The sequence below is a fragment of the Engystomops pustulosus genome, chromosome 8, assembly GCF_040894005.1.
Source record: "Engystomops pustulosus chromosome 8, aEngPut4.maternal, whole genome shotgun sequence".
NCBI lineage: Eukaryota > Metazoa > Chordata > Amphibia > Anura > Leptodactylidae > Engystomops > Engystomops pustulosus.
In genome coordinates, this window is record NC_092418.1 from 79,432,112 (window position 1) to 79,553,723 (window position 121,612).

A 121,612-nucleotide genomic window follows, 5' to 3' on the forward strand; every position below is an offset into this window, starting at 1 on the left:
GTATATATAGAGACAGCCTAACCATATCTGTAACATTGATAAAACATATAGGCAAACATTGGTGGATAGTGGTACTCACCGGATTGCGGTGAGAAATGTATTAGCAAAGTAAATGAGCCCATATACGGCTCTAGCACAGGCTGAAAGATAAGGAGGAATGCGGATCTAAATACTGTATTAAGCAGAAGTCATGTACTACGCGTCACTTCCGGTATCGACTACAGAAAGGTGTAGCAATATGACGGCACGTGTAAAACCATCATTAAACCATCACATGTGTGAGCCAACTTGCTGGGGGGGCAAGATGGCTGTCGCTTCTAGCAGGAGAGGCAAGATTGATGTCACATTAGATAGTGTGCATGCACGGAGGACATCAGCCGGCTAAGATCAAATTCAGAGAGCAATATAGAAGAAAAAAGGGGTATCAACAGAAAATATGGAAATGTATGTGGGGAATATTGGCAAATTGAGTAGACGCCTGCAAAGTAAATAATGGTATATGCAAAAATGGGATTAATGCACAGGAAGAAAATGGAGTTCCGAATTTTATGATTGATTCTACACGGGTTGGTATCCTATTCGATGCACCCGAGCTAACCTGGGAGTGACGTGAATTTCTTCTTTAATGAGTCCTGTTGCTGGCGGGTCATGTGATCTGCGGCTGCTACAGACCAAAAAGAAATTTTTCTAGAGTAAATAAATGGGTGACCCAACCATAATCTTGTACTTGTACTGGAAAGTCTCTTGTTAGTGACCAACTCCTTTATGATGATTATATGATAACTTTTTGTATGTAAGGACCAATGTACTTCCATCGTTACATCATTGAGAAAGACTGGAAATGTGAATGATTTTAAACAAATGTCTTGTATTCTTCTGAAATATAAACTCGTATTTTGGTGTTTTGGAAGACAAAAAATAATCTACTTGAAGTGGAAAATTACAAGACAACATTTAGTGATTTATCCACCCAAATTCAGACATTTATGAAGAATAAGGAATTCATCATTGCCACTGGGGAGCTCATCAAAGTATTGCAGGTAAGTCCTTATTTAAAGAAAATCTGCCACCAGGATGAAGGTTTGTTAACCAAGCAGCCTGACATGCAGGTGTGTAAACCCCCACATCAGGATCCACTCTACTTTTAGCTTCTTAATTCTTTGTTTTTGCAAAAAAAACCCCGGCTTTAAATATTTTGCAAATGAGCCTGAGGGGCTTCAGGCTACATGTATGTTAATGGAGCCTGGAGTCCCTGAGGATAATTTGCAAAATTTTTAAAGCCTTTTTTGTAAAAACATGGGGCTACGAAGCTAAAAAAAAAGATTCTTAGTTGGAGTAACTACGTGATTTGCGTAGCTCCCAGTTCCTGTCTAGTCAGTGAGGTGCCGCAAGCTACGCAAACTACGTAGCTACTCCGACTCGACAGTGTAGTATGGCGCATGCGCAGATGAATGCGAGGGCCTTTGCGACCCGCACCACTTCATCTGTGTATGTCCGTGCACAAGGTATGAGAGATGCTGACTGCGCTGGCATGAGAATACCTGATGAGATCAGCAAAAGTTCCAGACAGTGGGCAGGACATAAATAGGTGACGTCTGCAGGGGAGTCGAGCCAGGTAGCGTTAAAATGATGGAGAAGGGCAGGTGAGGGGCAGGATTAGTCTTTTGAAATCAAACACGGAGAAGCGGTTTCCCCGAGGGTTTGGAGGGACTACTCCTCTTCAGCCCCACCCAGGGCGCAACTTGACTAGTCACACAGCACATGTCATTCGAAGGTAATATCTTTTGTTCGGCAAAACTGATTTTTCATACAAAAAATTTTTTGCAGTGTATGTGCAATGCTCTATGAAGATGGGGGGGGGGGGGCTAAAAAGGGGTCTCCTGGTCACAGGTTCCCTTTAAGATGGTCCAAAATGTACATGAGTACAGTCTATTATATAGTCTATTACACATAGCCTCTTGCTCTAGATTCGGGTTTGTGAAAGCCAAAGAAATTTGGATTCTATTGAAGGAATGTATATTTTTTGCAATAGGTTGGGAAGATCCATAAGTATTATACTCTGCATTACATATTATTTTCAGAAAGGTGATGGTTATTGTCAAGGTGGGATGGTTTTTGCACATGACATTGGGATGTTTTCCATATGTTACCACCCTTAGGTTGATCTGGAAGTGGCACCCTGCTGAGGGTATTGTTCACATGCCATTGTATTTCATTTGTGAGGTCTGGGTGGTCAGGCATTTCGCTAGATTTTCACATCATAGCGTCAGCATTTAGGAGTTTAAACTTGCATTAATGGGTAACCATTGTATTATTAAAATAATAAAATGATATATAACTAAAAAGGATTGTTTTGTCTGATAAATGCTACTCACAATATTAATCTTTTCACCCTCAGGGTCTTCTGAAGAATAATCTTGTTACTGGATTTCTACAGCAATTTATGAATTTTGATACCACTGGTCTATCTGGAAACCTATCTGCAGTTAGTAAGTGACTGTGCATCTACACAGAATTTGGTTTCTTTGCTATTTTGTAAATCATTTTGTAAACTAATATATAGGACAAAAAATAAATACAAATTTACAATAAATAAACAGAATTTTTTCGACTATCCCCCCTATTCATTTACAACTCTGTATCATTTTTGTATTCCACAGATAGTTATATCCAATTTTTGACTCAGAATCAAGGCTACCTTGCATCAGGCCAGATTTTAGTTCAAGCCATGCACAGCCTTATGTCCTGTGTGTCATATGACCGTATTACAGCTTTCAACACTACTGCCGAAATGTTGGCGAGAGCAGAGGAGCTTCAGAAGAATAATGGACTATTTGCAGGTGATGGCATTTTTATTTTTTTACTAAGATTAGATTCATTATATATTATAACAGAGCACAATTGTTTGAATAAATTCCTGGATATTAAAAGGGATCAATGAAAATCAAAATAAATATCCCATGGAGCAGGGCCGGCACCAGCACCTGGCATGCCTGGGCAAGCGCCGGAAATCCCTCTATGTTTTAATCATTCTTTATGCTTTTCCATGACTGTACCAGTAATTTTTTTCCCTTATAGTGGTTACTTTCCATCTACCCTCCGGTAGCAGCAGAGATGCACGTGCAGCTTCTGGCTTACCTAAGCAAATGAAATACAGTATCTCCATGCGCTCACTACTATCAGAGAACACCAACTTCATCAGAGATTCCTACTGGGTTCTGGGGCCTCGTAACACTTTGAACAAATATAGTCGCGGGTTTGTGTACTTACAGGAGAATATTGACAGAGCTATCATAGAGATGCAGACTAACAAGAAGCTGAATGATGTTGGTGTACAATACCAACCCATGCCTTACCCCTGCTACCAGATAAACAGGTATGTACATACAGTGACGTATACAGTGCCAATAATTCTTAAAGGGGTTGTGCTACCAAAGACACAGACATAAATGTCTGATGGATTGGTTTCTGCCTAGAGTGATCAGGACAATGTAGGTCCTCATGTCTGCTAAAGTGGCCCACATGGTATAGTTCACATGTGGAGCCTATGGACCTGTGCTCCGTTCTGTATAGGAATTTCAGACGACTTGCAGAACTATTATGAACACTGCGGGTCTCAGTGTCGGAACATCCAGTATCAGACACTTATTTTCTATCCTATGGCGATATCTCTTCAGTGGCAGAGACCCTTTAAGTATTTACTATTTCCCTTACACTATGAAGTCTTCAACCATCACCAAAGTTTCAAACACTTTTCTTTTTTCGGCAGTTTCCTTTACAGCGTATCCTTCTCGCTTCCCATCGCCTTGATGATCACGTGGGTTCTATTCATTGCCGCCTTTGTAAAGAAACTGGTTCATGAGAAAGAACTTCGACTACATGAGGTAGGACAAGCCAGTGAACATGTTTTCCAGTATGATATTTGTTGGAAATATAATGATTGCCAAGGCGGGTAAAATGTTAATCTTATTAGCCAATTTTTTTGTACAAACTATTCTGTTGAATTTGTGGAAAAGCCCCTTCGTCCAATGTAATTGCAATACTGCAGAGGCACATATGTTCATATATAAACTCTCTGCAAAAAAATAAATAAATGAGTGAGTAATTTCTATTGGTCTATTGCTATATCGTAATCCAAATACTATTCTAAACAGTTATCAAGCTATAGAGATTGAGGAGACACTGAAAACATGTATCAGAGAGCTATAGAGAGTTTACCAGGGGAGTAACTACAGGGCAAGCAGCCATAGCATTTGCTCTGGGGCCAACGGTGGCATGGAGCCCTCAGCATTTGGGGTATTGGATGTGAATATGCTGTTTGTGTATATCTGTGATGTGTGTATGCTCTAAATGTGTATGCATATGTGATATGTATATGCTGTATCTTTGTGCTGCAAGTAGAAATGCATAACATGTATGTATGTATAACATAATGTAATTTAATAACCTAAAGAGAATACGTCATTACAATTTACCTACACTACACTAACTAACTGCTAAGTTATGTAGGGCTATGCTCACAAATGCCGGCTATACCTTAGTTTTTGGTTTCTAGATGCTACACTTCCACCGCCCAGCACCTTTTCTCATCCATCCACTACAGTTACATCACTGGTTCCAGTGAGATGAGGAGCTGGAGGCCTGAGGTGCTCTGCCAAAGCACTTAAGCCTCATTTGCTTATTTAAATTGAAGTTTTAGCACGGAAGAAGCAGCTGGTCAAAAAACAATGGTGCGGCTGACATGTGTGGACAACTATACAAAATAGCAGTAAGTTTGGGTAGATTAATTGTAGTGACAGATTCCCTTTCAACCAAGCAAAGTATTCTCAAGTAAGTTTTATTTCTAAGTTTTTATTTCTACTTCTTATTTTTCTTGCAGTACATGAACATGATGGGAGTTAAATCAGGAAATCACTTCTTTGCTTGGCTCATTGAATGTGCCTCTTTCGTGGTCATAACCGTGGTCATTCTTGTCCTTATTCTGAAGTTTGGCAAAGTTCTGCCGCATAGCAATGGCTTCATTCTGTTCCTTTTCTTCTTGGACTACAGCCTGACAGTGATAGCAATGAGTTATCTCATCAGCGTCTTCTTCCACAACACTAATGTGGCGGCTCTCAGCGGCAGCCTCATCTACATCATCACTTTCTTCCCATTCATTGTAGTGGTTTCTAAGGAGCAAGGCTTGTCGTTTGCTGGAAAAAGCTTATTGGTGAGATGTAACCTTGTACAGTGATTCTTGGATTCATAGTTTGCTTCTTAACCCCTTCCCGCTCTGCGGCGGATATATCTTCTGCTGAGCGCAGTGACGTAGCGCTCAGTGGCAGATATATCCACCATGGTGCTGATGCCGGCTTAGCTCTGGATCAGGGCCAAGCCAGCATCGGGATACACATGGTGCCAGCTGTAGCTAATAGCCCAAATCCCAGTGTAACACTCGCAGACGGAGTGGGCTCCGATTGTGGTTGTTTAACCCATTAAATGCCGCGGTCAGCGCGACCGCAGCATTTAAGATGCCTTCCGGGGGACTTTCCCCTACCATCGCCCCACCGCACTGTCTTCGGGGCCACCGATCGTTGCTATGGCAGCCCTGAGGTCCGATCAGGACCCCAGAGCTGGCTGTAGGCACTGTCTGAAAGATGGCGTCTCTGAATGTGCATAGGCTGACACTGATAATACCCTGCAAAAAACAGTCTAAATCATTACACAAACCCCACCTATAGTATGACCATGTCCGTAACGACCCGTAGAATAAAAGTAAATAATTATTGAACCCACATGATGAACCCCACATTGAATCCAACAAAAAAATGCAATAAAAAGTGAAAAAAACATATATACCCCAGAATAAAACTGTTGCAAAGTACACCATGGCCCGCAAAAAGCAAGCCATCAACCAGCTCCATAGCCAAAAAAGTAAAAATGTTATGCCACTTGGACGACGACGATGCAAAAATGATAGATTTTCCCCCACTTTAGTTTTTTATTTGGCAAATTTAGTAAAACGTAAGAAAAATATTCATGTATGGTATACCCGTAACCGTATCAACCCATAGAATAAAGATAACATGATTATTAGGCTATATGGTGAACACGAAAAAAAAAAGGAAAAAATCCAGTACAGAATTGATGCTTTTCTATTCCTGCCCTCAACAAAAATTTTCAACAATAGTAGATACCAACCCCAAAATGCTAACACTGTAAAAAGCATCTGGTCAGTTCTATGTTCAATGGTCTATATCATACGGCTACATGTGACTGCCATTAACTATTGTTGAACAATCCTCTACCTGGAGGATAGGGGATAAAAGTCCAAGCAGAGTCTAACTTTCATGATTTAGCTTTTAACTTCTTGTCCTCATTTTTGTTTAATACAGAGTCTTTTCTCACCTACGGCTTTCAGCTATGCCACACAGTATATTGTTCGCTATGAGGAAGAAGATGAAGGTGAGCAGGTCAATAGTTAAACTATTGTATTATACATATCATAATAAGATTAAATATATGTAAGATATTAGAATGGAATTAAAAAGATACTGATACACAGCCAAAGGTTTAAATTATATATATTATATATAAAGTGTGTATATATTTTTATTAAAAGATATGTAAGATTATAATTATATATCTATGTAACCCATAACACATTGATGCATTGCAGGGATGCAGTGGCATAACATGTATACTTCCCCAGTGATCAATGACAACTGCTGTTTTGGCTGGTTGTGCTGGATGATGGTGATTGATGCTATGATTTACTTTATTGTTGGCGGGTACATAAGGATAGTATTTCCTGGTAAGTAATGAGCTTTTATATTGTTTTTCATTGTTTAGTGGAGTTGTTCTTCATACTGACGTTTTATATGTTTCTTTAAGGAAAATATGGCATTGGAGCTCCCTGGTACTTTCTTGTTCTCCCATCTTTTTGGAGGGAAGTTTGTGGATTACAAAACTTCTGTTCGAGGAAACCGAGTGGAATGATGCTCTCTAATATTGTTGCTAAAGGCTTTCCAGAGAAGAAAGGTAACTAGAAATAAACTTAGCCAATCTCTAGAGTAGATCTGCAACCAAAGCTGTTCAGATCCCTTGACACCAGGGCCGGCGCCGGCACTTGGCTTACCTGCCAATCGATATCTGATTGGTAAGGGTCCAACATCCCAGAGCTACTAACTATATAAACAGACAGATAGCAGAGAGCTCCATTCTTTGTTTAGTGGTTTAGCTGAGCAAGTAAAATTGAGCTCCAATTAAAATTAATGGGAGATATTCTGCAGTGACCTGGTCTGACCACTATACAGAGAACAGAGCTTCCTGTTCCGTTCTCTGGTTATTAGCTTCTGAGAACAGCTGATCTGTGGGGTGCTTAGGACACCCACCAATCTACTAATTGTGACCTACTGATACATCATCAATATTTTGTAGCCCTGAAAGACTCCCATAAGTTTACTGCTCACCATCTATCCTTACAAATCTACAAATCTTGTTTACCACTTCATGCCGTGTTGATATTTATGGTCATTTCTATAAATTTTTATGACTCAAGTGTCAACATTAAACATTGTAAAACATGATCTGTAAGTAAAATATATATTTATGTGGACCCTTTTGCAGGAGAGAACATATATTCATTTAATGAGCAGGAACATAAAGATCTAAATGTAGGAATATCCCTTCACGGACTAACAAAGATCTACCAGTCAAAGGCAGCTGTGGAAAACCTGAACCTAGACTTCTATGAAGGCCACATAACATCACTGCTGGGACATAACGGAGCTGGAAAAACCACCACACTGTAAGAAAATGGCTTGATCCATATATATATATATATATATATATATATATATATATATATATATATTTATATAGATAGATAGATAAGCAGATTTACTCCATCCTAGATATACATATATATAGAACTCAATGATCAATCAGTATGTAAATAGTTCCCTCTAATGCAACAGTTCTCAATCTGTGGTATGCGACCCCCTTGGGGGTCGCAATTCCCTTTCACTGCTGTTGCCCAAAACCATTGAAAATATTGGTTTTCCAATGGTCCTAGAAACCAAGACACTACAGGGCAGAGTCTGCTCCCACCTCCCACTAGTGGCAGAAAAGCATGGTAAAATATAGCTCATGTGCTCCACTGCTGCCCATCTATAACACAGACGGTCTGTGTGATGGTAGAAGCAGTTCAGTTACCTTATGATGATGTATTCACCTGCCATCACGTGTCGCCTGCATCACATTTCCGGTATAGGAGTGAAGAGAATGGCAAGAGCAGAAGAAGGTGCAGAGAGGAACAAGATAGCTATGTTTTATATTTTTCCATATGCTACTGGGGGCATCCTTGTGACTGCTGGCTACCGGGGGCATCGCTACGACTATGAAAATAATTTTATGGTTGGGGTTCACCACAACATGAGGAACTGTATTAAAGGGTCCCAGTGTTAGGAAGATTGAGAACCACTGCTCTACTGTTAGGCTTGGACAGTTTAACTTTTACCACATACAGCTCTATCCACAGAATTGTGGATATGATGAAATGGTTCATAAAGGTAGAGAACCACTTTGAAGGCTATAATAAAAATGGTATATACACAAGAAATAAAAGACTAACAATAAACATGTGATACAAAAGTAACAACAAATTAGTTCTTAGTCTTATGCTAGCCAATCCAATTAGAGCTAGGGTCAATCTTGGTGTAAATCCCAAAACACCATAAGGTGCAAAATGAACATTAGAGAGGGGGATTCTGATGCAACATTCTAAAATTGCGGGCTCCAAACTCAAACCAGTAACTTCCAAACAACGTGACCTTGTGTATAGTAGAAACCACTTCTATTGGTGAGGAAATTTGTTTGAAAGGTACAGGTTTGAGTTTGGAATATGTAATTATAGAACATTTTGGTGGAGTCCCCACTCTTTAAAGTTAATTTTGTAATAAAGAAAAGATGTCATGATGTTTTATCCCTGTATTGGATTTCTCAAATATCCTTTTCTCCCTCAGTTCCATGTTGACAGGACTTTTCAGCGCCTCCTCAGGAACCATATATGTTTATGGCAATGACATAAGAACACACCTTGACCAGGCCAGGAAGAGCATGGGAGTCTGTATGCAGTATGATGTCTTATTTGATCATCTCACCACAAAGGAACATCTGCTGCTTTATGGATCTATCAAAGCCCCACAGTGGGACAAGAGGCAGCTGCACGATGAAGTAAAGAGGTACTTTCATCATATGTTGTTGGATTATTCTTGGAAATACTACTAATCTTAATATAAAAGTGTTTTTTCAGAATTAGAAAAGAATAATCATAGTCTTGGATACTTTGATTTAATCTCTTTGAGTGGTTTTAATACTTGGATGTCTACAAGCATCATGTACCTGTGCATCACCAGGTTTCTGGGATTTTTTCTATAAACAGCACCAAGCCTGTCCAGTGGTTGTGTGTGGTATTGCAGCTGCATTACCATACATAACCCATGGACAGGGATGGCACTGTTGAAAGAAGATATCAACCATGTTTTGTAATCCAATTCAAGATTTTGATTGGCAGGTTATCAGGGACACGTCCATCACAAGGTGATATAACTTCTTTTTCTTCACTAAGTATCTGGAAGCACTTCGGCTGTTTTCCTCCTTTTAGTCTCATGTGACTTACATGAGAGAGGCTCTGATTTATCACAGTTATATATCTGCAGCTCTTATCAATGATCCAGAAAAATGATAGAAGATGGCAAAACGATGCCTCATTGCATTTTTTTTCAACTGGATGATCCTATATTGATTGCAAAATGTTGTGGAGCACTTTGGAATGCTGTATACACATAAAACACAATATAAATGCAAATTCCCATTAAGGGTTTCATCCCAGTGCACTTGGGATAGTTTGAATGTAATGCATCCTTACCATAGCTGAATATATTTACTCAGGAGATTGCTAGAGTGTGTTGATATAGCTTTATAAGTATGTGTTCTCCAGATGTAGTGGAGCTCATTAGTTTTAAATCCTTGTATCTTTTTATTTTGAGGTAATGCTGTAGATTAAAAGGAAATATACCATAAAAATTCAGCATGATAAACCACTTACTCACAGATCCAGGCACCGTGACTGGAGAGAAAGGAAAAAATGTCACCAGTTTTCCATTTTGTAAGGCCATAATAAATGACCCACCCCCAATGTGCATAGCTCTCAACCGTCCCAGATTTGGTGGGACATTCCCGGTTTTTTACCTCCCACCGTCATGGGCAGCTGGGAGATTGTCCTGGATATTCCCTCCCGCATAGTATACTTTCAAAGCCAGAACTTGCGGTACTGTATGACTTCTATCAGGTAGGGAATCCTTTTGAGAGATGTGTCGGGTTAGCGACAGAGCAGAGACCATGTCCCAGGGCTCCCTCAAACACAAGGGGGTATATTTATCAGGGCCTCTGTCTCACATAGAGGCCCTGAAATAATCGCTAATGCTAGCTAATTGCTAGCATTTGCGATTATTTTTCCCTCACTGTCACGGCAGTGGGGCACGCGGGGGAGAGTGGGCCAGCGCGGGGCATCACAGTGCCCGCACCGGTGCACTTTGCTTTTGCCGCTGACTTTTCATATGTGAAAAGCCGCTGGCTGCGTTTTTTTTAGAATAAACACTACAGCTGCCTGCCTCGATGTATCAAGGCGCGGAAGCAGCGGCGGGGCTATCATACGCCTGCGTATGATAAATATTCCCCAAGGTCTCTATTTCATTCAATTAAATACATTTTTGCCCAGCCTGGGATTTGAACCAACAAACTCCACACTCCACCTGCTATAGAGAGATAGAGTCGCTACCCACTAGGCTATAGGCTTAGTGGTTGTGTATGGGAGGATTTTATGTAACTAAGAGCTTCACTATATATAGAGAGCGATCTTCTCAGAGATTCTTCTTCTTCTTCTTCTTCTTATTATTATTATTAAGGAGATTATTGTTATTATGAAGATTATATTATATTAAGCACATAAAAAGCAGTTACCAACGGGCGTTGGTGCTGCTTACCTGCAAAAAATGCGGATGTGATCAGTCCATATTGTATCCGTACGCCATCATTTTTTTCACATATGGAAAAACAGCTGATGGGTTTCTAATCTACTAATAATCATCTCCATAATAATAATAATAGTAGTAATAATAATAATTTCCATAATAATAATCGTCTCAATAATTATAATCCCTCTCCATATAGTTAACTCTTAGTTACACACGGGCTTAGTGGAATTATTTTCTTTATAACTAAATATCCTTTCTAGTGACAGTACTAAAAATGCCATACCTTGTACTGCAAAGCTGGAAAAAATCCAAATGTGGAAAATTTGACAAAAAAAACTGTATATACTCGAGTATAAGCCGACCCGAGTATAAGCCGAGACCCCTAATTTTACCATCAAAAACTGGGAAAACCTATTGACTCGAGTATAAGCCGAGGTAGGGAAATGCATTGGTCACAGACCCCCCCCCCCCAGTATGTAGCCAGCCTGCCCCCAGTAGTATACAGCACTGCCCCCAGTAGTATACAGCACTGCTCCCAGTAGTATACAGCACAGCCCCCAGTAGTATACAGCACAGCCCCCAGTAGTATACAGCACAGCCCAGCCTGCCCCCAGTAGTATACAGCCTGCCCAGCGTTAAAAAAAAAAATAAACATATATACTCACCCTCCAGTGGCCCCGACGTGCAGCGCTGCTCCTCCGATGTCCGCGCGGGTCCTCTTCTGGCTTCCACGCCCTTCTTCTTGCTTCTCTAACTTCGTGCCGGGCGCCGCCATTTTTCTCCCCCGGACGGCGCCTAGTATGACGCACGAAGTTAGAGAAGCAAGAAGAAGGACGCCGAAGCCAGAAGAGGACCTGCGCGGACATCGGGGGAGCAGCACTGCACTTCGGGGCCACCGGAGGCTGAGTATATAAGTTTATTATTTTTTTAATTTTTTTTTTAAGTATATATATTAAGTATTGACTCGTGTATAAGCCGAGGGGACGTTTTTCAGCACATTTTTTGTGCTGAAAAACTCGGCTTATACACGAGTATATACGGTACAATTTTCTTTTTGGTCCTGTTTTTACAGCTTTTAATTTGCGCTCCAGATAACACCTCCCCTTTATTCTGTGAGTCAGGACAATCAAGGGGATACCAAGGTTACACAGATTTTATTATTTTTTTTGTAAATCTTTTCTGAGACAAATAATTTTTCTATACATTTCTGTAAGTAGCTGTTTAAAGTGTCATTTTTGCGGTACTTGATGACGTTTACATTAACCTCTTCATTAACCCATTCCGGACTTCCCGTACTAGTACGGCACGCGCCGGGTCCCGGTGCATGGAGAGGGCTCGCAGGATGAGCAAAGGCTTACCGGTACCATCGGGTACGGTTACTGGTACCACCCGCTAGTTGCACATTGTAATGAATGAGGAGGTAAATCCACTTCCACTGTGGTATGGCAGTATAGTAAAAGTAAAATAAAAAAAAAGTTTAAAAAATTATAATAAAAAACCTAAAAATTCAAATCACCACCCTTTCCCTAGAACTGATATAAATATTAATAAACAGTAAAAATCCTAAACACATTAGTTATCGCCGCATCCAAAAATGCCCGATATATCGATATATAATAACATTTTTTCACTGCGTTTAACCCTGTAACACTTTTTTGCTATTTTGAAAAATATAAATAAATCAAAAAAAGTGATCAAAAAGGTTGCACAGTTCTAAAAATGATAGCAATGAAAATGCCATCAAAAGTTGCAAAAAATGGCACCATCCACAGCTCCATACACTAAAGTATAAAAAAGTTATTGGCGAAAGGAGAAGGCAAAATAAAAAAAAAAAATTTTGTACAGGAGGTTTTAATTTTTGCAAATGTATGAAATCATTATAAAACCTATACAAATTTGGTATCACCGTAATCGTACCCACCCAAAGAACAAAGTAGACCTGTTATTTGGGGCGCACAGTGAAATCTGTAAAATCCAAGCCCATAACAAAACGGCGCAAATGCGGTTTTTCACCATTTTCACAGCATTTGGAATTTTAATATTAAATATGTCACTATGAAGTGCAATTTGTTACGCAGAAAATAAGCCATCACAGAGCTCTTTATGTGGATAAATAAAAAAGTTATAGATTTTTGAAGGTGGTGAGTGAAAAATAGAAGTGAGAAAAATAAAAAGGGCCAGGTCGTTAAGGGGTTAATACCATTTTGGGGACTATATTCCTGCGACTTCTTTGGTCACTCCAGCTAGTCTACCGGCGGCAGAACCAAGGCTTAGACGCTCCATGCCTGGTAAGTATGACGGGGATACCAAGCTCTGCAAAGGCTTCATTACACAGTGCTTGCTGCACATGGAACTGATATCCTCCTAGTTTGTCTCCGAATGCTCAAAGGTGACATTCATTGTCATTCTACTCTCCGGGAATGCCCTGGCCTGGGCTACCCCTCTATGGGACAGAGGCGATCCAGTCACTGCTACCCATACTGCATTCCTGGCTGAATTCCGGTCCATGTTCAAGGAACCTGCCCGAGCCTCTTCTGCTGAAATGTCGCTGTTGAACCTTCGCCAAGAGGACTTGTCTGTGGGCGAGTATGCCGTCAAGTTCCGTACCCTCGCTTCCGAGCTCTACTGTAAGGATGTGGCCCTGTCAGCAACATTCAAAAAGGGACTCTCCTCTCAGCTCACAGACGCATTGGCAGCCCGTGACCTGCCGGCTACTCTGAGTAGTCTCATCACCGTGGCAAGAAAGAGGTTCATGGAGCATCCTGCAAGTCCGGCTTCCACGTCTACATCGCTTGGCTCCGGTTTTCCAAAAGCCGCTCCAGCCTCCAACAGCACAGTCTGCAGTGGAGCCTATGCAAGTCGACAAAGCCCGACTCACTGCCAAGGAACGTCTGTTTGTATTGTGCCAGTCCCAAGCACTTCATCCGGGCTTGTCCAGCTCGTCCCCAATGTCCAGGAAACGCCAGCATCTAAGGCTCTTGGGAGAAGCATTCCTCGGTGTGAATTCAGCTTCTCCATGCATGGCAGTCCCTGTGCTTCTCAGTGTTGGTACCTGCAATCCTGTGCAACTTTCAGCATTTTTGGACTCTGAGTCTGCGGGGAACTTTGTGGATGCCTCCCTGGTCTCCTGGAATCACATTCTGTGGTTCCTATCAAGCAACCGCTTGTCATTTCCTCAGTCAGCATACAGCTTATCTCCGATCCGGTCCGGTACCGCACTAAACCTGTCAGTCTTCAAGTGGGAGTTCTTCACAAAGAAAAGCTGTCATTCTGTGTATTACCACCCTCTACCTCATCTGTCCTCCTGGGTCTCCCATGGCTGCAACTTCATGCTCCGGTCCTCAACTGGAAGACGGGGGAGATCCTGTGTTAGGGCCCAGAATGCCACTCACGCTGCATGGTGACTCCTCTACCTGTCCTGACTTCTTTGTTGTCTCCAAAGTCTCTGGAGGGTCTGCCAGCCTGCTATCGGACTTTGCAGATTTTTTTTTCCAAAAAACAAGCAGAGATTTTGCCACCGCATCATCGCTATGATTGCCCTGTGGATCTCCTGCCAGGTGATTCTCCTCCTAGAGGCCGTGTCCTCCCTCTTTCTGTTCCTGAGACGACGGCCATGTCCGAGTACATCAAAGAGAACCTGCACAGAGGTTTCATACGCATGTCCTCCTCTCCTGCTGGCGCAGGGTTCTTTTTTGTCAAAATTAGGATGGCTCTCTGCGTCCCTGCATAGACTAGCGCGGGCTGCTGTTGATTACAGAACACTCTCATCGGCTGCGCGGTTCCAGGGTGTTCTCCAAGCTGGATCTTCGGCACTTACCTCCTGGCAGGATGTATGTCAGACCTGCACTCTGGAAGAGGATTCTGTCTTGTGGACATCCTTCGCGTTTGGCTAGGCACCCAGGGGTGCAATGTTCCATGACCCGCATCTCCCGCTACTACTGGTGGCCAGGTCTGGTCCAAAATGTTTGGGACTTTGTGGGATCCTGCTCCTCCTGTGCCTATAACAAAGCCTATTGCCTCAAACCAGCTGGACTGTTACTTCCGTTGCCGATATCCAGTAGTCTGTGGTCTTATTTGGCAATGGACTTTGTCACTGATCTGCCTCACTCCTTTGGCAATACTGTCATCTGTGTAATGACGGACCGGTTTTCCAAGATGTCCTATTTTGTTCCCCTTCAAGGTCTTCCGTCTTCTCCATGGCTTGCCAGTTTGTTCTTCAAGCATATCTTCTGGCTGCATGGACTTCCGCAGCACATTTTGTCTGACAGGGGTCCAGTTTGTATCCAAGTTCTGGCGTTCCTTGTGTAACCAGCTGCAAGTTAATCTTGACTTTTCTTCTGCTTACCGCCCCCAGTCAAATGGTCAAGTAGAAAGGTTGAATCAGATTTTGAACTGTTACCTCCGGCAATTTGTTTCTGCCCATCAAGATAACTAGGCTGAGTTTTCCTAGAACTCCTTGGACTCTGTGTCTGCTGGTGCAGCTCCGTTCTTTGTGGTCTACGGACGAATACCTCGTCCTCCTCTTCTTCTTCTGTCTACTCCTTAAAATGTCCCGGTGATAGAGGATCTGGTGCTGGACCTTAAAGACTCGGGCTGACAAGAAGCGGCATCCTCCTCCTGTTTTCTCTCCAGGTAATAAGGTGTGCTTATCTTCCAGATAAGTACGGCTAGGGCCGATTCTAGGGTTTTTGCTGCCTGAGGCGAAAATTAAAATGCCGCCCCCCGCGACAGCATCCTCCCCCCCTTCCCAACACCAGACCTCCCCTGCTTCCAGGATATGTTCGGCCTACTGAATTTCCACATTTAAAAAAAAAAAAATGCTGACAACATTACTTAAAATTAGTAAATGGCCCTCTGAGACACCACACGTGATACCACTTGCCAGTCAGTGACACAGACAATAGTGGCATCTAGTACCTCACAGGCGACTATCTGCTCACTCAGGAAGACGGCATCATTGCATCTTCTCCCACCCAGGACTGTTGAATTTGCTGGCAGATGTCTTCAGCTTGTGGGACCACATCTCTGCACTGCACCGATAATATACCACAGTCACTTACAGTATATATTCACCGAAATAACAGCGCTCCTAAATCATATACTGTACACCTCTCATGACAACGGACCACTCTACCCCCCAACACCACACACAGAATGGATATAGAATCCCTTCTTCAAAATTTATAATAAAAGCTCCTGTCCCCTAATTAAATTATATACAGCTCCTATAGTTTAATTAAAATATGACCCCTATATACAGATTCTCCCACGTTTAACTATATACAGATTTACTGCCCCCAAATTTTATACAGTACCCCATATTAACCACCCTCCTTTTTAAATACAGCCCCCTCCCATATAATGCTTCACTCACAAGTTATATTATATACAGCCCACCTTGATTATATAATGTGTAGTTAAATTATGGTTAAAAGCCACCCCCAGGTTACATAATGTCCAGCTCACCTACCATATTATATAATATACAGCCCCCTTATTATTAAATAAGCAGCTCCTGTATTCCGATATACTGCCCCCATTTTTATTAAATATACTGCCCCGTTTTCTTAGTCATACAGACCCGTTTTCTTAGTCATACAGCCCCCCTTTTTCTTAGTCATACAGCCCCCCGTTTTCTTAGTCATAAAGCCCCCCGTTTTCTTAGTCATACAGCCCCCCCGTTTTCTTAGTCATACAGCCCCCCCGTTTTCTTAGTCATACAGCCCCCCCCGTTTTCTTAGTCATACAGCCCCCCCGTTTTTCTTAGTCATACAGCCCCCCCCGTTTTCTTAGTCATACAGCCCCCCCCCCGTTTTTAGTCATACAGCCCCCCCCATTTTCTTAGATATACTGCCCACCGTTTTCTTTGTCATATTTTCTTTATCATACAGCCCCCCGTTTTCTTTATCATACAGACCCCCGTTTTCTTTATCATACAGCCCCCCGTATTCTTTGTCATACAGCCCCCCGTATTCTTTGTCATACAGCCCCCCGTACTCTTTGTCATACAGCCCCCCGACTCCCGTTTTCTTAGATATACTGCCCGCCTTTTATAAAAATAATAAAGAAATCAACTCACCTCGACTCCTGTCATGCTCCCCCGCCGGCGTTCGCGTCTTCTTCCCGGGTCTTCGCCTACCTTGTACTCTGTGAAGGGACGCAGGCAGCGTGACATCATCGCACGCTGCCTGAGTCCTCCAGAGCAACAGAGCGGCACGGACAGATTGCGTCTGTCTTAAAGAGACAGACGCGATTGATTTTTCTTGTAGGCGATTCGGGCGGCAATCGCCACCCGAATCGCCCACATTATGGCCCCAAATGTCGCCGCCTCAATCAGGGCTCAGGCATCCGCCGCCTGAGGCGAGATTTTCATCTCTCCTCATGGCAGATGCGGCCCTGAGTACGGCTGAAGATACCAAGCTACAAGCTTGGTCCTTGCTTCCTCAGACCCTTTGCAGTCATCAAGCGCATCAACCCAGTGGCCTACAAACTCCACCTTTCTCCATCAATGCGCATCCCGAAACTCCATCCATGTCTCTTGTCGTCTTGAACCGCTTCTCTCAGCAATCTCCTCTTCCTGCTCCTGAGGCTGACTCCCCAGATATCTATGAGGTTAAGGAGGTGCTGGACATAAGGACCATGAGAGGTAAGCGGTTATTCCATGTAGACTGGAAGGGGTTCGGGCCTGGGGAGAGATCCTGGCAGCCAGAAGAGAATAGTCTGGACCGTAGGCTCCTCCAGAGGTTTCCTGAGACCAAGAAGAGGGGAACGACCTGTGGAATGACCTGGTGGTACCCCGCTGCAGCAAGACCATCCCACTTTGCGACGGGCTCTGGTGAAGACCAGGCGAAACTTAGATTCTGGTCCCAGGTGTCGGCTTGTACCATCTTCCACAGTGGTCCAGAGGGTCCACTGACCACGAACCCTGGCAATCATGATGCTTGCTGGTGCAAATTTGGTATGTGGCCAGGGCGTGATTAGGGGTGTGGCTTAGGGGAGATGCCGCAAATTTGTCCCTATTTCTCTTTCGGAAATGTTGGGAGGTATGCCTAATGCGTATACATTTTTCAGCACCTCTTGTTCTATATCAAGCTGCCTCCAGCCTTCTTCTTTATGACATGCTGCCTGCAGATAGGATACTGTGCACAATGTTTTTAACCTCTATTGCTCTGTAACTTTGTGCAATCTACGCAGCCTTTACTGGTCGTGTTACCCGAATATTTCCGATTTGCACCGATTTTCCCTGTATTGCCCCGGGATTTTGGTGCACAAGATCGGATTGTGGCGCATCAGCGCTGGCATGATTGGGAAAAAACGTTGCATATAAAAAAAAACAAGTGTCGCGGGACTCGTGCTTACCTTCACCAGGTATAGGCCGGTGAACTTCAGCGCATTCCGGTGGGCCTCGGCGGACTTCAGCGCAGCAGCGCCACCTGGTGGACGTCGGAGGAACTACGTTAGTGAATCCAGGCCGGACCCGAATCCACCGCAGAGAACGTGCCGCTGGATCGCGAATGGACTCAGCTGATTTTGCTCTATAACAAGCTGTCTACAGATTACTCAGTATTTTCATGGTGGCACATTTCCTTTCTACTCCTATGTAAAACCTCAAATACCACCACGTTGCTATATTGTATTGATGATAAACTCACTAATGACCCATGAATTTAGGTGTTAGAAGATGTAGCTCTATGGCAGATTTAACTTTACATAGACTTATGGAGAGCAAATGCAGTAATATCAGTGGAGACATTGCCCACAGGTTCACATTAGGCCTATTTCCCATAGTGTGGTTAACATTGCATAACTCTCTTACAAGAAGCAGATTACCACAAAACAAATGACATTGTGAATTAATTCATTGTCTCATTTAGACAAATGTAATTGGAAAATGTAGTGCGCTACTGGGGTTTGCTTTTTCTTGTCATCGTTATGTACGGGGAGGCTGAATAGTTTTGTACTCATCAATAACTCACTATAATGACATCTTCAACAACTAAAATCACATATGAGAAAACTGCACTTGTCTAAATATTACATAATAAAGGAAGAAATAGTAACCTGTGGCTACATGGAAATATTCATATAGATCAATTTCTAGCCATCACTGAAGGGACCTTCCATTGGGCATCTTCTTTTATAATATGGCTCTGTAAATTTGGGAAAACCCCCTTGGGGCAGGTCTAAGAATAAAAAAATGTAATAATTACCAGCTACAGCTCCCTGCTCCATTTCTGGATCTCCTTTCAGATCACTGACGCCCCCAAGCAATAGGAGCAAGGGTTTTGCTCCAAGAGCTTACACTCTATGAAGAAGAAGGGGTCACATAAGATGTAAACATACAATGGTCCAGCCATTCTTAATAAAGACATCAGAGATTAATAATTCTGTAGTCACTAGCTTATACCTCCATACATATACAAGATAGATGGTGGGTCCGACATTCTCTATGTATCTATAACAGAAAATCCACAGAGAACAATTTATTGGGGCTTATTTACCAAGGGTCCGCGAGCGTATTTTCATCGGGTTCCCCTATGATTTCCGCATTTAACAGGGGATTTTGGTGCATGCGACACAGCACAATGGATTCAGACTACGCGCAGGATTAAACATTTGAAATTGTGTTGCAAGATCAGCACTTACAAGCCCCACCAAGAAGGTGAACTCCGGCGGACCTCGGGGGGGGGGGGGGGAGGGGGTAAAGCAACGGGTGCAGGAACTCTGGCGCACAAGCTGTGTGAATCGCGCTGGACTTCATCTTTGTCGGACCATCGGGATCGGGGATCGCGACAGGACCAGGAAAGTAAATTTGCCCCAATGTCTTTTCTCAAGTATACAAATAGTTGAAAATGTTTCTTAAGACGTAATACAACACTTGGCCACTGGGTGTCGCTCTGCCCCTGGTGACTACCGGTGACATTGAGGTCTATGGAAGCCACAAGATGTAACTAGCAGCTCCCACTCTTTAATAAAATATAAATATGCAGTGAGATGAAATTCTCCTTGAAGAATTTGTAATCCTCATACATACAGCGCTCTATAAAGGCAGCAGAGACTAATACTCATTCTGGTCTTGGCACATTAATATTCAGCTTCCATATTTGCTACTTTGTTTTCAGGACGTTACAAGAGACTGGATTATACAGACATCGCTACAAACCAGTGAAGAACTTATCTGGGGGCATGAGAAGGAAACTCTCCATCTGCATAGCATTGATTGGGGGCTCTAAGGTGGTGATTTTAGATGAACCCACTACTGGAGTGGACCCTTGTTCAAGGCGAAGTATCTGGGAAGTCATTTCTAAAAATAAAAAGGGTAAGGAGCGGTATTGCAGGAGAAATGCTATAAGAGATAGGACCTTGAATTCAGGACCTATGCTGAAGAAGTAGTGACAAGAGATATTATTATGCCACTCCAAACCCCTTGCACAGGGGCATAACTAGGAGAGGCAGGGCCCCATGGCAGACTTCTGAATGGGGCCCCCTTTCACCTTAAAAAGTATAGCTATTCTGTGTACTGTGGAAGATGTGTTAGATACATCTGTGGATAGAGCAGCTGTGGATATTGTGTTCTTGGACTTTGCAAAGGCATTTGACACTGTCCCTCATAGACGCCTGATGGGTAAAATTAGGGCTATTGGTTTGGCAGAAATCATTTGCAATTGGATTGAAAACTGGCTGAAGGATCGTATCCAGAGAGTTGTGGTCAATGATTCCTACTCGGAATGGTCACCAGTTATGAGTGGTGTACCTCAGGGTTCTGTGCTTGGCCCACTACTATTTAATATATTTATTAATGATATAGAGGTAGGAATTAATAGCACTGTGTCTATTTTTGCAGATGACACCAAACTGTGTAGTGTAATACAGTCTATGGAGGATGTTCATAGGCTGCAGGGTGACTTGGACAAACTGAATGTTTGGTCATCCACTTGGCAAATGAGGTTTAATGTGGATAAATGTAATGTTATGCACCTGGGGGCCAATAATCCAAAGGCAAAATATGTCCTTGGGGGAGTAAATCTGGGAGAGTCCCTTGTTGAGAAGGACCTGGGGGTACTAGTAGATCATAAATTGAATAACAGCATGCAATGTCAATCAGCTGCCTCTAAAGCTAGTAGGATCATGTCATGTATCAAAAGTGGAATGGACTCTCGTGATAGGGATGTAATATTACCACTATACAAGGCACTGGTTCGGCCACACCTGGAATATGCTGTGCAGTTCTGGGCACCGGTCCATAAAAAGGATGCCCTGGAGCTGGAGAGGGTTCAACGTAGAGCCACAAAACTGATAAGGGGTATGGAGGGTCTTAGTTATGAGGAAAGATTAAAACAACTAAATTTATTTAGTCTGGAAAAGAGACGACTACGAGGGGACATGATTAATTTATATAAATATATGAATGGTCCATACAAAAAATATGGTGGTAAGTTGTTCCAGATTAAATCAAATCAATATACGAGGGGGCACTGCCTCCGTTTGGAGAAACCAAGGTTTAATCACCGGAGGCGACAGGGCTTTTTTACTATGAGAACGGTCAATCTGTGGAATAGCCTGCCTCAGGCGCTGGTCACAGCAGGGACAGCGGATAGCTTCAAGAAGGGTCTAGATGCCTTTTTACAGCTAAATAACATTGATTTTTATGCTATATAGGATTGTTTCCCCTAAATCCCTTCCTCATCCAATTCCTACCCTTCCTTGGTTGAACTTGATGGACAAGTGTCTTTTTTTCAACCGTATAAACTATGAAACTATGAAACTATACATATTATGCCATACAATGTGCAGCATAATATGTATATAATGCTGCACATCCTCCATTCTTTAGTGTTTCTGGTCATACGTCAGGGCCCCTGACATTCACACCGCTGTAATTATCCCCTTGCCCTAGCACTAGTAGGTATCATGTAAAGCAGTTTTCCCAAACCTTTTTGTATCCAACTCTTTTTTATCCTATTTCTTTTCCATTGATAGAGGGGGGGGGGGGGTCTTCTGTCAGCGCCAAATATTTATTTTCTTACATCCTGTACCTACCCAACACTCTGCCTCCTTTGCATATACAACACCAAGTATAATACAACACTCCCCCACCAACTGCTCCTTCTATGCTATATATACTTAGTGGCCCCCATGTAGTACAATGCCTCTTTCCTGTGACAGTCACCACTTCTGACACCCCTTATTGTAGCCCCCTCTTATAATGTTCTTCTTATTGTAGCACCATGATATATGCCACCTTTCAATACCCCATCTATAATGCCCACTCTCATTTTTACTGTGAAAAAATAATCATGTAGAAAAAATACTAATAAACCAATACTCACCTTTCCCTGCCCCCTGCAGCAGTCCTCTTCTCTCTTCTGCAGCTGCTGTGTGTGGCTTTGAAGTCAGCTGGTGCAATGACATAATCGAGTCTGCACAGTTCAGCAGAGAATGGAGGAGAGGTGAGGACTGCTGCAGGGGAATGGGAAAAGGGGAGTTTTCTTTTTTTTCCCCTGAGGCTCTTTGGCCGCCACATGGGACCACTAGTTTTGCCGCCCAGTACAGGGGAACCAATAAAACTGGCTAGATTTTAGTGCTCAGGAATTTAGTGCTCAGGAATTTTAATTCCACGAGCAATTACACTGGAATGGCACAACAAAGAGGTATAGGAAAGATGCATTATATCCTATATATATGTCCGCATTCCCCTAAGTTATGCTTTTGCCCCCTAAAATGTCCTATTACAAATGGAAACTTATTCAGGAACAGTATTGTACAATGCTCGTGAACACATGAAAAATAGTAGCCATTTTTATACAAATGTAGCCGTTGAGTTGTAAAGAACATATTTGGTACAGTAATCATACATTGGGTCTATGTCTAACCTCTGGGAAACCTGTAAATATACAGTAGTAGTTATATTTGTGGAAATGAAAACCATAATGTTCTATGTTATTTTTAGATAAAACAATCATCTTATCCACTCACCACTTGGATGAGGCAGAGGTGCTCAGTGATCGCATTGCTTTCCTGGAGAGGGGAGGTCTGAAGTGCTGCGGGACCCCATTATTCCTCAAGGAGAAATTTGGAAGTGGGTGTCGTCTCATTCTTACTAAAATGGTAAGTAGTCCTCTATCTGGAAAATGGCTTTGTATGGTAGATGTATAGAGATGGCTTCAGTACCTGGTTCATTGTTATACCCTTTTTAACCCATCCATGGCTGGACACAAACACGTGCAGTATCATAGTATCATAGTATATAAGGCTGGAAAAAGACGCAAGTCCATCAAGTCCAACCTTTAAGAATTAAATAAATGTTTTATCCCCATAACCTGTGATATTTTTCCTCTCCAGAAAGGCATCCAGGCCTCTCTTGAACATGTACATAGAGTCCGCCATAACAACCTCCTGCCGCAGAGAGTTCCATAGTCTCACTGCTCTTACAGTAAAGAACCTTTGTCTATGTTGATGGTAAAATCGCCTCTCCTCTAGGGGTAGAGGATGCCCCCTTGTCCTGGTCACAGGCCTAGGTATAAAAAGATCTTTGGAGAGATCCTTGTACTGTCCGTTCAGGTATTTGTACATTGTAATGAGGTCTCCCCTCAGTCGTCTTTTTTCTAAACTGAATAATCCCAAATTTTGTAATCTGTCAGTGTATTCTAATCCCTCCATTCCCCTAATAATCCTGGTTGCTCTCCTCTGCACCCTCTACTATATCCTTTTTATACACTGGTGCCCAAAACTGTACACAATATTCCATGTCTGGTCTGACCAGCGATTTGTATAAGGGCAAAACTTATACCACCAATACCCCCATGTCCTTTTCAGCTCCAGTTTTACCAAGTAATTGACCGTTTAGAACATAATTATACTTTTTGTTTCCATGGCCCAAGTGCATAACTTTACATTTATCTACATTAAACCTCATCAACCATTTCTCTGCCCACTCCTCAAGCTTCCATAAATCCCTCTGTAATGCTAAACTATCGACCTCAGTATTTATTACTTTACACAGCTTAGTATCATCTGCAAATATTGAAACTTGACTGTGTAAACCCACTACAAGGTCATTAATAAAAATATTAAAAAGAAGTGGCCCCAATACTGACCCCTGTGGCACTCCACTGGTAACGTCAACCCAATCTGAGAATGTGCCATTAATGACGACCCTCTGTTTTCTATCACTAAGCCAATTACTTACCCAAATACACAGATTTTCTCCTATTCCCAGCAGTCTCATTTTATATACCAACCTTTTATGTGGCACGGTGTCAAATGCCTTTGAAAAGTCCAGATATACAACATCCACAGCGTCCCCCAGATCCAGTCTTGAACTTACCTCCTCGTAGAAACCAATCAGATTAGTCTGACAGGACCGATCTCTCATAAACCCATGCTGACGCTGGGTTATAAGGTTGTGCACAGTGAGATACTCCAGGATAGCATCTCTAACAAACCCCTCAAATATTTTCCCCACCACAGAAGTTAGGCTCACGGGTCTGTAGTTTCCAGGATCGCTATTTGATCCTTTTTTGTATATTGGTACCACATTTGCTATGCGCCAGTCCTGTGGAACATAACCAGTCCTCATTGAATCTTCAAATATTAAAATGAGACTTATATACAGGCAGTCCCCGGGTAATGTCCCAGATAGGTTCTGTAGGTTTGTTCTTAAGTTGAGTTTGTATTTAAGCCAGAACTGTATACTTCATGATTGTAACCCCAGTCAAAATTGTTTTTGGTCTCTATGTGACAATTGAATTGTAAAAATGTTGGATTGTCATAAGAACCAGGATTAACTACAAAGCTTCATTACAGACACCTTCGATAACTGCTATAACTGTTTATAGTAGCCTTGGGATAAAGTACAGTAATTACCAACATCCAGAGGTCCATTTCTAACTAGGGGTCTTCTGTAAGTTGGGTGTTCTTATTTATTAACTAAATAAAGTGTGGACATGTGGGAAATGTTTTCTTTGCTGAATTGATGTTATGCTATTCTAATGGCAAATTGAAAGAATAGGAAAAATTGTCTGGATTCCTTTGATAAAATATCTACATATACAGCACATGATCAAAATGGATTGTAAAAAAATTATTCATGTTTAGACCCCTCCACCGATCAGAATAGCAGGGGTCCTGTTATGGAGTGTGGCAGTGTATTGCTTGACCTACTGTTCCATAGAAATTTGGGTAAGGGATCTTTGCTCTTGTTATTGCTGGATAGAGGATAACTTTAACATTTGGGTCAACCCCTTAAGTCATATTCTACATTAAAAAGTTTTCCCTCATAAATATAGTAGAATATTGCACTTTGCTTATCAAAATATCTACCCCTTATCCCTCACAGCACTTTGGTCATATCATTAGCATACAGATAAACTATATTTACATATGGATGCATACTGTTCAGTGCCTTTCACTACTGAATAGCGCAATTGTCTCCTGCGCTGTTCTACTCTGTAGTAAAGGGAATGTACATAAAACAGACATATTCTTAGTCATGAGGATAGTTTACAATATGCATCAGCCATATCCATCATGGGTTTACCCATGTGATTGGATCCTTAATATTTATATAGTATTTGCAGATATCCGTTTGGCTTCCCGATCAGTAGGGAGGCGCTTTTAAGTATCAAACATGAGTGCGGCTTAGTAAGAACAAATGAGATAACTAAGGCACTTTCTCATCCCATTCATTATTCATTATTCCTTCCTTCATCTGATTGCAGCTCATCAATTCAATACAAGTCAGAGCAGTCATTACGACAGAGTGGCCTATACATATTAGTGAGACGATTTCTAAATAAAATCAGATGAAGAGGTTTTTTATGGAAAACATTACAACCAAAGAGTTAACAATGATTCGTTTCTGCTGTCTTCTTCTTCCCAAACTCAGCACAAACTCTGAGAACAAAAGTTACCAAACAAATTAATTCTGCTCTGGTCTTAAAATACCAGGACTGATGCATCTTATTGGGTTGACTTAAAATGTGAAGTTCTAATTCACAATCTAGACATGACTTGATCACAAGGCCATGATATAAAAGCAAAGGCAGAATAATGATGCATCGCGCATGCATAAAACTATGATAAGTGGCGCCAGGACTAGTAGCAGATTCTGGCTTTACTTTCATAGCCCCATCAGCCTATGCATAAAAGAATTTTGTGATTGAATGCGGAGACCATACATTAATGAAGGCACTGGAGATATACAAGGCCAAACAATTAGACACAGACATGCTGCTCTTTTTCCATGGAAACCCAACAACTGAGACTCGGAAACTGTATGCTAAATGCAAGGGTTTTGCAAACCAATTAATAATCTCATTTGTATCCATTCTGCACTTCCCTGCTATCAGGATAACCTTGAATAAACAGACCAAACTCTTTAAATGAAACCTGTTTTCACAACAAAATGAAGTCTGATAGGGCAAAGTTGTTAGCGATGGCACAAATGGCATTTATATTACTTTTTAGGGCCAATATTAGGCTCTGGAGGCATCCAGAGCCGTTTGGGCATTGACAGCAGGGGAGGGAATAGATACAAATGTGGCAATAGTACTTAAGTATGTTAGCTTAAAATAGTTTAAGGCAAGATGTATATGTCCACTAGTAGTGGCCATGAGCTAACCACAAAGATGGTAGCTAGCTCACTGCTGCCACAGACGTGCATTGCACATTGGGGGAAATTCATTAAGACTGGCGTTTAGAATGGCAGTTTTAAAATTCTGCCATTTCTTTAGACCAAATCATAACTGGGTAATCTGTTGCTATAGTCTCAGACAGTTTTCTGTCCGAGACTATAGTAAATGTGATGGGCCAGGCATACACGCCCTGAACCGCTCTCCACCTGCTCTGCTCGCTTCCCAGCTGGTTTCCCTTCCGACACACACATAGTGGCAGGCAGATCGGTGAAACCACCAGGGATGGGGAGATTCAGAATGAATCTTCCCCATTGTGTCTCAACACACTGTATCAGAACCGTGTGGCTGCACCCTCAATAGATAGGGCTGGTCCTATTCCTGCACTGATTTGAGCCGTGGCTGTTCAGCTTCCTATGGAAAGTGGACTCACCTCTTCCCATTTCACCCGGCTTGCGGCTCACGGTACACGTCTGCTCATGCAGATGAGTACATGAAGCCTAAGGGCAAACATTTGTAAGAAACCTTAATTTAAAAACATTGTCATGTGCTTACCGAATTCCAGACTGGCATCACGTGGCCACATTTAGTGTATCAAATATGATTATCACAAATTTACACTCAACGGCCACTTTATTAGGTACACCATGTAACGGGTTGGACCCCCTTTTGCCTTCAGAACTGCCTCAATTCTTTGTGGCATAGATTCAACAAGGTGCTGGAAGCATTCCTCAGAGATTTTGGTCCATATTGACATGATGGCATCACACAGTTGCCGCAGATTTGTTGGCTGCACATCCATGATGCGAATCTCCCGTTCCACCACATCCCAAAGATGCTCTATTGGATTGAGATCTGGTGACTGTGGAGGCCATTTGAGTACAGTGAACTCATTGTCATGTTCAAGAAACCAGTCTGAGATGATTCCAGCTTTATGACATGGCACATTATCCTGCTGAAAGTAGCCATCAGATGTTGGGTACATTATGGTAATAAAAGGATGGACATGGTCAGCAACAATACTTAGGTAGGCTGTGGCGTTGCAACGATGCTCAATTGGTACCAAGGGGCCCAAAGAGTGCCAAGAAAATATTCCCCACACCATGACACCACCACCACCAGGCTGAACCGTTGATACAAGGCAGGATGGATCCATGCTTTCATGTTGTTGAAATTCTACCAAATTCTGACCCTACCATCCGAATGTCGCAGCAGAAATCGAGACTCGGCAACGTTTTTCTTCTACTGTCCAATTTCGATGAGCTTGTGCAAATTGTAGCCTCAGTTTCCTGTTCTTAGCTGAAAGGAGTGGCACCCGGTGTGGTCTTCTGCTGCTGTAGCCCATCTGCCTCAAAGTTCGACGTACTGTACGTTCAGAGATGCTCTTCTGCCTTCATTGGTTGTAATGGGTGGCGATTTGAGTCACTGTTGCCTTTCTATCAGCTCGAACCAGTCTGCCCATTCTCCTTTGACTTCTGGCATCAACAAGGCATTTCTGCCCACAGAACTGCCGCTCACTGGATGTTTTTTCTTTTTCGGACCATTCTCTGTAAACCCTAGAGATGGTTGTGCGTGAAAATCCCAGTAGATTAGCAGTTTCTGAAATACTCAGACCAGCCCTTCTGGCACCAACAACCATGCCACGTTCAAAGGCACTCAAATCACCTTTCTTCCCCATACTGATGCTCGGTTTGAACTGCAGGAGATTGTCTTGACCATGTCTACATGCCTAAATGCACTGAGTTGCCGCCATGTGATTGGCTGATTAGAAATTAAGTGTTAACGAGCAGTTGGAAAGATGTACCTAATAAAGTGGCCGGTGAGTGTATATTCTTCTGAAAAGCTAGTTATCTCATCCCACATATCTACATATGTCTGACCAAGAAGCATGGTAGGAAAGGAAACATCTATATAATTGTGAAATACAAGGGTAATAGTGCTCAAATACTTGCACAGCCGCTGGAGTTCACCGAAAGTGCATTGTCCGACAATAAATCCCATGCTCAGTCCGAATCAGTCAGTTCGTCTGACGGCCCGCCCCCCCCCAATATGTGTCGCATGGAAGTCAGCGCAGCTGCGTCAAAATCTGATCGCAGGCAACACAATCCCAGCCTAGACACCTGTTAAATACCTGTCCAAGCCGTGCAATCCCCAAAAAAGACAAACAGTCCAACGAAAGTGAGATCCGCGACCCTTAGTAAATTAACCCAAATATGTTGTGGATGCCAACAGTAAATTTATTGTTGTCATATTGTAAGTCTGCTTTAAAGGGTTGTTCCCTTTTCCCTACCCCATTTTCATACACACTGAGATGTGCTAATAGATTGAACCATTTTTCTAAACCCAAAGTTTTGTTTAAATCACCCTTAGGCCAGGGACAGATGCTACATGCTGAGGGTAAGCCGAACTGAAATCTCTGGCAGCTTACCTGAGGCAGGAATAGCATGCATTAGCCAAATCCCAACAAAAAATGTTGTACAAATAGTTTTGGGTTCACATCATGTAAATTATTGCTGGGGATTCAATGCAAAGACTTAAATTTGCCCTGGGCTGCAGCAAACCCAACCCCATACTCCCTAGTCTTATGTAGGTGTAGCTGGTGTCTTCACTGCCTCAAGCTCTGGGGTCAGCAGTACAATCAGGATTGGTCTGGTAAGTCAGAAGGGGCAATTCTTTGTGTCTCTGTAGAATTCCCTTAGGTATTATACACATAATACTATGTTTCTTTTCCTTTTTTCAGTTCCCTAATAAGAAGGATGAATCAGTCTGCGATTCAGAAAAAGTGACCGCTTTAATCCAGTCACATATCCCAGAAGCAATACTGAAGGAAGATGTAGGAGGAGAACTAGTCTATGTCCTTCCACCATTCACAGCAGAGATATCAGCTTCCTACCTTTCACTCCTCCGTGATCTGGACACCAACCTGAATTATTTGAAAATTGGATGCTATGGTATCTCTGACACCACCATAGAAGAGGTAAGCTTAATGTGTGGTTGACAGACTGGCCTATCTTTCGGATCATCCGAATTTGCTAGGGAGTCCACCTTAAATAAAAGTCAAAAGTGGATGGTGACCGTACAGTTTACATAGATGTTCACAAAACACTTTTTGCACCATACACATGGACACTTAGCATGCTTATATTCTGAATAGGAAGAGAGGAGTAAGCCAATGTCAGACACCTCCGGCACTAGTTTATCTTCCTTGAGACAACACGACTGGGCATAGTAGTATTGCAGTATATGATCAGACCATCTAGGGTTTATATACCCAAGAGCTCTAAAAATAGTAAAAAAAAATGTTTACAAATTTTTTCAAAAATAATTAAAAAATAAAAAACCTAAATGTTCAAATCACTCCCCTTTCCCTAGAACTGATATAAATTGTAATAAACAGTAAAAATAGGACACAATAGGCAAAATACCCAATCTATCAAAATATAAAAATGTTTATTGTGTACAGCTCTGTACACCCAAGTATGAAAAAGTGATTAACGCCAGAAGATGGCAATTTTTTTTTTCTTTTTCATACATCGTTTAACTTTTGAAAATGTGTTAAAAAGCAATAAAAGCTGTATAAATTTGGTATCACCTTGATCGTACCGAACCAAAGAATAAAGTAGAGGTATTATTTAAAGAGCACAGTGAAAGACCTAAAAATCTGCGCACATTATTAGAGATGAGCGAGCACTAAAATGCTCGGGTGCTCGTTATTTGAGACAAACTTTTCCCGATGCTCGAGTGCTCGTCTCGAATAACGAACCCCATTGAAGTCAAAGGGAGACTCGAGCATTTTTCAAGGTTGACCAAGGCTCTGCACAGGGAAGCTTGGCCAAACACCTGGAAACCTTAGAAAATGATGGAAACACCACGGAAATGGACAGGAAACAGCAGGGGCAGCATGCATGGATGCCTCTGAGGCTGCTTAATCGCACCATTATGGCAAAATTATGGGCAACAGCATGGCGATGACAGAGTGACCGAATGAGGCTAGATAGCATCTAAAACATCCAATAATTGACCCTGACACTATAGAAGACGGCATGCAGAGGTAGCGGCAGCAGCGGCAGGCTATAGAGTGGCATGGCGACATACCTCAAATGGACTCAGGCTTCAAACCAATTTAAAAAATTCCTTTTGACGAGGATAACATGTAGCACTGTATGTATCAGTATTTTGCCTGGTTAAGGCGGCAGAGAGGAACCAAAGGAGGTGAGCAAGAAGCGTTGAAATGATTTCTTACGGTATATTTAGTCGATAACACAGCATGGTGGCAACATAGTGACCAAGTTCCATAACGTATCTGGTGAAACACCCGAAAAATGAAAAATGACAGCTCGTTTGATAAGGGGACGACATGTGAAGGCAGCCATGGAGACGACTTCCATGATTAAGAGCGACAGTATGGGGCATGCATAATGCGCTGCTATGACTGCAGCTTCAGGTCTCCAGCATGGCGGCGACAGATGCGCCGAGTTCCATTATGTATCTGGTGAAACAACTGAAAATTCTGCCTGACACAGCTCGTTTGATAAGGGGATGATGTGCTGTATATTCTCTCGCACTCCAGCGTCTGGGGTATAGACAGTTGAAAGTTGCGCATGGAGACATTGGTGGACGCTGTGGAGGATCGTGGAGGCGAAATGGACAGGAAACAGCAGGGGCAGTATGCATAGATGGATGCCTCTGAGGCTGCCTAATCTTGGGATGGAGCTGGCGTTCCGCTGCCAGGCGAGCTTTAGCCTGTCCAAGCCCCTGTCTCTCGGCTCCTCCCAACCCAAAATGGGCCTGGGGGCCAGAAGCGTTTACTTTGAAAAAATTATACTTTTCAAAGCAGGCGGAGTCATTTGATTATTTCATCTAGGAATAATGGAATAGCATAGCGGTTCTATTTTTAATTGTTTTTTTGGAAATGGTTCCATGATTAAGAGCGACAGTATGGGGCATCCATAGTGCGCTGCTATGATTGCAACTTCAGGTCTCCAGCATGGCGGCAACAGATGCGCCGAGTTCCATTATGTATCTGGTGAAACACCTGAAAATTCTGCCTGACACAGCTCGTTTGATAAGGGGATGATGTGCTGTATATACTCTTGCGCTCCAGCATCTGGGCTATAGACAGTTGAAAGTTGTGCATGGAGACATTGGTGGACGCTGTTGAGGATCGTGGAGGCAAAATGGACAGGAGACAGAAGGGGCAGTATGCATGGATGCCTCTGAGGCTGCCTAATCTTGGGAAGAGCTGAAATAATATGGGTAAATGATAAAAGTTTGCCAGTATATTTTGTGGATAACACAGCAGGGTGGCGACAAAGTTAACAAGTTTGATGTGGAAGCCATGAAAACAACCCAAAATTCTGCCTGACACAGCTCGTTTGCTAAGGGGACGATGTATGGAGGTAGCTATATGGACGACTTTGGGAGGCAGCTATGGAGATGATGTGTGGAGGTAGCAATGGAGACAACGTGTGGAGGCAGCTAAAAAGACTATGTGTGGAGGCTGCCATGGAGACAATTAAATTTGGATAGTGCCTGTATGTGGCAGTCCAAAAAAGTTTTCAAACTAAAGGAGCAGGTAGGTGGTCCTCCAGAAAAATTAAATACATAGAGTACCTGTAGGTGGCACTCCCAAAAATTGTTTAAAACAGAGGACCGGGTAGGTTGCCCTCCAGAAAAATTAAATACATAGAGTACTATAGCTAGGGCCAGTTGGCCCTGGCAAAAAATAGCCAGTTTCCTCTGCTTTAGTGTACAAAGAGGAGGAGAAGGAGGAAAATGAGGAGGAGGAGTGCATACATTATTCAGGTTGAGCTTCTTTCACCTGGTGGAGAATGGAAATCCTGAGAAATCCAGGCTTTATTCATCTTGATAAGCGTCAGCCTGTCAGCGCTGTCAGTCGACAGGTGTGTACGCTTATCGGTGATGATGTCACCAGCTGCACTGAAAACCCGCTCAGACAACACGCTAGCGGCAGGGCAGGCACGAACCTCCAAGGCGTACAGCGCCAGTTCGTGCCACATGTCAGCTTTGAAACCCAGTAGTTGTAGGGAGCTGTGTGATCATTTAGGACGATGGTATGGTCAGCTACGTACTCCCTCACCATCTTTATGTAAAGATCAGCTGATCTGTAAAGATCAGCGCGATGGTGAGGCTGATGATGGCGGCATCGCCACTGACCATTTGTGTTGACTCCTCAAAGTTACTCAGCACCTGACAAATATCAGACATCCACGTCCACTCCTCATTGTAGACTTGAGGAAGCTGACTGACCTGATTACCAGTTCTGGTGGAAGTTGACATCTGGCAGTCTACAACCGCTCTGCGCTGCTGGTAAACTCTGGATAACATGGTTAATGTTGAATTCCACCTCGTGGGCACGTTGCACAACAGTCGGTGAGCGGGCAGTTGGAGGCGGCGCTGCGCTGCCCTGAGAGTGGCAGCATCTGTGCTGGACTTCCTGAAATGCGCACAGATGCGGCGCACCTTCGTTAGCAAATCAGACAGATTGGGGTATGTCTTGAAGAACCGCTGAACTATGAGATTCAACACATGGGCCAGGCATGGCACATGTGTCAGTCTGCCGAGTTGCAGAGCCGCCACCAGGTTACTGCCATTGTCACAAACAACCATGCCTGGCTTCAGGTTCAGCGGTGCCAGCCACAGATCAGTCTGTGCCGTGATGCCCTGTAATAGCTCCTGGGCAGTGTGCCTTTTATCGGCTAGGCTCAGCAGTTTGAGCACCACCTGCTGTCGTTTAGCGACGGCACTGCTGCTGTGCCTAGAGCTACCGAATGATGGCGCCATGCCCACGAATGGTAATTCGGAGGAGGAGGTGGAGGAGGGGTGGGAGGAGGCATAGTAGGCCTGAGAGACCTGGACCGAGGTAGGTCCCGCAATCCTTGGCGTCGGCAGTATATGACCAGCCCCAGAGTCAGACTCGGTCCCAGCCAGTGACATATAGTGACATACAGTGGCCCTGCCCGGCAGCACTCATCCACGTGTCCGTGGTCAGGTGGACCTTGTCAGAAACGGCGTTGGTCAGGGCACGGGTGATGTTGTCTGACACGTGCTTGTGCAGGGCTGGGACGGCACATCGGGAAAAGTAGTGGCGGCTGGTGACTGAATACCAAGGGGCGGCCGCCGCCATGAGGTTGCGAAAGGCCTCGGTCTCTAACAGCCTATAGGGCAGCATCTCCAGACTGAGTAATTTGGTGATGTGGACATCGAGGGTTTGGGCGTGTGGGTGGCTTGCACTGTATTTCCTCTTGCACTCCAGCGTCTGGGGTATAGACAGCTGAATTTTGCGCATGGAGACATTGGTGGATGCTGTGGAGGATCGTGGAGGCGAAGGTGTGGTTTTCGCACGGGAGGTGTTTGGGCCGGGGTCCTGGGCAGGGGGCTGACTAGCAGAGGCAGCAGATAACACAGGGGAAGGAGCAGTGGTGTGCCTGGCCAGAGGTGAACGGCCTTGGTTCTATTGAGTGGGTTGTTTAGCATTCATATGCCTGCGCATACTGGTGGTGGTTAAGCTGTTAGGGGTGGAACCCCTGCTGATCCTGGTGTGGCACAGGTTGCACACCACAGTCCGTCGGTCATCCGGTGTCTCTTTAAAGAACCTCCAGACTTCCGAAAATCTAGCCCTCGCCACGGGAGCTTCACTACGTTAAACATTTGGTGCTGATGCACCAGCTCTGGCCCTGCCTCTCCGTCTGGCCCCACCACTGCCTCTTCCAACCTGTTCTCATCGAGGACTCGCCTCCCTCTCAGAAGCACTGTGTTCACCCGGCCTATCAACCCAGCTTGGGTCTGTCACCTCATCATCCTCCGATCCCTCAGTCTGCTCCCCCCTCGGACTTTCTGCCCTGACAACAACTTCACCACTGTCTGACAACCGTGTCTCCTCATCGTCCGACACCTCTTTACACACTTCTTCCACTACGTCAACAATGTCATCATCACCCACAGACTGCGACCGGTGGAAAACCTGGGCATCGGGAAAGAGCTCAGCAGCAACCGGACAAGTGGTTTGTGACTCTGGGAAGGGTCCAGAAAACAGTTCCTCAGAGTATGCCGGTTCAAATGCCAAATTTTCCTGGGAGCGGGCAGACTGGGGGGAAGGAGGCTGAGGTGGAGGATCTGGAGGAGTGCTAATTTCGATGACATGGGTGGACTGTGTGGAAGACTGACTGGTGGACAAATGGCTAGAAGCATTGTCCGCAATCCACAACATCAACTGTTCGAACTGTTCTGGCCTCAACAGTGCTCTATCACGAGTCCCAGTAACTTGAGACATGAACCCCTGCTCCCTCATCAGCAGGTGGTGTCTCACCCCGCCCAGGACCACGGCCTCTGACCCCTGCAGTAGTTGGACGTCCACACCCTCGTCCTTTACCCCTACCCCTAGCCCTCGGGTTCAACATTTTCAAAATTAAAGTGTAAACTGTAAAAATTTTTTTTGTGTGTTTTTTGTGCTTTTTCTATTGTTGGTGTTTTTTTGTGTTTTTTTTTTTTAACAAAACGATCACAAGAAATCACACAGCAACCACAGAAGATGATGATGATTTCTATGGCTAGTTTCTAACCTACACTGACAGCACACAACAGGATTTTTGTGCTGCGCCTGTGATGACTTTCAGTTTTGAAAAAGAAAAAAAAAATCGGCAGACTGTGCCTAATTCAATCAAACCCCTAATAAATTGTCCCACTTAGGTGTTTGAGATGGATATGTGTGTCACTAAGAGCTAAATAGAACGTTCGCAAGTCTCCCTGCAGATTCGTCACAATATGGTACTAGCTGCACTACTAGTGCCAGCAAGGCCAGCCACAAGCAAATAAAAAAAAATAAAATATATAACGCTATTGTAGCCCTGAGAAGGCCTGTTGGGTACTTGTATGGCTAGTTTCTAACCTACACTGACAGCACACAACTGGATTTTGTGCTGTGCCTGTGATGACTTTTAGTTTTGAAAAAAATAAATAAAAGTTAAAAAAAAATCGTCCGACTGTGCCTAATTCAATCAAACCCCTAATAAATTGTCCCACTTAGGTGTTTGAGATGGATATGTGTGTCACTAAGTGGGACAATTTATTAGGGGTTTGATTGAATTAGGCACAGTCGGACGATTTTTTTTTAACTTTTATTTATTTATTTTTTTTATTTTTTTTTATTTGCTTGTGGCTGGCCTTGCTGGCACTAGTAGTGCAGCTAGTACCATATTGTGACGAATTTGCAGGGAGACTTGCAAGAGCTAAATAGAACGTTCGCAAGTCTCCCTGCAAATTCGTCACAATATGGTACTAGCTGCACTACTAGTGCCAGCAAGGCCAGCCGCAAGTAAAGAAAATATTCTAGCCCTAACAAGGGCTGTTGGGTTGTAGACTCACTCCTGCCTAACAGTAAGCTAATATAACACCCTAACGCTATCCCTGCAGCAGCAGCAGCTCTCTCCCTAACGGCATCCAGACAGAGAATGATGCGAGCAGCGCGGGCCTCACTCACTCCTGGCTTGTGATTGGCTCTGTTTCTGGTCGCCAAAAATCAAAACGGCGGGAGATGCCATTTTCTCGAGCTGGCGAAATATTCGTCCGAGCAACGAGCAGTTTCGAGTACGCTAATGCTCGAACGAGCATCAAGCTCGGACGAGTATGTTCGCTCATCTCTAAATGGGTCCAATTTAAATGTCATTGATTAACCCTTTAACCCCTTTATTATTTGAGACTTAGAGGCAAATACACTACCAGGTTCCTATCTCTGGGAGTAGTATTTGCTCATAGTGGTCAAGATATGTCAATAAATGTCATATGATGGGCATGATGGAGATAAGCCAAGGTCATGGCAGACACAGTTTGTTTGTTATGCCATACAAGTGGTGGACCAGGGTAGACAGAACACGTTGGAAGACAGATAAACAAGCTAAGATCACAAGAACACAAGTCCTCAGGACAGACATAACCAAAAATGAACTTGCATTTTCTTTCTTATAGGTATTCCTAAAATTAACTGATGGACTGGATGAGGAAGATGAACAATTTTCAAAAGCAATGCCTATCCCTAACAAGGATGATGTTATAGTAATTGATGAAATCTCTACAAACTCATACAATCTTTTTGATAGAGATGGTATGTTTTAGAAAAACTATTGTAATAGACCACAAAGCAGAATTAGCTCAGAAGCTCTAAAGATTCTCTCCTTTACTGATTGAAAACACATGTCTGCTCATTTGAACCAACTGTTCATTTGTATTAGCAATACAAATGGAAACCAAAGAAATCATAAATCAGAGGATTGCGAGAGAAAACAGAAGACATAGGGGTCATTGATCTTAGTATTTTCTGTTATTTTCTGTCATTTTCTTTTTTGAGCACATTTGCATATTTGCACCAACATTTGCTACTTTTCACTTACCTAACAAACTTAGACGCACAATAATTTTAAATCTTTAATATCCAGGAGTGGATGTATAAAAATGATGCAATTGGAGTATTGCAAAAGAATTTATGACTTTTGTGAAACTTTTTTTAAAAAGGCACAAAAAGACAACATACACACATGCCTGATATATCAACCTCTAGATAAATCTAACAAGGCCAAAACCTGGAATAACCAAAAAAGACCCCCATAGTAAGTATATTGTTAAACTTTATTTGTTCAAACAATATATAATATTTGTTAGGGTTATCGGTTTCAATATTACATTGGCATCTTCATCAGGCCACAAAATGTATTTCATATTCAAGTCTTTGTTTGTTCTACTATTAATACTTGCACAGATCAACCACTGACCAAGATGGAACATGTCAAAGGTTTCAAGCTCCTGCTCAAGAAGATCATGGCTATGTTTATAAAGAGGTTCCACAACTCCAAAAGGAATTGGAAGGGTCTGATTTCTCAAATTCTGCTTCCTGTATTATTTGTCATTGCTGCTATGGGATTTGGATCACTGTCAATAGGATATGCAGAATATCCAGAGCTCTTATTGACCCCTGAGATGTATGGCACCACAGAACAAGCCGTACCCTTTGAGTGAGTAACTTCCATATATGTATGACAGCTACGCACCATGCGAGTAACCTGTACAGAGGCTCATATTTAGAATTATAGTTATATGTGTAGAGAAAGTGCATGCAAATACAGGCGCTTAAAGGAAACCTACCACTGCTCGCATGATAAAATCATGCGAGCAAACCACCTGGTAGGCTATTTAATACTGATGCCGGCACATACTTTAGTTAGGCACGGCGATCGTTAGTTTAGCTAAAAAAATGTTTTACTTACATATGAAAATAGCCCTCCGGTGCTACCCCTACGTCATCTTCGGAAGGGAGATGCCTTCCGATCTTTAATTATTCCCGCCTCCTTCAAGTATTCCCGCCTCCTTCCTTCAGGTGCCAAGAGCCGTGATGTCACCCAGCTCTCGTCACCTATCGCCGGCCGGGTGTGTGAGAGCTAGTTTCTGCGCATGCGCGATAGGTGCCGAGAGCTTAGTGACGTCACGGCTCTCGGCACCTGAAGGAGGATGGCTACAATGAAGGAGGCAGGAATAATTAAAGATCGGAAGGCATCTCCCTTCCGAAGATGACGTAGAGGTAGCACCGGAGGGCTATTTTCATATGTAAGTAAAAAAAATTTTTAGCTAAACTAACGATCGCCGGGCCTAACTAAAGTATGTGTCGTGCTGTGGTAGGTTTCCTTTAATACTGTGCACCATGATTTATAGCATTTAAAGTAGCATCAGAACAGCCTTTACTTCGATGCCTTCATATGCCGCTCTGTTTGTGACAGCAAATTTTTCATGTTTTCTCATAATTACACTTTGATTCATTTTGCAGAATTTCTAATGACACAAGTGAAGACCTGATGAATGCAATGAATTTGTTTCCTGGCATTGACAATGTCTGCATGGCCCAAAACTGGTAAGCACAAAAGCACAGTACTTGATGGACTATATAGGTTGGACTTGAGGGACTGATGTCTTTTTCTCACCATGTTATTACTATGATTACACCGATCGCTGTTGTTACTGGTAAGTCTTTGCTGCGATATGTAGCAAAGACTTACCGGCTATGGAGAGGGCTCAGCTCGAGAGCACTCTCCATGCACCTGAAGCTGACTCGTGATGTGCCATTAAAGGGGTTAAACAAAGGGGTATTCCCACAAAGACAAGTTTCTTATATGTACTCAAGATAACAAAATAACACATTCTCTAATTCACTGTTATTAACAAAAATGCAGCATTTCACAGATACAAGTCCAAATTGTCTCTATCAGTTCTGCTGTACACAATTTCAGTTTCCCTTAGACACGACCCAGTAACTTTTGACTTTGGTGACCATCTTGGATTTTTGTATAAGATCCTGCTGCTGAGTTTCTGTCTGTAGCTACGCCCCTTGCATGGAGCTCACAGACACTCACTGATCCCATCCTGCCAGGACAGAGCCGAGAGAAGAGAGAGAGGCTGCAAACTACAAGCTACAAGGAGATAAGTGATATGGGGGAAGGAGGAGGCAGGCACATGTCTGAGAGATGTAGCAGACCTCACAGGCTAACAGTCTGCAGTCTCTGTGTAATAGGCATCATGCATCTCTGATCTTTCTGATAATGTCACCACATTGTCACCCCACCAAACTAGATGGGTCATAAAGTGTTTGCTTAGAGAGGCTCCGCTCACACCCTTGAATATTACACTGGCCAGACTAGCGAGTGAAAGGAGCTAAAACAGCAATAACACTGAGTAACATTGTAAAGTAAGGGGTTAAAATGATCTTTATTGTGTTAACATCACTAGGGGATTCAGATGTGAGAATTTTCTTTCGTTGGAAAACCCCTTTAATAAAACAGAAAATGCTGAAATAATAAAACATAATTTACCACTTTTAAAGGGTCATAGTGATACTGTATGTAACAGCTTAGAGAATGATGTGTTACATCTGTTTCCCTGCTTGTAGGCAATGCTTGGCTGAAAACAGCTTGGGGTCATGGAACTATACCGGCAACCAGACCCCCGCATATGGCAACTGCAACTGCTCGACTGGATATACAGTAAGTGGAATGAGACTTGTAAATTCTGCTCCTGACATGACGATCTGGAATTATTATGGCCACTTCTATAGCTTTACAGATGTATAGGGAACATATAAAAAAATTAATATACAACAACCTGAAAAACCCTAAAACTCAGAGTTTTACATTTCCCTCCTTCCCAAGCCAAACCTTATTGATATCCCCATGTACAGAACTGTATGAGGGCTTGTTGTATACATTGGGGGTCATTTACTAAGGGCCCGGTTCACGTTTTTACGACGGATTATACAAATATTTCCGATTTGCGCCGATTTTCCCTGAATTGCCCCGGGATTTTGGCGCACACAATCGGATTGTGGCGCATTGGCGCCGGCATGCACGCAACGGAAATCGGGGGTGTTCCGTAAAAAAACCAGACGGATTCGGAAAAACCGCCGCATTCAGGCACCAGACATGTTAATGATTTTTTAGAATTTTTTTATGTGTTTTAGAGAAAAGGGGCTGATTTAAATTTTTGATATTTTTTAAATGTTTTTTACACCTCTTTTACTATTATTTCAGATCCCCCATGGTTCTTTAACCCAGCCTGTGAGTACTCTCACTGTATTCATATATGGCCACAAATCCTAGAGTAGACTCTGCTCCATACCAAGTCTTGAAATTTGTCAGATAGTGACTAGCTCCCGTAATGTATTCACCATTCAACTAATTTGATGGAGGGTGCTTTCAGAAATGCAGGTCCAAACACATTTACGATTGCCTTCAATAGTGATACTGCAATTCTAAACCACGTCTAAAACTTTGTGTGTTATGTGTGCGCATGCATGGTGTGGACCATGCATGGTTAGATTTCATAGACCTTCCGACATGCCATGGACTGGCCTCGAGTATTTTTTCTGGCCGGATCATGGACCGATCACATTGATCTAAATTTCCTTTCCCTGGCAGAACTGACCATTTTGCAGGACAATCAGAGAAGTGATGGGTTTTGTAATATTTAAATATGCCCCTTGCCAGTATCTAGAGTACACAATTCTAGCAATACTACCATTATCCAGGCCACTCCATCAAGAAGCTTTCCTCTGTGTTTTAAGAAGGTTCCTATGAAATGAAGCCTAAGCAATGTACAAGTGAAATTTGGAAAGAAACAATGACATTTAGAATTTTACCATCACAAAATCACCTGGATACAAAGTTATGGATAGTTACGGAGAGATGCACTGTGGCTCGGTGTATTGTTTCATTGTTAGCACAGCTCGGAATGACTGCTTCTTTTGTCATGTTCGCTGTAAATAGAGCAATTAGCAACATTCAGAGCAAGAACATTTTTTTTGCTGTTTACTTAGTTTATATACAATGTGGAGTTAGTTATTACTCGTGACATAAAATTACAGCTCTAACTGAGCATATTATTGCTGCAAATGATGTGCCTTTACTCTAGCACAGTGATTTTCAACGTTTTTTGACTTAGAAAATCCTGGGGCACACCACCAACCAAAATAGCACAATATGACACTAAAACAGTCATATTATACATATAGTTAATAATATAGATTCTAAATTTATTTTACTCACTCAGTGTGAAACCTGGGCCTGTTTCGATAAACACATAAGAGATATCCTGGCAGGAATGGTGGAAAGACACAGACGAAGCTCAACAGTTCTCAGTTTCTCCCTGTTTTTAGTATTTGGCGCTGATTATTATGTGGCTCATATACTGCAAAATAAAGGGGTACAATGAGAAGTACTATGGCCGTGAAGTCAGAGTACAAGTGCCAGCTCATATACTCAGCATATGAGCTGGTACATGTAGTACTCCAGCCTCATGACTATAGTATTTCTCATTTTACATTTCTCATTGTTATATGCAGTATACTGCTGGAGTACTAAAAGTACCAGCTCATATGCTGTGTATTCTGCTAACAGTTCATATACTCAGGCAAAAGCTCATATAGTCAGCATTATTGGTGGGCATTACCTTAGCGGTGAGCAAATGGGAGAGTCTCTCCGCTCTGAGGATGATGCGCCGGCCTCGGTGACGTCATTTTGTCGCTCGAGGTTCAAAGCTTGCGCATGTGTTATTGTACACGTCTCCTACATTGTGAGAAGCCGTGACTGCGCATCGCTGTGCATTGCCGGGAAACAAAACACAGGGGGCACCATAGTTTGGGGAACTTTTCCCGCGGCACACCCGACCGTGTGTCGCGGCGCACTGGTTGAAAATCACTGCTCTAGCACGATGCTACTTAAAGAATTGTTTTGATCATTGTAGAACGTCTTTATTGGGTTTCTAAACCATATAAGGCTCTCTTTAAGATAGCAGACATGATAACAGCTATAATGCCCTGTCTGGGTACAAATAGAACTAGATGAAGCTAGAATATGACTGCATAATCCTTGTAAAATACACCATAACCCCCTGACAAAGACAGCTCAAAATGATGGTGACTATATTTTTCATCCTAATTATTTGACAAATGGGTGTTACCATTCCACCATGAAATAAAGGTATCTCCCTAAACATTTCATAATGGTGCAGAGCAAGAGACAATCGATATATTTCTACATACCTAGGATGAATAACAGAGGAGCAGTACAATGGTAAGACCTAGGAAAAGATGCTTCAGAATTGTTAGATGGGTACAGAAAATATTTAAAGACCCCTTTAAATTTTTTACTCTTCGTTTCACTGCAGACAATTGGTGATATCAAAAAAAGTTCTTTTTTTCTCATTAATGTACACTCTGCACCCCATCTTGACAGAAAAAAGAATTGTAGATATTTGTGTTAATTTATTAAACAAAATGAAATAGCACATGGTCATAAGTATTCAGACCCTTTGCTCAATATTGAGTAGAAGCAGCTTTTAAACCAGTACATTCATGAATATTCTTGACAATGATGCAACGAGTTTTTCACACCTGGATTTGGGGATCCCCTGCCTCTTCCTTGCAGATCCTCTCCAGTTCCCTGAGGTTGGATGGGGAACGTTGGTGGTGGCCATTTTCATGTCTCTCCAGAGATGCTCAATTGGGTTTAGGTCAGGGCTGTGGCTGGGCCAGTCCAGAATGGTCACAGAGTTGTTCTGAAATCTCTGTTTTGTTATTTTAACTATGTGCTTAGGGTCTTTATCTTGTGAAAAGATAAACCTTCGGCTTCGGTTTGAGATCTGGAGCACTCTAGAAGAGGTTTTCATTCAGGATATCTCTGTACTTGGCCGCATTCATCTTTCCTTCAATTGTAACCAGTCGACTTGTCCCTGCGGCTGAGAAAAACTCCTGTCAAGATGGGATGCAGAATGTACATTAATGAGCAAAAAAAAAAAAAGAGCAATGAAATAAAGAGTGAAAAAGTTAAAGGGGTCTGAATACTTTCCGTACCCACTGTATTTTATAAAACTGATGTGTCAGAAAAGAAGAAGTGTCCTATTTTAGATTAAGGTAACTGTCTTCCAGGAGGAAGTGTTCACAGGTGTTCACCTACACACAGAGAGTAAATAGAACTTAAAATGGAGGTCGAGTTTAGATAGCAAAATTTCGTAGCAGAGAGCAACTACAAAGAAGGCCTTGTTTCTCACTTTGTATTTTCACAAATTTGCCCATTCTCCCACCGCTAATCTTACTAAGAACTAATAGTTTTGAAATAATTGTATATAAAAGAAAACATTTGTACTAAGTCTATACCTATAGTGGCTGGGATAGGAGGAGTGGGTGAGAGACTGGGTGAATGGTTGGATCACTATCTTCAGCCTATTACCAGAGTCACCCCCTCGTTTTTACGGGACACAAAACATTTGCTACAAATTATGCAAAATTTTGAATGGCATAATGATTTCAAATGGGCATCATGTGACGTTACCGCGTTATACTCATCTATACCCCACGAATTGGGTCTTTTTTTCTTACGCAGACATCTTGATAGATATTGTACCTACAGCTTAGCGTTGAAGGAATATATAATTCTTACCACAGTATTCTTACTTCAAAATAATTTTTTCTATTTTGATGGCATATATTACTTGCAAGTGGAGGGGGCCCCGATGGGGGCCAAATTCTCCCCCATGTCTCCAATGGGAGGAGACATACATTTTTTCACCATCCAACCCACATCAGGCGTCTATTGTATGGTTTGGTCGGTACATAGACGACCTGGTGTGGGTGTGGAAAGGTTCAGAAACAATGTTTACAGACTTTGTAAACTATATCAATGACAACCCAATGAATCTTAAATTCACGTCCATGTTTGGAGGAAATTCAATTCCATTTTTGGATGTAACCCTTACAGGAGAGAACAATAGGGTTAGAAGTGTGCCCTTTAGGAAAGAGATGGCAAGAAATACCACTCTATTAGCGTCATCGTGTCATCCTCCCCATGTCACACAAAATATACCATACGGTGAATTGATACGTCTTAGAAGAAACTGTTCCAATGATGATGATTATGAAAGGGAGAGAAAGAACCTTAAATTTAGACTTAACCAGAGGGGTTACAAAAAATCCGTAATTGAAGCGTCAAACAGGATCTGTAATATTAAACAAAAAGATTTACTAAGAGAGAATCACAAACACACGGGGAAAGAAAATGAAATTGAAACACAAGAATTTAACACCCCCATAGTGTTCACCACAACATACAGCAGAAAATTCAAAGAAATTACGAAAATAGTTAATAGATTTGTCCCGATCTTACTACAAGACCCCAGTCTGTACACCATGTTGAACAAAGGCATAAAGTGTGTGGCAAAGAGAGCCCCTACAATAGGGAGTGCTCTCTCACCTAGCTTATTCAACAGCCGAAAAACCAACCCGACTTGGTTGAACACCAAGGGCTGTTATAAATGTGGCCATTCACAGTGTAAAGCATGTAAATACGTCACGGTTGACACGAATATCACGTCATGTACCACAAATAGGAATTATCCCATTCGGTCATATCTCAATTGCAACACTAGTAATGCCATATATTCCATCATGTGCACAGAGTGTAATGTTCAATACATAGGTCACACTACAGGTCCTCTCAAAATCAGGATACGCCGTCACTTGTCAGACATCACCAATGAGTCTGTAGGCATCTCAGCAGCTTCGAAACATTTCAGAGAAATACATGGCAAATCGTCATGTCACTTTACATGGATAGGATTTGAAAGAGTGATACATCCAATCAGGGGCGGAAACATGAAGAGGAAACTATTGAATAGGGAGAGTTATTGGATTTTTGTAATGGAAAGCAGAGCACCACAAGGTATGAACAAGAGACATGACATCATATTGACATACTAAGAGTGAGTGTTTACCTGTATGTGCTCTATTAGGTAGATATCTCCCCCCTTCCTTGTTGTTCTTTCCTGTTTTTTCCTGTTTTCTTTTCCTTCTCCCTGTCCCATTAGGATGACTGAGATCTATCCAGATGTTTTCTTTCCGTATTAACGGTTCGTTCACATAAAGTTTCATGTATAATGTTTACGGTGTTTTTTCCTTGTTTAGTAATTAGGTGACGCATGGTCATTTCTTTTGGAACCTTAAGACTTGTAAAATATTTCAGAATCGACATGTGTATTTTTGAATCGTAATGCATCATAATATGACTCCTTAGTTCCCCAGTACTTTGACTTATGTCCAGCCCACACAATCTTTTTGTATAGTGCAACTATAAGAGGCTTTGACATATTTTATGAATATAAAGTCTGTGTTTTTAATAAGGTTACTTACTATCACTATGTCTTTCCGGTCCGTGCTCCCGATCACGTGACGTAGTAGGAGGAGGAAGTTGTCATGTGACCTGGAGGCACGGCCCGGATCAGGTGGTGATTAAACAAGGAGGGTGTTTCCTTCCTTACACCACCCAGCTGATTAGCTTTAAAAGTGAGCGCGGTGTGTGGACAGACAGGTTAAGATTAAGACGGTCTCCGTCGAAACGCGTCAACCCATTCTGCATCCTCATGTATATGATGTTTTAAACAATAAAGAAGAAAGTCTTTTTGGCATTGTACCCATGTGAAGTCCTTCATGTTGTGCCGGTCCACTACTGCATTTTCCTTTGTACTAAGTCTGTTACGTTGTATCATCCAGGTATGTAATTCCGCTGATGTTGTTCCTCCCCATCGGATGACTTACTCAAAACAGATGATGTACAATCTCACTGGGAGCAGCTTGGAGGACTATCTCATCACAACAGCCTTACAGTTTGCCCAGAAGCGGTAAGTTTATCCTCCATTGTTTGGTCTAAGACCGTTTTCTTCTTTCATATTGAAGATATTTTCTCTTTCACTCTTTACAGTTTAGAGATAAAACATAATAGCTCGATCTATATCTCTATGGAAATAAAGATAATAAGCACAGGTTTTCTCTATTTTTGTTATGTAAATGGTTGAATGTATTGTAATGTGGAATGGCAGAACATCCAGATATATCAGATATGTGGAGATATTTATAAATTTGCTGCTGGAGTAGAATACAAAAATGCATTTTTTACCATTTTATTTCTACAAATGTTTAAATGTCCGCATAGGAGGAAAACAAGAAACCAATTGGTGTAATCTCATCTCTGAGTTGACATCTTTAGCCGAGCTATTTCATATCTCCTTATAGACATACGATGCTCAGACAAACATGTGCATTAACAGCAGGTGTGCCCTCAATGTTAAGTGTATTCACATCCCACTTCATTCCCAGAGAGCTATGTATAATAGCTGGTCCATCATTGCCACAAATAGATGTATATGGAAAATGTGTTTAAAACCTGGATACATGAAAAGTAAAAGAACCAGGTGTAGCTCGAGCAACCCCCTTTAATGGAAATTAGAAAAACCTGTTTGTTCTCTAGTGGAATCTGTGCCACAACTTTATTTCTGGTATTATGCATTAGTTAATTTAAAGGGGTTATCCAAGTTTGGAGGCTATCCCCTATCCACAAGATGATAACATGAGAAAGGGACCCTCTCAACCTGAACTCCAGTCACCCTGTGACTCCATTCTATTCTTTATTCAACCGAGTGTCCACTAACTCCGGCACTTATATAGTAAGTGGATGGAGTGGAAGGGCATTTTTGTCCTACTGCTCCACCCGTTGTATTGGTTGGTGGTCCCAGCAGTCAAACCCACGCCAAGCAGCTTTTTATTTTGGGACAGCAACACAACATGTGGACAGGTGTTTTTTTAAATCCTGGAAACCCTTTTAGGCTTTTCTACCCCATGTCACATTCATGGGTGTCCAACATGTTCATACATGGGGAATCTTTTAAACACAGAACAGGTGATGTCTTCCCTGTTGTCTCCAATCCTAGTCCTATATGAACTTCCCTCCGACAGTATAATAACAATGACAGAAATTGTATCTTGCTATGGCATAGACAACCCATCAAGTTATTGTTTCCATAAAATGCCACATGCAAATATGTAGCTTACTGCAGCCCAGCTTTCTCATAGGAGAACCTAATGGAGAAAGGGCTCAGGCACACAAATAATGTTGTTTCAATGGCTAACACACATCCTCATATATTTCTATGACCCCACACCCACAGTCTAAATTTACATGCCTCCACGTATGAGCCGACTGCCTGAGCTGCAAATTTTAGAGTAGGTCCTACTCCTGTCTGTGCCTGTGGCTCTGGCAGTATTTTCTCCTGCCATCAGAACATGCTTAGAGCTCATATCTCATATGCCAGTGACACAAGCATATCTTCTGTCCTCCATGGTTATGGACAATGGCAGATATCTGTAATCGTACCTGAAAGTTTGGGATTTGATTGTCAGTATGATTGAGTATGTTTGTTTGTAGGTATGGAGGATGGAGTTTCGGCCTTCCTACGTCACAGATTAACAGTTTGATAGCACTGCCTGCAAACCTGACTCTGAATAAGGTAATTAGAGAAATTCTAGACAAGAAGATGCATTATACTTTTGTGGAAGGATGGTTTACAGTAAGTCAACATCTATTATTTAAGAGCAGAAAAATGACGATGGGCACCACTACCACCCATCGAATTCCATGGACTTGGATCATGGATCTTGGTTATCAGTGATTGTCACAAGAAGACCTAGTGTTTCATTCAGCATTTTTTTCTATTCATGATATAGTCTGCATTGGTGGGTCCATGCCCAGTATTATTTGCTATGTTTTCACCTCAAGTGACCTTTACAGTATCTGATTTTTCATCACAGGTAGTGGTCATTGGGAAGAATTTCAGTATCTACACAAGTTCATTCATCCCCTCAGTTATAAATCTTTAATTCTAACATAGTAAAGAAATAATTATATAAAATGGAATATGTTATAATATGTTGTAATTCATTTACTGGTACATTTTAATTTGCCAAAAAACAGCAGTTGAATATGCTTTTATTACTAATGTAACAATAGTGGAAATGAATGGGGTTGTCAAGAAGTTAAAAAAACATGGCTGCTTTCTTTGAAAAACAGCGCCACACCAGACCATGGTTTGTGCTGGTATTTAAGCTCAGCTGTATAAATATGAATGGTGCTTAGTTACAATCCTCCCAATACATCTGATCAAGCTGTTTTGGAAGAAAGCAGACATGTTTTTCATCCTCTGGACACCCCTTATAAGGTTGGTTGTCTTTCCTTATAACAGCTTTACTAATACATTTTTAGCTTTTCCAGCATTTCACACTCATGACTGTTTGTCTTTATACCCAGGTGTGGTATAACAACGAGGGTCCTCACAGTCTGCCAGCTTTCCTCAACAGCTTCAGCAACTTTCTTCTAAGATCCAATCTGCCAAGCACAGAGTCTTCACAATACAGTAAGTAAAACAATATCAAATAACGACCCACCAAGAATGGTCGTGTGCATGAGGCCTTAGCTATATGTTCCTAATATTATTTAATCCAGTTACATAATTAATCCCTATGCTCAATATAGCATTCATAGCATAAAGTCAACCATACCCTTCAATTTAGGGCAACAAAATTATATTACTGTATGTATAAGGATGGGGCCTTGCAAGCTACCCAATAAAGATAATGCTTGGTGACATGGGAAAACAGGAATTCTTACATAGGTTTGTTCTCACAGCAGCAACAACTTACTCCTCTCTGACAATCTAGAACACATGCATGCTTATCCGAGCCATGTGTGCATGTGCATGTTGGAAGTAATAGCTGCTGGCCAAATCGGTCAATTAAGGGAAGTTTTAGTAAATGTTTGTATCTTATATAATAAAAATCCTCAAGAAATTTTTTGAGAACTCTGCACTATTATTTCTCCTAAACATTTATTAATTATTTCTGCCTGAAAGTGCGGTAAGATCAACAGCCAGTCACCATGTATGATAGGATTTATTACTTACTTGACTATTGAATGTTTTCTACAGGTATTTCAGTCTACAACGCACCTCTCCCTGGAGATATAACACAAGGAACAATGTAAGATCGTTTCTATTCATGTTTTAATTACATACATATACAAGATTCTCATTCTTACCAAATTGTCCTTCCAGCTGCAGGTTTCTAGTTCAGAACAAAATTATGATACTTTCCATTATGTCATGGGTGCCCCCTGCGATCACACCTCTGCCCCTCCCCGTTGAAGCACGGCTCCCCCGGGCCCTCACTTAATTTCCCATGAGCGTGCTCCCATCTGGACTAGGCCATGTGCGTGTCCCCGCTCCCTATGCAGTGCGCGCCGGCACTCAAGAATTTATTGGGTTTCCTCGGATCTTTGAGCCAATAGCCTTAGAGAAAGCTTCCCTGCATTATTCCTGTGTCTCCATTCTCCAGCCTTCCAGTTCCCGTGTCCTTGTGCTCCAGCGTTCCTGTTCTGTGTTCCTGTTCTATGTTCCTGTTCCGTGTTCCTATTGTGTGTTCCAGTGTTCCTTCCTGCTTTATTTCTCCCGCTGTCACCCCGGGCTTGGACTGTGTTCTGAACTTTTACCTTGGCTGCCACCGCGGGTTAGTCGCACCTGTGGAACGGCCTGGTGGTACCCAGCCGCAGCAAGACCATCCCGCTTTGCGGCGGGTTCTACCACCTCTCGTGGTGGTCCAGAGGCCCAGAACCCTGACACATTATTTCTGAATGTGCGGCCCTACCTAGTCTCTAAAAATATTGGGACAGATCAACTAATAGAAAAATGTACCATATTTTGACGTAATTTGCATCAATCAACTGACATACTGTACAGCAAGTTTTTGAGTAGTTTAGACACTTTTTTAGCTTCTTTGTTAAAAAGCGCTCTAAGCAAAACTAGAGCTTCTTTCTGTTAGGGCTTTAATACGTTTCTGGGTATTATGGTCACACTCATAATTTAAAAGCCGTGCCGCAGTAATGCAGAAGATGTATTTACCTGTCCGCTTTTCCAGGCACCATTATTTATCTCTTTAACAACTGTGTAGCAGTGCTCCCTGTGTTTTTATTCATAAGTAATAGTTGAGAAATGGAGGATCCCAAGAAGTGTACAGCTCCCATCTGCCGACTGCGAGCTCCCCCTCAGAGACTCATTCTTCTCTCTTCGCAGGACCACTGTATTGGTGAATACCCTGGTGGCACTCTCCATTCTGGTTGGCTACTCCATCACTACTGCAAGTTTTGTCACATATGTGGTAAAGGAGTATCACAATGGGTCAAAGAGGTTACAGCACATTGCTGGGATTGGAGAAGTTTGCTACTGGCTGACAAATTTCCTTTATGACTTGGTAAATATACACCATTACTAATATAATGAATATATGTATATATACACACATCTATTTTTGGCTAACACACAGGGAATGTTTTTCTACTTGCCCGCGACCATTGTAGTCACTGCACCATCAGCCTTCTGACTGACCTTGCCGTATTATTTTCATATTGTCAATGGCTTTGTGAGAGGCGCTTACAAGCCGATGACGGACAGGCTACATAAAGCATAAGTTTGTGGCCATAAGGCGTATGAGTGAGGATGAATGGCCTGTCTGGCCTGTCTAGTCTGTTCCTATAATAGGGCTATTGTAATTGTAGTACAAATTGATGATCAGGTAATGTTGCCTAAGATTAAAAAAACTATTTAAAAAAATACTAGAACATTGTAGATATTGTTGATGAATGGTTTAAAGAAGAAGGCAGATAGTTGACTTGGAGTTGACTTAACACCCAAATTGCCCAGGTCTCAATCTAATTGCACAACTATGGTATTTCCTGTAAATATCAGCACAATCCAGGAAAGATTGGCTCACAAAGTCAAAGATCTAAATGATTTACTAGAAGTGCGCTTTCATGTAAAAATCAATTTCTCAATGGATTATTAAAGGACATCTACCACCAGGATTAAAGAGTGTACACCAAGCACACTGACATACTGGTGTGTGCCGCCTCTGGTAGGATCCACTCTTTTTTGTAGCTTCTTATACCCTGCTTTTTTACAAAAAAGGGCATAAGAAGCTTAAAGAAGAGTGGATCCTGCCAGAGGCGGCACACACCAGTATGTCAGTGTGCTTGGTTTACAATCCTTCATCCTGGTGGTAGATGTCCTCCATGTTGGTTTAGTAGCACAAAGAGGGCCTACACCATAATACAATGTTTTGTGACATAATGGTGTGTTCATAAGATAATTTATATTTATATTTACAAGTTTTTTATCTATACTTTGCTATTTGTAATGTTCTATATTTTTGCCTCTGTTAACATTGATAAGCAAAATGCTTGCCCTGTACACATAATGTAATATTTGGAAAGTATGATATGAATAATTAATAGAAACCTTCTAAGTATCACAGACAGCTGGATACGTTTAGGAAAGTGATGCTGCATCCAGAGCCAAGTCAAATGTCTCCAGTCATCCAACTCTGTCTGTGCTACTGTGGCTACATTGCTTGTCTCTTACACCTCATTAACCCTAATAGGCCCAGTCAGAGCCAAAACTCCATGACTGACCTTGGAGTTGTCAGTGACAAGGTATATCACTAAGAAGATCAGCGAAGGACAGGCCTCTGTCATTTGAAGAACATGGCACACACCGGTTTTTTAGATCTTTTCAAACGATTTTTTATTTTAGTGAATATATCACATTGCAAAGCCTTCACCGTATTGTATGTGGATACAAGAGTAATTTTTCACAGATCCTGGGCAGCCTCACCTTCCCTCCACTTTACAAGCTATAATAGTCAGATCCTACTTGACAAAGGTCGAGATGACCGAAACGTCGTACTAAATAGTTATGATCTCTCTGACCTCTGGTGAGCATCTATATAGCTTCACCAGAGGGGGCAGAGGGATCTGTCTTTAACTAGGGATCATCTGTAAGTTAGGTGTCCTTAAGTAATAAGGGACCGTCTGTACAAGGCAACTTTGTATAAAGCATTTTGAAATTCCTCTATAGGTTTTTTTTTTTTTTATATTTTATTAAATTAATTTTTTAAGTGACATACATTAAATGTTTAGTATTTTTCTACAAAATATGTAAGTAATGATGTTAGGTCTTAGACACACATTAGAATACTATTTCCAGTGCAATGTAATAGCAATGCAATCCAAGCAAAGGATTATTAGAAGGCAGAGCTAAACTAAACTCAGTACAGTAAAATGTTACACCAAAAAATATGACATTATGACTAGAAGGGTATTTTAGTATTTCCTATTTTAACCTCTTAACCCCTTTTTGTGTTTTCATTTTTCACTCCTCACATTCAAAAATCCATTTTTTATTTTTCCATGTAAATAGCTGTATGAAGGGAAAATTGTATTGCAGGGAAATTGGTGAAAAAATACTTTTGATATTGTATGTTGGGGGGGGGGGGGTTGTAAACATTTTTCTAATATACTTAATTTAGAAATTCTCCATAATTTGTAAAGAAACAAACTTCAATGTTCCCCTTAATTACAATGTTACTTCGTGGTTGCTTAAGCAAATCTGTTGAAATTGAAGATGGGTCTCTCTTCTACTGTTCACACAGCTGTGAGTGAGTGTTAACCCACCCTGCTCTCTCCCTGGATGTATTATGCTATGTGCACTATATTCAAACATCAAGCCGCAAGTAAAGGGGTTAATCCTCACTTCTCAGAGCTGTTTAACCCCACACATGGAGAGCAGATGTGAGTTCATGTAGCCTGCATAGACACACAATGTACAGATCTGTATAGGAGGATATTTCCTCAATATTTCCTCAATTTTATCACACAGTGGGAGGGAGGAAGAGCTTCTGGCACAGTGTAACAGCCTGTGGAGCCAGAGCTCTGGAGGGCACAACCTCATCAGTATATTTTTCAAAGTTGATTTTAGAAGGAAGGGGGTCATGCATAAGAAATATAAGATTACCGCAGTCACAGTGCCTGAATCTGTGACCAATTTCCCTTGGTTTATCATGCCTGATTACGTTTCTATATTTCCTTAAAAAGATATTTGTCACCAAAAGGACTCTCTAGAGGTGATAGCTGCCCACTAAATGACCTTTTGGATGTTGACTTGGGTAGAAAAAATCAAAAGTACATTCATGCTTTGAATAAGGAGCTGATTCCTCCCATCTAGTAAGAACATACACAAGAGTTCCCTTGACAATATGGATATACACTCACCGGCCACTTTATTAGGTACACCTGTCCAACTGCTCGTTAACACTTAATTTCTAATCAGCCAATCACATGGCGGCAACTCAATGCATTTAGGCATGTAGACATGGTCAAGACAATCTCCTGCAGTTCAAACTGAGCATCAGTATGGGGAAGAAAGGTGATTTGAGTGCCTTTGAATGTGGCATGGTTTTGGTGCCAGAAGGGCTGGTCTGAGTATTTCAGAAACTGCTGATCTACTGGGATTTCACGCACAACCATCTCTAGGGTTTACAGAGAATGATCCGAAAAAGAAAAAACATCCAGTGAGCGGCAGTTCTGTGGGCGGAAATGCCTTGTTGATGTCAGAGGAGAATGGGCAGACTGGTTCAAGCTGATAGAAAGGCAACAGTGACTCAAAACGCCACCCGTTACAACCAAGGTAGGCAGACGAGCATCTCTGAACGCACAGTACGTCGAACTTTGAGGCAGATGGGCTACAGCAGCAGAAGACCACACCGGGTGCCACTCCTTTCAGCTAAGAACAGGAAACTGAGGCTACAATTTGCACAAGCTCATCGAAATTGGACAGTAGAAGATTGGAAAAACGTTGCCTGGTCTGATGAGTCTCGATTTCTGCTTCGACATTCGGATGGTAGGGTCAGAATTTGGCGTCAACAATATGAAAGCATGGATCCATCCTGCCTTGTATCAACGGTTCAGGCTGGTGGTGGTGGTGTCATGGTGTGGGGAATATTTTCTTATATGAAAATATGAAAATTAAAAAAATATATAAATATAGCTCCCCACTTAAAAAACCCTAAATAAACCTTTCTCTACTACAATGAAATATTTAATGTGTATATGTAAGTAACAAGCAATTCCTACTTTTACCTGTTTAGGCAATCTACTTCATCCCAGTCGCACTCTCTATAGCAATGATAGCGGCCTTCAAGCTACCTGCGTTCTATGAGTATCTGAACCTAGGAGCCGTGTCCCTACTATTTATTTTGTTTGGGTAAGTTCATTGTATTTTAGAGGTCTAGCTACATGACCCTTATCTTCACAGTTGGAGAACTACAATTTTTTTTGTCTTTTAGTTACGCTACTTTCTCATGGATGTACCTGATAGCTGGAACCTTCAAGAACCCTGGAATGGCTTTTATTTCCTATGTCTGTATCAACCTGTTCATTGGCATTAATACCATCATCTCCTCGTCTGTGGTTTATATGCTCACCCAACAAACTAGCACAAGTGACGCAAATTATGAGGTATTTATCACATATCTAAATCGACCTGTAAAGATGCATGAGTTAGTATAATGTTGTGAATTCATGCCAAATCATGCCAAAATTTGTTAAGTATTGGCAGGTCTTTACCACTCCATGTGTTATGTTGTTTTTGCAGAGCCTAAATAACACCTACAACACCCTCATAAACGTTTTTAAGATCTTCCCTCAATTCTGCTTTGGGTATGGGTTGATAACGCTGTCTCAACAACAAGCCATACAAGATCAATTACATATCTTTGGAAATTATGAAAAGGCAAATGTCTTTGGGATGGATATTCTGGGTTACATGTATGTGGCCATGGTTGTCCAAGGGACATTCTGCTTCATCGTACGACTGCTAATAAATGATGGGATCATCTACAGTGTAAAGTAAGTGTCTCTGACAAGATGTCCTAAAACTGTGAAGTTTGGCACATAAAATAAACCAGGTGTAAATGGCAGTCAAGTACGATGTCAACAACAGTAATAAGTTATTATGATGCAGTACAACTTAATTTGGGGGGAGAATGGTACATTTAAAGTTGTCACCTTTTCAATAGGAAGACTAATTGTATCAATCTATAAAATAATAGGCTGACTTATTATTGTACATATTATGGGGTCTTATCCATCAGGTAGATTGTATGTATGGATGGATGGATGGATGGATGTAGGAGAATATTTTCCAGCAAAAAAAAAAACCACACCACTTTCCATTAGTTGAATCACTTTTTTTAAGTTGCTTTGGTAGATACATATACAACAGTGCATCAATTCATTTGTATTCTTGTAATGAAGTTAGTAAGACATTTGTTATAACACAGTTCACACAGGATTAGATTGGTCCCGGTATTAAACAGTTCAAAAAAAGTCCATATGTGTTAGCAGTCCTGGGATTCCACAATAGGCAATATCTTATCATTTGGTGCTGAACTCCCATACAAAACTACAAAATGACCCAGAACAGAGATCCTTTGCTCAGTGGTATCGAGTGGCGTTGACCAGATCCTGTGACATTTTGGGAGATAGCCCCCTTCACCAGATATTGTTAGTTATTTTGAAGTTTCATTAGACATATGATGTCTAGGGGATGCTCCACCGAAATGTCACAGGATGTGGTAAAACACCACTCCATACCACCTCCAGATGAATAAAGAGCAATGTATATATGCCCCTAATCGTTTTGCAGTTTCATATGGGATTAGAGTGTCTGTGAAATCAGACCAGCACCCGGTCTGGTTTATTACAGACCTACCACACTGACGTCCTTATTTTATCAAAATAATTCACCTGACTGATGGGTTATATAGTGAATCCTTTTTAGACTTAAAAACTTTATAACAATAATTCGCCACAAAAGAAGGAATATATAACTGAGAATTAGAGAGAGAGCCTGTAATAATGGGAAGACGGCTGTTTGGATTACCTCACCGCTTGAATTGAAGTATTATTTATTTAATGCACCAGGACATTTGTGAAGAGGAATTTCTTGAAGCACTACAGTATACAAATGAAGACCCTTCAGGAGGATGAAGATGTAAAAGATGAAAGGAATCGTGTTGAATCGGGCAATGCTAATGGAGATCTTTTGCTTCTGCAAGGTCTCACAAAAAATTTCTATCAGGTCTACAAGAATAATATTGCTGTAAACAACATGACCTTGGGAATTCCACCTGGAGAGGTAAGTAGCAATTCATAAACACTGCGTACTGAATTATCAGCATATATATCTATCTAGTTATCTATCTATATACAAACATTTTGAAAAAAGGGACCATCCCTTTATCCAGACCATATTTATTGTGAAAGATTTACAGTTTCATCATATTTTATGTCTACTGCCTTCTGTGAAATGATCAGCCTTCTAGAAGACCACTTTCAATGCAATTCTGGGTATTTGTCTTTAGTTAGTAGGTAACAGCGACAATATATTCTTAATTCATCTATAAATCTACTATATATAGTGTATGTATGTATATCCACTAAAGGAATCTGCATCATTGCATTTACAATCACAAAATTTTGCACAGTCTTTTCCTTTGAAAACGTCATAGATCATATTTTGAGTAAAAATTTTCACCCTGTGCTTTCCAAAATATGCTTAGTACCGTATTTTCCGGACTATAAGGCGCACTTAAAAGCCTTGGATTTCCTTGGAAATCCAAAGTGCGCCTTATAGTCCGGTGCGCCCTATATGAGGGCAGTGGACTCTACTTACATAGGTCCCCGCTACCGGAGACAGCAGATCTCCAGCGGGAACTGCAGACCACGCGGCAAGAACAACTTCTGCCGCGTGGTCTGCAGTTCCCGCTGGAGATCTGCTGTCTCCGGTAGCGGGGACCTATGTAAGTATGCTATTCTCCACCTCCCCCTCACCTTCCCCGCGTTCCGCGTCTCTTCTCGGCGTCGCGTCCCGTCGCATCCCGTCGGGTCTCCGCTCCGCCCCCGGACCTCCGCCGTAATAATGGAATTATTACATATATAAGGCGCATCGGACTGTTGCGCCTTATATTCCGGTGCGCCTAATGGCCCGGAAAATACGGTAACCTTAGAAGCCATTTGTCTATCGGATGCTGTGGCAGTTAGCTTGGATAGAAACCAAGCAGAGCTCAGTGTGTTTTTTGCTATGGGCCATTTATATGAGCTCTGATTGGTTGTTATAGGCAACAAACAACATTCTTAGTATAAGACATCATATGTGTGAGTTAATATGATTTTAATTAAGGCACTTAGCCATTGTTATTCTAGAGGCATAAGGTCATCTCTAATACTCCAGTCACTCCCAGAGCTGCAGTGTTATATTTGCCATCATATCATCTCTGAAATTCCAGCAGCAGTCTTACATCTGACATTAGAGCAACACTGATACTCTATTCACATCCAGAACTACAATTGTCTATCTATTGTTATAATTTCTGATACTCCAGTGCCATCCAGAGCTGATTCATCTCAGATGACTGCAGCTCTGCATATGATTGGAGTATCAATCTGCTATTATATAGTCTCTGATATTCCAGTCACTTCCAGAATGTAAATCATCTATCTACTGTTACATCATCTCAGATGACTGCAACTCTGGGTGTGACTAGAGTATCAATCTGTTGTTATATCGTTTCTGATACTCCAGTCACATTCAGAGCTGCAGTCTCAGGTACTTGAATACTCTCCCACAATACCTTGCTCTAAGGGATGAGAACATGACAGTGATTGTTTGTTACAAGTTCGGTAATTCATTAATAGAAAACCAGAACAACAGCGAGAAATGACACCGGGGCAGAGAAGTTGGAGAGGAGGAGCTATCAGCACCAATGAGTAACACCTCTCCCCTTGGCAGAAGACACATTCTTTGAATAACTCTGGAATTGCTGAAGTGTGGACATATGGTGTAATACACCATGCTACACTCCACTGCAGGGCCCCTTTATAATGACCCCAATTGCTGTAGCGTTCAACCAGGAGAAACAGCCTAGCTGCAGCACCACGGCAAGGTAGTGTGAACATGGGCAGATACAGGAGCAGAGCAAATTTCTGTCTTTATTTTGTGATTGTTATTTATAGCTAAGAGCTGTTTTTAATATTTCAGGTTCAGTACTCTGGTACTACGGTTAATTAAAATATTTTTTATCTTTTAGTGTTTTGGGCTCCTTGGCGTGAACGGTGCTGGGAAGACAACAACATTCAAAATGCTGACCGGCGATATAGCACCATCATTTGGAAATATCCAAGTCAGGAATCATTTCGGGTACATATCATCTGCCAGTACTACAAATGTTTTTCATTACTGAGCAGAATAACACATTGCTTACTGACTTCTAATGTATCTGCCACACAGGAATTTGGTGAATGTTTTGGGATTCAACAAAGACTGGTCGTCTTTTGGGTACTGTCCACAGGAGGATGCGTTAGATGAATTGCTGACTGGAAAAGAACATTTATATTATTATGCCCGGGTATATGGAATTCCGGAAAGAAGGATAAAACATGTAAGCTGGTTTTATTAAAGCTTAATGCTAAATATGAGCAATACAACAGATATGAATTCCTGATCCATCTGCCTCACATGCCACAACATTCTAAGCAACCAATTCAATATTCCACGTGTGACTTTTATGCCTACCTGTCAACAAGAATTTCATTCAAGTTCCAATAGGATTAGCTATGCTGAATTTAAAAATGTATTTTGTCAGCATTCTGAATCATTTCAGTACTTTATATAAGTTTAATTCACATTACCTGGCTACTTGTCCTCAACGTGTGGTGAGTCCCGCAGTAGGGGCAGCTGCAGCTTGTGTGCCTGTAACTCCTCATGCATTCTTCCCCTAGTCTACACCATCCTTTCCCTCTCCTTCCTGCTCAATGCACATGACAGAAAGTGGGAAGGGAGCTGCATTAGAGGAGACTGACACAGGCACGCACAGGCTGCAGCTGTCCCCTCAGATGGGACTCACCACAGCCAGGGAGTAGTGATGGGAATGATGGCTCCTTTCAGTGAGCAGGATCTTTAGGCTCTGCTTACTAAAAAGAGCTTATTCTAAATATATAATAGGGAGCCTCAGTCCACCCAGTCCCCCACTCTGCACCACTTTTAACCCTATTTTATCAGGTGATGAGCATATGGGAGGAGGGGTTAAGTGAGCCCTCAGCTCACTGAAGGGAGCCAATTCCCATCATTCACACAAAAGAGCCGGCTCTTTGTTCATGAACAACACATCACTACCACGGAGTAATGTGAATTAAACTTATTTAAACTACTGCAATGATTCAGAATGCTGACAAAGGCTTTTTTAAAATTAGCATAACATATGCTATTGGAACCTGTCATCATCTGAAAAAGACATTCCTGGTGACAGGTTCACTTTAAATGTTTATTCTACTCTTAAAGTTAAAGCATTCCCGGAAAATGACTGATTTTTAAGCCATGTTTTTCTTTTTTAAAGAGAAACTATCCGTGTTACGTAAAAAGTAACATACAGTATCCTGCAATTTTTACTCTGGGTTCCAAGCATAATAATAGACTGAAACCTTGCCAATTTTCTAGGGGTTTTCCCTGCATTAGTTGTTATATCACAGGCAGGGTTACAATAGAAGAATACAGAAACCATCCAACCTGCACAGAACATACCTAGAAAACACTGCATAGAACTCAATGGGGCACATTTACTTACCCGGTCCCTGCGCGATCCCCAATCCAGACTGATGAACTCTGTCGTGATTCATGAAGATCACGCACCCAATATCCTGCATGTATGGCTTCCCCGATCAGGGCCGCCGAAGTTCACCATCTTCCTCCCGGTGTATGTAATTGCTTGGATGCGACACAAAATTTCAATGTTAAATCCTGCACGTAGTCCGAATCCGTTGGATCGTCTGTCGACCCGCCCCCCCCCCCCCCCCACGGCACGATTGCGATACAAACCCCGGTGCAATCCCTGAAGAGTCGGGAAACCCGACGAAGATGCGGCCGCAGGACCCTTAGTAAATAAGCCCCAATGAGTGGTATGTTGTAAAGCAGATGCTCAAGCTAGATGGTAGACCCTATATTTGGGGCTAGAAATAAGAATTAAAAAATTTACAATCAGAAATTAAAAACACATTAGAAAAAAGGGGAACTTTTTTTGTCTAATTTAAAAAAGTAAAAAAAAGAAATTGATGAAGATTATAAAATGGGTTCTGTAGTTCAAATATCTTCTTGCTGCATATACCCTGTTAAAGGGCCATTCACATCTGGATAATATGTGGTATATCTACAGATTATGAAGGGAATTCATTGTTGCCTTACGACACATGTATCAATGCTTTTAGACCATTTTTGGCACTTTTCTGACTTGTCCAACAAAGGGTGTGTGGCCTTCAGGAAAGAGGACGTGAACGGGCAAAAAACCCTTGGATGTAGAGCATTGTATAGCCACCATAATTGTACTGAAGCCCTTATAGGAATTTCTCAGTCTGATATCTACTGCCTCATTTGTTTCCCAGAAGGAAGACCATGCATTATCCGTTAATCTTGGTAAACTTGTATTAGAAATGGGACTGTCAAAGTAGACAAGCCTTTTTGCATTTTCATTAATATCTTTATCCTGTGTCTGATTTTACAGGTAACCAATCAGCTACTTCATAAACTACAACTTGTACAATACAAAGACAGGATCACTGCCAATTACAGCTGTGGCACTAGGCGCAAACTCTCGACCGCTCTCGCCCTCGTGGGAAGGCCTTCCATCCTCCTTCTGGTAAGTGCAACAGTATTTCACCAGTTACCGAATATTACATTACACAGTAACAACTACAGAAGACTATTATAAAGTAGTCTGCCATATACCAAGTGGTAATAATATACTTAATGATCATTGCCTCTAGGATGAACCCAGTTCAGGAATGGACCCAAAAACAAAAAGACATCTGTGGAAAATCATCTCTGAAGAAGTCAAAGAAAAATGTGCAGTGATACTGACATCTCACAGGTAAATAGTTATTCCTACATAATATTCTTGTCACAAAAATTATGCTCTACAAGAAATTGTTCCCTATGAAAATATTAATAACTGAACTAGATTTGGAATTAATTCTAATTACCTCGCAATGATTCCAGTATATGGGAAATTAGCTGTAATAACCAGACACGGACACAACACAGAGGATGGAGCTATGTTGTTCTGTGCTGTTCTAAGTCTTGAAATATCCCTTTAAGGCTGGTGATGTAGAGAAACGTTAGAGATTTATAGCTGCAGCAAAGTGGATAGGATTTAAATTCCATGCACAAGCTGAGGAAAAGAATTTGCATCTCAAAGTGACTTTCACTGAAATTTTCCAGGGGGTTTTCCAAGCCAATGCTATTAACTCCTTAATGTATAGCACATTGTCATTAAACAGATTGGCCTTTCATTTTATTAGTATGAAGTTCTGTAAAGTTGAAATGGTCAAAGGCCTCAAAAAGTGGTAAATCTAGCATTCCCAGTGAGTCCATACACCAGCTACTGGCAGGAGGCACACAATGGATAGACGGGGTGACCTTTGTTCTAGGGTAAAATGTAATGATGTAAAATACCTATGTTTGCCATCATTCTGTACAGGAAACGTTTATAAAAGTATTAACAGATGCTGTTCCTGTTTTGATACCATATGAAAGGTCAATATATGGGGCACAGTAAAAAATTTTTTAATAAAACATATTGGGGCACATTTACTAAGGGTCCGCAGACCACGTTTCCGTTGGGTTTCCCGGCAATTCCCATTTTGCGCCGCATTTAACAGGGGTTTTTGTCGCATGCGACGGATTCGGACAAACCGTGGGATTTAACTTTAAAATTGTGTCGCATATAATGCACTTACATACATCGGGAAGAAGATGGTGAACTCCGGCGGACATGATCGGGGAAGCGACACATGCAGGATATCGGGAGCATGTTGTAAGTGAATGGCGTCAGCTGTGCGTTCTCGTAGAGGATCACACCTCTGTAAGAAAATGTGCCCCATTAACTCTAAGAAACCAGCACTTTTGATGTGGATATCCAGGCACCACAGTACCGTGCTTAGGCATGGGGTACCACCCCAACAATCATCTAACCTATGGATAGAAATAAAAATCTCAAGGAAGAACTACACATGAAATTGAAAGCTGAGCACATGAAAAAAGCTTTTATTATTTTGCTGGACAGGCTCAGGGTGTGGGGCTGGGTAGGGAGGTGTTTTTCTGGGGGCCTTATCATGTGCCCGACCCTCCCTTGGGTTTAATTATATAGGATCTTTTTCCTTTTTAAATGTTTTTATTGGTCTTATTGGTTTGGTGTATATGTTATTTGTTGTCCATATTAAATAAAGATTGTTATTCTGGTATAGTACATGGTTGTTTTGCATTTCTGCTTAACCTATGGATAGGTCATTAATAGTAGAGGTGGAAAAAGATGTCATTCAAAGCTGCAGATTTTGACCTTTGCAAAGGTTGAGGAGTAGAATTTTTCTTCAGTAACTGCTTCATTTGGGTGTTTTTACAGTAAAAAACAGAAGCAAAAGTAAAAATAGTGTTTTTTTTTTCGATATGTTGAAAATTTTTTTGAGCATTGAGTTTTAATGTTCCTCCTTTGGGGTGTGTTAACATTCCTTTCATGTATATTCTCTATTCATTTTTTTCCAAACTGAAAATTGAGCATCCAATAGCCTAAAACCAAGCCAAACTTCTGAAAGAGAACTTTTCCATCTCTCTGCCATAATAATGAATGCATCCCTATCAAACAACATCTGATTTCTAGCTGTGCAGGCAGTATATACACAACACTCAGTGAATGGGGATATTTATAAAACAAGCAATGCAGCTATTTATGAAGATATATCATTGATACAGTACAATGGTGCATCAGTGGTTTTGTCTCGGATCTTAACATTATTAGTTATTGTGAGAACTGGGGATGCAGAAAAATAATACCATTTAAAAAAAAATCTATATTTCTTTGTTAATCTTTTCTATACGGTTTTGATTCTGCTGCTTCTCGCTGCTTCTTATCTCTTGATTTCCATTTTATCACCTAATAAGCCTCTCCAGAATCTGAAATTAAAGATCTGGGATTGCATAGCCGATGTCTTCTGAGAGGATATGGAAGAGTATGTACAAGTGATAATAAATCAGATGGACCCAGCGCACCAGCTCTGTTTGATTTAGTGCTGTGATTCCATCACATAATGACTGCACATGTCTTAGTTTTCGCAGTATTTTGAGCGCCATATAAGATCCCTCTTGCTCTTTACTATAATATGACATATTGAGGTGCACATGTCAAGTTTAAGAAATTGAAAAGTGCAGCAGGAAAGCATCCCTGGGCTGTGTCAATAAATTAAGATGTTTGCCTCAATTTGCTTCAACAGGTTGAAGGGCAATTTTGTGTTAGGAGGTGAGGACAATAGCGCACAAGAAAATGGCGCAAATTAGTTTTTTCACCATTTTCACTGCATTCAGATTTTTTTCCTGCTTCCCAGTACACGGCATGAAATATTAAATACCATCAATAAGAAGTGCAATTTGTTACGCAGAAAACAAGCCATCACACAGCTCTTTACGTGTAAAAATAAAAAAGTTATAGATTTTTGAAGGTGGGGAGTGAAAAATGTAAATGAAAAAAACAAAAAGGGCCTGGTTGTAAAGGGGTTAAGTGTTGCAGATCAAGACACTTCTGCCACATCTGGGGGTATATATTTTATTATTTTATTGTACCAATTTTTAGCCGTGCCACCCTTCACTTCGCTCCTCGCCCCCATGGCATGGAGGTGACATTATATGAATAATAATTGCAATGCCTGGTAGTTTACAGTGCTTTATGATTATTTTAGGTCTTGTAAACCAAAAAACTCATGTACAAGCCCTGATAAATCTAGATCGAGATCTGACATATGATCTCTAAGTACAAAACATTTTAACCCCTAAATGACTTGGCTCTTTTTCATTTTTGTGTTTCTATTTTTTGCCCCCACCTTCAAAAATCTATAAATTCCTTATATATCCATCTACAGAGCTGTATAGGGGCTTGTTTTCTGCATAACAAATTGCACTTCATTGTGACAGTGTTTAATATTCCCTGTCATGTACTGGGAAGCTGAAAAAAATAATTCCAAATGTGATGAAATTGTGCACCATTTTTGGATGTAACAGCTTTCACTGTGGTCCACATATGACATGTCTACATTATTCTTTCGGTCATTGCGATCACAGGGATAACACATTTGTATAGGTTTTATGGTGTGTTCAACATTTTCATACTTCATTTGTACAGAGTTTTGGGTGGTGTCATTTTGATTTACTTTTGATTATGTTTTCAATACTACCATTTTAAGGACTGTACAGCCTTTTGATGACTTTTTATTGAAGTTTTTATATTTTGTCAAAATGTAAAAAAACTTGGTGCAATTTTCCGTTCCGGGCTAAACACCAGAAATAACCGTAATTATATTTTTGATCAGACATTTTGGGATATATAGCGATACCTAACATGTTTATGATTTTTACTGTTTATTTCTATGTATATCCGTTTTAGGGGGAAAAAAAACTCTTTTTTGTGTACAATTTTTCCGACCCCCTAGGGTAATGTAACTCTGTTTTTCACATACTGCCATACTACAGTATATATGGGGATTTTCCACATCTTTTATTACAATCTGCAAATCGCACATTGTAATAGATGGGTTAAAACGAGACAGCCTCAGGTCTTTGTATGACCAGAGGCTCTCATAGTAACTGATTGCTGCCCCCCGAATGACCTCACAAGTGATCAAATCCAATTTGGCGTCACCAATGCGCCACCGGGATTTATCCGGCAGCTTTCTTAGGGCTGACCGCGGTGTTACCGGTGGGTGTTTGCAGTAATATGGTACAGAGAAGCCTGTGAGCCTTTTCTGTTCCTCCCCCTCCCAACATGTGCCATACTATTACGTTGGGAAGGGGTTCAACATTCGGCTTTATTATTTTCTTCCTCCTATAATGGAGCAAAGCAAAAGTAAGGAGGGCAGGAGTGGAACTATCCCCACTTGTCAGTTGCTTACGTTTATGATACTTAAAGGGAACCTGTCATCAGGAGCACTTTTTCTGGCTCCCTCATATCCGCAATAGAGAATACTGTGCACATTGCCAAAGTGTTTTTATAATAAAACTGGCTTTTTTACGATAAAAAGAAAAGTTAGATGAAAGTTACCGTTTCTCTCTGCAGAGCAGTGTCCAATAGGACAAATAGGTTCAAATAGGAGGGATATGGGTGTTTTTGTAAATTTAAAATAGACGCATAATGGAAAGGTTTCGAGGGGGCAGGCGTAAACCACTCCTCACTGGCCACTCCCATGGGACACTTTCATCTAACTTTTATTTTATCCGAAAAAGCCAGTTTTATTATAAAAAAAACCACTTTGGCAATGTGTACACTATTCTCTATGACATGGGAAAGCCAGAAAAAAGGCTCCTGATGACAGGTTCCCTTTAAATAAATTCTCTTATTAATGTAACTAACCCTAACTGTAATATCATATTGCACATAGTAATGTCCTTTCTGTTCTATGTTCCCAGCATGGAGGAGTGTGAAGCTCTGTGCACCAGGCTGGCCATCATGGTGAGAGGGAAGTTTCAATGCATTGGCTCTTTGCAGCACATAAAGAGCAGGTCAGTAACTCGTACATTTTTTATGTCACTCTATAATTTAAATTAGGAATATATACTGTACAGATATGGGAAAACATATATTGAAAAGATAATTTTTGAAATTAATGGTGTGTCTGTTAATGGTGATAAAAGATTTGATTGTTTATATGATTTATAGTACAAACTATTTTTTTTTGCCAAAAATAAACGCTATGAAACTTTTTGTAGCAAAGTAATGTCTCAGTCTGAGATATTTGCACCCACCGTGAGCAAGTAAGTGAGGGGAACTCCTCAATGCCATGCAAATATACTGCTCACTTATAATGCAAGTCTGAATCTCCATAATCCATATAATAAAGCTAGCTACAATTCATGGCAGCGCTGTGCACGGCTTTGTAGAGGTCACCGTAGCTTGAATTCATATTTTATGATTAAGTGCTGAATTTACAGTATTTCACTCACAAGGATAGCCTGGAAATTCTTCATCCTTTTACTCCTTTTTAAACTTTTCCTCTTGAATTATGCATCTGTGAAGGTCTCAAATTGAAACCAGAAGATACAAAAATCTGATCAAATGTTCAGCAAAGTTTAAGATTTCAGTAAAATTCAAAGTATTATGCTCAGTTTCTGTCAGCTAAAAATATTATTTTAAATAGTTCCAACATGCTTCCCTTTTATCAGCATTGTAAGTAATTTATAGAAGTGGTGCACTTAGTATTTAAAAGTTTTTTTTATTAATTTTGTTTTAATTACATCACATAAGGTAAAAGTGTTTTCTTGATGTTTTGAAAGCCATGTAAAGGAAACGCTGACACGCCAGTTTTCTGTCGAACTTTGCACATTCTTTTTAGTGCAAACTGCTTGCACAGGTGTCTAAAAAGTGTGTGTGTGTGGGGAGCGTTCCAGTGCTCACTCGGACTGTGCACCAGATTTAACATGCAAAGTCCAACAGAAAATGTGTCACACACCCTATGTTAAAGGTGCACCAATTCATGAAGAGTGGGCACCAGAAATCCTGAATCTGGCACCCTTTGCACATTACACAGGCAAACTGCATTTAGTTGTTAGTAAATGTGCCCCAATATGAATATTTTGTTTATATTTTCACTGCAGAATTCCTGTGTAGAAGATTTGTAGTGAAATACAGTAACTATATTGTGTATGGGATTTATTTGAATCCCAAACACATACATAGTAGTAACAGATTTTTGCTGAGGATTTATGATCCGCAGCATGTCATTTATTTTTTGTGGATCCAGGTGAGGAAACCAGCCTTTGCAATGCAAAGGACGAACTCCTCTATATATATTATCATGGCATAAAACTGCCACATGGTAAATTCCATAGCCATTCCGCATTGTATGTATATAGCATAAGGCAGTTAGGGGGAGCCTATGGCACCGGTGCCACTCACAGCCATCTCTGCACAGAGTTTGCCATCACCCCAGCACAGATTTTGCCAGACACAATGGGGGGAATATATTAAGACTGGCATTTAGAACGTCCATCTTAAAATTTACCCATTGGCACTACACCGCCCGTATCTACAAAGAGACTCCAGTCTCTTAGTAAATGTGGTGCAAACACCACCAGGTCGGAACTGGCAGAGATTTTTGCTCTACTCTCCACCAGAACAGTTTTGCGGAGACTATAGCAAATGTGGCGGGCCTGGTGTTCATGCGCGACACTCCCAAAATAGCGTGTGGGTTGTAGAAACTCAAAAATTGGCGGGGACGGGTAGATTTGCATGGTTTCTCTGACAAAAAGGTGTCAGGACGGGTAGATTTATATGGTTTCTCCACCAGAAAACTGTAAAGCCATATTATATCTGGGCCATTGAGTGAACAGCCCAGGATGTGGTGTGTTCAGTGCTATTAGAACAACTATTCCTGGGCTTCCTGGGACTGCAGGGGCAGCAAGAAGGTAAGAATAGAGCTTGTTTTATCATTGGGACTTTTATTGCTCTTATTCAAGGTGACAATGGAATTTCCCACATTGGACCCTCATTGATTTTCTGAGAAGAGCAGTCATCCTCCTATCAGAGGATGCACCAAATAATAGGAAAATACTGTCACTTTGTTCTAAGCAACCCTGTAACAACAAATGTACTGAGGAATAAAAGAATAGTGTTGGAAAAAAAAAGAATCAGACTGTGTCAGGACACCCACTTGCCAATTTATTTCTAAACTTTTAAAAATACATTTCGGTATAGCTGACATGTCCTCTTTACATGAGAATCTAATGTAATTAGTTTTGCCTGTATCACACAAATTAGTAAAATGTCTACAAGCTTGAGGCAGTAAAGCATTACACTGTTGTGAAATGTATTTCCATGTAGTGGACTCGCACAATGTGACGTTATTTGGTGACGCACTTTGTTTATTATGTGAGTTCTTGACATTTTCAGCTCACAATTAAGGACTGGATTTGTTTCCTAGATAAAGAAAGCTGCAGGCTCCTATAAGAACCACTAAATTGAGTATGCTCCATTATGGTACAATCCGCTGATCCTCTGTTTTGTTTTCAGGTTTGGAAGTGGGTTCACAGTGAAGATGCATTTGAAGGACTCCACCGTCAACATTGAGACAATAACAAGCTTTATGCACTTACATTTTCCAAACACATATTTAAAGGTACAATTTAAGCTCAAATTTTTTTTGTATATTAATCCACCTTAAAGGGAACCTACCACCACGATTCTACCGTCCGAGAAGCCGGCGTTCTGCGCTTGATATGAGGAGCTGTGTGCCGAAGATGTCAGAGTAGGAGGAGCAGAAAGGCTACTGGGGCGTGGAGTAAGGCGATGTGTAGCCTCATGTCCGGCTACTGCACGCCCCAGTAGCCGCTTTACAAAATTTACTTATAAGGGCAATAAAGTTTTCAAAAAGATAGCGGGAACATGAGGATTAGCTCTAAAAAGGGCTATCCTCATGTCCCATACATGCACCTACTACCCGTTCTACCTTTATAGGTAGAATCGTGGTGGTAGATTCCCTTTGAGCACAAACTGGGAAGTGGTATCATAAGCAATAAGCTCTAGGTATAGGTATATGTATTATCATAAACGTTCCATCGAGTGATATAACAGATAAAAAGACATGCATTTTATTTTATGATCGATGGTTAGGCTTCATGTAGAAAACCAAAGTGTGAACTGCAAGCAGGGTGAGTGTGATCTACTACTTGTTGTCCGGCTGCCTGCTCACCCCGCTGATGTGAGCACATAAATTATGCCATTTCTTTGGTCTCCAGTAAATGTATACAATATACCATGCTTACTATCTATACTTACTATCTATACAAATTTCAACCAAAGGCTACTTTCACACTGCCATGTGTTCGCCCATGAAATGAGCTTAACTCTGTAGTAGCTGTTCACAATATGGCTGGTTGGACATGGTTCTTTATGGGCACTCTCAGCCTGGATGGGTATCTTTAAGATGGAGGACGTAGTTGGCTGCTTCAGCAGCAGGTAGCTGCAGACTCCAGGTCGTGGACAGCTGCTTGGGCTTGATGTTCTCACAGAGGCCTGATGTGTCGGGGCAGCATGACACAGAATCCTCTGTTTCAGGAACTCTGCATCTCCAGAAGACCTCCTGGACTGACCTGGAACTTTACAGCCACAATGGGTTTCATAAACTCCCCTTCTGAGCTGGCAGCTCATTATCCAACCAGCTTTCTCCTTTCATTATGATATTATAACACATTCTATTGGTCAACACAATTAGTAGTACGGTGCGTGTCGGGTCCTGATGCATGGAGAGGGCTCACGGGCTGACATTACCCGCAGCTCCGTATACTGAAGTATGATATGATAAAGGATATTGTAATTTTTGTAAATGTATGGAAACAATATAAAACCTATACAAATTTGGTATCCCTGTGATCGCACCGACCCAAAGAAGTAGACATGTCATTTGGGGCACACAATGGAAGCTGGAAAATCCAATCCCACAAGAAAACGGCGCAAATAAATTTTTTCACCATTTTCACTGTATTTGGAATTTTTTTTCCCGTTTCGCCGTGCAGGACATAGAAAATTAAATACCATCACTATTTAGACCGAAATGTCTTGTTTGGATTATGAAGTGCAATTTGTTAAGCAGAAAACAAGCCATCACAGAGCTCTTTTGGAGGAAAAATAAAAAAGCTATAGATTTTTGAAGGTGGGGAGTGAAAATGGAAGTGAAAAAATTAAAAAGGGCCAGGTCGTTAAGGGGTTAATATTGCTCCACAGGCAAATGGTTATCAGCTGCATTACCATTATCCAGCACTTGAGACCCCTAGTAAGTTGATCAGGCTCCTAAAGGAATCTATAAGGCATAGAGTGGAACTTAGTTTTGTAACACCAGGTTTAACCCTTGCATGGGCAGGGGTGTTACAAATATGATTGTCACTATGCCAAACCCAATGGAGCTTTAGAAGTTGGTCCATATTGAACAGCTCTTTTAAAAAGGAGTTTTGAATAAAGAAAAAGAATAAACTGGCCTAAATTCTGTGATTGAAGAAGCACTCTCCGATTCCTCACCAATACTCTATTAGTATTGGATCACTGCAGAATTTTACTTTACATTTATTTTATTTTTAATATAATTCTGATATAATGCACCTTGTATTACATGCCTGAAAACTGTAAAAAAAATACAGCCAAAATATGAAATCCTGGTTTACATGTATCATTAAAGTTTTAGTTACAACCCCCCTAGCTCTCATCTGGCAGAGGATCATGGGAGTTATAGCCCAGCAATAGCCAGATACAGCTAGGATGTTGGACTGCTGAGTGCATTTTCCTTAGCTAGTTTCATAATGATGCTCTCCGAGCGTTTGCTGCCAAAACAAATATCCTAGTACATGAAACACTAATATGATGCAATATTTCTTCACAGGATCAACATTTCAGTATGGCCGAATACCATGTCCCTGTCTCAGCTGGAGGAGTTGCCAGTATATTTGATCTGCTTGAATCTAACAAGAGACACTTGAACATCATTCACTTTTCAGTCAGTCAAACGACCCTTGATGAGGTACATCATTTTTTTAATTATTTTTTTGCAATGCCTGGTCGGACAAGAAATGTGCCAACTATTTGACTATGAAAATCTGTCATATCTCTGTAATTTTATGTTATTAGTAATGGGGCTGTAAAAAAATAAAAAAAAAAATAGAAAAAAAATGGTGAAGTGAGTGTATTTTTTTTTTATGAAAAATCTTATGACATGACTGGAGGCGGTCACATACCAATTCTACGACTATTGGAGCCTCGTTTGTTTAGACTAAATAAATAAATTGTGGAAACATTCAACAAAGTTTCTATTAATCGAATCTCGGATGACTCACTCATCTGTAGACAATTATGTTACTTCTCACAATCTGCTTCTTCCTATATATTACAAGGTATCCTGATTGCACAATTCTCCATAGCAAAGCGCTTAAACTAATGTTTTTTTGGTAAATGATGACTTTTGTTTATATCATTTTAATAATATGTTATTGTGTTTTTTCTCCAGGTGTTTATCAACTTTGCCCAATCTCAGTCAAGTCCTGATAACTCCAGGGAAAGCAGTCAAGAGCCTCCACAATTGGTGGTGCTTAGCTAAAGTAATTCTTCCCAGACTGGGAGGCGGCCTCACCAGCGTGACAGAAGTGATTGTAGGCTTTTCTATTGGTGCTAAAAGCTTTGGTTTAGCAACATGACTGAATCCTTTAGTGCATATGTTAATGATCTACTATGTTCCAAAGACAATTTTTAAGATGAATTGAGGAATGTTTAATTTTTTTATTGCCATGGATTCCAACTAATGGTGAGAAAGAGAGAATCTGTTATCAAAAAAATTCTATTCAAAAGATCTTTAAAGTCACTTTTATATTTAAAAAACAGTAATACTTGTACATCTTGCACGTTTATACCTCAAACTTATGAGGTAGGTTTATAAGGCCAGTTATGAAACTACCTTAGACAATGTTATTGTTATTAATTCTATCAAAGGAAACCTACCAATTGATTTCATGCATTATGAAGCAAACATACCCTGAGAATGCTGTAGCTACACTGATGCAGGATCATATCTTTGTTAATCCCTGTGCTGAGTGGTTTTGCTGATAAAACAGATATAACATTATGATAATGAAGCTCTGCCACTTCTATGGCTCCTTCAGAGTTTGGTTCAGAGCTTCCCCTAGCACGTGAGTTTTTCTCTGCAGGAGAGGATGATGTAATCCCTGGCTTGTGTAAGAAGGCACAATAATCAATTTCTGCACAATCCCCCAGCTGCTGTCTATGAGTGATCCAGCTAAGATTAATTAGTCATGCTTGACCAACCTCTATTTGTAATTACAAGCTCAGTGTCTAATGTGTTGATCGAGGCAGCCAGCCTGACCCAGCTTTCCCAAGGGCCTGAATGTAATAATTGTTTTTTCAGCAAAACCACTCAGCTCAGGGATTAACCAAGATATTATACTGCATCAGTGTAGCTACAGCATTCTCAAGGTATGTTTGCTTCATAATGCATCAAATCAAGTGGTAGGTTTCATTTAAGGAATTCCAAATGTATTCAATGTCTTATGGTCACATTGTACACCATAGGGGTCGTATCTATACAGATCATATGTAGAATCTTCAGTGACCAAAGCATAGGAGTATAACATAAACACCTAAACTCCTAAATTCTGAAGATCAATAAGACAAGAGCTTTTTGCAAAGTAAAAGGAATGTACATGTTTAAATTTTTAGGATATATTAATAAAGGAAATTAAAACATTTCATATAAAAGCTATAAAATTTCCGTTACTTATCGCTTTACTTTGCGCATACTTGTAGATAAATGTGAGCAGCAACAAAGCTTTAACATAGGTGGTTATTTGCCTATTAATTTTAAAAGTGCCATTATAATTGATCTAATGCCTAAATTATTTTTAAAACAAAGTGTTTACAATAAATTTCCATTTTCTTTATGTTTTGTATTTTTGGTCACTTTTCATTCTCCTATTTTAACTATTCTGCAAGCTTTACACCAATTAGCCATTTACCGTTTTGCCTTTGCGGTGATAAGATCTAAATTATGGGAGAGAGACTCTTCCTTTTCTTCTTCTGCTATTATAAAGACAGGTTGGGCTGAGCTTGCTGGCACTAGTAGTGCAGCTAGTACCATATTGTGAGGAATTTGCAGGGAGACTTGCGACCGTTGTGTTTAGCTCTTAGTGACACACATATCCACCTCAAACACCGAAGTGGGACAATTTATTAGGGGTTTGATTTTAATTAGGCACAGTCTGCTCATTTATTTTTTTTTACATTTATTTCTTTTTATAACTCAAAGTCATCAGACACAGCACAAAATCCAGTTGTGTGCTGTCAGTGTAGGTTAGAAACTAGCCATAGCAATAGGATAGCATCATTTGGTTTAAAAAAAAAAAAAACACAAAAAAACAAAAACAAAAAAAATTTACAGTTTACACTTTAACTCTGAAAATGTTTAACCCGAGGGCTAGGGGTAGAGGACGAGGGCGTGGACGTGGGCGTCCAACTACTGCAGGGGTCAGAGGCCGTGGTCCTGGGCGGGGTGAGACACCACCTGCTGATGAGGGAGCAAGGGAACGCTGCAGAGCTACACTCCCTAGGTTCATGTCTCAAGTTACTGGGACTCGTGGTAGAGCACTGTTGAGGCCAGAACAGTGTGAACAGGTGATGTCGTGGACTGTGGACAATGCTTCTAGCCATTTGTCCACCAGTCAGTCTTCCATGCAGTCCACCCATGTCACCAAAATCAGCACTCCTCCACCTCAGCCTCCTTCCCCCCAGTCTGCCCCCTCCCAGGAAAATTTGGCATTTGAACCGGCATACTCTGAGGAACTGTTTTCTGGACCCTTCCCAGAGTCACAAACCACTTGTCCGGTTGCTGCTGAGCTATTTTCTGATGCCCAGGTTTTCCACCGGTCGCAGTCTGTGGGTGATGATGACATTATTGACGTAGTGGAAGAAGTGTGTAAAGAGGTGTCGGATGATGAGGAGACACGGTTGTCAGACAGTGCAGGAAGTCCGTGGAAGTCCGAGGGGGGAGCCGACTGAGGGATCGGAGGATGATAAGGTGACAGACCCAAGCTGGGTTGATAGGCTGGGTGAACACAGTGCTTCTGAGACGGAGGCGAGTCCTATACCAGAACAGGTTGGAAGAGGCAGTGTTGGGGCCAGACGGAGAGGCAGGGCCAGAGCTGGTGCATCAGCGCCAAATGTTTCACGTAGTCAAGCTCCCGTGGCGAAGGCTAGATTTTCAGAAGTCTGGAGATTCGTTAAAGAAACACTGGATGACCGACGGACTGTAGTGTGCAACCTGTGCCAAACCAGGATCAGCAGGGGTTTCACCACTACTAGCTTAACTACCACCAGTATGCGCAGGCATATAAATGCTAAACACCCGACTCAATGGCACTAAGCCCGTTCACCTCCGGCCGGGCACACCACTGCTCCTTCCGCTGTGTCATCTGCTAGTCAGCCCCCTGCCTAGGACCCCGGCCCAAACACCTCCCGTGCGAAAACCCTATCTTCGTCTCCACGATCCTCCACAGCATCCACCAGCGTTCAGCTCTCCATACCCTAGACGCTGGACCGCAAAAGGAAGTGTAGTGCAACCCACCCACACGCCCAAGCCCTCAACGTCCACATCTCCAAACTGCTTAGCCTGGAGATGCTGCCCTATAGGCTGGTAGAGACCGAGGCCTTTCGAAACCTCATGGCGGTGGCCGCCCCTCGGTATTCGGTCCCCAGCCGCCACTTCTTTTCCCGATGTGCCGTCCCAGCCCTGCACAAGCACTTGTCAGACAACATCATCTGTGCCCTGACCAACGCCGTTTCTGACAAGGTCCACCTAACAACGGACACGTGGACGAGTGCTGCCGGGCAGGGCCACTATATATCGCTGACGGCACATTGGGTTAACTTGGTGGAGGCTGGGACCGATTCTGACCCTGGGGCTGCTCATATACTGCCAACGCCGAGGATTGCGGGGCCTACCTCGGTCCAGGTCTCTTAGGCCTACTATGCCTCCTAATCCTCCCACCCCTCCTCCAAATCCTCCTCTGAATTACCATCCGTGGGCATGGCGCCATCAGTCGGTAGCTCTAGGCACAGCAGCAGTGCCATCGCTAAGCGACAGCAGGCGGTCCTCAAAATGCTGAGCCTAGGCGATAAAAAGCCCAAGAGCTATTACAGGGCATCACGGCGCAGACTGATCTGTGGCTGGCACCAGTGAACCTGAAGCCAGGCATGGTTGTGTGTGACAACGGCCATAGCCTGGTGGCGGCTCTGCAACTCGGCAGACTGACACATGTGCCATGCCTGGCCCATGTGTTAAATCTTATAGTTCAGCGTTTCCTCAAGACATACCCCAATCTGTCTGATTTGCTCACAAAGGTGCGCCGCATCTGTGTGCATTTCAGGAAGTCCAGCACAGATGCTGCCACTCCAACTGCCCGCTCACAGACTGTTGTGCGACGTGCCCACGAGGTGGAATTCAACATTAACCATGTTATTCAGAGTTTACCAGCAGCGCAGAGCGATTGTAGACTGCCAGATGTCAACTTCCACCAGAACTGGTAGTCAGGTCAGTCAGCTTCCTCAAGTCTACAATGAGGAGTGGACGTGGATGTCTGATATCTGTCAGGTGCTGAGTAACTTTGAGGAGTCAACACAGATGGTCAGTGGCGATGCCGCCATCATCAGCCTCACCATCCCGCTGCTTGGCCTGTTGAAAAACTCTCTGGTCAGCATGGAGTCGTAAGCTTTGTGCTCGTCACAAGAGACGGGGGAAGAAGATTCCCTTGTTGATAGCCAAAGCACCCTCAGGTCTGTTTCTCAGCGCATATCGGAGTAGGTGGAGGAGGAAGAGGAGGAGAATGTTGGCGAGACAGAAGAGGGGACCATTGTTCAGTCCTTCACTGTGTATGGGCAGAAGAAGAGGAGTTGGAGGAGTTTGCGGAGGAGGAAATGGACAGTCAGGCCAGTGAGGGGAGTGAATTCTTGCGCGTTGGTACTCTGGCACATATGGCAGATTTCATGCTAGGCTGCCTATCCCGTGACCCTCGCGTTCAAAGAATTTATTCCAGCGCCGATTACTGGGTATTCACTCTCCTGGACCCACGGTACAAGCAAAATCTTTCCACTCTCATCCCTGGAGAGGAAAGGAGTGTGAGAATGTATGAATACCAGCAGGCCCTGGTGCACAAGCTGAAACAGTATTTCCCTTCTGACAGCGCTAGCAGCAGAGGGCGTACTTCTGCGGGACAAGTAGCGAGGGAGAGTAGGCGAGCAGGCACCTTGTCCAGCACTGGCAGGGGTACGCTTTACAAGGCCTTTGCCAGTTTTATGTCACCCCAGCAAGACACTGTCACCTGTCCCCAGTCTCGGGAAAGTAGGGCTGATCTTTACAGAAAGATGGTGAGGGAGTACGTAGCTGACCATACCATCGTCCTAAATGATCACCCAGCTCCCTACAACTACTGGGTTTCAAAGCTGGACATGTGGCATGAACTGGCGCTGTACGCCTTGGAGGTTCTTGCCTGCCCTGCCGCTAGCGTGTTGTCCGAGCAGGTTTTCAGTGCAGCTGGTGGCATCATCACCGATAAGCGTACACGCCTGTCGACTGACAGCGCTGACAGGCTGACGCTTATCAAGATGAATAAAGCCTGGATTTCTCAGGATTTCCATTCTCCACCAGGTGAAAGAAGCTCAATCTGAATAATGTATGCACTCCTCCTCCTCATTGTCCTCCTTCTCCTCCTCTTTGTACACTAAAGCAGAGGAAACTGGCTATTTTTTGCCAGGGCCAACTGGCTCTAGCTATAGTACTCTATGTATTTAATTTTTCTGGAGGGCCACCTACCCGGTCCTCTGTTTTAAACAGTTTTTGGGAGTGCCACATACAGGCACTCAATCTATTTAATTTTTCTGGAGGACCACCTATCTGCTCCTCTGGTTTGAAAACTTTTTTGGACTGCCACATACAGGCACTAAATCTATTTAATTTTTCTGGGGGACCACCTACCTGCTCCTCTGGTTTGAAAACTTTTTCGGACTGCCACATACAGGCACTATCCAAATTAAATTGTCTCCATAGCAGCCTCCACACGTCGTCTTTTTAGCTGCCTCCACACGTTGTCTCCATTGCTACCTCCACACGTCATCGCCATAGCTGCCTCCAAAAGTCGTCCATATAGCTGCCTCCATACATGGTCCCCTTATCAAACGAGCTGTGTCAGGCAGAATTTTGGGTTGTTTTCATGGCTTCCACATCAAACTTGTTAACTTTGTCGCCACCCTGCTGTGTAATCCACAAAATATACTGGCAAACTTTTATCATGTACCGATATTATTTCAGCGCTTCTTGCGCATCTGTTTACATTCTCCCTCACCCGCCATAACCCAAACTTATAAGAACACTACTACACTTGATCTTATACAAAAGGTTCCTAGAAGTGCTGTTTGGGGAGTAGCTGAGAGAGAGGGGCTTGGAATGGCGAAAGCTCGCCTGGCAGCGGAGCGCCAGCTCCATCCCAAGATCAAACTAACATAGTTTTAACTGCAGCACCTTTAATCTACTACTACTTCACTGCCTCCATTCATGGTCCCCTTATCAAACGGGCTGTGTCAGGCAGAATTTTGGGTTGTTTTCATGGCTTCCACATCAAACTTGTTAACTTTGTCGCCACCCTGCTGTGTAATCCACAAAATATACTGGCAAACTTTTATCATTTACCAATATTATTTCAGGGCATCTTGCGCATCTGTTTACATTCCCCTCACCCGCCATAACCCAAACTTATAAGAACAGTACTACACTTGATCTTATACAAAAGGTTCTTAGAAGTGCTGTTTGGGGAGTAGTCTAGAGACAGGGGCTTGGATTGGCGAAAGCTCGCCTGGCAGCGGAGCGCCAGCTCCATCCCAAGATCCAACTAACGTAGCACCTTTAATCTACTACTACTTCACTGCCTCCATACATCGTCCCCTTATCAAACGAGCTGTGTCAGGCAGAATTTTCTGGTGTTTCACCAGATATATAGTGGAACTCGGCCCATCTGTCGCCGCCATGCTGGAGACCTGAAGTTGCAATCATAGCAGCGCAATATGGATGCCCCATACTGTCGCTCTTAATCATGGAACCATTTCCGAAAAAACAAAAATAGGACCACTATGCTATTCCATTATTCCTAGGTGAAATATTCAAACGACCCGGCCTGCTTTGAAAATTATAATTTTTTCAAAGTAATTGCTTCTGGCCCCCAGACCCATTTTGGGCGGGGAGGAGCCGAGAGACAGGGGCTTGGACAGGCGAAAGCTCACCTGGCAGCGGACCGCCAGCTCCATCCCAAGATTAGGCAGCCTCAGAGGCATCCATGCATGCTGCCCCTGCTGTTTCCTGTCCATTTTTCCTCCACGATCCTCCACAGTGTCCACCAATGTCTCCATGCGCAACTTTCAACTCTCTATACCCCAGACACTGGAGCACGAGAGGATATGCAGCACATCATCCCCTTATCAAACGAGCTGTGTCAGGCAGAATTTTCAGGTGTTTCACCAGATACATAGTGGAACTCGGCCCATCTGTCGCCGCCATGCTGGAGACCTGAAGTTGCAATCATAGCAGCGCAATATGAATGCCCCATACTGTCACTCTTAATCATGGAAGTCGTCTCCATGGCTGCCTCCACATGTTGTCCCCTTATCAAAAGAGCTGTGTCAGGCTCATTTTTCGGGTGTTTCACCAGATACGTTATGGAACTTGGTCACTATGTCGCCACCATGCTGTGTTATCGACTAAATATACTGTCAACCTTTTGTTGACATAGGAAATCATTTCAGCGCTTCTTGCTCACCTCCTTTGGTTCCTCTCTGCCACCCATTGGTTTGAAGCCTGAGTTTATTTAGGGTATGTCGCCATGACACTCTCTAGCCTGCCGCCGCTGCCTCTGCATGCCGTCCCCTATCTTGTCAGGGTCAATTATTGCATGTTTTAGATGCTATCTAGCCTCATTCGGTCACTCTGTCATGGCCATGCTGTTGCCCATAATTTTGGCATAATGGTGCGATTAAGCAGCCTCAGAGGCATCCATGAATGCTGCCCCTGCTGTTTCCTGTCCATTTCCGTGGTGTTTCCATCCTTTTCTGAGGTTCCCAGGTGTTTGGCCAAACTTCCCTGTGCAGAGCCTTGGTCCCCTTGAAAAATGCTCGGGTCTCCCATTGACTTCAATGGGGCTCGTTATTCGAGACTAGCACTCGAGCATCGGGAAAAGTTTGTCTCGAATAACGAGTACCCGAGCATTTTAGTGCTCGCTCATCACTAATTAAGAAATAAATATATTTTAAAAAATACAAAATAAGCTGTTCTGCTAAGATGATAAGATGTTAGTGAAAGATATATAGACTCACGTTTTGAATCTATCTTTCACTAATATATATCTGTCACTAACATCTGGGAGACAATTCTGATATTGATCCTGTGTCATAGTGATAAACACTTTATCCTATACAGGACATAACTTGAGTACACATGAGTTTTATCTATTGGACTCAGATTGCTTTGTAAAAACTCTAAACATCCTAAAAAGGGATAGATGTCGTGGTACGATCGGCATTCTATCAAGTCACATGGCCTTTGATAAGATTACATCTATGGTCAAACAATAAACCTTTGTCTAATGTTTGGATCTCATTTGATTAATAAGAAGTGCAAGATTATTATTCCTTTTACTTTGATGACAACTCCACTCTGTCTACAAAGAATTTAACAGCTCTCTAAATAATCCACGGATCTATATAGGTGTTATACATACAATTTTTAGAAAAAAATTTTTTTATAAGATTTTTACTTTCAACTTTTATGGAAGAGGTGTGCACTTGGGCCCTTCAGTGCTACTCCGCCTTTTTTCTTGCCCAGGCTGCATTCTTTAAACCATCGTCATATTTTTATTTTTATGTATTTTTATGTTATATTTTTATGTTATATATATATATTATGTTTGTATAATTGATCTCTCTAAAATGATATACACCATGTATCATGTAGCGGTAGGTCAGGACAGGCAGCACGGGATCAGAGTCAATAACCGAACCGGGGTCACAATGGGGATTCAGAAACACAATTCTGGGAAATGGGCAGAGCCAATTAACGGTGCGCTGGCCCTTTAAATTTTTTAGCTGGTGCAGGGTGTCGGTGAGCAGCATGGGTGCCTCGCAAGCAAGCATGGTGGGGCATGGGTGAGCCCGTGCCCGTGATATGGGTCACACGAGCACCCATGACATCCCCGTTACTCCCAAGCAATAGATTATTTGCAATAAGGATATTAGTCATACAATATATTATTATGTAAGTTTAGCTGTTATCTAATTTCTATATCAGATGTTACACATGTTATTATGTACTCCTAATTATGAGATTAATTTCCTTATAATGTGACCTTATTATAAAACATTTGCTGAACCATTTGTTTAATTCAATTTATGATATATTATCTTACACAATATACTGACAGTTTATCTCATCATATACTGTATATCAGGGGCATAGCAATCACGGTCGCAGGGGGTGTGACTGCGACCACAAGGTGGATGTAATCTCACAGTATGCTGATCCTGCTGTGAGACGAGTGTGCAGGCTGCCTGCACTAACATGTCACTGACTCAGCTTCTGGTGCTTCCTCCCGGCTCCTACCCCTCCACCACCCAAACTCTTGTACAGGAAATGGCAGAAGGAGAGGGGTGGAGGTGGTCAGGGACCCTATGCTTCACTGTGCTCTCTGGAGGCTTTAGGCCTGACTCTGAAATATAATTATGTGGTAAATTAATTGTATATGCTGCATATGTTTATATATCTAAATTATGTGTACTGTATATGCAGAGCAGTTTCTAAGTTATGTGTTTTACATGACAAATTTCAAAAAATCCCCCCCCCCAGGTTATTAAAATATTATCTTATCTTATTAGTCTTTAATATCTTTATTCAAAATATCATTAAAAGTGACCTAGAAATAGCCATAAGTATTCATTCAGGCTTTTCAAGGTGCACCTTCAGGTAGCAATCAAAATGTGTGTCAATCAAAGTCCATATTATGCACCAAGAAACAAGTAGGCGCAATCACAGGAGCACAGCCTAGCTTCCCGCTCTAACACCTATTATCAGTGGTTGTATATAGTAGGTCTGTCTCAATTATGTCCCTGCCTGACGCGTTTCTGCATCAACCCTACCAATCGATGCATTCTCAGAGGCATATCAGGATACACTTAGACTTACAGCGGGAAGCTAACCTGTGCTTATGGCTATTTCTAGCAGACATTTAATGATATTTTGAATAAAGATATTAACCCTTTCACGACCCGTGACGTAACAGCACGTCACAGGTCGGCTGCGGGTGCATGGAGAGGGCTCACAGGCTAAGCCCTCTCCATTGCCAGTAAGTCTTTGCTGCATATCGCAGAAAAGACAAACCGGTAACACCCGCGATCATTGCTAGCACCGATCACAGGTGTCAACCCGCACATTGCCGCTGGCAAAGGTCCCGGTGGCTTTAAAACGATGGCGGCTCGAGGGCACCGCCATCTTGTTGGAGATTGTCGCTCCCCGTGACGGCGGTCAGTTGCCATGACAGTCTCAGGTATTCCAAAAACCCGAAGCTGTCTGGATTTGACCCATTCATTACTATAATGAATTCCACATTGCTAATTGCACATGGTAATGAATGAGGAGGAAAATCCCCATATACTGCCATACTGCAGTATGGCAGTATATGATAGGATCAATCAGACAACCAAGGTTAAAGTACTCTATGGAGTCTCAAAAATAGTAAAAGTAAAAATTTAAAAAAATTTAAAAAAATTATAATAAAAAAACCCAAAAATTCAAATCACCCCCCTTTCCCTTTAACTGATATAAATATAAATAAACAGTAAAAATTATAAACACATCAGGTATCGCTGCGTCCAAAAATGCCCAATCTATCAAACTATAATAACGGTTATTCACTGCGTTTAACCCTGCAACGGAAAGCAGCGCCCAAATTTGAAAATGGCACTTTTTTGCCATTTTGAATAATGTAAAAAATTCAATAAAAATTGATCAGAAGGTCGCATAGCCCTAAAAATGGTAGCGTGGAAAACTTCATCAGAAGTCGCAAAAATGACACCACCCACAGCTCCTACACCAAAGTATGAAAAAGTTATTAGCGCCAGAAGATGGTAAAATCTGAAAAAAAATATTTGTACAGGAGGTTTAAATTTTTGTAAATGTATGAAAACATTATAAAACCTATACAAATTTGGTATCCCCATGATCGCACTGACCCAAAGAATAAAGTAGACATGTCATTTGTGGTGCACAGTGAAAGGCGCAAAATCCAAGCCCAGAAGAATACGTCGCAAAATGCATTTTTATAACCAATCTCACTGCATTTGGAATTGTTTTCCCGCTTCCCAGTACACGGCATGGAAGAATACATACCATCACTATGAAGTGCAGTTTGTAATGCAGAAAACAAGCCGCCACACAGCTCTAAAAAAAAAGTTATAGATTTTTGATTGTGGGAAGTGAAAAATAGAAATTAAAAAACAAAAAAGGGCCAGGTCCTTAAAGGGTTAAAGACTTTTAAACGTTCTAATCAGGCAGATAAGTCTTGTGACAACAGCAGGATGTGAAACTTGTCCTGATAATACTTTAAGCTAGGTTATTAAAATATGCAATATATATACTGCACCCCGGATTATAGTGTATGCCACACTTTAGTTACCTTACACATTGCTTCCACCCAAATAAATTCTAACAGATATAGTGTCCCCCCTTCAATTAAAATGTACAGTGTCTTCCAAATTATAATATTGTGCCTGTCATGAATTATTATAGTAGCAATTTACATATATACTTCACCAGAATAAAGTTTAGAACATAAATACAGTACCAGTATGATATCCAAAACTTAAGTACAGTACTAGAACCAAGCTTCATACAAAAACAAAACTCAAGGACTAATTCCTGATCCCTATATTCATATATACAATATCCCAAATAATTTTACATATGTACAGAGTCATCTTATTTACATGTATAGATATATATGCGTGTGATGTTGCATCTATATAAATATCATTGATCACACACTGTATAACACTGTATAAGTCATAACCCCTGCAGGACAGGAGCACTGTGCTGGTAACCACGGGAAGAAAACTAAAGAAACCAAATACTGAATATTCACGACAGCAGCTTAAAACATGATACCCCCCTCCCAACAATATCTGTATCCAGCCCATTGATCCCTGTATATAGGGAGCCAGCTCACTGCAGCCCTCCCCATTATGTTGGGAGCCAGCACACTGTAGCCCTCCCCAGTAGTAAGGTAGTCCCAGCACACTGCGCTCCATCCCCCCATTATAAAGTTAGCCTCAGCAGTGCCCCCGAGTATATGGGCAGCTCCCCTCCCCCCATTAAACAGGCAGCTCCCCACATCCCCAGTATATAGGCAGCCCCCTTTCTTTCCAGGAAATAGGCAGCCCCCTGCACTTCCCAGTATATAGACAGCTACCCCCACACTCCCCAAAATAAAAGCAGCTCCCACCTACTCCCCAGCATCTATGCAACCCCCTCCCACTCCGAGTAATTAGGCAGCCCCCAAACTCCCAGTATATAGGCAGCTCCCCCCAACTCGCTAGTGTATAGGCAGCTGCTCTCCACTCCCTAGTATATAGGCACCCCCCACTCCCCAGTATATAGGCAGACCCACTATTCCCCAGTATATAAGTAGCTCCCTAATACACAGTATATAGGTAATCCCCAGTGTATAGTTCAGCTCCAGCACACTGCAGCCCACCCATATTATATAGATATCCCCAGCACAATGAAGCCCCATCAACCCCACCCAGTATATAGGCAGCTCCTCCCACTCCCTAGTATATAGGCAGCTCCCCCACTCCCCAGTATATAGGCAGATCCCACACCCCCCAGTATATCTGCAGCTCCCACCTACTCTGCACATATAGGCAGCATCCCCATGCACCCCCAGTAAATAGGAATCCCCCACCCACTCCCCAATATATAGGCAGCTCCCCTCACTCCCCAGAATATAGGCAGCCCACCCCTCCTAGTATATAGGATGCTCCCCTCACTCCCAAGAATATAGGCAGCACCCATCCTCTCCCCAGCATATAAGCAGCTTCCCCACCCACCCCCCAGTAAATAGGCAGCTTTCCAGACTCCCCAGTTTATAGGCAGCTCCCCCCCACTCCCCAAGCAGCTTCCCCATGCACCTCCCAGTAAATAGGAAGCACCCTCCCACTTCCCAGACTATACAGGCAGCCCTCTCACTCCACAGCAGGGCTGGATTATAGGTGGGGCTCCCATGGCTCGAGCCCCGGGGCCCCCTCTATCATGCTCCCCCCAGAGGGCCCCCAACAGCTGCCCCCCCGTGATTGTGCCCTGCCCCCATGGCCTGCGCCTAACCCCACACGATCTCACCCCCCATGGCCCCAACCCCCTGCAAGATCGCACCCTTCCCCCCCCCCGCAATGCCCCCCCAGACCTGTGGGAAACCTGTGATGTCAGAAGGGGCGGAGCCTCCCGTGAAGCCACCTCTCAGTGCAGGAAGTAAAGGAGCTTTGCTGTGAAAATAAACTTCATGTGGAGAAGGGTTAGTGGCTGTATACATGTATTCATTGGACTGCATGGCTGATGTGGGCTGAGGTGTATGTTACATGGGACTGTATGGCTGATGTAGGCTGAGGTGTATGTTACATGGGACTGCATGGCTGGCGTGGCTGAGGTGTATGGTACATGGGACTGAATGGCTGGTGTGGCTGAGGTGTATGTTACATTGGACTGCATGGCTGGTGTGGCTGAGGTGTATGTTACATGGGACTGCATGGCTGTGCGGGCTGAGGTGTATGTTACATGTTACTGCATGGCTGGTGTGGCTGAGGTGTATGTTACATGGGACTGTATGGCTGATGTGGGTTGAGGTGTATGTTACGTGGGACTGCATGTCTGGTGTGGCTGAGGTGTATGTTACATGGAACTGCATGGCGGGTGTGGCTGAGGTGTATGTTACATGGGACTGCATATCTGGTAGGAATGAAGGTAGATATAAAGATGTGTTACTGGGGATGAGTCGGCTGTATGTAGCTGTGTTACTGGGGGCGAGGCGGCTGTATGTAACTGTGTTACTGGGGGTGAGGCGGCCGTATGTAGCTGTGTTACTGAGGGTGAGGCGGCTGTATGTAGCTGTGTTACCGGGGGAGAGGCAGGTGTATGTAGCTGTGTTACTGGGGGCTAGGCGGCTGTATGTAGCTGAGTTACTGGGGGAGAGGCTGTATGTAGCTTTGTTACCGGGGGCGAGGTGGCTGTATGTAGCTGTCTTAGTGGGGGTGAGGCGGCTGTATATAGCTGTCTTACTGGGGGTGAGGCGGCTGTATGTAGCTGTGTTGCTGGGGGTGAGATGGCAGTATGTAGCTGTGTTGGTGGGGGCGAGCCGGCTGTATGTAGCTGTGTTACTGGGGGTGAGGCGGCTGTATGTAACTGTGTTACTTGCGGCGAGGCAGCTGTATGTATCTGTGTTCCTGGGGGTCGAGGCGGCTGTATGTAGCTAAGTTACTGGTGATGAGGCAGCTGTATGTAGCTGTGTTGCTGGGGGCGAGCCGGCTGTATGTAGCTGTGTTGGTGGGGGTGAGCCGGCTGTATGTAGCTGTGTTACTGGGGCTGAGGTGGCTGTATGTAGCTGTGTTACTGGGGTCGAGGCGGCTGTATGTATCTGTGTTACTGGGGGTGATGTGGCTGTATGTAGCTGTGTTACCGTGGGTGAGGCAGCTGTATGTAGCTGTGTTACTGGGGGTGAGGTGGCTGTATGTAGCTGTGTTACTGGGGGAGAGGCGGCTGTATGTAGCTGTGTTACTCGGGTCGAGGCGGCTGTATGTATCTGTGTTACTGGGGGTGATGTGGCTGTATGTAGCTGTGTTACCGTGGGTGAGGCAGCTGTATGTAGCTGTGTTACTGGGGGTGAGGCGGCTGTATGTAGCTGTGTTACTGGGGGCGAGGCAGCTGTATATAGCTGTGTTACTGGGGGCAAGGCGGCTGTATGTAGCTGTACTACGGGGGGCGAGGCGGCTGTATGTAGCTGTATTACTGATGGGATAGTGGATAGTGAGCAGGAGTGTATGCACACTACACTCAGTGGGGGCCTCCACCATATTTTCTGCCCAGGGGCCCCCACCAACCTTGATCTGGCCCTACTCCCCAGTATATAGGCAGCTTATCCCCCCGCTCCCCAGTGTATAAGCAGCTCCCCCCTCTTCCTAGTGTATAGTCAGCTCCCTCCATCCCCAGTTTATAGGCAGCCCTACTTCACTCCCCAGTATATATAGAGAGAACCCCACTCCCCAGTACATAAACAGCTTACCGCATCCCAAGTGTATAAGTAGCTCCCCCCCACTTCCCAGTGTATAGTCAGCTCCCCCCATCCCCAGTGTATAGGCAGCCCTACCTCACTCCCTAGTATATATATAGACAGCACCCCACTCCCCATTACATAGGCAGCTTCTCCCCACTTCCCAGTGTATAGTCACCCCCCCACTCCCCATAGTCACCCCCCCACTCCCCAGTATATAGGAAACTCCCCTACTCTCCAGTGTATAGGCAGCTCCCCCACTCCCCAGAATATAGGCAGCTGCACCCCCCACTCCCAAGCACAGCATTCCGGTGCTCACCACGGCTCTTCTGCCCTGCAACCCAACTCTGCACTATGACATCATCTTTCTGAAGAAGAAGGCAGAAAAAGGTGAGGCTTTTGGCGCCCTCCGTTTCTTGCATTCAGAGCCATTGCCACTGGTGGAAGAAACAGCCTGTGTATAAGTATAATGTATATCGCATATGCTTTATATGTTCATGTGTATAATGTGTATGCTATGTGTCTTCATGTGGAAATTGTGTGTACAGTATGTTTATATGCTTATTTTATAAATGTGTTTGTATGTATATGCGGATATAATGGAGGTATTTATTTCCCTTAAAATTTCCCCCCTGCACTGATATTCACTAAGAGGCTTCGGCCTATTAGTACATATGGGCACAAATTGTAGACCAAAATGTACTGTACACCAGGTCAGAACTGTCAGAGTGTTTTTCTCCAGTCTCTCAGCGATTCTAGTAAATATAGTGGGCAGGCCTTCCTTATGACCAAACACACCCATAGTGATCATAGAAACACGAAAAGTGGCAGGGACGGGGAGATTCTTATGGTTTCTTGTAGAAACCATAATAAATCCTGGCAAATGTGTTAGAAATCCGAACAAACTGGTCTGTTTCAACTGGCTGGTATGTGCAGGTAGACATATTCCATTACTGGATGTTTTAGCGCACTGTGTCTATATAGCGTTAACTTGTGTTTATGTACATAATATTCTGTTTATATTGTGCTAACATTGTGTTAACTTAAATGCAATGTTAACACTATTTAATATGCTGCAAAACAGCATCTACAATGCAACGCCACCGGTGTATGTACACTCACTTCCCTGATAGACAGGATAAGGGTTCTGATAAAGGGGCAAAAGATCCTGGGAGCCATTAGCACATGTTATTTTTCTTTGGTAGGTAGTGAATCTGAATACTAAGGGGGGAGGGGGGTGCTGTTAACCCCGCTCTACAATTCATGTCAGATAAACCAATAAGCTTCAGCCTCCTAGTATATTTGGAGCACAATTATGCTGCCAGACAATTCTTTTTCCTACATTACAGCCTGTGCTAAGAACTGGCACATGCTATAGCTAGTGCACTGGTGCGGTGCATTCCCGCCCGGGGTCAGACCACACCTCTCCAAGCCAACGTGGGAGGGAGGAAAAAGTCTCCAGGATAAATCCTCTCCCTAAATATTTGTCCCCCACAACATTTTACCGTTTTACCCCTGAGGAAGCCACAGGCATGTGACAATACATGTGCAGCTTTGTCCAGCTTCCTCCTGTAGGCTGCTGGTGTGTTTGTATATTTGTTTATTGCTAATATATAGTTTATTAGTATTTGCATTGGTGGTATTGTTTTTGTAAATAAGCATTGTTTTTTCTTGCAGTATAATTGTAGTGCTGTTACTGTTCATATTCTCTGTAGGGTTACCCATTCCTGAATATATAAAAGGTTATAGGGGTTGTGTTCTATTATCATGTGCACCCCTTCGCATATTGTGTAGTTTTTTTAACCTTTATAATGGTGTTTTTAGTGGATACAATTTTAACCTAAATTATGACAATTTTATATTAATATTTTTGTTGATTAAACATTTTCGTGATATATTTTGTGAATATTTGAAACTTTTAAATATTAACATGTACTCATACACCGAGCTTGCATCTGGAATTTCAGTCCTACACTAAATCACATATAAAACTATTGGACAGACTTCCTGGCCCCTGTGATTCTAGGTGTCACAGAACTGAAGATATGGAGATAACCACAATTTGTTGTAAGAATTTATATTTCTATGTGCAGCTCTCCCTTCCCGACTATATATTTAATGGACATCTACTGATTTATACTTTAGAAAGCAGCATCCCTGAATGAAATCCACTTTGAATCTGGTCTTGTAATAGTTTTTCTATAAAATATGTGGTGCAAAGGGGACTCAGTTCATTAGGTATGTATCAGATATTAGGTTTCCTTCATCTTTGGATATCTCCAGTTCTGCGGCACCTAGAAACACAGCGGCACAAGTATAAAACCGTTCTCTGCTTGGCCTTTTGTTTTTCTTTGTTTATTATGTGACGTATGTGGCATTTAGAAATGATTGCACCTAAAACAGTTTGCCTTACACCGTTCGCCATTGACTAGTTTTCTGCAGTGTTCTCTGGGTTATCGCCTGATGCAACAAAAAGTAGCAAAAATGCTGCAAATCGTGGTGCAAATCTACAGCTACCCCCTACCAGGCAGAGAAATTAGCTTATAGGGGTTATCCCCTTTCCTAGTTAGGCCCTATCTACGAAGTTACCCCATCGGACCCCTCGTTTACGTGATCTGTGGATATCTCATCACTGAGAACCCCACCGATCAGCAGGTTTTGGCCTATCGTGGGAAAACCCCTTTAAAACTGATTGTAATTTTTGGAGACTCTTTTTTTTTAAGTTGCCGATTTACTAAAGCCTAAGGCTACATTCACATGAACGCATGAGGTACGTATATACAGTGTATATACCTCTCCCATACACCTCTATGGCCTTACGGCTCTGTACAGGAGTGGTACGGTGCCGTACACATGTGGCACCATACCGTTTTTGTAGCCCGTAGAAACATAAGACATGTCCTATCTTTCTACGGAATATGGCGCCTAGTGCTGTATATTCCTATGGAGAGAGGCAGGGGTGAGCAGCGCTACTACGGTACGGCAGGTATACATCATGTGCATGTAGCCTAAAAGTCACATGTATCAAAAATGAAATTCCACTAAGATACACCTGCCTAACTTATATCACATGTACCCTATTCTCTTCTTTAATATCCAGAACTAAGTTTGTAGGTACCTTGGTTCATAAAATTTCTTCTGAAGTTTATCCCCTCCAACCTTTAAGCTGAAGGCAGAATGGAGAAGGAGCTGCAGGAAAGACCCAGCTGGCAGTTTGTAGAAGTACATGCACACTGCATATGTAGATGGATGTGGGCAAGGGAGCAGATTCTGTTAAAAGTTTATTCAATTTTACTACTTTGAAAAAAAATGATCAAAAAATCATATTTTCTTCACATCTGTAGTAATTTGTCAAATGGCTAATTCTAAACAGAAAATACATTTAATTATGGCCTACTTGCAATTGACCCTAAGGTGTCAATTTTCAGGGGATTGCTTGGAGTCCACAAAAAACATGGTGAAGAAATGTATAAACTAATTAAAACTGTAGTACTTACCTATGACATTGCCTGCAGTACCTGCCTCACTGCTCCTCTACCCCTCCACCACCACCGATGTTTATTGAGCTGATTCATAAAGATGACTCCATGATCCCGAAAGGCAAAACCCATTAAATATGTACAAATGTGCTTATTGCTTAACTGTTCTACGTAATGTAAGGTGTGGTACCTAGAGATGAACTAGGGCCAAGGATATGTCCTTAAAAACCTTGTCAATCTGGGAAGCACAGAACCAGGAAAATCCTGAAAAGCAAATGAGAAGGTAGGAAGACTTTATAATCACTTGTAAGCTCAGTCATTTATTTTACATTTGGGGTTTAATCTTTATGGAGATATGTATGAACCTTCCCCTTTCTATGTTCATTTTGCACTAATAATTATGAGACATGTATGTATTTATGGAGTATAGAAAAACGTACATATTCTATGAATGGTAGTTTAAAATAATTCTAATTTATAAAGGCTTATCAATTTTACATGCTCCCTAAAAGACCAATTTTGCTGCCGTCTATGAAAAGATTTTACTCTACACAGGGTAACACCCTGTAAAACATGGAGGGGCTCTCGTAATGCCCACGGGGCCCTTCTGGCTTATAAGCATAATTTTAAAAGTTGATTTTAGAAGGAGGGAAGCCGTGGATATAAGATTACCTTAATAACAGTGCCTGGATCTATAAGTAAGTGTCCCTGGTTTACCATGATGGATTTTGATAGATTCTTTTAAGACATTTTGCCCATTTGCTTTACCCATTTACATACCTGAGCATAAATGTCTCTTTTCCCTGTCTTAGGAGCTTACAAACAGTGAAATCAAAAGTTCATTTATTTAGGTTACATGACACATTATGCATTATGGGTATCCAAGGTGGGTGTTGGATGACATTGATGTCACTAGAGGTAGTATAAAGAATAATATATTAATAAAGCAATATTCCAGGATACTTATTTAATGGTCTGCGACAGAATATTGTCAAAGATTGGTCAAAAAAATGTCTGAAATGCCACATTTAGACGCAAAAAGGGGCAGGTGAAACATAGTATTGGCCAGTTTTATGGTGTAAACTAGTCCATTTAATAGATGTTGTAGAGTATGACAGAATTACCTTCCAGCATCAGATACAGATATAACCCTGGTGACACAAGACTGTGTAGTTTCACGCTACATTGGTTTACTGTGCAACACTTTTGATAAATCTCCCCTCCTTTGTACATATGTGATAAAAGTATCTAACGCATGGACATTGGGCAAAAAGGAGCCTGGCAATGTGGTCTGGTGTTTTATAATTTTAAGGTTTTTATGAGTACATGGAAGCTTGCACATGATGTCATTCCTTTGCTGGTGTGCTATACACAATGGGGGTCATTTACTAAGGGCCCGATTCGGGTTTTCCCGACGTGTTACCCGAATATTTCCGATTGGCGCCGATTTTCCCTGAATTGCCCTGGGATTTTGGTGCACGCGATCAGTTTGTGGCGAATCGGTTTGTGGCATGCACGCAATGAAAATCGGGGGGGGCATGGCCGAACGATAACCCGACGGATTCGGAAAAACCGCCGCATTTAAAAAAAAAATTGGTCGCACGGGCCATACTCACATGCACCACGATGAAGACGATGAACTCCGGGGAACCTCAGCGGACTTCGGCGCAGCAGCGACACCTGGTGGACATCGGGCGCAGGATCTTCATGAATCGCCGGAAGACCTGAACGCTCATCGGAGAAGCCGCCGCTGGATCACGAATGGACCAGGTAAGTAAATCTGCCCCAATGTCCCTACATTAAACCTTATCTCAAACTTGCCTGCTATCTTAGTTATTCTTATCATCCAGTAGAGAGGATTGCTTCAAAGGGCTGTCCCTATCCACAGGATAGGGACTAACTTGCTGATCGGTGGTGGTCTCAGTTCTTCTCAAAAGTTGATATTAATCTTTTGAGGGGCGCAGTTACCAAAATGTTGTCATTTCTGGGGGTTTTCTATCATATGAGCCTTATTATGTCCCTTCTAATTAAATTGGTCCCAACAATTTTGTGTATTTTCAGGAAAATCTTAAAAATTGCACCTAACGTTTTAAGCCTCCTAACATCTTAAAAATCTCAAACATCTCAAAATCACCTGGTCATGTTAAGGCATTGCTAAGTTATGAAACGTATCTAGTATACATTTATATGCACTATGAATTCATTATGGCGTTAAATTACCAGCATTTGTGCCGTCTAAGGAAAAGGTGGTCCTTATGGGAAAGATCGCCATTTGCATTACCAGTGAAAATATTTTAGGTTAGTGGGCTGTTACCTATCACAGGATAGTTTACTCCCTTTCCCAGGAGGTGTGGGGAATATCAGAGTAGGTAGAACTTGAAGAACTCAATAAAGTAGAGACATGTTGTATTGTCTATGTTTTATATTGTTTTGTATTTTTTGCGCTGTCTCTAAATGGTTTTGTTTTGGATTTATATGTATTAAAAATCTTTAATTTAAAAAAAAACAAAAAACTTATAAGTGACATGTATCAGATTTTTAAAAAAGGGCTGTCAGGAAGGTTCATATCGGCCTAGTCATGAATGGGTTAAGCATACCAAACTAACCCCCACGGCAAAAACATCATCTAATCATGTAAAATCCTACTCACTATTTAACTGCAGGAGTTGGAAAGTCAAGTTATAGCCATATTCCCCTGGCAGTGAGCCAAGCCCTGGGGCATACAGCTTGTTCAGTTCCAGTTCTTGTTCCATTGAGCAGTAAGCGGCTGCAGACAGCACTAGTCCTGAGAAAGACATCCAAAGTGAACGACATGGGTACATCAGTGTAACAAAGAGGTATTTCCAAGGAAATAACTTATGGCCAGGGCAGGAGACCAATTCATTTTATGCCCCATTTCACATACTAAGAACCTCATTACAACCAGGAGGGTATAAGCTCTGCTTTCTAGAATTCCTTCTTTAATCTAAAGAACGTTGCTGAACTTTAGATCTTTAATCTAATTTAAACCACAGATGCTCATCTCTATGATGACATGCCTGTGTATTGACACATATGTTTGTGTATGTGACATACATGTATACATATTCATAGAGGTTTTATGTATTTATATACATCTATCTGTATCTTTCTCCCTTCATTTGTGTAGTAAATATTGTCAATATTTTCTTACCCAGTGGTTTGTCTCATGTATATTTAATTGATCACGAGAACCCTGACATTTGAGTTGTATCCCCCTCTATGTGTATTCATGTATGTATCTGATTTGATTGCATTGTGTCCTGTCTTGGGTCATAAAAAGGGTTTGACTCCGTAATGCGTGATCTTAATGGGAACCTGTCACTAGTAAACTACTAGACTCATCAGGTAGAATATGAAATGTCCTTTTTAGATTTCTCTTTATTATGTGAAGTATCACATGTTTTAATATACAAAGAATGTACCCCAAAGTTAGGCAAATATCCCATTTTCACATGAGGTAATTCAAGTTTAGTGGTTGCAGAGGGGGTGTCATTAGCCTGTATCTTTGTATCTATGTATCTATTCTATAGTACTTAGACACACATATCAAAACAAAATGAGTGTTTAAAGATAAGAATCTCATCTTTCAGATCAGCCTTATGGATGTGTGTGCAACAGACCTGGACATACAGGCAATTAAAAATAGGCAGACACTGGATCTTTGTCTGCTTGCATTTCCAACTATGTCTTATGTATGTCTGTATCTCTCTGGTTACACATTAGTTCATAAAGCCATAAGCCTAATGTGAAGCAAAATATGTGATCCTTATCTTTAATACAACACAAAAAGCTTGTTTCTAGTTACTATAAAACAAAAGGTAGGGGCCACCCCTGCAACCACTAAATTTGACTCATATCATTTGAAAATGAGGTGAAAAGAGTCATATTTATCTGACTTTAGGGGTATTTTTTATAGGTAAGTGGGTGATATTTAGCATAAAAGGAATTCTAGAAAGGACATTTCATACCCTACTTGAGGGGGCTAGTAGTCTAGTAGGGTAAAACTTGGTGACAGGTTCTCTTGATGGAATTTAATATAGCACTTCTGAACCATTTCAGAAAGTACGACAAGTCTGTTTGTTACCAGTTTCTGACCCCAATAACAGCTATCTCTGCAGTCATCTCAGGCAAAAAGTGACCCATCTCCGGTCAAAGTTATTATTTATAAGATACAAGAGGGAATATTAAAACATTTTTTTCATACCCCACCAGAAGGAGCTGGCAGTTTCATGGTCTAAAAAATAGGGAAAGGCTCCCATTAAACATGATTAGATGATGTGTTTGCTGTGAGGGACAGTTTGTAGTGTCTAAATGTCCTGACAGATTGGGGCTTTTTTACTAAGGGTCCACAGCTGCACTTTCCTCAGATTTTCCAGCGTTTTCTAGATTTGCGCCGCTGTGACAGGTATTTCACAGGGGATGGTGTCTCAAGATCAAGCACTTGCATACACCAGGAAGAATAAGGTGAACTCCGGCGGACCTGAGTGGGGAAGCGACACATGCAGGATATCAGGCGCACAATCTTAGTGAATCGCGGCGGAGTACATTCCGGTCGGTCAATGCACTTTGAGGAAACGCGTCAGGACAGGTAAGTAAATGTGCCCCATTATCTCAAAATATGCACCAACTTTACTATCCAGCATCACAAATTGCTAAACCTGCTGAACTTTTTTTTGCAAATGTTTCATCATTATTTAAAGAGCGGTGGAAGGTTTGTCCAAGTTTAGTCTAAAAATATATGAATTACATTTGCCTTATTGTTTCTATTCCAGATTTTTACATTAAAACTTCCAACAAAAGTCATCATGGCGGTCCAAATGTTTAGGAAGATGCCATTTTCTTTAGTATATCAAAAGTATATGCTACCTGTCTCCACTGAAGTCTTCAATACAGTTTTATCGTATGTAAAGGATAAAGTAAGTGAAATAAAATACTATGCTTCTGTTAGCACTATGCCAGCTACAAATACAATGCTAAAAGAGAACCCATTACCGAGACCTAGAAAACCATGAGGAAGTGATACAGAAAGTTTATTGGGAAAATTGTATAGAAATATTGTATTTGTTGAAAGTGAAAAACCTCTTTAAAGAGGACCTGTCACCCTCAAAAACGGCAATAGGAGATGCTTACTAAAGCTCCAAAAATGCTAACAAACACTGCTGCGGTCCGGCGTATTCAAGAGGGGGCGGGATTAGAAGCGGTGACTGCCGCATGACCCGCAGTCATCGCTGTCCTATGGAGTGAGCGAGGCGGTCCAGGGAAGAGGCAGCGCCTCGGATCGTCCCCTCATGAATACGTGCAGCAGTATTTGTGAGCGTTATCTGAGGTTTCCGATAACGCTAGCAGTGTAACACTGATCCATCTGTTTTAGCACTAGGTGTTTTTTTTACTTTAGTAAAACAGCATTTAGTCCTGTTTTTGAGGGTGACAGGTCCTCTTTAAATCTCTCAGTCTCTGATTAGCTCACCAGGAAAAGCAGTGTCCTAATGGAGGGGGTCAACTTTGATTACCATAGTCAACAGTGACTATAGCATGGTCAAATGGTTAAGTCAAGCTCAAATCCAACAGTTGAGCAAATGAAAGCTTTAAAAACAAGAGATGTTCAGCTTATTCTTACAGGAAAAACCTTCAGTGAAATACTTGTCTCCCTCTACAGTGATACCAAGATCTCTTGCTGCAAAATAAGAACCTGGTCACTATAGACTAGACTGCAATAACTATCTTAAAAAGACCATTGATGGTCATTAAAGGATATCTAGCGGCAAATTGAAGCATGATAAACCAATAACACTTACTCATAGATCCTGGAAATCTGACTGTGGTAATCTTCTTATATTTGCAATCCTAGCCTTTCATCTAAAAGCAACTTTTAAAATTAGGTTCTGGGGCATGTTAGCAGAGCCCCTCTGTACTCTGTCTTTACAGACTGTTACACTGTGTCACCATCCCCCTACTCCCGCAGCCGTTCACTTTAATTATGTTATAGTGTATTTAATTATGTATTTTAAAGTTTAGCAGATAAGTCACCTGGTATTAATGAAGGCAGACCCAATGATTGGTCCTCTGGAACTTTCCTGAGGCTGAGTCCTAAAATCTATAAGTATAGGCTCTGGGTCTTTCTAGTTTCTACTAGAAGTAGAGGAGAAAACACTGATGCAGCAGAAGTGACATGACTCCCAAATATATTTCCTGGCCCAGCTGACATTGCAGCAATGCTTAAGACAACTTTGACCTCTGCACCAAAGGAAGATGATTTGTACCCTTGGCATACATTGCTTTTACATGGCATCAGTGTGGAAAGTTGCACAGCCTGTTACTCAACCAAATGTATAAAGTAGCCAAATGTCACAAAACAAATAATAGTATATGACTTCCGTTTACTAATATTTTATATTTCATTTTATAAACATAATGTACCTATGTGATAGGAATTTAAGGTTTAAAGTGTTTTCTGCCTTTATATATAGACAAATGGGCGGCCTCTTGATATGGCGTTGGATGTTGGCTGTGGGACAGGACGTTACACTGTTCCTCTAGCTCCTCACTTCAAGAAGGTCCTAGGAATAGACATCAGTGAATCTCAAATAAATGTGGCTAAACAGAACACCTTAGAAAGGAATGTGTCATACATGTGAGTCTTTATTACATTGGATTTACCAATACTAATAATATGAGGGAGGATTACTTCACACTCATCATACTGGTATTTATATCTCTGTGTATAGGGTGGCTCCGGCTGAGAAGTTACCCATAAACGATGACTCTGTGGACCTGGTGAATGCCAGTCTTGCTGCTCATTGGTTCCCAGTAGATGAATTTGTCAATGAAGCGGTCCGTGTCCTGAAGAAAAATGGATGCTTGGCTGCACATGCTTTTTATCCAGCCAATGAAATTGAATACAAGAATCTGTCACATGACTTGAACGAAGTAATGTCAAAGGTAGTATGCTAATGAAGATAAGCAATAATGCAACAATGCATATAACCCCTTTCATGTGGATATAAAACATTGGTTTAAAAAATACAGTTTCTGTTGGGCTTTGCAGAAAAGATACCAAATTAGTGCAAAAAAGGTGTAAGGTTATAAATGCTTAATCCAAATTATCAGGCAGGAGAAGAACCCTAAACCTTGAAAAAGATTGTGGGGCACATTTACTTACCCATCTGATGGAGTTCACTGAAAGCGCATTGCCTGACGATAATGCACTCTGCATATCCTGCATGTGTCGCTTCCCCGCTCTGGTCACCTTCTTCTTCCTGGTGCCTGTAAGTACATTGGATTGCAACACAATTTGAAAGTCAAATCCTGCGCTCAGTCCGAATCAGTCGGACCATCCGACAGCACAACCCCCAATTTGTGTCGCATGGCAGCTGCACCAAAAACCAATCATGTTTGACACAATCCCAACGCAGACACCTGTTTAATACCTTTCCAAGTCATGCAAATCTTGAAAAAGGTGCAAAGTCTGACGAAAAAGCGATCCGCGACTGTTAGTAAATAAGCCCCTATGTATGCAGAATATGAAATGAAAAATCTAACAGATATTGAAGTAATAATTAAGACAATAAATCAGCAAAAAAAAATTCTAATGACCCATCCCAGGACAGGATTGGACATGGAAACCTTAAAGGGAACCTACCACTGCTGATGGTAGGTATTAGATGTAAACACCGGGCACAAGCTCAGGGTGAGCTGGTGCCAGAGCTTACCTTTGCTAGTGTTTTAAACCGCTATTTCGCGGTTTAAACACATTTTGATGAACAGCCCTGAGGTAGCTTTGGCGCTGCGCGCAGCCTTGTGCGCGCACACCTCCATAGGAAGTGCCAGAGGCGTCACACGCGCATGGCCGCGCACAGCGCCGTAGCTTCCTCAGGGCTGTTCATCAAAATGTGTTTAAACCGCGATATAGCGGTTTAAAACACTAGCAAAGGTGTTTACATCTAATACATACCATCAGCAGTGGTAGGTTTCCTTTAAAGAAAATCTACCGCCAGGATCAAGCATTGTAAACCATGCACACTGACATACTGGTGTGTGCTCCCTCAGGCAGGATCACTCTTCTTTTAGCTTCTTTTACCCAGGTTTTTACAGAAAAAATTATGCAAATGAACCGGAGGGGCTGTGGGCTACATAGCTTTTAATGGAGCCCGGAGCCCTTAAGACTAATTTGAATAATTTTTAAAGCCTTTTTTGCTAAGAACAAGTTTAAAAGAAGCTAAAGAAGAGTCGATCCTGCCAGAGGCAGAACATGCCAGTATGGCAGTGTCCTTAGTTTACAATCCTTCATCCTTGTAGCTTGGTTGTTGTAAGAAGCCTTTGGTATAATTAACATTTAAGTATTCAATAGTTTATTTGATCAAATGAAAAATTACCAGACAAAAGTTTCTTTGGTCCACCAGGGGACCAAATTATATGTGCATGTGCAGATGTAAATGCAATCTTTGTTATCATATTTTTCTTTATTTTTTCCCTTTATTTTGTAGGTGTGGGATACTTTATTTCAGTATGTTGAACCATCAAATTTAACACGTGAGGTAGATCACATGCTCTCCCAGTACCAAGATATATATGAGGCCATTCCATTAAAAGACAAGAAGTGGTAAGGTTTCATATTCAGTGTATGATTCCCAATTTATTCCCACAATGTATTGCTCTATAGTAACAGAAAAGACACAGGAGGTTGGGGACACATGAGAAGTAAATGGATTGTTGAATATGTCAGTTATTGCTATCAAAGAACTACCCCATCTCAAGAGAAATCTTATCTATAAGCTTGGTTTGTCCCCTACTGAATTCTGAAAGCAGAATTGTATTAGGATTGTTTCACAATGAGGTTTTTTTGGTAGAACCATTCCATTCAGGGCCGATTATGGGTGATAGAGGCCCCTGAGCGAAAAAACTGGTTGGGGGGGGGGGGGGCGGTGGGGGGTTCGGGGCAATAATTAATTCCTTTCCTTATAAAAGGTAAATACTTTATAAAGTAAAAATAATAGTTTTAAAGCCTCCTACGGAGATCCTGAATAACAGTATTGCCCCAAAACCGATACTGAATGAGGGTACGTCCACATGTTCAGTTTTTTATGCAGTTTTGGAAGCCAAAAACAGTTGAGGATCATAACGAATGAGAACATATCAAAGAGAGCAGCTGCTCCTCCTCGTTTATTTCACTCAACTCCTAGTTTAGACATCATAAAACTTATATGAAACACTGAAACACAGCTACTATAATACTAATACTAATAATACACATGAAAACTACTGCAGTACATCATAACACACACCTCAATACATATCTCAGCTGCTGCAGAACGTCATAATACACACCCAAGCTTAAGCGCAACAGCATAATACACACCTTACTACATTCTTACACTAGAGTGGTTGCTCTGTGAATAACAGATCATGCAGTACCCTGTGTCATGAACCAACCACCGTGCTGAGGATGAGACTCCTAGCATCATAGTGATATTTCATCCTTGGAGTCCTTGCTTCCCGATGAAGCAGCAGCCCCATATTGTAGCCACGATTACAGTGTCTGCGCTGCTGTTTTGCAGCACCATTATACATCACTATGATGCGCCCCTAGGAGTATGGTAGCTACGTGACACAATAATTCACAGACCAATTATGCTAGTGTGAAAGTGTCCTTAAACAGTAACAGTATAATGTATAAGGTGTATCCATATCTCATACACACACTGTGAAAAACTTGGATTTATGATTTGCCCTGTAGCATGTGAATTTTCTGTTGTGGATCTCGGTCCAGAAATCAATTTTTGCTGCTAAATTGTGGAATAAATTGAATCAGAAATCAGCAGATTTTTGCTGTTTTCTGATGCTTGTGGAATGGCTGTCAAATTATCATTTCAATGTCAATTCCACATTCCATTCTGTAGCCCTAGGCCGGATTCCCGTGCTGTGTTTGAATTGCAATTACAAACTCACTCTCACGCTAGCATGATGGGTCTGGTCGGTAAACACATTTGTGGATAGCAACCAAATATGGCATGGTTTTTGTTTTAGCATTTTTGGGAGTGTAAATTCTTTTAGATGTTGTCTATTGTGGCATATATAAATCTGCCCATTTTCTATTATTTTTAAATACCTATTTTTGATGTGAGTTTTATGTAAAAATTTATGTTTTCATGCCATTTTTAATGTACATTTTGTTTTATAATTTGTGTTTTTCACAAAGTTATATGAGGGTGGTACAGGCTGTCAACTGTTAATCAAGGAAAATGCAATAGCTTGATTGTCTGCTTTCAAAACATATACCGTACATACTCGAGTATAAGCCCAGTTTATCAGCACAAAAATGTGCTGAAAACCACGAACTTGGCCTATACTCAAGTAAAAATAAAAAACACACTAAAAAAAAAAGGAAAAAACACCTTTCCGGCGGCCCCCTCGGGTCTTCTGTGCGATCCTTCGGTCAGCGGCAGGCCCGTGCCACGTCAAAGGCACTGAAGTCATCCGCCGCCGTTCCAATAGTATTGTGTGTGTGCTGGCAGTTTTAATGATATGATGATTTATTCATGTGAACATATGACTATGATTAGAGATGGGTGAATCGATTCGAATGAAGTGGAATGTGTTTTGAATTTCAGGAAAACTTCGGTTTGGCACGAATCCAAAGTTTTACAGTGATTTGTGGGAACAATTTTTTTTCCCCCTTTATTAGCACAATGGCCATGAGCACAACGTGTTAAATGGGGCAGAGAACTCTGGAAAGAAGAAAGGAAGACCCTTGATCACATGTGCACAATCAGCAACCGGCAGGCTTATGTGATGTCACAGCCCTATAAAAACAGGCCGCCATTTGCAATCCCGTCATTTCAAACTACAGGTGCTGTCTCTAGCTTCTAGCTGCTTGTACTCAGTAGCTCATGGAGTGATTTTTGCTTAAAGTCCAGGGTGTCCGTTTTGGGAGATCTGTATACCCCAAATTCCAATTCTTTTTTTTTTTGGCAAAGTAGACATCAAGAAATCCATGTCAAATCCACATAGTTGGTGGAGTGATTTTTTTTCTCAAAGTCCAGGGTGTCCGTTTTTAGGGTTCTGTATTCCCAAAATTTCTATTATTTTTTTGTTGCTTAAGTAGATATCAAGAAATCTGTGTAATAAATGGGTTAAAACGGGGTTAAATCAATCCAACTATTGACAATGTGCGATTTGCACGTTGTAGTAGATGGTGTGGAAAATCCCCAGTATGACAGTATATGATAGGACCAGGACAACCCTAGAAATGATATAAATATAAATAAACAGTACAAATCATAAACATGGTGGGTATCGCCACGGCCAAAAGTGTCCAATCTATTACACTGTAATAACAGTTTTTCCACTTTTTCGCCATTTTGCAACATATAAAAAATGTTTATGAAAAGTGATCAAAGGGTTGTACAGTCCTCATTGAAAACGTCATCTGAAAACGCAAAAAATGACACCCCCCACAGCTCCGTACACTGAAGTATGAAAAATCTGTTAGCGCCAGAAGATGGCAAAATGAGGATTTCTTTTTTTGGCCAAGAAGTTTTAATTTAATTTAAAAAGGGGCCTTGGCATTAAGCAGATTCAGAAATGTAATAATTTTTCTACAAATCTAAACCAAAAACTGGCATTAATTTGCATACCCCAATTTGGTTTCATCATTGTTAATAAATGTTAATTAAAATATCCCTTTTTGTATTTTTCCCATATCAAAAGCAAATATTATTTTTCTTCCAGGATCACGGATATACGAGTCAAAATTCCAATGTCAGTTTCTGACATTATCGGATACATCCAGTCAGTATGTATGTTTCAGATGTTCTTACAGAAAGATGTTACAGGAGCAGAAGAATTTCTTATACAGACTGAGAAAAGGTGCATATATTTAATATTTATATATATATTTTAATATGAAATATGCAAAGGATTAAAATACAGAAATCAAAATAGAATAAAATAAAGGATTTTGCAATTTTAAAGGGAACCTGTCAGCAGAAATTGACCTAATAAAAGACTACCAGTATGTTGTCACATGGATTTACATCTCCCAGGTCACGTTTCTTTTATGACCCCGTGTGGGGGCCTCATTTAGAAAATCATCTTTTTAGTGATTTGTAAATTGATTGTATGAAGTTAAGAAGGCTTAGAATTTAATAAAGATCAAACAACACAGTAGATATGCTTTTACCAAAATCATTCTTAATTCCAAAAATGATTAGTGCAGGTTACTGTAGCAAATTAACACCCCTAGTGTGAACAGTAGCTTATTTTTCATTAATTCCCTGCTTGATTTGTACCAAACATGTCACTCTCCCGCAGCTCTACTTGGGTTCATAAACAGTTAATCCTCTTTTACTGACAGGCTCTCCATCAACTCATATCACTTCTTTGCTCTTCTGTTTGGTCTGGAGGTCAGATAAATCACCTACACGCATTTTGTTGTGTACCTCTTAGAGACCCAGTTTGTAGTAAGGTGTCTAGGTTCCATCTCATTTCTGATCCCTGTATTCTGGTATCCTACCTTCCCACCTGTTTTCAGACTTTTCTCCTGACTTGTGATATTGTACTGTTTGCCCTCTTTGATGTTACCAGCTGGAAGGGAATTAGCCTGAAGGCCCACTGTCTCTGTCTGTGTCTTTAGTCTATTCCCAGACCCTACATTACAAATAGATTTCTTTGACCTATTTCCAGGTGCGTAACTAGGAAAGACAGGGCCCCATAGCAGACTTCTGAATGGGGCCCCTACCCCCTCTGAAAATGTACATATTTGTAAGTTCGCACATTTATACACATTTATGGACTGATATATTTATACACTGTTCGTACATACATACATCTACACAGATATGTCCCAGTAGATGCTTTCCCCTCACCCTCCCCCGACATTTCTGCTGATTCATGCTCTGTACTGTGGGAGATGTGCTCTGTTATATACTTATTGTGCTGTAAGATATGCCAAATAATGGGCCACATTTAGCAAAAACATTGCACAATTTGCTGTTTGCCTGTGTACTGTGCAGGGTGGGCCACATTCACGTATTGTGTTGCATGTTCTTCATAAATCTGGCGCCCCCTGCACTGCTCCAACAGAGTGCACAATTTTTTGGTGCACTTTGTTCATGTTGCAGAATTGTGGCACAGAAGGAATTGATCCGACTAAGCACTAACACTCCCCTTTTGGTGCATATTTTTTCCGTCTTGTCGGACACAGTGCAGCCGGAACATATAACTGCACTTTATAACTACATGTGCAAGTGGTTTGCACATTTATTAAATACAAACACTTTAATAAATGTGGGTCAATATATCAACTTAGATGCTAGTGCCCCCTGACACTGCAGGCCCCATAACAACTGCTATGGCTGCTACCACTGTATTTGCGTCTCTGACTATTTCTCCTTTCCTTCTTACTGCATATAGCAGTGTGTCTCAATAAACTTTGCCTTCATCCTCAGATGGACAGCAGACACCAGAAGTTGCTAAATTTACTAGAGACTTAACTGCTAACAGACACCAGTTTTATAGAATTTTCTTCTTACTGAGCTGAACTATAAAGTGAAATATTTTCCATGTATGTAGAAAAAAAAGACAGAGATAAGAATAAAAATAATAGAAAAGAGAAAAATTTATCTTTAATAAAATATGTTACAATTAACATTTTACAAGTTTAATAAAGGGCCACACAGTTCCATTGTTAGGAAATGCATTAATCAATACTTTTATAGGAATAGTTGCAATTACTGGACAGTTTATACATGGAGAAAAAAAATTATCTGACAATCAAGCTCATTAACAAAAAAATGTAAGATTTGTTGGTAGCATACCAATCTATGAATTGTAGAGTCCTTACTGCCTGCCATAAAAAGATAAAAAGAGTCCTTACTGCCTCTTTAATACAATATCATATAAACAATAACCTAAATATTTATAGAATATTACATGTACTATAAACAGTCATATTTGTCACAATATTAAGATATAAAATCATACAAGACAATGATGTCTGTGGAATACAAATTGTTCATCCAGCAGACTTTGTATGAAAAACCAGAAGTACTAGTAACACAACTTAGAACTAACTAACATCTCATATAAATCAGGGGTGATTATGTAATATGACATCATGTAATCATGTTGTCAATAGTGATAGGAAGGAACATTTGCACATTTTCAGTCAGTGACAGGTTCCTATACAGCCCTAATACCTGACTGACGCCCTTCTTTTAGCTTAAAATTGTTTTGCTTTCATCCACGTAAATCACCTTTTATCTTAAATTCCCTGGCATCAACGGCCCCTCCCATCGAGCGGCCCCTAACATCTTCTCCTCCCCGTGAACCACAGGAAAAAGGAAAACGAAACTCCGCACCGGTGTAGGATAAAATATATATGTCTTCTTTTGCAAAGTACCTTTATTTATAATACATCCATTTAAAACACAGCAAGTATAATCCCAATAAGTGCAGTCGGGAAACGCAAAGGCTATGTGTTTCTGGTGCGCAATGCACCCTTAGTCAAGCCATCATTGCCCGTTAGGTCGTATTGAGATCTTCCTGTTAGGTAGTCATATATCCAGTTAGTGATGGACGGGTCGATTTTCTAAGAATGTCACCGTCCACACTGAGGTCTTCTTTCTAGGAAATAATGTTAAAAAAGAGCCTTAGAGAACTTTCCACATATCCAACAAGGATTTTATTGATGGATCTATCAACTCCTGAGAGAGCATATGAGCAAATAGAAGTTGATTGAGATGTTTACCACCCATCAGGTGGCCTTAATTTGTTGGCCAGTTAGAATTCCTTGCCAGTCTACTCCACTCCATCATTTTGATGGAGGATTCTTTAAGCCTTCTTTGGAGTTTTCTAGTGTTTTATGGACATCTGCATTCTTTGATCTTTTGACCCTTGCTTGTCTTTTGTCCACCTATTTGTTTCTTGAGTATGAAGTAAGGTTTTGAACCTCACTTGTACGACAATTCTTCTGTGTCTATTATGTTTTTGTTTCTGTGTTTTTACTTAGTTCAAGAAGGGAGTGTAGACCAGTTGTCACTGATTTGGGTAGAATAAGAAGTAGGTAGCGACAGCTGGGTGGATCTTGCCTTAGGGCTAACTGTGCGTTCCTTTTTCCATCTTATTGTTCATTCTCAAACAGCAGCATTACATATGAATTGCCAGATTAGTTAATATTGGTAGATAATTATTTATTCTCTAGTGCAAGTGAAATGTCAAAAAGTGTTCGCACAACATTATGGCACGAGCCCAACATCCATCTGCAGGTATTCTAATGACTGTCTCACGTCACCCCTCTCAAAAAACTATTATGTCCTAGAGTAGAATGGTAAAGAAGGCTGTAATGGGGTCTATTCTCTTTAGCATCCTGCTTTTATCTCAGATAATGTAATAGCCGGAGATCACATGGACATTGTTATGAAGGGACCTTCAGAGGAAACATTGATATTTTGACCCCTTTAGACTTTATTCCAAGTACAATAATAGATCAGTGTTACATTGATTTGTTAGCGGTTCTGTGTTGGGTCCAGGTTTGGGTACCCAAGCTGAACCCAGATCCTGAACCACACCAACGATAACACCTTCAATTTGAATGCAGTCGGCAAAGTCCCCAAAGGCATTAAAATTGATTAACCACATTTTGGGGAGAATTGACACTACCAATGACGTAATGTTCGTTAGTACTCACACGCATATGCCGTATTGATGTCTGCACTAATTGTGGGCATTACTGTTGGTGGCTTGAGACGGAACTTCTGATGAGAGTTCAGGGTTCGGTCCAGGGTCCGTAACCCCCAAATATCATCATGAACCTGAACTTTGCGGTTCAAATCTTCTAATCACTACAAGCTAAATGTTGCTTGTATTTCCAAAGCACCCTGTGTGGCCTTAATGCCCTGCCATGACTAGAAGCGCCTAGTAACCTGTCATCCAACAACACAACTGAAACTTCATTTGTGGCAAATGCAAATGAAGCTATCAAAAGTAGATCTTGATGATTTGTGTCTCCAATGGATTCATCATGGCAGAACATTCTTCAAAGACCCATTACTATTTAAAGTTTATATCATTTGCATATTTTTAACATGACAAATGGTCTTGGGGTTTCCATAATTCCATGACTATATCGTTTTAGTGTTGTAACTTAAATGTTAAGGAGAGTATTGTATAATGGTATAAAACTTATATATGCAAATATAAAGAGGCATATGACAACATTTTTATGATGTTCCTTATCGTTACAGATTCCGGGACATCCTTGGAGAAGAGGCTGATTCTGCTCTGTTGAATGTATATTCAAAGCATTACTGTGTCCTTGCTTGCAAACATTAAAATAGAGAAGCACTGCAGATAAAATATGTGACAACATCTTGGAGGCTATAAATATAGTATTTTTTTTTTGTTGTTGAAGCAACAATAGAAATAGAAGTGGCACTATTACCAGTCCTGGTTAGAGATCCCATCTATGCAATAGAGTGTGTGTTCACATAACAAAACGGGAGCGTGACTCAAATGCTCTAACTTATAACAGCAACCAAATATTCAAGTCAATCAATATTGATTCAGTAGAGGGAAAGGTAAAAGAGTTGAGATAAAAGAGAAAGTCGACACTCACCATCAGTAAATTTAAAACTTCTTTTCCTTTATTTCATGAAAAGAAATATATACGACAATCACAGGAAGAGGGTATTTATTAGCAGGGAACACATTAGCAGGGACGAGTCATTTCACGCAATCTTTAGCGCTTCACCTTGCCTAGGTTGCCGGTGTCCTCAACTGTCTTTAAATGAGGCACCGTACAACCAACTCTGTCACAATGAACACACCTACAAACTTAAAAACAGTCTTATTGGTTAAAAACAAACCAAAGGGTGGAGCTTGCCTCTCGATAGAGCAAGGTATTATGCTGGACCTGAAGGGAAAGGACTCAACCAAGCTCCTCCAATCCCGTTTAGGTAGGCGGAGTTAAACATGAACAAGACCGGACCTCAGTGAGAACTATATGTTTATCAATCCACGGACCTGAAAGGGAACCAAATGTCTGCATTGACCAATGATAACGCAGATGGGCGGTTACAAGAAACAACCTTCGACTCTACAGCTCCCGCATAATAAGCGGAGCCCTGTCCCATGCATATCATTATTATAAGAGTTACATAAAAATGTCCATATCATTCTTGTCATTCAGTCCTAATGCTCCAAGTGCCTCCATCTTAATTATCCATCATGCCTCTCTTCTCAATCATTTCTTTTGCCTGTCCCCTCCATTGATTGGTATTGTGACCTGATCTAAAACCGCAAATGATAATACATCCGAATTTACTTTATGTATTTTGTTGTTGTGTTCAATCATTCGCGGATCCCATTTAACATTGACAATGGAATTTTTCTGTTCTCTAAAATAGGTAAACAGCAACCTTATAGTTTTTCCTATATAAAACCGTTTTTAGGCTAAGTACGTATACACGCCAGAAAATAGATTCCTGAAAAACATCCAGAATTATTATTGTTTTGGGGATGATATTTTTACCAAGTGTCTGCTTTATTTGACATGTTTTTTATGAATCCTCTCATTTTTGTAGAATGTCGAGAGGCTTATAACTTTAGGTGCAATTTTTTAGTTTTTAATCAAAAAACGCAAAATCGTATTTTTGATTGACCTGCTCAGCTTTGAAGTCACTTTGAAAAGCCCATAAATTACACCATTTTAGAAACTACACCCCTCAACATATATAAGGGTTTATAGAGTTTGTTAATCCTTTATTTGTTTCAAAAGGGGGATAAACAAAAATCAATGCAATTTTGAAATTTTGTATTTATTTGGCTTAAAAAAGGTATATTTTTTTTAAATGTACACATATTCTCAGTGGATAAAATACCAAAACACTCCACAAAGTTTTATTCCCAATTTCTCTCACGTAAGCCAATACCCAATATGTGGTGGTACACTGCTGTATAGGCACTGAAGGGAAGGTGCGCCATTCAGATTTGCATTGTCACTTTTTAAAGGCACAGTTTTGGCACTTTTATTTGGTAATTTGGACATATAAGGGCTTATTTTCTGCGAGCTTACATGCACTTTACAATTACCGTATATACTCGAGTATAAGCTGACCCAAGTATAAGCCGAGACTCCTAATTTTACCACCAAAACCGGGAAAACCTATTGACTCGAGTATAAGCTGAGGTCACAGCCTCCCAGTACATAGCCAGCCAGCCCCCAGTAGTATACAGCCAGCCCAGCCTGCCCCCAGTAGTATACAGCCAGCCCAGCCTGCCCCCAGTAGTATACAGCCAGCCCAGCCTGCCCCCAGTAGTATACAGCCAGCCCAGCCAGCCCCCAGTAGTGTACAGCACAGCCCAGCCAGCCCCCAGTAGTATACAGCACTGCCCAGCCTGCCCCCAGTAGTATACAGCCAGCCCAGCCTGCCCCCAGTAGTATACAGCCAGCCCAACCTGTCCCCAGTAGTATACAGCCAGCCCAACCTGTCCCCAGTAGTATACAGCCAGCCTAGCCTGTCCCCTGTGGTTTACAGCCAGCCCATGCAGCCCCCTGTAATATACAGCCAGCCCAGGCTGCCCCCAATAGTATACAGCTAGGCCAGCCTGCCCCCAATAGTATGATGCCAGCCCACCCTTATAATCTAAAAAATATATATACTTATATACTCAACCTCCAGCGCTCCCTCGATGTCCGCGCGTCTCTCAAATTTCTCGATGTCCTCAATTTTCCGTCTTCTTTAAAAGCCTGCAGGGCGCATTATCCGCAGTACCGTACATACTTGAGTATAAGCTAAGACTCCTAATTTTAACACAAAAAAACTGGAAAAACCTATTGCCTCGAATATAAGCTGAGGGTGGGAAATGCATTGGTCACAGCCTCCCTTGTAGTATATAGCCTGCCTGCCCCCTGTAGTATATAGCCTGCCAGGTCCTCTTCTATACAGCAATGCTCCAGCATAGGATGCTGGCACACAGCAGAACGTCATCGTCCCGTTCCTTCGACAGACAGCATGGGACACAGAGCCTATGCCGGAGCATCGCTGTATAGAAGCGGACCTGACGGGGAGGGGGGGAGGCATCGGAAGGTGAGTACACGGTTTGTTTTTTTCTTGACTCGAGTATAGGCCGAGGCCCATTTTTGAGCTGAAAAATTCTGCTTATACTCGAGTATATACGGTATATGTAAGAATCTTGTCTTCGTGGGAATACCCCTTTGAATAATATTTATAAAAATATGAAAAAAATTGAAAGTTCAAATCACTCCACTTTCTTTAGAACACATAAAAATATACAAACATTAACCTGTTAATTATTGCCGTGTTCCAAAATATAAAAATTGTCATTACCAGCTATAATCCATGTAAGAGAAAATAGTGCCCATATGTCCAAAACTACACTTTATGGCTACTTCACAATACACATAGTCCCAAAAATTTGGGAATTGAGACGTCCGAACCAAAGTCCAAATCAAAATGAAAAACTAAGAATTGTTGACATTTTTTTTCATAGAAAAGTTTAAAATTTTTAAAAATCTATAAAATCTTTATAACGTTGGAATTCGCTGTGTTTTGGAATAAGAAAAATTGGGATCATTTATCAAATTTTTAAAGTTTTTTCCTCTTTTTTTGTGACCTGCCACAGAATTTTACACTACTGGACCTAATTTATCATTAAAATCCAGATGTGCACATCCATAAAAGTCAAACATTTTGTGATTATGGTAAAAAGTGGCTTTTTGTGCAAATAACCTCCAGTGCAGAGCAGACGTAGGGTCTTTAATATTTATCAGAAATGTTGCTCAAAAGTCTCAGGGTGCGGTCACACGTACTGCTAGTGGGGCAGTAGTAATGCATTTTGGGGTTTAAAACACACAAAAAAAACGTGAGAATGCAGCATTAGTTAGGTTTAAAGGACATCTACCACCAGATTACCAGTAGTTGATTGTCCTAATAAGGTTGCTCATTACCTCTAAGGGATGATAGGGATACTTTTCACTAAATCCTGATCCTCCGGTGTTGTGAAAAAAGAAGTTTATAAAAATATGTAAATGAGCACAACCCTCGCCTATTCGCATTCTCCCTCCCTTGTGTAAGCATAAATGCGATGTTAGAAAAATTAAAGAGAACCTGCCACCTGAATGTGATATTTAGCTGATGACAGTTTCCTACAGTCTTTGCAAGCATTTTTTAAAAATGCCTGGCATTCTGAATCATTTCCGTAGTTTATATAAGTTTAATTCCCATTACCTAGCTTCCTGCCAGCAGCATGTGGTGAGTTCCGTGGAAAGAGCTGCAGCAGCTTGTGTGTGCCTGTGTCAGTCTTCCCTTCTCCAAACTCATGCGGCTCCCTTTGCTCCTTCCGACTTTGTCTGGTGCATTTAGCATGCAGGGGAAGGAGGGGATAGTGTGGAGGAGGGGAGAATGGATGAGGAGACACATGCTGAAGCTACCACTCCCCTAGGACTCACAACATGCTTCTGGCAGGGAGCTAGGTTACATAAATCAAACTTATCAGCACATCTACCATCGAAAAATCGTCACTAACAATATCCCCAGCTCTAGACTCTTGTCCATGCACTCCTTCAAAGGACATTTACTATCAGTTTGATGGTCCTGCATGACCTGCTTGTTTCTTTATGCACTAATTAGAACAGTTTTTTGTGCATAAAGAAACTGCATATTTAATTCTATAATGACTTAAAAAATAATGCAAATGTGTCATAGGTGCTTCACTACCCCCTCCCACTTCCACTATGACAGTACCTCCTTCTCCATGAGGCCAGGGAGCTAGGAGAGAGCAAACACCCACTTTCCCCACACCCAGCATGCATACATTGAAACCTGGGGAAGCTGAGAGGCACTCAGGTGACATCAACCGGAGTGCTTCTGGCTCATTTTTATATTTTTGAAAGACGTTTTATATCATATTTGCTGGTTTTTAAAGGGCTATTGCCACTAAGACATGATTTTTAGTAGAGATGAGCGAACACACTCGTCCGAGCTTGATGCTCGTTCGAGCATTAGCATACTCGAAACTGCTTGTTGCTCGGACGGGTATTTCGCCAGCTCGAGAAAATGGCAGCTCCCGCCGTTGTGATTTTTGGCGGCCAGAAACAGAGCCAATCACAAGCCCGGAGACTCTGCACTCCACCCAGCATCACGTGGTACCCTTACACGTCGATAGCAGTGGTTGGCTGGCCTGATCAGGTGACCCTGGAATAGACTAGCCCCTGCCCGCGCTGCTCGCATCATTCTCTGTCTGGATGCCGTTAGGGGGAGAGCTGCTGCTGGTCAGGGAAAGCGTTAGGGTGTTATATTAGCTTACTGTTAGGCAGGAGTGATTCTACAAGAACCCAACAGCCCTTCTTAGGGCTACAATAACGTAATATATATATTTTTTTTTATTTGCTTATGGCTGGGCTTGCTGGCACTATTAGTGCAGCTAGTACCATATTGTGAGTAATTTGCAGGGAGACTTGTGACCGTTGTGTTTAGCTCTTAGTGACACACATATCCATCTCAAACACCTAAGTGGGACAATTTATTAGGGGTTTGATTTGAATTAGGCAGAGTCTGCTGATTTATTTTTTTTTTACGTTTATTTCTTTTTATAACTCAAAGTAATCTGGCAAAGCAGTGTGCTTTCAGTGTAGGCTAGAAAATAGCCATAGGAGAACCCCAACGGCTTACTTAGGCCTACAATAACGTTATATTTTACTTTTTTTTTGGTTTGCTTGTGGCTGGGCTTGCTGCCATTAGTAGTGCAGCTAGTACCATATTGTGAGGAATTTGTAGGGAGACTTGCGACCGATGTGTTTAGCTCTTAGTGACACACATATCCACCTCAAACACCGAAGTGGGACAATTTATTAGGGGTTTGATTTGAATTAGGCACAGTCTGCTGATTTTTTTTTTTTTTACGTTTATTTACTTTTATAACTCAAAGTCATCAGGCACAGCACAAAATCCAGTTGCGTGCTGTCAATGTAGGTTAGAAACTAGCCATAGCAATAGGATAGCATCAATTTGTTTAAAAAAAAAAAACACAAAAAAACAAAAAACAAAAAAAATTTACAGTTTACACTTTAATTTTGAAAATGTTTAACCCGAGGGCTAGGGGTAGAGGACGAGGGCGTGGACGTGGGCGTCCAACTACTGCAGGGGTCAGAGGCCGTGGTCCTGGGCGGGGTGAGACACCACCTGCTGATGAGGGAGCAGGGGAACACCGCAGAGCTACACTCGCTAGGTTCATCATGTCTCAAGTTACTGGGACTCGTGGTAAAGCACTGTTGAGGCCAGAACAGTGCAAAGAGGTGATGTCGTGGATTGCGGACAATGCTTCTAGCCATTTGTCCACCAGTCAGTCTTCCACGCAGCCACCCATGTCACCGAAAACAGCACTCCTCCAGCTCCTCCACCTCAGCCTCCTTCCCCTCAGTCTGCCCCCTCCCAGGAAAATTTGGCATTTGAACCGGCATACTCTGAGGAACTGTTTTCTGGACCCTTCCCAGAGTCACAAATCACTTGTCCGGTTGCTGCTAAGCTATTTTCCGATGGCCAGATTTTCAACCTGTCGCAGTCTGTGGGTGATGATGACATTATTGACGTAGTGGAAAAAGTGTGTAAAGAGGTGTGAGGAGACACGATGAGGACGATGAGGAGACACGGTTGTCAGACAGTGGTGAAGTTGTTGTCAGGGCAGGAAGTCCGAGGGGGGAGCAGACTGAGGGATCGGAGGATGATGAGGATGGGTTGATAGGCCGGGTGAACACAGTGCTTCTGAGATGGAGGCGAGTCCTATACCAGAACAGGTTGGAAGAGGCAGTGGTGGGGCCAGACAGAGAGGCAGGGCCAGAGCTGGTGCATCAGCGCCAAGTGTTTCACGTAGTCAAGCTCCCGTGGCGAGGGCTAGATTTTCGGAAGTCTGGAGGTTCTTTAACCCCATAGCGCAATAAGACGTACCCTTACATCTTACTGCGCATGGGGGAGTATGAAGAGGGCTCACAGGCTGAGCCCTCTTCATACTCACCGGGCATTTGCTTCATAATGAAGCAAACGCCCGTCGCTAACACCCGCGATCGGTGCTTGCAAAGCTGCCGGCGGCATTAAAGAGCCGGCGGCGCGTGGGCGCCGCCATCTTGGCTCCGATCGTCACTCCCCGTGACGTCACCGGGGAGCGGCGATCCGTTGCCATGACAGCCTGGGATCACACAAAGATCCCAGGCTGTCATGATCGAGGCTATCTATTATAATGTGCGATCTGCACATTATAATAGATGGTATGCAAAATCCCCATATACTGCCATACTGTAGTATGGCAGTATATGGTAGGATCAATCAGACAACCTAGGGTTAAAGTACCCTAGGGAGTCTGTAAAATAGTAAAAAAAATAAATAAAAAAAAGTAAAAAAAAAAAAATTATATTAAAAAAACATAAAAATTCAAATCACCCCCCTTTCCCTAGAACTGATATAAATATAAATAAACAGTAAAAATCATAAACACAATGGGTATCGCCGTGTCCGAAAATGCCTGATCTATCAAAATATAATAACCGTTTTTCACTGCGTTAAACCCCGTAGCGGAAAATAGCGCCCGAAGTCGCAAATGGCATTTTTTTGCAATTTTGAAAAATATAAAAAATTCTATAAAAAGTGATCAAAATGTCGAACAGTCCTAAAAATAGAAGCACTGAAAACGTCATCAGAAGTCGCAAAAAATGACACCACTCCAGCTCCATACACCAAAGTATGAAAAAGTTATTAGCGCAAGAACACGGCAAAATGAAGAATTTTTTTTCTGTACAGGAGGTTTTAATTTTTGTAAATGTATGAAAACATTATAAAACCTATACAAATTTGATATCCCCGTGATCGTATTGACCCAATGAATGAAATAGACATGTCATTTGGGGTGCACAGTGAAAGCTGTAAAAACCAAGCCCACAAGAAATGGCGCAAATGTGTTATTTCATCATTTTCACTGCATTTAGAATTTTTTTCCCGCTTCCCAGTGCAAGGCATGGAATATTTAATACCATCACTACGAAGTGCAATTTGTTACGCAGAAAATAAGCCATCACACAGCTCTGTACATGGAAAAATAAAAAAGTTATAGATTTTTGAAGGTGGGGAGTGAAAAATAAAAACGCAAAAACGAAAAAGGGCCTGGTCCTTAAGGGGTTAAAGAAACACCGGATGACCGACGGACTGTGGTGTGCAACCTGTGCCACACCAGGATCAGCAGGGGTTCCACCACTACCAGCTTAACCACCACCAGTATGCGCAGGCATATAAATGCTAAACACCCCACTCAATGGCACCATGCCCATTTACCTCCAGCCGGGCACACCACTGCTCCTTCCCCTGTGTCATCTGCTAGTCAGCCCCCTGCCCAGAACCCCAGGCCAAACACCTCCCGTGCGAAAACCCCATCTTTGCCTCCACAATCCTCCACAGCATCCACCAGTGTTCAGCTCTCCATACCCCAGACACTGGAGCGCAAAAGGAAGTATAGTGCAACCCACCCACACGCCCAAGCCCTCAACGTCCACATCTCCAAACTAGCCTGGAGATGCTGCCTTATAGGCTGGTAGAGACCGAGGCCTTTCGAAACCTCATGGCAGCGGCCGCCCCTCAGTATTCGGTCCCCAGCCACCACTACTTTTCCCGATGTGCCGTCCCAGCCCTGCACAAGCACGTGTCAGACAACATCATCCGTGCCCTGACCAACGCCGTTTCTGACAAGGTCCACCTGACCACGGACACGTGGACGAGTGCTGCCGGGCAGAGCCACTATATATTGCTGACGGCACATTGGGTTAACTTGGTGGAGGCTGGGACCGAGTCTGACCCTGGGGCTGGTCATATACTGCCGACGCCGAGGATTGGGGGGCCTACCTCGGTCCAGGTTTCTCAGGCCTACTATGCCTCCTCCTCCTCCCACTCCACCTCCTCCTCCGAATTACTATCCGTGGGCATGGCGCCATCAGTCGGTAGCTCTAGGCACAGCAGCAGTGCCATCGCTAAGCGACAGCAGGCGATGCTCAAACTGCTGAGCTTAGGTGATAAAAGGCACACCGCCCAAGAGCTATTACAGTGCATCACGGCGCAGACTGATCTGTGGTTGGCACCGCTGAACCTGAAGCCAGGCATGGTTGTGTGTGACAACGGCCGTAACCTGGTGGCACATGTGCCCATGTGTTAAATCTCATAATTCAGCGGTTCCTCAAGACATACCCCAATCTGTCTGATTTGCTCACGAAGGTGCGCATTTCAGGAAGTCCAGCACAGATGCTGCCACTCTCAGGGCAGCGCAGCGCCGCCTCCAACTGCCCGCTCACCGACTGTTGTGCGACGTGCCCACGACGTGGAATTCAACATTAACCATGTTATCCAGAGTTTACAAGCAGCGCAGAGCGATTGTAGACTGCCAGATGTCAACTTCCACCAGAACTGGTAGTCAGGTCAGTCAGCTTCCTCAAGTCTACAATGAGGAGTGGACATGGATGTCTGATATCTGTCAGGTGCTGAGTAACTTTGAGGAGTCAACACAGATGGTTAGTGGCGATGCCGCTATCATCTGCCTCACCATCCCGCTGCTTGGCCTGTTGAAAACCTCTCTGGTCAGCATGAAGTCGGAAGCTTTGCGCTCGTCACAAGAGACGGGGGAAGAAGTGTCCCTTGTTGATAGCCAAAGCACCCCCAGGTCTGTTTCTCAGCGCATATCGAAGGAGGTGGAGGAGGATGAGGAGGAAGAGGAGGAGAATGTTTTCGAGACAGAAGAGGGGAGCATTGTTCAGTCCTTCACTGCTCAGCGTGTATGGGCAGAAGAAGAGGAGTTGGAGGAGGAGGAAATGGAGAGTCAGGCCAGTGAGGGGAGTGAATTCTTGCGCGTTGGTACTCTGGCGCATATGGCAGATTTCATGCTAGGCTGCCTATCCCGTGACCCACGCGTTCAAAGAATTTATGCCAGCACCGATTACTGGGTATTCACTCTCCTGGACCCACGGTACAAGCAAAATCTTTCCACTCTCATCCCTGGAGAGGAAAGGAGTGGGAGAGTGCATGAATACCAGCAGGCCCTGGTGCACAAGCTGAAACAGTATTTCCCTTCTGACAGCGCTAGCGACAGAGGACGTACTTCTGCGGGACAAGTAGCGAGGGAGAGTAGGCGAGTAGGCAGCTTGTCCAGCACTGGCAGGGGTTCGCTTTACAAGGACTTTGCCAGTTTTATGTCACCCCAGCAAGACACTGTCACCTGTTCCCAGTCTCGGTAGAGTAGGGCTGATCTTTACAGAAAGATGGTGAGGGAGTACGTAGCTGACCATACCATCGTCCCAAATGATCACACAGCTCTCTACAACTGCTGGGTTTCAAAGCTGGACATGTGGAACGAATTGGCGCTGTACGCCTTGGAGGTTCTTGCCTGCCCTGCCGCTAGCGTGTTGTCCGAGCAGGTTTTCAGTGCAGCCGGTGGCATCTTCACCGATAAGCGTACACGCCTGTCGACTGACAGCGCTGACAGAGCTGACAGGCCGACGCTTATCAAGATGAATAAAGCCTGGATTTCTCAGGATTTCCATTCTCCACGAGGTAAAAGAAGCTCAACCTGAATAATGTATGCACTCCTCCTCCTCATTTTCCTCCTTCTCCTCCTCTTTGTACACTAAAGCAGAGGAAACTGGCTAATTTTTGCCAGGGCCAACTGGCTCTATCTATAGTACTCTATGTATTTAATTTTTCTGGAGGGCCATCTACCCGGTCCTCTGTTTTAAACAATTTTTGGGAGAGCCACATACAGGCACTCAATAAATTTAATTTTTCTGGAGGACCACCTACCTGCTCCTCTGGTTTGAAAACTTTTTTGGACTGCCACATACAGGCACTATCCAAATTAAATTGTCTCCATTGCTACCTCCACACGTCATCGCCATACATCGTCCCCTTAGCAAACGAGCTGAGTCAGGCAGAATTTTGGGTTGTTTTCATGGCTTCCACATCAAACTTGTTAACTTTGTCGCCACCCTGCTGTGTTATCCACAAAATATACTGGCAAACTTTTATCATTTACCGATATTATTTCAGCGCTTCTTGCGCATCTGTTTACATTCCCCTCACCCGCCATAACCCAAACTTATAAGAACAGTACTACACTTGATCTTATACAAAATGTTCTTAGAAGTGCTGTTTGGGGAGTAGCCGAGAGACAGGGGCTTGGATAGGCGAAAGCTCGTCTGGCAGCAGAGCGCCAGCTCCATCCCAAGATCCAACTAACATAGTTTTAACTGCAGCACCTTTAATCTACTACTAGTTCGCTGCCTCCATACATTGTCCCCTTATCAAACGAGCTGTGTCAGGCAGAATTTTGGGTTGTTTTCATGGCTTCCACATCAAACTTGTTAACTTTGTCGCCACCCTGCTGTGATATCCACAAAATATACTGGCAAACTTTTATCATTTACCGATATTATTTCAGGGCTTCTTGCGCATCGGTTTACATTCCCCTCACCCGCCATAACCCAAACTTATAAGAACACTACTACACTTGATCTTATACAAAAGGTTCTTAGAAGTGCTTCGAGACACAGGGGCTTGGATAGGCAAAAGCTCGCCTGGCAGCGGAGCGCCAGCTCCATCCCAAGATCCAACTAACATAGTTTTAACTGCAGCACCTTTAATCTGAATTTTCAGGTGTTTCACCAGATACATAGTGGAACTCGGCCCATCTGTCGCCGCCATGCTGGAGACCTGAAGTTGCAATCATAGCAGCGCAATATGGATGCCCCATACTGTCGCTCTTAATCATGGAACCATTTCCAAAAAAACAATTGAAAATAGAACCACTATGCTATTCCATTATTCCTAGCTGAAATATTCAAACGACCCGGCCTGCTTTGAAAATTATAATTTTTTTAAAGTAAACGCTTCTGGCCCCCAGGCCCATTTTGGGTGGGGAGGAGCCGAGAGACAGGGGCTTGGACAGGCGAAAGCTCGCCTGGCAGCGGACCGCCAGCTCCATCCCAAGATTAGGCAGCCTCAGAGGCATCCATGCATGCTGCCCCTGCTGTTTCCTGTCCATTTTGCCTCCACGATCCTCCACAGCGTCCACCAATGTCTCCATGCGCAACTTTCAACTCTCTATACCCCAGACGCTGGAGCACGAGAGGATATGCAGCAATCATCCCCTTATCAAACGAGCTGTGTCAGGCAGAATTTTCAGGTGTTTCACCAGATACATAGTGGAACTCGGCCCATCTGTCGCCGCCATGCTGGAGACCTGAAGTTAAAATCATGGATGCCCCATACTGTTGCTCTTAATCATGGAAGTCGTCTCCATGGCTGCCTCCACATGTCGTCCCCTTATCAAAAGAGCTGTGTCAGGCTCATTTTTCGGGTGTTTCACCAGATACGTTATGGAACTTTGTCACTATGTCGCCACCATGCTGTGTTATCAAATAAATATACCGTCAACCTTTTGTTCACATTGGAAATCATTTCAGCACTTCTTGATCACCTCCTTTGGTTCCTCTCTGCCATCCTTTGGTTTGAAGCCATTTAGGGTATGTCGCCATGCCACTCTTTAGCCTGCCGCTGCTGCCTCTGCATACCGTCCCCTATAGTGTCAGGGTCAATTATTGCATGTTTTAGATGTTATCTAGCCTCATTCGGTCACTCTGTCATGGCCTTGCTGTTGCCCATAGTTTTGGCATAATGGTGCGATTAAGCAGCCTCAGAGGCATCCATGCATGCTGCCCCTGCTGTTTCCTGTCCATTTCCGTGGTGTTTCTATCCTTTTCTGAGGTTCCCAGGTGTTTGGCCAAGCTTCCCTGTGCAGAGCCTTGGTCCCCTTGAAAAATGTTCGAGTCTCCCTTTGACTTCAATGGGGCTCATTATTCGAGACGAGCACTCGAGCATCGGGAAAAGTTTGTCTCGAGCACCTGAGCATTTTAGTGCTCGCTAATCTCTATTGAAGACAAATTAAATGAAGATACCAAAGAATTTCTGATTGCAATCACTTTTTGGAAAAAACTGAGTATTATCTGACAAAATTGCAGGGGTGCCAATACTTTTGGCCACTACTGTACCTACCTCCACGGTCTCTCCTTTGCTACTGTTTACAGGGGCACAGAAGCTGTGCAGAGTTATGGGGACCGGTGGGCGTGACCAGCCACCTCTGCGGGCCGGAATCTGAGCTCAGCAGAGTTTCCATGCCCCTTTTAACAAACAGGGGCACTGACCAGAGAGATGGCGGCGGAGGTAAGTAAATGTTAATTTTTTAAGCAGCCCCTTGCCGGCCACATATGTTTGATATTTTTTAGTTCTCGTCTCAGAAAACCTCTTTAATTCAGATTTTTCAATAGTATTCATTGCCACCAGTGTTCGCCAGGCAACAGGAAATTGCTGCAATATTAGGGGAATTGCAGCCCCGCACAGACTTTTCAATTCCTTAATAAAACCTTTCAATAATACTCTACTAGCCAGGTAACAGGAAATCCCTGCCATTATAGGCAAACATTTTACTGTTCATGGTGTGGGTGTGTCCAGTCTCAGATACAGAACATATAGAGGGACGCCCCAACTATTGGAATTTTCATAATTTAATTTTGCTTTACTGTCCTATCACAATTGACATTTCAAGCAAGAAAATACCCCATCGCAAACAATTGTCACAGAGGTTACTCCTCAGGCAAGATTGGCCAGGATGTTGACCTATGCCAGTGGTGGCGAACCTATGGCACGGGTGCCAGAGGTGGCACTCAGAGCCATTTCTGTGGGCACTCAGACCATCACCCTAGGGCAGAGTTCACCAAATAGGACCAAATCCAAATCTTCCTGCAGTCCCAGGCAACTTAAGAGATGTTGCTCTCAGCGCTATTTTAAAAGCGACACTTTATTGGCTGTTTGGAACTGTAGGAAAAGTGAGAAGGTGTTGACAGAACTTCATTATCTTTGGAGGCCATCCTTCTCGACCCACCATTCTTCCTGTACAGAGAGACCCTGGAGGGAAGCTACAACGAGAGTCTGAATTTGCCCTCCTTCTTTCAACTGTATTGATGGCCTCAGGGTGCTGATACGATTGAAAGATGTGGAAAAACAGGTAACAATATATTACTGCTTAAAATGCCATGTTGGCACTCCACGGTAGATAAGTGGATTTTGGTTGTAGTTTGGGCACTCTGTCTCCAAAAGGTTCACCATCACTGGTCTAGGCGGACAGAGTTTAGCAGCGACAAAAAAACTGGCACAAATAGTTCATAAATACATGTGAAAGCAGGTGAGATGAAAAAATATAAATAAATCTGAATCCAGAATTAATAATTTTCTTTTTCTCCTTACATTCAAGAAAATATCTTGTTAATAAGGTTGACCAACAAAAACGTAATATTTTTAAAGTGCATCTAATCTCGCAGAAAATAAGCCTTTATATATCTAAATTGCCAACAAAAGGGATGTAGTTTCTAAAATGTGTGAATTTATGGGGTTTTAAAAATTAAGTAGAAAGAAAAAGGTAGAAAAGTAGAAAATGTAGAATTTTAAAAAATCAAGAAATTTTTTAAATTTTTGCCTAATATCCATTTTGTTCCTTAATAAACACAAAACATATCACCCAAAATTTTCAACTAACATTAAGTGCAATGTGTCACAAGAAAACAATTGCAAAATCACCCGGATATGTTAAAGTGTTACAAAAAGTTATAGTCACTTATAGTGACGCATTTCAGATTTGAAACAATGAGCTGTGTCAGAAAGGTGCAAAATGGTCAAGTCGTTAAGGGGTTAAAAAGGACCATGGCTGAAATAGACTGGATTTTTAGACTCCTATGTTTGAGTCCGGTACATGCGGCTTTGCTGAAGGTGATCTATCTTTCCACTTTTGCTGTCTGCATGCCTGGCTAACAATAACTGCACTTGCTGTTTCTGCAGTCATGCCACAACTGCAATGATGGTGCTGCTGCCTGCCTATCAATGTATACCACATTACATGGTTGGCTCCAGGTTTCAGTAGGGCACTGGGCGACAGAGCCTCAATGGGCCCCTTTGCAGGGAACTAACGTAAAAATTTAAAAACTAATTCCCTTCCTCCTCTTCCCTTGTTTATCACATCAAACATGGTTTTCTTATGTGGGCCCCCCAGCATCTCTGGGCCCTGGCTATTGCCCAGGCATGCCCAGTGCTGGGCCGACCCTGACACATTACCACTTTCACTACTACTACTACTAACTCCCTTAAGCAGTTGACCTGCTGCTATGCCAGGTTGCTACCACTGTCAGCATAGACTAGAAGCGGGTTGAGGAAAGGGCCCAAGCTGTTTCCTTGGCCATGTTTGGTGTGTGAAGAGCCCTCAATTCCTAGCTAACCTTTTTTGATTTCACGTAAGATAATGTGGAAGACTGTGCAAACTAAACTACTGCTGGATTGCCATGACAGTACTGTTTTATAATAATTTAATTTATTGTCACAGACACTTGAAACACATCAGTAAGAAATTTAAAAAGACAAAAGATAAATAGACAAAAAAGACTAAATAAAATGAGTGCCAATGTGAGCAGACTACACCATCTGCACCTCAATTAGTTATTGACAAGATGAAGAACCCTAGGCATGAAAGGTTGTTTATACCTATCCGTTCTGCATCTTATCAGAATAAATCTCTCACTAAAATAACTTATTTGTGCTTGTACCAAGTGATAAAGTGGGTGACAGTGATTATGCCCTCCAGCTTATTCGCATACGACAATTAAGAATAGTGTCTCACTCTTCCCCTGACAACCATCTAAAATGGCTAGCCTTTTAATGACCTCTTTGTATTTGTTCAATTCTTTAGCTGTTATAGAGGGACCCCAAGCTCAAGCATCATAAAATGTAAACATTATCCACGTGATTCTGCCATATTAGTTTTTTATCTATTATATAACACCAAAGTATTTATATTCTCTAAGTATATGTATATATATATATATATATATATATATATATATATATATATATATATATATTCGCCTAAGATATAGGCCTTGCACATCTCCACATCAGTTCCAGAGTCTTATCCTTGCACTCTCCCTTAACACAAGGCACTGACATTACTGTCCTTGTCCCTGCATACAGTAAGAAAGAAAATGGCGGAAATCATGTAGGATTAGGCATTTACAGGGGTTGTGACATCA

At 42.1% G+C, this 121,612-nt stretch overlaps 2 protein-coding genes across 5 annotated transcripts; both read left to right on the forward strand.

Moving 5' to 3' along the window:
- Nucleotides 1-3,090: 3,090 nt before the first annotated feature.
- LOC140075450 (glucosylceramide transporter ABCA12-like) lies at nucleotides 3,091-71,536 on the forward strand. Its single transcript, XM_072121389.1, has 32 exons — nucleotides 3,091-3,376; nucleotides 3,770-3,884; nucleotides 4,880-5,209; nucleotides 6,375-6,444; nucleotides 6,659-6,793; nucleotides 6,874-7,020; nucleotides 7,609-7,789; nucleotides 9,006-9,224; nucleotides 20,141-20,337; nucleotides 22,969-23,126; nucleotides 29,391-29,627; nucleotides 36,635-36,770; nucleotides 37,422-37,674; nucleotides 38,481-38,564; nucleotides 39,597-39,690; nucleotides 45,744-45,871; nucleotides 47,452-47,533; nucleotides 48,331-48,436; nucleotides 49,007-49,058; nucleotides 50,147-50,324; nucleotides 54,054-54,169; nucleotides 54,252-54,423; nucleotides 54,560-54,813; nucleotides 55,891-56,104; nucleotides 58,056-58,165; nucleotides 58,256-58,406; nucleotides 60,519-60,653; nucleotides 60,781-60,884; nucleotides 65,462-65,554; nucleotides 68,061-68,166; nucleotides 70,420-70,557; nucleotides 71,041-71,536. The coding sequence occupies exons 1-32, from the start codon at nucleotides 3,147-3,149 to the stop codon at nucleotides 71,128-71,130; spliced, it is 4,815 nt and encodes a 1,604-aa protein (XP_071977490.1). The 5' UTR covers nucleotides 3,091-3,146; the 3' UTR covers nucleotides 71,131-71,536.
- Nucleotides 71,537-89,614: 18,078 nt separating this feature from the next.
- On the forward strand, nucleotides 89,615-105,812 carry LOC140074660 (putative methyltransferase DDB_G0268948). 4 transcript variants are annotated; one of them, XM_072119717.1, is made up of 7 exons: nucleotides 89,615-89,707; nucleotides 94,218-94,361; nucleotides 95,913-96,076; nucleotides 96,171-96,384; nucleotides 97,929-98,044; nucleotides 101,173-101,310; nucleotides 105,687-105,812. In XM_072119717.1, exons 2-7 carry the CDS (start codon nucleotides 94,251-94,253, stop codon nucleotides 105,772-105,774), a joined length of 831 nt encoding a protein of 276 aa, XP_071975818.1. In that variant the 5' UTR covers nucleotides 89,615-89,707; nucleotides 94,218-94,250; the 3' UTR covers nucleotides 105,775-105,812. The 4 variants fall into 4 exon arrangements, with proteins under 4 accessions (XP_071975818.1, XP_071975821.1, XP_071975819.1 ...); XM_072119720.1 differs by having other exon boundaries at nucleotides 96,171-96,372; XM_072119718.1 differs by lacking the exon at nucleotides 89,615-89,707 and adding an exon at nucleotides 92,171-92,261.
- The last annotated feature ends 15,800 nt before the right edge of the window (nucleotides 105,813-121,612 follow it).

What these genes read in the sequence shown, in the direction of transcription:
- LOC140075450 (XM_072121389.1), top strand. Translation starts at nt 3,147, where the DNA reads ATGAAATACAGTATCTCCATGCGCTCACTACTATCAGAGAACACCAAC. An exon ending in AAGAACTTCGACTACATGAG is followed by an intron (nt 3,885 to 4,879) that starts GTAGGACAAGCC and finishes TTTTTCTTGCAG; the next exon opens with TACATGAACATGATGGGAGT. An exon ending in AGGCTTTCCAGAGAAGAAAG is followed by an intron (nt 7,021 to 7,608) that starts GTAACTAGAAAT and finishes ACCCTTTTGCAG; the next exon opens with GAGAGAACATATATTCATTT.
- LOC140074660 (XM_072119717.1), top strand. Translation starts at nt 94,251, where the DNA reads ATGGCGGTCCAAATGTTTAGGAAGATGCCATTTTCTTTAGTATATCAA. An exon ending in GAAAGGAATGTGTCATACAT is followed by an intron (nt 96,077 to 96,170) that starts GTGAGTCTTTAT and finishes CTCTGTGTATAG; the next exon opens with GGTGGCTCCGGCTGAGAAGT. An exon ending in TGAACGAAGTAATGTCAAAG is followed by an intron (nt 96,385 to 97,928) that starts GTAGTATGCTAA and finishes TTTATTTTGTAG; the next exon opens with GTGTGGGATACTTTATTTCA.